Source organism: Brachypodium distachyon, chromosome 4, assembly GCF_000005505.3.
Source record: "Brachypodium distachyon strain Bd21 chromosome 4, Brachypodium_distachyon_v3.0, whole genome shotgun sequence".
In the NCBI taxonomy this organism is placed as follows: domain Eukaryota; kingdom Viridiplantae; phylum Streptophyta; class Magnoliopsida; order Poales; family Poaceae; genus Brachypodium; species Brachypodium distachyon.
Window position 1 is genome coordinate 23,718,856 of NC_016134.3, and position 112,447 is coordinate 23,831,302.

At 45.7% G+C, this 112,447-nt stretch overlaps 8 protein-coding genes and 1 non-coding gene across 11 annotated transcripts; 6 read left to right on the forward strand and 3 right to left on the reverse strand.

The window, feature by feature from the left end:
• Positions 1-16,733: 16,733 nt before the first annotated feature.
• Positions 16,734-19,078, reverse strand: LOC100841168 (shewanella-like protein phosphatase 2). Its single transcript, XM_003577586.4, has 2 exons — positions 17,580-19,078; positions 16,734-17,300 (listed from the first exon to the last, which is right to left on the reverse strand). Exon 1 carries the CDS (start codon positions 19,011-19,013, stop codon positions 17,769-17,771), a length of 1,245 nt encoding a protein of 414 aa, XP_003577634.1. The 5' UTR covers positions 19,014-19,078; the 3' UTR covers positions 16,734-17,300; positions 17,580-17,768.
• Positions 19,079-24,043: 4,965 nt separating this feature from the next.
• LOC112272374 lies at positions 24,044-27,979 on the forward strand. The gene is made up of 8 exons (XM_024462986.1): positions 24,044-24,992; positions 25,097-25,235; positions 25,315-25,470; positions 25,551-26,208; positions 26,649-26,751; positions 26,832-26,885; positions 26,959-27,246; positions 27,342-27,979. Exons 4-7 carry the CDS (start codon positions 26,044-26,046, stop codon positions 27,123-27,125), a joined length of 489 nt encoding a protein of 162 aa, XP_024318754.1. The 5' UTR covers positions 24,044-24,992; positions 25,097-25,235; positions 25,315-25,470; positions 25,551-26,043; the 3' UTR covers positions 27,126-27,246; positions 27,342-27,979.
• A 3,926-nt stretch (positions 27,980-31,905) lies between these two features.
• On the reverse strand, positions 31,906-33,983 carry LOC100841473 (acyl transferase 1). Its single transcript, XM_003577587.4, has 2 exons — positions 33,412-33,983; positions 31,906-33,110 (listed from the first exon to the last, which is right to left on the reverse strand). The coding sequence occupies exons 1-2, from the start codon at positions 33,859-33,861 to the stop codon at positions 32,190-32,192; spliced, it is 1,371 nt and encodes a 456-aa protein (XP_003577635.1). The 5' UTR covers positions 33,862-33,983; the 3' UTR covers positions 31,906-32,189.
• A 23,531-nt stretch (positions 33,984-57,514) lies between these two features.
• Positions 57,515-64,268, forward strand: LOC100846947. 2 transcript variants are annotated; one of them, XR_002966042.1, is made up of 6 exons: positions 57,515-58,382; positions 58,777-59,408; positions 60,003-60,153; positions 60,427-62,336; positions 62,449-62,573; positions 62,697-62,801. It is a non-coding gene; the product is annotated as an uncharacterized LOC100846947 (transcript). The 2 variants fall into 2 exon arrangements; XR_002966043.1 differs by lacking the exons at positions 62,449-62,573; positions 62,697-62,801 and adding an exon at positions 64,141-64,268 and having other exon boundaries at positions 60,427-60,552.
• Positions 62,577-64,785, reverse strand: LOC100821034 (acyl transferase 1). The gene is made up of 2 exons (XM_003576051.3): positions 64,135-64,785; positions 62,577-63,750 (listed from the first exon to the last, which is right to left on the reverse strand). Exons 1-2 carry the CDS (start codon positions 64,687-64,689, stop codon positions 62,830-62,832), a joined length of 1,476 nt encoding a protein of 491 aa, XP_003576099.2. The 5' UTR covers positions 64,690-64,785; the 3' UTR covers positions 62,577-62,829.
• A 9,052-nt stretch (positions 64,786-73,837) lies between these two features.
• Positions 73,838-77,382, forward strand: LOC100841776 (protein FAM136A). The gene is made up of 3 exons (XM_010239481.3): positions 73,838-74,100; positions 74,901-75,038; positions 76,989-77,382. Exons 1-3 carry the CDS (start codon positions 73,972-73,974, stop codon positions 77,166-77,168), a joined length of 447 nt encoding a protein of 148 aa, XP_010237783.1. The 5' UTR covers positions 73,838-73,971; the 3' UTR covers positions 77,169-77,382.
• Positions 77,383-77,541: 159 nt separating this feature from the next.
• Positions 77,542-79,680, forward strand: LOC104584572 (pentatricopeptide repeat-containing protein At3g12770). The gene has a single exon (XM_010239482.3). It carries the CDS (start codon positions 77,724-77,726, stop codon positions 79,464-79,466), a length of 1,743 nt encoding a protein of 580 aa, XP_010237784.1. The 5' UTR covers positions 77,542-77,723; the 3' UTR covers positions 79,467-79,680.
• A 127-nt stretch (positions 79,681-79,807) lies between these two features.
• LOC100821335 (LRR receptor-like serine/threonine-protein kinase GSO1) lies at positions 79,808-83,008 on the forward strand. 2 transcript variants are annotated; one of them, XM_014903196.2, is made up of 2 exons: positions 80,161-80,297; positions 80,389-83,008. In XM_014903196.2, exon 2 carries the CDS (start codon positions 80,399-80,401, stop codon positions 82,961-82,963), a length of 2,565 nt encoding a protein of 854 aa, XP_014758682.1. In that variant the 5' UTR covers positions 80,161-80,297; positions 80,389-80,398; the 3' UTR covers positions 82,964-83,008. The 2 variants fall into 2 exon arrangements, with proteins under 2 accessions (XP_003576100.1, XP_014758682.1); XM_003576052.4 differs by having other exon boundaries at positions 79,808-83,008.
• A 7,043-nt stretch (positions 83,009-90,051) lies between these two features.
• LOC100821636 (acetolactate synthase small subunit 2, chloroplastic) lies at positions 90,052-94,717 on the forward strand. Its single transcript, XM_003576053.4, has 12 exons — positions 90,052-90,321; positions 90,476-90,692; positions 90,845-90,928; positions 91,346-91,414; positions 91,522-91,605; positions 91,688-91,837; positions 92,540-92,626; positions 92,786-92,890; positions 92,987-93,109; positions 93,183-93,335; positions 94,000-94,065; positions 94,207-94,717. The coding sequence occupies exons 1-12, from the start codon at positions 90,119-90,121 to the stop codon at positions 94,288-94,290; spliced, it is 1,425 nt and encodes a 474-aa protein (XP_003576101.1). The 5' UTR covers positions 90,052-90,118; the 3' UTR covers positions 94,291-94,717.
• Positions 94,718-112,447: the final 17,730 nt, after the last annotated feature.

Consider the following 112,447-nt stretch of genomic DNA (forward strand, 5'->3'; position numbering starts at 1 on the left):
CGCCGCGCCCAGAGGATTCCCCACCGTCGGCATGTGTAGCCGGCATTTGACGCCCTTCTGCGCATGACAAACATGGCAACATCATTAATGGATTGGAGCATGATAGTGATATTTCACAATTTTTCGTAGCGCGCGAAGACGCTTACCGTGAGGTTCTTGTCGGGTGGCCCAAGTGGGTCAAGTTGGCACTCGGTGCCGGAGCATGAGGTGCTCTTATTCTGCAATGGGGACGGATCCGATGCGGGTGGGGTTGGTTGGATGGGCGCCTCCGGGAAAACACTGTGATCGATGAAGTTGTCGACGTCACGCTGGTCCCTTGCAAGCCGCATGAGCTTCCTGAGCTCTTCCCTCGCCAACACCCAGATCTTCTCATCTAGTTCCTCTGAGCTCTGTTCTTTGCTGGACGCCCTTCTGCGTTTGCGGGAACCTTGCTCTTTCGCCATCTGCCTGCGAAAGGGCCCGGAACCGACACCTCGCATATGGCCCCCGTGCTCATTTCGTTGCAGAGCGTAGCTGATGGCATCATCCCACTGTTGGTTGATAGATGAGTGGGAGCCATCCGACTCCCACTCTGCCATTGCACCCTGTATACAAAAAACAACATGCTCGGTGTTAATGTTATATGTGAGTATAAGAAGCCCAACCGATAAAAGAAGATGTCAGGACGAGGCCTTACGAGTGTAGCCTCTTGCTTCTCTGACATAGGCTCCAGGCCTGCCCACTGATTTGCGGTCATGGACGACCGCATCCATTTGCTGGAGCGCTCACCGCGAAGGAAAGTTGGGACCCTCGGCTGTGTACCGGCTTGGTCCAATGCGGCGTCCTCCTTCGCCCACACCTTCTCCTTTCCGGGGCGTCCACGACAGTCGAGGCAGTGGTCGAAGGGCCTTTTCTCACGAAGCTCCTTGTACCATTTTTGGCTAGCCTTGAATTCATCTGAGCTGACCCACTCCTCGAACCTCTCCCAGTCCTCCTCCGAGATCCTGATCAGTGCTCACTTTACATATATTTCAAACTCATTTAGTACTGATCATGTTTGAATTTTGGCAGATTTGAATTTGAATTTTAATATTTGAACCAAATATGTCCAAATCTGCCATTTTACAACACTGTGACATTCATATGCAGGTTTGGTGTGCAGAGGCACCTTTTCCCTCTCCATCAGCATGTTTCAAGAAGAAAAGAGAAGAAACCAAAAAGTAGAGGAAAAGGAAACCAAGTCATAGGAGATTGCCTATAGGAGATTGCCATTTGGGCTATGCAATGCTCCTGGTACCTTTCAGAGATGTGTGCTCTCAATTTACTCTGATTTTGTGGAGAAGATCATGGAGGTGTTCATGGATGACTTCACTGTTTTTGGGGATAGTTTAGAGGATTGCTTGAAGAACTTAAGTACTGTGATGCAGAGGTGTACAGAAAATAATCTTGTTTTGAATTGGGAGAAGTGTCATTTCCTGGTCAGAGAAGGAATTGTTTTGGGGCATCTTGTGTCAGCTAGAGGAATAGAAGTGGATAGAGCTAAAGTTGAAGTTATTGCTAAGTTGCCACCTCCTATTAATGTCAAAGGGATCAGAAGCTTTCTTGGACATGCTGGTTTCTATAGAAGATTCATCAAAGACTTCTCCAAAATTGCCAAGCCACTCACACATTTGCTAAATCATGATGTACCCTTTGTGTTTGATGCTGAGTGCAATGAAGCCTTTGTGAAGTTGAAAGAAGCTCTGATTTCTGCCCCTATAGTACAGCCACCTAATTGGGAATTAAACTTTGAAATTATGTGTGATGCAAGTGATTTTGCAGTAGGGGCAGTGCTTGGACAGAGGAAGGAGAAGCAGCTCAGTGTGATCTATTATGCTAGCAAGACTCTAGATGAAGCACAGACCAACTACACAACCACTGAGAAAGAATTGCTTGCTGTAGTGTATGCTTTTGATAAATTCAGGCCATATCTTGTTGGTGCCAAAGCAATTGTGTACACTGATCATGCAGCAATCAAATATTTGTTGAATAAGAAGGATGCCAAGCCCAGACTGATCAGATGGATACTCTTATTGCAGGAATTCAATATAGAGATCAAGGATAAGAAAGGGACAGAAAATCTTGTTGTAGACCATCTCTCTAGGCTTTCTCACATTAATCAAGATCACAAGGAGATAAATGACAGCCTGCCAGGTGATCAACTCATGAAAATCAGTCTCAAGAGTCCTTGGTATGCTGATATAGTGAATTATTTGGTTTGTGAATACCTGCCAGCCAGCTTGAGCTCTCATCAGAAGAAAAAGTTTCTGCATGATGTGAAAGAATTCTTTTGGGATGATCCTTGCCTCTATAAGTAGTGTGGAGATGGAATAATCAGAAGATGCATTCCAGAGGAAGAAGTTCAGAGTGTTATATATCATTGTCACTCATCTCCCACTGGAGGACATGCAGCTAGTTCAAAGACATGTGCAAAAATCTTGCAATCAGGTTTCTTTTGGCCCTCAATGTTCAGAGATGTGCAGAAATATATTCAGAGTTGTGATCCTTGTCAGAGATCAGGAAAAATGTCAAGGAGAAATGAAATGCCACAACAGGGAATTCTTGAAGTGGAGTTGTTTGATGTTTGGGGAATAGATTTCATTGGACCACTTCCACCTTCTCAGAATTTCAAACACATTCTTGTTGCGGTTGATTATGTATCTAAATGGGTGGAAGCAATACCCACAGTTCATGCAGATGCCAATTCAGTTTGCAGATTGTTCAAGAATGTCATCTTTCCAAGATTTGGTGTTCCAAGAGTTGTTATCATTGATGGAGGAACACACTTCAATAACCAGCATCTAGAGAAGCTTCTAGCAAAGTATGGAGTGCATAGTCACAGAATTACAACTCCATATCATCCTCAGGCTAATGGACAAGTTGAGCTTTCCAACAGGGAAATAAAACAGATTTTGGACAAAGTGGTGTCAAAAAGCAGAGGTGATTGGTCTTTGAAGCTAAATGATACACTTTGGGCCTACAGGATAGCTTACAAAACACCAATAGGCATGTCTCCATTCAGGCTTGTTTATGGAAAAGCTTGCCACCTCCCTGTTGAGCTAGAACACAAAGCATTTTGGGCAGTTAAGAAGTTGAATCTTGATCTTGATGCTGCTGGAGAGAAGAGGAAGCTACAGTTGTGTGAGCTAGAGGAGCTGAGGATGGATGCTAATGAAAGTGCAAGAATTTACAAGGAGAAGACTAAGAAATGGCATGATAAGCAGATCTTAAGGAAAGAGTTCAGTCCAGGACAGTTAGTGTTAATATATGATTCCAGGTTTCATCTGTTTCCTGGGAAATTCAAGTCCAGATGGTTTGGACCTTGCATTGTCAAGAAGGTTATGAGTAATGGTGCTTTGGAAGTTCAGAGTCCATCAGAAGGGATATTTTCAGTCAATGGGCAGAGAGCAAAGCACTATTTTTCTGGAGATCCTATACCAGAACTTGATGAAGAAGAAGATGAAGTAGAATTGGGGCAGCCTGTCCTCAACACTGCTAATGCTACCTGAGTTCTACCACCATTGTCAAGCTAATGACATTAAACAAGCCCTACTAGGAGGGAGCCTAGAAATAAATTCATTTTTGTAGTGATTTTCTTGTTGAAAAGGTTTGTTTTATGTTTTTTTTCTTTCTTTTTGTTTGCAGGAAATAAATGGGATTCAATGGAGTGATCAGTTGCAGAGAAGAAGTAGAGGAGCTGTGGAGATGGAGTTGTGGAAATCTCAGAACATCAATTTTGAAACTCAATTGTCAAATCTTGATGCAATTGCTTGATGGATGCTTTGGTGAGCTGTTTCTGTATTCTAATTTACTCAGTGTTTATATGCTTTAATTTGATTCATCTGCTAAGATTCATCCCATCCTGAAAGAAATCAAACTTCAAATCAAATGTTTTACTAAAAAAGGCCTCGACACTGTTTACTGTAATGTATTGTCAAGAAACACTTGATTGCAGTTGCAAGTTGCTAGTTTTCTGTTCAAAATGACTTTATAAACTGAATTTCTCAAATTTTAATGATTCCTGGTGCATCAGTTCTGATCTTTGATCAATTTAGCTCAAAAAGACTTAAATTCCACTGCTTAGTACTTTTCTGAGCTAAAAGCTTATTGTCACTAAGTAGATGTCATGATCCTGGGATTGTGATATTTGAAATCTGTGTCATATGAGCTTAGTTACTCTAGTTGCTGCTATCTTTTTGAATTTCAATAAGTGGCATGGTCCACAAGTGTTTATTCTCTCTCAAATAAGTGACAAATGTCACATTTCTGCAATAAGTGGCTTTGCCACGGTTCTCAAAAGTTTACAAATTCAATAAGTGACTGTGCCACATGTTTTAAGCTTTCAATAAGTGACTCAAGTCACAGTTTCTGTAAATAAGTGGCAGTGCCACAATTTCCCAAAGTTCCTGAATAAGTGGTTCAACCACATTTTGCATTTGCTGTTTTCTGAACTTTTGTAACACAGCTCAGCTAAGTACTCTATTTTAGAACTCAAAGTCTTTACTGATTCATCCTAGATCATTGCTTGATGCCCAGAAATGATTGAAAAGTTTGATACTCAATTTATAAAGATGTTTTGTCAGAAAATTGAACTTGTAACTCCTCTGATTTGTTTCTGAAACTTGCAAAGCTATGAATTGTTGTTGTTGGTACCTGTTTTCCTTGAGGACAAGCAAAAATTCAGGTGTGGGGGTATGATCAGTGCTCACTTTACATATATTTCAAACTCATTTAGTACTGATCATGTTTGAATTTTGGCAGATTTGAATTTGAATTTTAATATTTGAACCAAATATGCCCAAATCTGCCATTTTACAACACTGTGACATTCATATGCAGGTTTGGTGTGCAGAGGCACCTTTTTCCTCTCCATCAGCATGTTTCAAGAAGAAAAGAGAAGAAACCAAAAAGTAGAGGAAAAGGAAACCAAGTCATAAAGCAAAATAGGAGAAGAAGAAACTCCCTGCTGCTGTGCTTTTGTGCAAAGTTGTCACATAATCATCCATCAGCAAGCAACAAGGACTAGAAGAGAAGAATTAGAAGAAGAAGAAGAAGAATTGGTCAGCAGTCCATAAAGCAGAGAAGAAGACTCAAGAAGCTGCCCTCATATGTAAAAACATGCAGAAAAGGAGGGATGTGCTTTGCAGCCAAGGAAGAAAGCAAGGGTGCTGTTTGCATAAGCTTAAAGTTGACGTAGACACTTGCATTGCACCCATGACAGCCAAGGGAGAGGATATAAAAGCAAACCCAAGCCTCCCTGCGAATCCATCCACCCCTGCCTCTCCACTTCAGAACAGACCAGCCTTGGGAAGGGTTGGTGAGATCCAAACTTCTAGTTTGCTTTTCATGGCTGCCATCTACTTCCTCCCCTTCTCCTCCACTTGTTCTTAGAGTTCTAGGCCACAAATCTCTCCCTTACCTCCTATCTGTGATGTTCTTCCTCTGCTAAGCACTGTAATCAAACTTAACTCCCTCTCTTCTTACTCCTCTATTTCTGTATTGAGTAGCTGTGTTCCTTGTCTCAGATCTGAAATTCTGTCGTGTAAAACTTGTTCATGTTCATGTTAAACTTGTTCCTTGTGATGTATGTGATGTGTTCCATGTACTAGATCTTCTCCTTGTTGTCCTAGTAGCTTAATCTTTGTGCTTGTTGCTGTCTTAGTATTGCTGTTTTTACTGTTCTTGTCACCTTTTGTAGTTCTTGTGTTTAATCTGTCGATCTGTGTTGTTTCTTGTTAGATCCATGTTTCTGTCACCTTCCTATATATTTTTGTGATATATTAGAGTGTTAAAGCCTAGATCTTTCCTCCCCAATCTCTCAATCATCTGTCAACTCTCTCTCCCTGTCCAGTTTCTGAAACTTTTTCTGAAAACCCTGCTGTTCTCCCCTTTCTTCCCCTAATTCTGCTACTTTCTCCCAATTTCCTTCTTTCCCCAGCCTTAGATCTTTCTTCTATACCCTGTCTACATCCTATTCTTGCTGTCCATCACTTCTAAACCTCTTAAACCTGCTTAAACTCCTCTGATCTTAACTCTGAACCTCTCTCTGTTTCTGCACCAAGTAGCCTCCAAAACTTGCTCCTACACCTCACCTCTTCCTTTTTCCAATCCTAAACTCCTGCTAATTCTCCTTCCCCAAGTCCTAATCTTCCTATCCCAGGTTGTTTCACTCTCTAATTCCTCCCCAATTCTTCTTATTTTCCCTGTCTTTGTTGTTAAGTTTTACTGTCTGCTATCTGTTTTCAGTTCCTGACAAGTTCTGTTTTCAGATAGTGGATAGTAATTTCAGAAAACCCAAAAACATAGTTGTAGCTTGTTTTTACTTGCTTAGTTTAGTTGTTTGCCACTCAAATTTGCTTGTTTAGCTATAGATTAAGTTAAAGAAATTGTCGCTCATCTAATCCCTGTGGAGAACTTCATTAAAATTAATGCTAAACTACAGGATTAGCTGAACTGCAAATCCCAGTGTTGATCAGATCCCCTTCCAGTGCTTGTTCACCTTTGTCTTCCAGTCTTTGCCGATGAGCTTCCGGCAGTTATATTGCCACGTGCTCTGGCCCTTCCTCATGACTTGGTGCATCCGCCACTCCAACCGTCTTCTGATCTCATCATTGGCAGGCACGAACCGCTTCCATGCCGTCTCGTAACAGTCCTGCTTCACAGCTTCCGGGACGTCGCTCCATCTTTGATAGATCCGAGCGCGTACCCGTACGATGGCGTTGCATGTGTTGGAGAATCTTTCTGCGGCCTCCACCGGTTCCTCCGGGTAGTTTTCTTTGCTCAGCTTGGTGACGACCCACAACTCCGTCGGCACCTTGTTCGCCCCCCGCTTGGACTTCGACTGAGTAGTCGACGCCGCACCTTGTTCGCCCTGGGCTTCTTCCTCGTTAGCTGCTCCTTCAAGGAGCACTTGCTCCTCGGCTCCTTCAAGGAACAGCTGCTCCTCGCTCATGGTAATTTTCGAGGCCGAGGACGATGCCCCCGCTTCTTCTTCGACTTGTCCCTCCACAACCGGTGGCTGCTCAGGCACCTCTTCAACGCGAGCCTGAGGTTCCTATCCAACACTTATAAAAGTAATTTAAAAAAAGGGAAAAATTCGGCATGACCTATGCTGTAAAACAAGAAAATTTCGGCATGACCATTGCTGTAAAACAATAAATTAGTCTACCCGAATGTTATACCTGCATAAAAAAAACTCCCACCCACATATACCCCCTCGGCACGATGGCCGGTCCCTTCTCAACGACCCGGCACGATGGCCGGGCCCACATTCCTCATATCAACCGACACGATGGTCGGGATCACATCCATGTATCATTAAACCATAAACAGTAATAACATCAATACTTAACCATAAACAGCAATATAAATCCTAAATAGCTAGAACTAAACATAAACAACAATATTTAAACGCTAACTAAACATAAACAACAACCCTAATTTTAAAAAAACAGCAACCATAATTTAAAAAAAACCTAAACCCTAATTTAAAACCGTAAGCGTACCGGAGCAGAGGGAGCTGGGACGGAGGTGGCCGGGGCGGGGGCAGCCGGGGCAGAGGGGGCTGGGGCGGTCGGGGCAGAGGGGGCCAGGGCGGAGGTGGCCGGGGCGGGAGCGGCCAGTGCAGAGGCGGTCGGTGGAGGTGGCGGCGTCGAGGCAGCCTGGCCTTGCCCTCAGCTATGCGGGCCGGGCGGCGGCAAGGCGGGTCTGGTGGCCGGCGGGGGGGCCTGCGGGGCGAGGGGCTTCCCGCTCCTCATCGTCCGCTGCGACCCCCCGGCCCCGGATTTGTCGTTCTGTGACATGGCGGCGGCGGCGGCGGAATTGGGCAGGGCTTTGCCTAGGGTTTCGGGGATGAGCGCTTCTGGTCTGTGAGAAAGACGCGCGTCTCGGATACAAAAATTTCGCGAAGTCTCGCCCTGTAATATATATAGGAAGGGTCTCCAGTGGCGGGTATTCCGGACATACCCGCCACTGGAGACCCTTCCTAGGGTTATCGGTGCTGGAGACCACCGGGGGCGGGTATTTCCGGATACCCGCCATTGGTGACCCACCAGTGGCGGGTATGTGAAAACCCCGCCACCGGTAATTGGAACAAGAGTGAGGGTAACCAAATCCCTGCTCGAAGCACCAGTGGCGGTTGTATTGCATATACTTGCCACTGGTTATTATTTTGGCTCTAGTATTATATTCTTATTATATTCTGTGTCTCTCTAAAAATTATACCACCTATACTTTCAAGTGTATAATAATTATTTCTTGTCTCACTAAATATTTCAATGCTAAATACATTGCTGAAATTCAAATATTTATTGCTTTTGTAGTGTTTACTATGGTTAAAAATTGTTATAAATTACAAAATTGCTCAGAATGCTCTGATATTTGGCATGGAACCTGCTCACACAACAATATGCCTGTATGTGAAGTTTGGTGTCAAAATTCCAAATGAAGCCCATAAGAATAACATATTGGGATCATCTAGGTAGATATCTCTGATACCTTCTTAGCCAACATCCAAATGGTAACATTATAACAACTTTGGGCTTGATTTTTTCCATGTGGCTTCATTGGACCGAGAGGTGTTCCCATGCCAAGTTTCAGCTCATTTTGATGAAAATTGAATTTTATGGAATTAAATTAGCACCAAAGCCACACATAATCACAGAAATTTGTATGAAATATTATGAATTAATGTCTAAAACGTGTATTGGGAACAAAGAATATTACTATACACTTAAAAGTACAACTGCTATATTTTTTGGAAACACAGAGAATATAATAAGATTAAAATAGTGCATTCTGAAATCATTACCAGTGGCGGGTTTCATGAAAATAACCGCCATTGGTGATTTGGAGAAGATTTGGGAAATCCCAATTCCTATAGCACTCTCCAGTGACGGGTTTCAGTGAAATCACCGCCACTGGTGGTTGCTTCCGGTGGCGGGTTTACCTGTAATCACCGCCACTGGTACCCCTTGTGCGGCCTGCCGCGCGAGGCGAGGTGGGAGTTTAATCCCACCTCGCTAGTTTACGAGCGGTTCGACTAGCATAAATAGTTTCCTCCCCTTCCCTTTGTAGATTCTGAATAAAATCAAATGCTGCTCTCTCCTCTACTCCCGTCGCTTGGCCTGTGAGCCCGGTACTCTCTGTGTGCACTGGTGGGCTCGGATTATACCCTGTGGGCCTGTGCTCTTCTGGCCTAGTAGGTAGTAGGCAGCTCCCGGGTTCTCGCCTGCTAGGCCCAAACCCGAAACAACCTAGTTGACCGGGCGGGCTAATTTTTTTTTTTTGCCTCCTTTTCTGGTAGCATGGAACAGTGGCGGGTTTCACGGAAATCACCGCCACTAGTGTCCATTCCAGTGGCGGTTTTTCTGGTAATAACCGCCACTGGTACCCTTCCAGTGGCGGTTTTCCTTGTAATAACCGCCACTGGTGTCCTTCTGCGGGCTCCGTGCGAGGCGAGGTGGGAGGTTAGTCCCACCTCGCTAGTTTACGAGCGGTTCGACCAGCATATAAGGCTTTCCTCTCTTCTCTCATCAGCTTCCGATTAATCCTCTCGCCTGTGTCCTGTGCTCCTCGCCTGGCGCGTGGGCCCGGTGCTTGTACTGTTCTTTGGTGGCTCGAATAAGAGTCCCGTGGGCCTGGGTCCACTCTGGCCTAGTAGGTAGTAGGCTGCTCCCGGGTTCGTCTGGCTAGGCCCGAACCTGAATAGCCTAGTTGACCCGGGCGGGCTTAAAAACTTTTTTTTCTCCTTTATAATGATGAAACAAGCAAATAAAATATGCATTCACAGTAGAAAATTATTGCGAACAAATTTACGGCATTTGTTTTCAAATTTGAACATGTTAAAAGATTCGAACCTCGTTAGAATTCAAATTACATTGAAAATCATCAATGAGCATAATTGATCAAAATTACACAAATAGTGAACTATTGGACAATCTTGTCTTTCTTCTTTGTTGTCTTCTCTTTCCTCTTATACGTTTGGACCTCATCATGGCTGCTTCTGGCGTAGGCCCCGTCTTGTGTGGGTAATTTTGACTTTTTTCTTGTCTGGATCGTCCGTCTTGCCACCTCTTCTTCTTGCCTGGTTGTGGGATCGGGAAAACCTTCATAGTCTTGTTGTGAAGTTACTCCGTCGACCCCAACAATGCTCCTTTTACCTCTCCTCACGACTACGCGATTTTTCGCTATCGGGCTAAGCTCCCCCATAAGTAGCTATATAGAGAGAGAGAGCTAGAGAGAGAGAGAGCTAGAAAGAGAGCTGCAGAGAGAGAGAGAGCTAGAGAGAGAGAGAGCTCATCCGAGCAAAATTAAAGCGAGAGAGAGAGGGAGGATCATCACTAGGGTGAGGGGGAGCTCCAAAGACAGCGGGGGCAGCCCTTTAACACCGGGGCTAAGGGTCAAGTTGGTTATTTTTCTTACATCCCCCCCCCCGGGGGCCCAGGTATCATATACACCGCCAAAATAAAGAGCCTTGAGTACTAGAAGAAAATGGAGAGCCGCCGGAGAGAGATCGGGGCCGGATTTCCCGCCGGCGGCCAAGGCACCATTAATGGTCATTTTACAAAATTGGAGAAGAATAGGAGGAGGAAGAAGGGAGAGGAAGGGGGAGGAGAAGGGGGGAGAGCTACCTTCCTGCCGCCACCATCAAATTTTGGCAGGGCTTCGCCGCCGGTGAGAAACAGAGCCGCAGCTGGTCCAAGACAGACGCGCGAGCTCGAACAGCTTCGGGCTCGCACAGGGGTTATATATAGGGAGGTCTCCAGTTGCGGGCAAATAGAATAACTGCCACTGATGACCTCCAGTGGCGGGCGGAGAAGTAAACCGCCACTGGAAGATCACTAGTGGCAGGTAAGACTAGACCCGCCACTGGTGATCTCCCGCCGGTTCCCCAACTTTAGTCCCACCTCGCTAGTTTAGAGGAGTTTCGACCAGCATAAATAAGATTCTGCCGTCCCACCTACCGGTGGTTACTACTCAGTGCTCAGTGCATTCCCCGTTCCGGTTGAGTTATAAACGAGTGATCGGGCGATGCTTAAGGAGTTCAGGAAAGGGCACTGGGACTGAGTAGTACCATCATGTGTCAAGTGGTCTACCAGTGGCGGGTATTTTTTACGGTCGCCACTGGTGGTTGTTAGGGTTTCCATGGCCATCACCAGTGGCGGTGACTTGTTTCGGGACAATATTCACCGCCACTGGTGTCACCGCCACTGGTGGCGCTCGTGGATGTCTCGGGAGGCCTCCAGTGGCGGTATGTTTTTTGGTCCGTTTTAACCGCCACTGGAGGAGAATCACGGATGGGGTTTTCTATAGTAGTGGCGGCGGACAGCTCCGCAAACTGGTGGTCCTCCCTTCCTTTGGCCGGCAAGGACAAGCTCCAGTCAGCCACCTCTTCAGCGCCCATATTCTGGTTAATTTGGAAGCCGCACAATAGAGCTGTCTTTGATGGAGAATCGGTCAACAAAGGAACTATTATCAGCAGCACTGCATTGGAAGCAAACCAGTGGTGTCAAGCTAGGTTATTAGTGGTTTAGGGCTTGGTTGTGTGGAGTGGAGAGACAATGGGTAGCCAAACGTAAATCCAGCCTTCTAAGGCTTGTACATAGCTGCTATGCAGCATTCTTCTTTCATATAAGATGATACACCAACTTTGGTGTATTCTAGAAAAACAAAAGGAAGAGAAGTAACCAGCATGTGTACGTACGATGGGATTTCAATGGAATCAATAGTGGCAGATGACAGGAGGTGGCGTGGCCAAGGCGGCGGACGACAAGAGGTGGCGAGATCATGGCGGCGGCTGAGTTGCTGATGCCGATCGATGGGCAGTGGCGACGGCCTCGGGTTCTAAACCACTCTCCTCACGGGTTCTAAACCGATGGGCTAAACTGTTCAAAACCAAAATATTTGAAGCCCAGACTAAACTGATCCAACCCGTTTCCACCATGGATCCAAACAAAACCGAGCTATTGTGACGCCCGGAGAAGATTGAGGAGCTATGTGATCAAAATTTCCGCGATTTCAGACAGAACTGCAAGGGAAAGCTATTTTTTTGGTAGGACTTTTGGGTTTATATTGCGGTAAAGTAAGCAACCAAGAACCACATGAACAATAAGGCGGTTAGGATTAAACCCAACTATAAGTGATATCTTCTCCGCTGGAATTTCTGGCTTTTATAGCCCTAGGGATCATGGTGAAAAGTGATTAAAGTAAACTACAACGGAGTAAAAGAACAACAGGAAAAGCAGACTTGTCGGACGGTAAATAGTTCCCTGAAATGATAACTTTGAATCTCCGCCATGAGATTCCAGATGGACGGCTCCGCGAGCGTGATGACAGCGCGAAGCGGTAAGTCGCGACCACTTCCCTTAACTGAACGAACTGAAGAATGTGGACGTCTTCGGTCCCTAGTTTTGAAAACCGGACCGGTAATCGAACCGGCGAGGCTCTCGGTTCGGGTTTTTATTGTCGAACCGCCGGTTCACCGTTTGAACCGGTTTCGTTTTTTAAGATATAAAATAATCTTTTTAACTAAATACTGAAAAAAAAGATAAAAATCCCGCCAGAGATGGAGACCGAGCGAAGGCCGGCGCTGGGGGCGGCTGGCGAGTGAACCGGGCGGTTCAAGCCAAACCGCCCGGTTCACCGGTTTTCATGAAAACCAGCAGGTTCACCCTGTTTTGTCCGGTCTGCTTGGCCGTCCGGTCCAGTGCACTAAACAGACCGCTAGGAGCTGCGGTTCCGGTTTTTCCCGGTTGGACCGCCTGTCCGGTCCGGTTTTCAAAACTAGGGCTGTCAGCAAACCAAGAGTTTCGGCCCATACTCACCACCCAAACCAAGAGTTTCGGCCCATACTCACCCAAACCAAGTGAGCCCAGAATGAGAAACCGGCCTGCTATCCAGACCAAAGGTGGAAGAAGATGGATGGCCGGTCTTCAGAGGATGATCATCGAGTTGGCCTACCACCTGCTGCTGCAATGCCCGTTCGCCAAAGAGATTTGGCATCGTTTACAGTCTGTATGCATCGGCGGCGGCTGATGCGAATTCAGTCAAAAACTGGGCCGAAGAATAGCGAGGACACAAAGAAGAGAACCGCTTTGGCTTCCTACATTTCTTGCAACATCTGGAATGGAACAAACAGAAAAACTTTGAAGGGAAAATCTCTGCTCCCGGTTGAGGGCTGGGATCTGGCTTTCTCTAGATACCAAGGGGCAAGGGGCCCTGTACAGCCGAGTAGCTGTTGTGTAACATCGGTTCTTTGCTTGTTTGTGTTTTTTTTCTCTCTTAGTTTTCTTCCGTTCTTCGCCGTTTGTTTAAAGACTATTTGTCCCTCTTCTTGATGCAATGGTAGAGCACCTACCTTTTCCCGTTTAAAAAAAATACAAGAAGAAGCCAACTTGTATCTCTTAACGACCAAGGAGGTCATTTTGTAAGCTTTTGTTAGATCGTAATTTCCAGGACAACAAGATTTTCCAATGGACAAGTGTGACTAATATGAAATCATATACCTTCTTTACTTTCTTTTTTTTAGAAGTTACTGTGACGTGTACACAAGAAAGAGCTAATTATTAACGGGCAAAGAAAAGGAGCATGCTCTTCCAGCCATGTCAAAACAGAGGTGAAAAGTAAAAGTTAACCACTATCAAACGACACTAGAGACCAAGTCCGCCATGTTAACCACAACCTGATTTGTACGCCGCAGAAATGAAGGAAGTGCGCACTCCAATGTGAGCCAACAAACCATTTGGATAGATGGAGCCATATGTCCATAACGCCAAGAACTGCTTTGAGGTGTCAACTTCAGAATGGTGTTGAGCACATGAGAAAATTGCTGGAAGAAACGTGGAAAACATATAAACATGGGAGTGTGAACGTACCTGTTTCTCCAGGTAATCTGCAAACTTTCTGGATTTGTCGGATAAGCAAACTCGACATAACCATACTGCCAATAACTAAGATCATAACGAGGTCCGGATGAACCAAGTATTCTCTGTGCAGCATCATCTTTCCTCTTTTTTGCTCACTGCGTCATTGAATTGGATTTGGATCATATTCATCTAGTATTTGAGTAGCCAGTGAACAAAAATATGATCATACAATACCATTCAACTTCAATGTGGGAACATAATGTGTGACAAGAAAGAGTGAAGGTAAAAAAGAAGCTAATTTTTGTCTCTTGGCGACCAAGGATATCAGAGCTATGTTTGATCCAAATTTCCTTGCCAACAAGATTTTCCAATGACCAGTGCAGCTATTTTTCACATTGCTCACCTTCCTGCGGCCCACCGAGCATGATCTTCTCGCTGTTCTGCCATGGTCAATGACTTTGGTGTGGCTTCTGAACTGTGCACTAATTTTGCAAAGTGCTCGGCACACCCCATCCGGTGTTCGGAGATGCAGCATGAGCTTATCGGATCGCGGCTGACTTGCGTTGTCGGGGATTTTCCTTGCACATATCTCGCATTGCCCCTTGGGATCTGCAAGCAGCCGGCGACCCAGCTCGCGGCGCTCGTCGACAAAGTGGAGATGCGGCTGGCATCGTGGAAGGCTGGTTCTGATTCGCTCGACGCTGTCAGCGATGCCGGTCTACTCGATGATGTCCCTTGATCTGCCGGTCAAGACGATAAAAGGGGTGGAGAAACTTTGCCGTGGTTTCCTTTGGAAGGGGAGGAAGGATGTTGGGGGTCACTGTGTGGTCGCCTGGCGCTCGGTCTGCATGCCGAGGCAGTTGGGCGGGCTTGTCATCCCCAACCTCTCCCTCATGAACGCCGCCTTGAGGGTGCGTTGGAGGTGGCTCGCCAGGGTGGATGACTCCAAGCCGTGGAATGTGTTTACCATCCTGGCCTCGCAGCTGGTTGACGAGATTTTTGAAGCCGTGACATCCTCTCATCTAGGGGACGGCCGACGAACTCTCTTCTGGACTGATAGGTGGCTTGAGGGGGTCAGGATCCGTGACCGCTTTCTCTTTTGGCGGCTTCAGTGAGACCCTGCTTACTGCGCACTCGCACGGTCAGGGATGGAGTGCTTGGGGCCTGGATCGCGGATGTGGGGCCGGACCTCGACGCGGCTGCCATTGATGAGTACCTGGCCCTTTGGGGATGTCTCCAAGGGTTTCAACTCCCTGATGGTGGTCACGACACTCTGACGTGGAACTGGACCAACCAGGGGGTGTACACGACAAAGTCGGCCTACTCCAACCTCTTTGTGGGCAGATTGATCGACCCCCTGGTGTGGCCGGTGTGGAGCTCAAGGGCACCGATGCGGTGCCGATTCTTCGCTTGGTTGGTGGTTCGGAACCAGTGGTGGACTGGTGACCGGTTGCAGCGGCGTGGGCTGCCACACCCGGCAAGGTGTCCCCTTTGTGATCAGGAGCCGGAAACGGTCTCTCACTTGTTGCTGGGATGTGTCGTCGCACGGCAGGTGTGGGAGCCCATTCTTGCGCTTTGGGGCCACCTTGATTGGCGGGCGGGGGGTGATTCCGACATCCGGAAGTGGTGGGCCACGGCTGTTGTTCCGCAGGGCGCTTGACGGGACTTCCGAACTGCGACGGCACTGGTGTTCTTGTCTATCTGGAAGCATTGAAATGACGTGGTGTTCAATGGAGCCTCGCCTTCTCACATCCACATTCTACGCTTTATCGTTGAGGAGGCGGTCTGCTGGGAGCGTGCTCGACTGATTAGGGATAGCTTTTCCTTTTCGACCCTTAGGGTGAGTGGGTTGCTTGTTGGGAGGTAGTGAGCCCCTTTGTAATCTAGTCGGTGGGCGTTGCTACCGTTAGACGGTGTTGTATCAGCTTCTTGGCCGCCCCTTCTTTAAACGATGATGTAACCACTTGGTTGCATTCTATAAAGAAAATAAAATTCACATTGCGTTATCTATTTTCTTTTTCAATAGAAAAACAGCATTCAATTTTCACTAGAAAGCATGAACAGAATGCACAATCATATTAACAAAACGTAAAACATTCTCTGCAGAACTTTGGTGTCTTCCTTATACCTACAACCAAGATCAGGAGATGAATTTTAGAAATAAAAGGCTAACTTTCAACGAAGAAAGGAAAATGAATATTATGATCTTTCAGCCATTTGAAAAAGAGAGGAGATTTTGAAAACTTGACAGGAAACAACTGCCAAGATACATTAAGCTTGACAGGAAACCACAAAATACTTCTGTGAAGCGAGTAGAAAAGTAAAATTTGAGTCATCAGTCACCACTATCAGACAACACTAGAGACCAAGTCCACTATGTTAACCACAACCTGATTTGTATGCCGCAAAAATGAAGGAAATGTGCACATCAATGTGCAAGTAGAAGCCAACAAACCAGTGGATAGAACCATGTGTCTATATCACCGAGAATTGCCTTGAGGAACAGGAAGGTGTCAGCATCCGAATGGTGTCAAGCACATGAGAAAAATGCAGGAAGTAACGTGGAAAACATAAAATGACAGGAGTGTGAGCACAAGACCAATTCAACAAACCAATGTAAGGAGAAATTTTGTGGAAGAAAGGGAGCCTACGAATGCAAATCAAACTCCAAATCCTGTTGCTTGTCAACTTGCTGTTCCAATACATGGGATATTGGTCTAGTCATCCATTTCCTTCTCATCCACATGAGTGCAGATCTGTGACTAGACTAACATGGAATCTTGCTCGGCGCCCACGAATTAGTAGGATATGCATGTGATACAGCCTGTCAAGCTAAACATATGTTGCACATGCACTCCAATAAAATTCATATTTCAGGGTGACATACTGTAAATTTGATGTTAGCATGACTTCCTATCTGCTTGTACAATACACTGTCTGACTACGATAGGCAGAATTATTGCTCATAAAACAGTGCGGCTGGAGCCCAGGGTGACGACGAATAATGATCTAGAGAATGAACAGATGTTGATTGGTTCCAGCTCAAGATTCTAGACAGCAAGACAGTTAGATGACACTTTGTTTTTACAGACAGCCAATATTGCCCATGAAGTTGGTTCAACTTCCATGAACTGACCATTCTTTACAGGCAAATCTGCCACCTCCACTGATTTTCTTCTTCTAGCGAAGACATGGAGTGAACATTTCCATGGTGTTTGTCATAGTTGCATAGTAATTTTCGTCCTCCCATTGTGCAGCTGGCCTGTTACTCTTGCGTCTTGCGCGCATATGACAGCACCTGTTGATGTTTAGTCTGTACTTGTAGCATCACCAATCAACAATTGTACTGATTGCCAAGAGAAATGTCCCCCGGTGTGGGAAGAAGATAAATAATGGATGAATTGCTGAATCCTTGATCTACATGAGAAGAACCAAAGGCTTCAGTTAAGGATTTGGAAGAGTAAGATGAGCTAGGCCATCTGGACAATCTAGGTTAGATGCAGTGTAAACATGGTTGCTCAATAAATTTTGCGATACTTTCCGCAGGGTTAGTGATGCTATGAGCAGCATGACTTTACCCCAAATTGCTCATAATCATCAACCTCCACAGCAAAATTGAAGAGTGGAGAAACAAACTAAACAATAAGACAAACATTGACCAATAATTGTAATACATCAGCAATCAGATTACCACACCTTCATAAAAAAGGGCAATTGATAAATCACTGGCTGCTTTCCTTTCTTCCGTGGATAACCATTATTGAATCAGTCAACATATCCTTAAACCCAACACTTCTGACCTCTAGCTTCAGTTGCCCCCCAATTCAACATGGCAATCCCAAATGAGGATTACCAAAACAATCACTATCCTCAAGTTACCCTAAACTAAGCCTTAGCTTCTACACCTTTCAACACATGGCTTTCCCTTACCAACAATGCAAGCCCATCCTTTACCTCCCCCTTCTTCTCTAATGCAGCGGTAGCCTTCTCCGGCTTCTGCTTCCGGTACTGCCAGGCCTCGGCTGGATCTGTCGTGATCACCCTCACCTCTGATCCACCCCCATTGATCTCGAGCACCTCCGGTAGGCCGTTCCCACATCCCCTTGACAAACCAACATCCACCCTGACCGCCTGCGCCCCGCACACTGCATTGATCCCCTCGCTCTGTATCGTGTGCCCCATCACCATCCTCTTTGTCCCAGGGAGCATCCCCAGAACGCCCTGGAGCCTCTGGCAGTCACAATTGAAGCCTTCGGAGAACCTCCTGAGCCACACCACCGCGTCCCGGCCAGAAACATGCTCCGGCGCCCTGGCATTGTCGCCGCGCCCACCACGGATCCAGTCACTGACCTCCGCATTGATCCGCTCGATGCCATACTCGACATGGGCCTCGAGCAGGCCGCCGTGGACGAACACGGAATCGCCGACGACGAGGACGGTGGGGAGGTCAGCCAGGAACCTCCGCGCGATGGGGCCCTCGGGCCGTAGCGCGGCGAGGCGGGACCGGAAGCCGTCCCAGAACTCCGCCTTGACGCCGGGGAAAGCCTTGGGGACGCCGAGGAAAGGGTTTTTCGGCGGCTCGAGGCCACCGCAGCGGCGCTTGATGGCGAGCCCGGCCCGGTACCAGCCGGCCCAGGCGGAGAACTCCCTGAGGCCCTCCGGGGTGACGAAGCGGTAGTCGCCGGCCACGTTCATGACCTCGTGGTTGCCGAGGATCGGGAGCAGCGCGCCGCCCTGCGCCGCGGCGGAGATGCTGAGGCGGCGGAGGAAGTACAGGAGCCGGAGCTCGTCGCCGCCGCGATCCAGGATGTCGCCGAGCTGGACGGCGAGGGTCGGGCCGGCGGCCCAGGAGGTGGAGCTTGGCCCGGGGTCGTTGTTGGAGGCCGGCAGGAGGCCCGCGAGGCGGAGCGCGGCGAGGGACTTGGCGAGGTCGCCGTGGAGGTCGCCGATGGCGACGAGGCGCGAGGGGGAGGGGAGGAAGGTGGTGGGGGTGGCGGGCGGAGGAGGAGCAGGGAGAGAGGCAGCGGGGAAGAAGATGCCGGATACGGCGAAGTCGACGAAGGCGTCGGCGAAGGCGGCGACGGCGGCGGGGAGGTCGCCGCAGGTGGGGACGACGTTGGGGGAGGCCATCTTGGGCTGCTCCTGTTTGGGGGGATTTGGTGGGCTTCGGGGGATGGACAGATTTCTTGGGGCCGCCGGCTGCTCTTCTTATATGGTGCTCATCCGGAAAAGGCTTGAAGATGATTGGCCGTCAACGTCCAGATATTCTTCTTAACAAATGCCAAAAATCAATTTGAGGAATAACAAGATGTTGCTGTTCTTCTTCAGCATTTGAGTAAATTTCACGGAACCGGAGAGGTTTTGAGGCAGTCTCTCAACGAGGCCCCATTTTTTTTAATTTGTTCACAAAATCACAAGTTTTGTGTCAAATTGTCTCACCTTGCTCAAAATGAACGCTTACACGATTTTGACAGTATTTCTGACATGTGGATCTCGCATGTCGGGTGCGATGTCTTTTTCTTTGAACCCCTCGTCCTTTTCTTTTTTCCTCCTCCGCTCATCTTCTTGTATGGTGAACATCTTCTCTCGATTTCTCTGTATGGTGGGCAGCGAAAAAGCGAGCTGTTGCTGCCCTGCTCCACTCGATGAGACTATGACTGGCCATGGGGCGAAAGAGCGAGCTGCCGCGGCGGGGGGGCGCAGGCAGCAGACACACGAGGGCGACGGGGCAGCAAGACGGCGGTGCGGACATGCGGCGCGGGTGGGGCAGCAGGACAGCGGTGTGGGCGCGTGGCGAGGCAGCAGGGGCGGGCAGGTAGCAGGGCGCGCTACGGTTTATTACGGTCGGCGCACACGGCCGGCGAGGTGGTCAGGCCATAGTGGAGCGAGAGGACGAGAAGCTCCCGTGCATGATTCTCAACGCGGCCGTCGGTGGGGAGGCTGGTGTCCACCGTGGCGAAGCAGGCGGCTGCCAGCGTCGTAGAAGAAGACGAGGGGATGAGGACAAAAGAAAAAGGCAAGGGGTCTGATAAAAAGGACATGGCGCATGACATGCGGGACCTACATGTAAGAAATACTGTCAAAATCGTTTGAATCTTGATTGATGTGAGACAATTTGACATTTACTCTCAGCATTTTACCCTGCCATGAAGACGAACGGGTTTTCTTAAAAGAGAAAAAAACAAGAAGAAGACGAACAGGTCGATCCCTTTTTCCTGGGCCACAACACCTTTCTCCTTCTTAATTTCCAAATGCTGGGCTTCATTTTTCCTGGGCCCATTACGTACTTACCTCTGTCCGGGTCTTCGTCTCCTCTGGGCCTTGGGCCTGTCCTCTTATGTAGTCAGCAACGCCTGGGCGATCGATCTGCGCCTGGTCGTCGCCTCTTTCCCTCATGTTCGTTTCCAACCTAGAGCAGCACTTCTGTTACGTTCCTCTTTTTCTCCCTAAACCTCAATCCTTAAATTGAAAATTCCCAATTAGCCCAATCCTGTTAGGCTCCAGCCTCCGGCGAGGACAGTGCTCAGATGACGGGCAGTTCAAGCCGGGCTGCACCTCAGGCGGACCGCGCGGCACGGACTACAAACGTACGCCAGTGCGGGGACGACGGCAATTCCAATGGGGCTTCAACTCCGGCAGACATGTGACGGAGGCTCGACCAAGAGACGTCAGACAACCAGGTCCGCTAATCTACACCCTCTTGCCATCTTCTGGTACTGTCTATGTACGACTCGGCATGGATTTTGGACTTAATTTGTTGTCGACTCAATGTAATCTCTGATAGTGACTTGTGTCTTGTTAATTTATCATTGAATTTTGTGTTTATTTATGTACAGCTATCACTATTGTGAACTAATTAAGATTGTCGTGGTTTTTTCTTTGTGAACATTAGCACTTATTTTTTTCATAATATGTATTTACATATTCGTTACCTGCGGTCGGCATACTATAATCATGCACAGGCTTTGACGAAGCACTAGCTCTGCCTTTGCAGAAATATACATTGTAATTCTACTGGTTGAAATGACCGTACGTTGCAACGGACAACAAAATAAGATGGTGCGTTTTCTTTGATCTTCTTTAACGACCACCAAAGATTCCTTCAAAAACGAGTTCTTTCGAAGATTTTGTCTCTATACTCTACTCCCTCAAAAGAAGACAACAATACCTTTCTTTCTGAAAATTATATAGCATCACTTGATCAAAAAAGTATTGGGATTGAATAGCTTGACTCTTTTTAGTCTCTCCGCTATCTCACTTCAACCATAAAAAAAGAAGTTCTGGAGATAATGTATGTAGGAGAACCAAAACAACACTAACCAAATTACAATCAAGAACTTTAGATGTTTTCATGAGTGAGAAGATTGGAAATTTGCAATTGCACTAGATGGATATAGATGGGACTATATTTTAGAGTTATTGTTGCTGATTCCGAGCAGCTGCAGAATAATAGGGCGCCAATGCATTTGTGGGCAAAGCAAGAACTTTATAGAGAATAGAGACATTCAAACTCTCATTTCATATGTATTTCCTGTAGCAGTACCTATATCCATTTATGAATTACTCGTCCTTGGATGTACATTTGTTTTTACCGTTCTGATAGAAGAAAATTATTACTTGCTTCCGTTCCGAGCCAACAGAAAAGAGAACATCATGCTTTTTTGTGTGTGAATCAGGAGCTTCAAACATTAATCAATAGGAGGATTACAACAATTTGTTTATGAAGTTAAGAAACAAAGTTGGCGTCGTGTTAATCCATGTACACCTCTGCCTACCAAAACAAGCTTGTTTAGCACATAGACAAGCAGCAACATTTGGTGTTCTATGGACAAAAAATTAGATGCAGGCTAACAAATTTCCTGCTAAGTTCCTTGACCTCTGTCAGAATAAAAGCTATGGAGTACATCCCATGATCGCCTCCTCCCCCCAAAAGCTTGACCAAGACCTTGGAATTAATCATTTTTAATAGCCTCCAGAAAAGTTGTTCCCATGAACAGAGAGTTAAGCATGGATCAATGTTTCACAAAAAGCAACATTAATTCCCAATGTGTCTCCTTCTAGCAAATCCCTGCATGGCATTGGCAAACTCATGGCCATTCATGCACAAGAAGCGAAAAAAGACCGTGGACTCGTTGTGGCAATGGCTAGAAGACGTTGTTGCAGCAGGGTGCCCGGATGGCAGGATCCTGCACCGCGCAGCACCGCAGCAAAGCAGCTGGGCAGGAGGAGAGAGGGCGGAAGTAGCAAACAGAGGGAGAGAAGAAAGACCGAGCCTACCCGAACCCCATCTTGCCGAACTCGTGGCGAGCAGCGTCAGCGTCGAGCTTCATGTCCATTGGTGGGCGGCCTTCTTGTCTCGGCTCGGCTTCGAGATCTGGCTACCTGCTATACGCGCAAAGAACAGAGTGCGCTGTAGTTGCCCCTGGTAGGGAGGAGCCGGCCGTCGGCGCTGTGCTCCAAATTGACCCCTCGTGCGCGCACCTCCTATCACAAGATCTACGTTACAACGGCTATGGTCCATTGTCGTGGTGGTGTCACGGCAGATGCCATAGGATGGCTTATGTTGGGGCCGATGGACGAAGGAGGAACCAGAGGAGGGAGGACGTGAAGAGAAACATGCACAAACACACAAGCACACACAGATTTACCTAAGTTTGGAGCCCTCTTGTAGAGGTAAGACTCCTACTCCTGCTTTGTTGTATATGCCGAGATAGTAAGATCTACAATGGCGCTCCTTGAGCAGTATTCTTGAGGAAGAAGAACAAGAAGGGGAAAACCCTAAATGTCTAAGTGTTGGATCCCTCTTTAGGGATGGCTAGTGCTCCTATTTATGGACCGCCCATATCACACTGACATGTGGATCAAGGACTAACGTTATCTTCTATGGGCCCCGCCGGGCACGCGCCTTGATTCCCTCCGGGTGACACCGTAGGGGATAAGACAACTTTACTTTTCCTGGCGTCCTGCAACAAGTACAGCAGCCGCCTGCCGGCTTCCGTCACTGATTCTCTTTCGGTGCTTCTTTGCGCAGCCACCTGGCACTGTGACGTAAGCGGCGACTGCTTTCCCGTGATAAAGAGAACGCTGCTTTACTTTACGCCATGAGATAAGGATAAGACCGTTGAGTCATCTCGGCGGTGGCCGAGATCAGGGTACTCGTCCTTATCCTGCAATCACATAAGACAAGATTGTCATGCCGGCATACACTTGGTATGCCGGCTTAGTATTAGTTTGGCTTAAGGATGCCGGCGTACATGCCTGTGCCGGCTTTGCTTTCGTCATCTCGGCTAATGTGTGTCATCAAGACCCTATCCGGGGTCATCCCCCCGACGCTAGTCCCGAACCTGTTGCGATCCGGCAGGGAAGAATGTCGGGCCACGATAGCTTCCCACACACGAACCACCGAAGCTCACCAGGGCTTAGCCGAAAAGGATGCCGAGACAACCCCGAGTTCCTCTTAGCCGAGATCAAGTTATTCCGACATACCGAGCTGGCGTGCTTATTCAACATTGAGCCTAGATTCTTTTCTCCTTCATGGCCGACAATAGAAAACTCGTTTCTGCCGACATTGGTGCCACCTGTCGCTTATACTCCATGCTCTGCTTAAATAACGGGAAGATAAGACCCGAAGTACTGCCAGCGTGCCTTTTGAGGCGAGCGCGTTATCTCATTGGACAGTAAAACTGACAGGCCATTAAGAGAGAAATATTGGTTCCCACGCGGATCCTTATCCTCTCGGATTTGACGGGATTAACTGTGCCACACTGCGCGGTAACCGAGCACGTGTGCGTTAATGGGGTTGATTGCCCCCATGATCGTGCGTGACCCTTCTGTTGGCCACAGGGATCGTGGGCGCGGAAGATCCACGCCCATTAGTTGCGCTGCGGGTATAAATGGAGGGAGCGGACGAGGGTGAAAACCCTTCGCATTCTCCCAGCACGCTTGCTCTCCTCTGCCCTTCTCTGCTCCTCGCGCGCTCCGCCATTGCTGCTAGCTCCAAGCTCTTCCACCGCTACGCTTCCTAGCTCCCAGCAACCGAGCTCATCATCGTAACCTCGCACGCGCTCGCTTGGCTCTCCGCCGGTGCTTTCCTTGCCCGTTCAAGCCTTGCGCCACCACCTCTCTGCCGTAAAGACTAACCCTAGATCTAGTTTCCAACAATGGCTTCTTCCTCCCGTGACGCCGTCGCCGTCGACCCCGCTGCTCAGCACACCGAGGAGGAGACGTGCTCGGAGCGAGCTGGCTGGGAAGGCTCTGATGTCTCCCCGGTGGACATCGAGTGGCTCCGCCGCTCCTGGCGGATTCGGAAGACGTGGAGTGCCGGATCCCTAGCGATGAGATCGTGCCGGCACCCGAATCTAGTGAGCATGTCGTCTTCCTTGCTCATTTTGAGCAAGGGTTTGCATTGCCGGCTAGCGATTTTACTAGGAAATTTTTAGACTTCTTTGGCCTGATGCCGCAGCACCTTCCGGCAAACGCCATCCTCACACTCTCGGCGTTTGTCACTTGCTGTGAGGCCTATCTCGGCCTCTGGCCTTCCGTCGGCTTGTGGGCCAAATACTTTATGTTCCGGCCCCAAGTTCTTCCCGACAAAGAGAATCCCGGCGCCGCCAAGTGCATGACCCAATGTGGCGCCGCCACCGTCATACCCCGCCGAGGCGCAGCCTTTCCTCGGATCCAAGGTCTTGAGTCCTGCAAAAAGTGGCTCAAGACCTTTTTCTATGTTAAGAACTCCTCCGACACCGACAAGACCAACTTGCCGGGATTTGTAATCGGCCCTCCGGAGGAGAAGAAGAACCGGAAGTATGATCCGAAGGACACCCTTCCCGAGATCAACGGGATCCACGCCGGCATCCTCGAACTCAAGGCAGAAGGGACGACGGCCGATGATTTGTTGGCCACCTTTGTGTACCGGCGGTTGTGCCCTCTCCAACGCCGGACACACAAGATGTGCTTCTACGGCGGTCAGTTCGATCCGAACCGGGTGTCGATCATCCGACTTGACCAGGTTTAGTCCAGTGCCGGGTTAAGGCAATCGCGAAGATGAGTTTGCCCGAGCGCTGGGAATGGGGTATACCGGCATACAGCCGGAAGCACCGTCCGCCTCCGGTGAGTTTTATTTATATATGTCTTCTGTTCCTATCCGACATAAGGTTATGCCGGCTTCCATTTGACAAAGACTTATCTCAGCGCAACTTGATTCTTTTGTGCAGAAGTTCACCCTTCAGCGCAACAAAGACGGGAAATCCCCGGACAAGCGCTTTGGGAGCTAATGCATGACCATCGATCATTAAGATCCGGATTTGGAGGATCACATGCCGATCGCTCATGCCGGGCCCCGTCGCACCGAAGGTAATAACTCCGACATCCTCTCATAGTTATTAGAACACTTATCGTTAAAATGCTCACATCTGCATTAATCCGGGAACAGCTAACTCGGACGATCCCGCCGACGTTGTGGTGCCGGGTCCAGCGGCTACTGCGGCGCCGGCCCGCGAGAAACGCACTTCGAGAGGGATCTTTCAAGAACTATGAAGCGGAAGAAAGTCGCCTCTCGTGGACCAAAGCCGAAGCCCATGACCGTTAGGTAAGGCTTACAACATCTCAATCCTTGATGTCGGCTTTCTTCTTAACGATCATGAAACTATCCAACTCTCAATCCTGCAGGGCGGCTCTGACGGCCACTCAGTCTCATACGTGCATTGTGTCTGAGATCCCAGTAGCTCCATCTCCTCGTGCTGAGCCTGCAACTCAGGCCATTGGAGAGGCCGAGACTGCTGCGGATCCGACATCTCCTATCCGGGATGTCGGCCCGAGCATCGACGCTTTGAGCGTCGCACAAGCCGGGACGTCCGCAGTCGGGACTGCTCCTTCCTCGGCGGCAACCGAGACACAAACGGAGCCACCGGTCACGGAGACTCCTCAGCAGCTGGCCACAGAGCCCCAAGGACCCCAAGGACCGCAGACTATATCAACACCACCATCACCGCCACCGCAGCCGCAAGCTACTCAACTAGCTGCGGCGCAAGCTAGGAGAACCAAGAGCTCCGCTATTCCGGCTGGGCAAGCGCCTCCAAGTTCCTCCAGCTCACAATCAGCCCAGGGAGTTCCCCTCAAGACGACCAGCGGGCACAGCTAGGGGTCGCTGGACCAGTTCGTAATGGACTGGAACAGCACCGACAGTTACGAGGTGAACTCCAGCACCCTCCAGACAGCGCGGCAGAGCCCTCTGGTGGGGCCCGTACCTGCGGCGACTCCCGAGTCTGTGTCGGCCCGGATGTTTCAGGCAAGGATCGCCTTGTTTGAATCCAGCCGCGCTGCAGAGGTACGAAAAACTCCTTTGAAGATTTTTACTTCTAATTCTAGTACCCATACTCCTAGTTCCCGAGGTTTAGGGCGAGTAAGAATTAGTCGGCCTGAAGCTTATCTTACAAAACTTCAAATACTCTGCCACACTTTTAAAAACTTCAAACACCATTCCCCGAGATTCAGGCCGGGTTTAGAATAGTCGGCCTGAAGCTTAAAAACTTCAAACACTTATTCCCCGAGATTCAGGTCGGGTTTAGAATAGTTGGCCTGATGCTTGGAAACTTCAAACACTTATTCTCCGAGATTCAGGTCGAGTTTAGAATAGTCGGCCTGAAGCTTGCAAACTTTAAACACTTATTCCACGAGATTCTGGCCAGGTTTAGAATAATCGGCTTGAAGCTAATAACCGTTAACTTCCCACTGCAATAGAATTAATTGTTGATTATTGTCTTGCAGACCTGCATGAAAAAGCGCACCGCCACCTTTAAGGTCCAGCTGGCGAAGCACAAGAAGCTGGCGGCAGAGCACAAGGCCTTGGTAACCGAGCGCCAGAGCCAGAGTAAGTACATTTTTACCGACATAAAAACTTTGTCCAAGTATTAATGCACTGCAAAAACTGATACGTGCTCTTGTTCACAGCCGGGGACAACGCTCAAGTGTCGGAGCTCTTGAAGCGCGTCGCTGAAGTTCAGGGTACAAGCTTGTCCTTATCCCGGATTTCATCCATTTTAAACTCAAGCTTCTATAACACATGTCTGCTAAACAGATGAGAAGACTCGGCTAGAAGAGCAGCACCGGGCAGAAGTGGCCCGGCTGAAGGCGCAGCTCGAAGCTCATGCTGAGGCGCACAAGACCGAGGTAGGTCAACTTACCTCGGCTCTCTCCGCCCAAGCTGATGAGAAGATCCGTCTGGAAGGCGAAGTGCAGAAATGAAAGGATCTTGTCACCGAGGTCGAGACCCGCGCCACTGCTGCCGAGAAGGAGAAGGCCAAGAATGCCCGCCTGCTCAGCTTGTGCCAGCGTGACCTCATCAAAATCGATGCAATGCTGACTAGTAAGTTGCCCTTGTCCAAGTCTCTTCCTCTGATCATTTGTCCGAAAGCAGCAATAGGGTGCCGAAACTTATTACTATCTTTTTGCCTTTGTCAGAATTTTTTTCACAATCTGTTGAGACTGCCCAAGCTGCCGTGATCAAGGCCCGTAAAAGGAGGGATCCAGCCGGGGCAGTACCCTTCAAATATGACTCGGAGGATTACTTGGTCAGCATTGCGAGCCGGGTTAAGCCTCTGAAGTCGTTCGGGGTAAACATGCTTAATCTCGGCATCCGGGCCTTCCAAGTGCTGTGGCCGGGAGAAGAAGCTCCGACTGGCATCCCGGAATTGGCGAAGCGCCTTCTGGAGGTGGAGGACCGGCTGAACGAGTGGCGGGAATCGGCCGCTCGTGTCGGCGCCGACGAGGCTTTGTCGTTTGTACTCTCTTGGTACGACGGCATCAACCTCGACGTGCTGCAGTCGATGCGAGTCGGCTCCCCCTTCCTCTCAGACTTGGAACTCATTGCGAAGCGGCAGGAGCGGGCCTACTCCTTTATCCAATATGCCGATGTGCATAAATTGGTGGACGGCCCGGTGTCAGAAGCAGATGCAGAGATGGCCGAGGAAGACGAGGAAGAAGAAGTCGACAAAGAGATTGTCGTCGTGTCGGCTTCTACTGCAACGGACGCTCCGAGTTCCGGCGCCGCCAATCCTTCTGTTTCTTCTTAGGTGTGTCGGATGCCGGGTGCATATGTAACCGGGTTAAAACACTTTTGTTTGTGAAACATCATACTTTTAACTTATTTAAGTCTTTTAGTTAGAAGCCGTTGTGGCAATGGCTAGAAGACGTTGTTGTAGCAGGGCGCCCGGATGGCCAGATCCTGCACCGCCTATGGTAGTGCTTGCACCTGCACGCGTAGCACCGCAGCGAAGCAGCTGGGCAGGAGGAGAGAGGGCGGAAGTAGCAAACAGAGGGAGAGAAGAAAGACCGAGCCTACCCGAACCCCATCTTGCCGAACTCGTGGCGAGCAGCGTCAGCGTCGAGCTTCATGTCCATTGGTGGGCGGCCTTCTTGTCTCGGCTCGGCTTCGAGATCTGGCTACCTGCTATACGCGCACAGAACGGAGCGCGCTGTAGTTGCCCCTGGTAGGGAGGAGCCGGCCGTCGGCGCTGTGCTCCAGATCGACTCCTCGTGCGTGCACCTCCTATCACAAGATCTACGTTACAACGGCTATGGTTCATGGTTGTGTAGGGGATTCGACTTTGGGATGGAGCGGGCAAAAATTCGACTTGGGATGGAGCGCCAGGAGCGAGCGGAGGAGCTAGCAGAGACGGCGGACGAAGGCGAGGAACCCTAGAGAGAGCGATTGGGGAGGGCGCCGTTCTGTTTTTTCTTTTGTGCGTACGACTGGTGAGGGGTGGACGAAGGTCCCGGTCGGGGTGGACGACAGAGGCGACGGCAACCCTAGCAGGGGTCCGGGACTCGGGGTCGGGCCGAAGGACGACGTCAGGGTGGGGAACGAACGAGGCGATGGGGCGAGGCGTTGGACATAGCGGGGTGGGGCCACGCGAGGGGAAATATGTAAAGTTGGACAGGCGACGGTGAAGAAAACGGTCCGTAATTTTTAGATAGGTATAGAAAACTCAAATCCGTCGAATCTAAGCCAGTTTGGCACCACTTGTTACCAGTGTCATCACTTTGACATAGTCAAGAATTCCATGTTAGTGTTTTGCCATATCAGCTCGGACCAGTGTTAAGGGCATGAGATTGTCATAACCATGCCACCAAGCCTGACAATGCGCGCAATTTTTTTACATGCGCCCAGGCGACCCTCGTGGCGACTCCGCCCTGCGGCCGCAGCCGCCGGTCGCTAAGCCCCGCCTCGCCTGCCCTTCCCCGTCTCCCGGCCAGCCCTGCCCGCTCCACCCTCAGATCCGCCCAGATCCACCTCCCCCAGCCCTTATCGTGCTCTCCGTTGGCCCTCCAGCCCGCTGGTTGCTGCTCAAATCTTGATCCCGATTCGGCAGAGAAGCTTGATTGGGGTTCTTTCGGTGACGAGGATGACTCCTTGACCCCGGATTCGGCTTCTCCCCGTAGGTCTGTGCTCCCCTGTGGCTCCTCCGCAATTCCTGGTGCGCGATTCCCAGGCCGGCTCGCCGTTGGTGTCCCCCCGCCTGACGTCGCCTCCATCCGCGCTGCCCTCTTGTCCGGTTATGCAGCCGATGCCACTGGTGGCCGTTGCTGCTCTGGAGGACACGGTCGCTAAGCACAGTTGGATTGAGGACCGTGGGGGACGTCGTCCGCATCAGGTCCTGTCGTCTCCTTCTGCTCCAAGGGAGAGATCTGGCAACAGGCTCGCCTTCCTGCAGAAGCTGCGTGGCAGGTGCTTTCGGTGCCTGGCTCAGGACCATTTTGTCTCAGCCTGTCGTGACCCTGTTCGATGTCTTTCTTGTCTCTGTTCGGGTCATCAACAACGAGACTGCCGCCGGCACCTTCCAGCTCGCCAGGACTCTCGTCGCCCTTCTCCGCCGGATTGCCTGATGCCTCGCTCGTGGGCCTCTGTTGTTGCGCCTTCTGCCATGCCTGAGAAGCTGCTTGTTCCTGAGGTGTTGGTCGAGCCTGCTGCTTCTGGCGGCGGCGATTGAGGTTGCGCTGAAGTCCATTATCCCTGCACAAGCTGAGCTGCTGCATGTCGAGCTGCATAGGATGGCGACCGTTTGCTTGGAGGATACTTTCCAGCCCATGCGGATATCGCCACCTCCATGCAGAGTTTGGTCTTGCAATTGGGAACTCTTCTGGTGCGGTCTGAGGTCACTCTTGGGAGGCTCGCCCATGTGCCTTTTGTACAGGTGGAGACTACCACTGCCGCGGCTACTTCAGAGGCTTCTCCAACTATGCTCGACCTGCCGAAGGAGCTTGCTGTCGACTTCACTGACGAGGGGGCAGATTGTCTTTTTTGGCCCATGCTCTCCTCGTTTTCGGGCTTCTGATGAGGTTGATGTTCCAGTGGCACAACCTGCCGAGTTGGTCCTTGATCTGAATCCATGCTCCCTGGGATCTGATGTCCAGTGTTCTCCAACTGTTACGCTGTCATGTGCTGAGATCATCCCTCCCGTGGAGATGCCTTGCCTGCTTGAGGAAATGCCGCGTCGCGGGGGGCACCCAATCTCCTCCCCTAAGGTCAAGAAGAATGGTGGTTTCAATGTGGCACACATGATGAAGGCTTTTGGTGCACCTTATGAGAATCCAATGGATGTTGCGGCATTGCCTACCACGGTAGCGGATTTCATCAACAAGTTTACTTGCAAGCCCCAATGTTCTATGCTCGGCACCCCCATGCCTTAGCAGGTCAAGGCGATTGCTACACCTCGTGTCGTGCGGTGTAGCGGCGGCTGGTCAAGAAAAACAAAGGTTGCACTATTCCGGTGGCCAAGCGGGCTGAGATTAGGCTTGCAGAGGCTTTTGGAGAATTGCCAAATGGGAAGGAAACAAAGGATGACCCTGAGGAGAGCGCAAAGCAAAGGATGAATGCATACTTGGAGATGTACAAGAAGCCGCTCACGCCAAGGCGATCGAGGCGATTCGTGTCTTGGCTGGCATCAGCGGAAAGGCACAAGTGGACCTCGCTGCGCTTGGGCTCACTTGTGATGATCTATCGACGTTTTCTCACGAGGTTAATGTATAAGCTTGTGACTCCTGACAGTTGTTGTAGAAGTCTCGTTGGTTGTGGACCATTGTCGTCGCCAAGGGTCAGCATTATTCGGTTGGAGAGTCGTCGACACAAGGAGCATTTCAAGGGTGGAGTGGATCGTGCAGGTTGTTTTTGAGATGCACCTTGTAGTGAACTTGGGTTTGGGTGCTCTTTCCGGATCAGATGATGTTCCTTACGTTGTTTTTTCTAGTTTCTTTCTAGACCCTCTGAACCCTACCTCCAAGCTCTAGTGTTTCTTTTACGTGTTTTCCCTCTGTTCGGTTTTCGGCCCAGTTTCCCTTATAAACCGGGCCATTTCTTCCGCGGTCGAATTCTTTTCGACCGTTCTTTGGCAATAAATAACCCGTTGAAGGTTGTTTCGTCAAAAAAAGTGTTAAGGGCATGCCATGGAGAAAACTACCAATCCAATAATATTCTCAATGAGTTCAACAATAAAACCAAGACATCGGTGATAGAAGGAGGCCTGTGAGAGATTACCTTATCTCAAATATCGATTGTTGGAAAGCCACTTGTGATAATTATCAGGACCAGATTTTATGAAGAACCATACAAGATGCATCCTTGCCTTGGGACTTAGCTTGCCCTTTATTAGTGAAAAATTCTCTGATACCTGATAGTTGTGTCTAATTATGTTATATATTGCCCTAGAAGAATCTCAAGTTCAACACGAGACTATATCTGTGGTCAAACTTTTTGTCGACGAGCATTGCCCAAATCCGTAGCCATTTGCATCCAATATTTGGATGGTCTCAAGTTTATACAAGTGGAACCTGATGGAATTAAATACATGGAAAAGAAATCTATGCATTCCGATAAACTTAAAAGAATAAAATGTTCAGCACTTTTGCTATCATGATTTCTGAACCTCTCTTTATCAAATTAAAGCAGTCATACTTATTATTTTCAATTGCAACACAGATGTTCACGAAAACTCATATAAATAAATGTCCACCTGGCGGGAGAGCTAGCTTCGCAAACTTGATTATTATATTTAATAAGAAGGCAAGGAAGACACATATATTTCAATACAAGTACATTTTTGTGATACATAAAGGTAGCATAGTGGTTTGTAAACCACCATCGTCCATTGGTATGCTATCTAATTCCACGTATTCTTTCACGACATCGCAGGACACACTTCCTTGCGATGAGATGAACTTATTGAATATGTTTGTACAAACTGTAGATAACAATGAAGTAAACATCAGCTGCATGTAACAGAAGCCCAGTCAATATAGGTTGATCTTGCCTTTTCAATCCTTCAGCCAAATTGCCATCTCATTCGCAAATCTCTTCATTGCTGGTTTAGGCAGTAGGAGAGATACCGTAGTTGAGTCCTCACCATTTTCATTCTTGCAGCTTGTATGATAACTTATTAGCTTTGAAGTGAAATCACCAACAAGGGGTGTGCCACCAGCGACCAACTCGGCCATCCCAAGCTTCAATGCATTTCCTGCAACCCATTTTGTATCACTAATCTCGTATGTCCTATCCATGCAGAAAGGAGGTTGCTGCTGCCATAATGCCGTCAAATCCACCATTGATTTCATGCAATCCTCCGTTGTTTCCAACTTAGCTTTGCGCATGAGCTCAAGTATATGTGCGAGTGGCTTTTTCGTCAACTCATCGACGGTGGCTTCTACCATGGGAGAGATATGTGCATTTCCATAGAAACCCCGTGGGACCAAGGTGTCACCAGTTATACTTCTTCTCCCACGTGCATTTAGAGTAAACATAACCCTCACTTTATGGCTAGACTCGTAGCCTAGTGCAATTGTGCGGCACCGCCACATGACGGCGGTTATCAACTCAAATGTTGTGGTATACTGGGCAAGGTGGCTTGGGACATGCTTTCGTAGTATTTCTATATCTTTTGGACCAAAGAAGAAATATTGCACAATCGTGTTTTCTGGTGGAGTTGACAACATGACGTCTTCTCCAGCATGATCTAAGCCAAGAAGGAACGGCTTATATGCTGGATAGATATGTGAGAGGGATGGTGGGACACGTGCTGTGAAGAGATCTCTTTTCCACACAGGCAAAGTGGTTGGGACAAGTTTACCGGACGCGAAGTCGGCTATGCATTTGATAAACTGGAGAAGGCCAAAGCCATCGGCAATGCAATGGCATATGTGAATCCCGATAGCAAATCCCCCACATTTGAGTTGTGTCACCTGGGAACACATAAAGATTAAGTTATAATGGTTACAAGCTAAGTCATATAAAATTTGCTTTATTCATCCTCCTTTATCACAGTTGTCATAGGATCTCATTTTGGCATAAATTGAGCATGTTCATATACTAGAAGACATCTGTGGCGGAGATATTCTTGAGAGACACAGTCATACACAACCGACAAGATCACTTATCCAATATTCAATTTCTATGCTAACATAGCGTTGTGAAATTGAGATGATATTGGCACATAATGAAATGAAAACAATGAAATGCAGTTAGTTGAAAAGCATGCATTACCTGCATGAACAGCAGAGGCTTATCGATAACATCTGTAGTGTCGCCGACGACATCCGCCATGAACTCTTCGACGCAAGGATACGGCGGCAGCAGCGGCTCGCCGAGGTCCACCAGCCGAACATCGGCAGCCGCCTCCACAAACACCACGCCTTCCCCCGTGCAGTCCACTGCCAGCTTGTTTCCGCCGCCGGGGAGCTTTCGCAGGCGGCCGGCTATCGGGTAGTAGTGCACCAGCGCCCCAGCAATGGCCGCTTTGATGCCTTTGGCCATGTTGTTGTTGTTGGCCTTTCCTGCAGGGCGAGGAGGAGCGCGGAAGAAGCCGACGATGGACTCGTAGAAGCGCAGCGTCCACTGGTCGTCAAGGTCCGAGAGGTTCTTCGTGTCGTGGGGTGTCGGCATTGCCGGGCACACTAGCTGGGGCTCGCTCCGGCGTGCCGTGAAGGTCACCATTGTCGGAGTTGAATCTGAAGTGTCGTGAAGGACTGAAGGTGTAAGTAGTGCAGGCTCTTTGGTGCCGTGTGGTGAAGGACTGAAGGTGTAGTAGATTGCTCTCGTTGTCGTTGGTGCAGTGTGGTTTGGGATGAGATGAAATGATGTGTGTGTGTCCGTTTTATAGGCAGCACCTGCTGGTCTTCGAGACGCCAAGGAGGGAAAATCTGTTAAACTATGTGCGACTACCTTAGGACTAGGTCTAGGAGTCCAGATACTGAAGCAAGCTATCTATCCGGCCGAAACAAAGAATATTAACGGTGGGCTACCATGTTCTGACTCTTTCTTGGTCTTTCGATCAAGGTGGGAAGTCCGAGGAGAAGTCACGGGGCATATTCAAAGCCGATGTAAATTTCCCCGTAAAAAACGTATGCAGTGTAAATTGCCTCAACAAAATCCTAAAAATGCCTCAAAATGTTTTTCAATGCAGTAAGAAAGTGTTGGAACGAGTAGGAAAGAACTTTTGAGGCACGTTTTAAGGCGACTCAAGGAAAGCCAAAAATTCAAATTTGAGGCATTTTGAAAAATGCGGTTAAAAATTTGTAGGCAGGTCATAAAAATTGACTCAAACTACAGAGTAAATAACACATAACTATATCTTATTTTTGGACATTTGTTATAAAAAACATTATTTTAAAATCTTATCACTTAATCACAACTATTCTACTAATCAATTTGAGAAACCCATAATTTAACAATCAAGCATGTTAACCGTAGATCTGACTGGTGTGGCCTACACGTCAGTCTCTTTAGAAGAAATTTCAAAATAACTAGTTGCAGCTAGAATTTAAAAATTTGTAGGCAGCTCATCTTCAACTAGTTCATCATCATCCAACATCGTTCCACAACATACATTTCACCTACAACCTAAACATTAACCTAGCACAACCCTAAAAGAAGGTCCGAGCTCCTTTGCGGAGCCTTCAGACTCGGATGTGGCGTCGCCGGCGAGCTTGCCGGCTCACTCGAAGTCGCTATTCATCGATCTTTCGGGACGCTCGTCGACGGTTAGGAAAGTGGCCCTCGACTCGCCGAGGTTTTCCTGATGAAGCGTGCCTTCTCGTTGTAGGAGTCGTTCATCAGAGTCTGAGGCGACACATGGGCGGCGGCAGGCGGTGGACCGGAAGCTCTCCTCGTTGGCAGCAATCTGCATCTCCATTAGGCGACTGTAGGTGTGGCCTGCTCCAGCCCAATGCTGAGGTCGGCCTACCGGCTCCGGGCAAGGGCACCGTGCTTCCAGGCCTCCTCCATGTCAGTTGCGTCCCCCCCCCCCCCCCCCCCCCACCGTGTGGCAAGGTGAAAAGACCTCCGAGGGGCGGTGATTTATCAACGGCGACGATGGAATTGGACTTCACGGTGCGGGGGAGACAGATTTAGGGTGACTAGTGAAAAATTTATGGCTATACTATTTAAAGAAATTTATTCGGCACAGTTTTTCTGCCAACACACATATCTTACGTACCGAAACGATATAAAGGATCAACTAAAGACGAGGTGCGGGCTAGACGTGAAAAGCAGTTGTCACCCTTGCCGCGCCAGACTTTAGGGTTTGCAGAGTGGCATGGGGCCACGGCCTAGCGCGGGCTGCAGTGCTGCACGCGGACGGCCCAGTTCAGAGTCTGCTCTTGGTCTCTTGAAGGATCAATTGATCGGCAGACAGGGCTGCAAAAGTGTGATCCTTTGACACTTCATAGTTCAACCAGATAAGCTAAAATTTTAAAATGAAACAATTTTTTAAAAAACTAGTTAGCTAAGAAGAATTAAATGTACCTTCCTAAGGGCAACGTGGCACCTCTATCGGCAGGACGTCAGAGTGGTTCAAAAAAATGAAAATGGCAGAACGTCAGAATCGGCCAACCGGAAGTAGCATGGACCACCCACCTGTGAGCGAGCTTACTATACTCTGTTATATTCAGTGACTACCTAGGAGGCCAACTACTGAAGCAGCTATCCAGCACAAAGATAATTGGCGGTCTCGGCTACCATGTTCTGACTCTTTCTGGTCGTTAATTCAAGGTGAAAAATCCGAGGACAAGACACTACAAGCTCCCAAAGAAATGGTTTGTCCTACGCTTCAGTTTCTACTGAACAATTGACACATACTCTCCTACCAAATTGAAACAGTCGTTACTGTCGTCTTCAAGCACGGCGGCGGCTTCCGAGTCAATTGTGTACTACAATCTACAGGCATGGCTTCGCTGGCTCCTCTGCCATGCTCACGGAAGCACAGGCCGGAAAATTCAGAGGTACTTTCTTCTTTCCTAAATAAAATATTCTAACTTTTTTCTAAGTGAAAATTTTAAACTTTGACTACTTTTTAAATAATCTGCCAATATCTACAACTATAAATTACTTCTATTAAATCTACCGTGATGTATATTTTATAGAACTTTACTATTTTTTCAATACATTTGGTCAAACTTTATTTTGTCTTGGAATAAATGTATGATTTTTTTATATATTTATTAACAGATGTAATAATAACAAAGCATGGAGGACGTCTGCATGTACCCTTGGTATGGTCTCCTGGCCATCGGACTGACCCGGCACAGCCTGGGTACGAGGAGGTGACGGCCCGGCACGGGTCAGCACGTGATGGATCCGTGCCGTGCCGTGCCGGTTTGGCCCACAGGCCTCATATGAGGAAAAAAGGCTCGACACGTGGTCATTTCGTGCTTGGCCCGGCGGCACAGAAGCCCGAAGGCCCGAGGAGGGCACGGTCAGGTTGGAATCGGCCCGTCAGGTTGTTTTGGTCCGTTCAGGACTCTGCTGGCCCGTTTCTGTGCGCGCTGGCGAATCTAGAGCCGGAAGAACGTGTTCGTGCCTCTGTGGTGTACTGGTGTTTCGTCCGTTGGCCCTTTTTTGGTTGCGCGGACCGCTACTGGCCTAGGATGCCGAAAATCTGGATCGTGCTTTCCGTGCCGCTAGCGCTGCTCGTTACTGAAATCGTGCCTTCGGGCCGCTCGTCCCCTTTTTTCGTGCCGAGCCGTATCGGGCGATTTGGTGCCGGTCGTGCCGTGCCGTGCTCATCCTGAATTTTGCCGTGTCGTGTCAGCCCACGGGCCGCATCTCAGGAAAAAGCCTGACACGAGATGCACTTCGTGCCTGGCCCGTGCCGTGCCGTTCTGTGGGCCGTGCTTTTTCTCCGTGCCTCGGGCCAGCTAGAGAAAACTTGGCCCGATGGCCAGGATTATCTGCATGCATGCGCCTTATGAGACGGAACAAATTTACGGCCACGTTACACATGGCTACCAAATGGTATTTTGGTGAGGATGAACCAAATGCATGGCATGCGCGCATAGGATTCTCAGCTGGGACTTCACTACGGCCAACCTAATGGTATTTTGTCCAGTACCGGCAGTCCGGCATGGGAGTGCATCATCGTCTAAGGTCACTAGTGGATACCCCACGTTGTTCCGGGCCTCAAAAGCAATGCATTTGTCCTATGTGAAAGAAAAATGGATTGTAATAAATCAAAATAAACAATATAGAAGTATTGAAACTCATGATATCATTGACTAAAGAGATAACGTAAATGGTCTCTTTGGTATACAAATTTGTTTATCTTGGAGACTAATTTCCCGTATCACTAAAAAACAAAATATTTAGGTTGAACTAACTGTTGCTGTTGTTGTTGCTCTGAGTTTCATAAGAATAATTTGCAAATGCGACATCCAAGTTTTCATCTAATCAATGTTGACAAATAGAATGATCACCTGGCATTTGGTTTGAGATGTGAGCACAAGAAGACATGGTTTAAAAAGTTAGATACACGGACGGTGATCTCACTACTACAAAAAGGCTCATCAGTAACGGTCTAAAAACATCATCAGTAACGGGCAGGACGACCGTCACTAACTTCCTGTTACTGATGAGGGTCATCATCAGTAACGGTCGCTCCAACCGTTACAGATGATGCCATCATCAGTGGCGGTCACATATTACACCCGACACTGATGTGGTTTTGCCAAAATAAAAAAAAAGCACGGCCTCCCAGCCGGCCCGCACCTGAACCAGCGGCAATACAAAACAATACACAAATACATCCACAGTGCAATATATCCACAACACACAAATCCATCACGATCAACAAATCCCGAATTCCATCCACAATCAACCTGCCGCAGCCCGCATTACAGAAATTACAGATTTAAATTCTTCAGAGAAACCAAAATCATTACAGAAATTACACACAAATTGGTCCATCCATTGCAGCAGCAAATTTAAACAGTGGCATAATCAATCCCATCAAGAAACCAAACCAAAACGAAAACCATTACATAGAAATTTAGAGGGTGGGAGACGATGCCGAAGAGCTCCTCCATGGCAGCAGCGGCATCAAGTTCAGCGTCTTCGGCTGGCACCGGCAGAGGAGGTGCCACCCTCCTCATCTCCATGGGCCATCTGCAGGAATAAGAGAAGGAGGGAAACCGAGAGAGAGAGAGAGAGAGAGAGAGAGAGAGAGAACCTGCGGTAGGGCCCGGATCCGCAGCAGTGGGGCCGACGAAGGCCAGATCCGTCCGGGATCCATGGCCACAGGAGAAGAGGTGGCCGCGGGGGACCTCGGGAGGAGGAGGCGGGCGGAGGCGGGGCTGGGGTTGACTAGATCCGGTGACGTAGAGGTCGGGGACGGTGGCCACGGGTAGGTGGCGACCGGATCCACGGCGTCCTGCGGGGTGGAGAAGACGGAGAGGGGCGGCGGTGGGGAGGGAGGAAGGCGCTGCTGCATCTTGCGAGGGAAGGGAGGAGGAAAGAAGGGAGAGGGGTGCCATCAGAGGAGAGGAGCAGTGGGGAGGGGCTCAAGGGGGCTTCGATGGAGAAGGAGAGGGAGAGAGGGCTCGTGGGGTAGATGAGACCGAGGGGGCGAGAGGAGATTGGGAGAGGATCGGGTGGAGGAGAGGGAGAAGAAAGACAGGTGGGCCAGTCGATCCGTGCGTGCGCTGCTCCACCAATAGGGTGCAAGTACCCGGATCGTGTGCTAGTTTGGCACATAATTTTCCCAATCTTCAAAGGTCTCCAGGGCTCATCAGTGGCGGGCCTTGATATTGAGCCCGCCACTGATGTGTGCTTTTCTGAATTTTGTTATTTTTCATATTGAACCATGAGTGACGGGCGTACCGCGCCCGTCACTGATGAGGGGTTATCAGTGACGGGTGTGAACGCGACCGTCACTGATGTTGGTCATCAGTGACGGGCACGAAAGGCCCGTCACTGATGTCTCATCACATATGAACTGTTTTGTAGTAGTGTTTACTATCCCTCATCTTTTGAATTACATCCGAAGATTTCTTATGAGCTTTCCATGCAGAATGATGAGAGTAGAGAGATATAATTTGGTGAATTGGGTGACGTTTGAGGTAAAATGTTATGATGAGTGTGCCTTGAGATAAGGCTTGCAAACATCAAATAAATCTTAGTGGTAATCAACTTAATGATGTGAACACTTTGCATATGTTGAGCTTGCAAACATTATTAAATAAATCTTAGTGGAAATCAACTTGATGAGATGGCACTTTGCATTTGAGCTTAGTGGAAATCAACTTGATGATGTGGACACTTTGCATATTGAGCTTGCAAACATTAAATGACTCTCACGAGGATCAACTTTATAGATACTATAAATTTGCTATTACTTTCTTTTGTAAATATAAAGTGTTTTAGCTTTGCCATAAGTCAAAATTTTAAAGTCCAATCAAAACACTACTACAAATCGGTCTATATCTCACGGCTCATCAGTAACGGGTCGGGCGCGACCGTTAGTGATGAACAACATCATTGTCGGTCGCGGTCCTGACCGTCACTGATGAACAGACGAGGGTCTGCCCGTCCCCGCCCAGCCATACATCAGTGACGGTCGCGCGAGGTGACCGCCACTGATGTACCATCATTCCCCGCGAGAGTCATCAGTGGCGGTCGTTGAATGGTCGACCGTTAGTGATGAGTGGTACATCACTAACGGTCGCCCGAAAGGGCCCACCACTAATGCCCAGAGCATATCAGTAACAGTCTCATTTGTCCCGACCGACACTGATGACTCTCGCGGTTTAAATACGATGGACATAGCCACGGCTGGTTGTGCTGCGCATCGTCACTGACCAGCTACGGCCACTTCCGCGTCCTGCGCCGGCGAAGCCATGCCGAAATCGACGACGGCGACCGAGCCCAGCTGCAGGTATGAGCTCCTTCCTCCTCTCCCTTCTTCCTATCTCCCCCGGCCAGCCCCATATCTAGATCCGTCCGCCGTCCGCCGGTGAGCTCCATTTTTGGAGCCCCGAGCTTCCTTCTCCCTTGCGAGCTCTCTCTCCCTCCTGATCTTTCTCTCCGGCCTCCAATTTCTCTTCGAATGTCCCAATTTCAAATTTTTAGTTAGCCCCTTAACCTCAGTTAATTAACCCCTTAATCCCTTGTTAATTATTAGGCTCACTATTTTGCTTTGTGTTTTTTCTTGTGTATTGTGTTGTAGATCGAATGACCGTTCTTGGATGTACGCCACGGAAAGAATCAATGCTCGATGGATAACCGAATGGACGGTCTTTTTTGGAGTCGCCAAAGGTGATATGGAAAGAAAAGGTCTTGTGATGATGTGTTGTCCATGTCGCAAATGTGGAAACACATGCATGATGAAGCCTGAAGATGTTCAGATGCACGTGCTGGCATCGGGTTTTGTGGAAGGTTACTCACGCTGGACTTGTCACGGGGAGGATGCAGTTGATGTCGGTAGCGGTAGCGAAGATGATCATGTCCTGCAGTATGGTCTGGCGAATGATTCTGAGGAAGAAATAAGGGTCGATGAGGAGACTAATATGGAAGGTGAAGGATCTCCACGTGGCAGGATTGCCGAAATGCTAGATGACCCGTACCTACAGGACCAGCTGGGGGACCCCGAAGATGAGGCAGAGTGTACTAAGTTCAAAAATTTGTTGGAGGATGCAAACATACCCTTGTATGATGGAGCTGGCGAAGAAAACAACGTGCTCGAAGTAACGCTCGAACTTTTGAGGCTGAAGGCAGCATCATGCTGTTCAGACAAGAGCTTCGCAGAAGATAGATGCCAACATTTGGAATAGTTTGACCTTGAGCTTTATTGATTGTCATGGAAAAGTTAAGACGAATTGGAAACTGTTTTCTTTTGAACCTGAAAGGAAGCACATCATCTTCTGAAAGGTATAGAGGAATTCTAGGAAGGAACGCACGCTTTCCAGCATGCTACCTGCCAATTATTTCTGCATCAATAGCATTATCTTGAAATGCCCTTACGATAAGCCTTGTTCCATTGCACAACCCATTAGAAGGATCCAAATTTTGAATTAAGATCACAGGACAATTGATTTTCAATCTAAGAGCATGTGGAGGCAGACTATTAGGTGTCAACGAATTAAGGAATTCGGGTGGGTACTGGTTCTGTGTATCATCCACTGCTGAATCAAAGCTGTAATAAACGTTTTCTTTTCCAGGAAACCTGTCTATAAGCATGCCATTTAACTCGTCCACATATTCATTTTTGGTGGAAAGAATGGCACGCTCACTAATATAAGATGGTGATCTTCCATTCTGGTCAAGTGAAGGAAAGATGTCATTGATCAACTTACTAATGGAGGCCTCTGAATTTGTGTAATCTACAACTATCTCTTCTGGTAGATGTACATAGCCTTCTCCAATTGTATTTTCTATACCATTGCCAATTGTGAGAAGAAAATCAGAGAACCATGGATCAAATTGTGCCCTCATATTTTGGTGGAGTTTTATTTGTTTTATACCTTTCCATAGATAAGATTTCTGAATAGAAGAATCTACAATCTGTGCTCTAGTGCCACGCCTCACAACAAGAAGAACCTGTCTAAAGTCCCCTCCAAACACTATCACTTTTCCTCCAAACGGTAATTTATGACCAGTAATATCTTGGAGGGTTCTGTCCAATGCCTCACCAGCTTGTCATTTTGTCATAGCAACTTCATCCCAAATGATTAAAGATGCTCTGTTAAGTAATTGTGCAGTTCCACTCTGCTTACTGAAGTTACACATGGTGTCCTCTTGAATGTTTATTGGTATCTTAAATCTGGAATGGGCGGTCCTACCACCAGCCATTATGGAAGCTGCGATGCCGGATGTGGCTATTGTGATGGCTATTAGCTTTATGTAGCACACTTTAGCTAATAAAGCTCTATAAAGATATGTCTTTCCAGTACCACCTGGACCGTCGATGAAAAATACTTTACTCTTCTTTTGTAATACATGGTCCATTATTTCATCAAAAGCAAAGCGTTGCTCATTGTTTAGAGTTTAATAGACATATCTTCAGCCAGTTCTCTCAGCTCTAAGCTTTCCATATCATCAGTACCCAAAATATCTAGAAGATCGAAGGTCTTGATGTCTTTCCCCATTGAATAGAGTAAACTTTCAATATCTCTAAGAACCATTTGCTCAATTTCTTCATTGCTTACACCCTTCTATTGATAATCATCAGCCATGGCCTCAAAGTGTTTCTCCCATAATCTACGGACATTTGTTACCTCACAAAAGACCAAAATCATGGCAAAAAGCCTTCTAAGTGCAGAAGGCATTTGAAATGTTGCAGCCTCGTTGAGACAGTCTGAAATACTACCATCAGCTTCTATAAGACACGTTCTCTGCAGCTTCTCTAAAAGCCATTAACAGTGCGTAGATCTTCAAACGATGTAGCCCCTTTGACATGATTTAGTAGTATTCTCAAGTAATAGCGCTCTCCTTCAGCTGGGTTGTGCAGCCACAAGTCTGCTAATCTGAATTTTTCGTTGACGGCATCTCCATGTTTTATGACTTTTATCCCGTACAAAATGTTCTGGAAATTCCTTATATAAGAAATTCCTTGCATAACTATCGATAGAGTTCGTTCTGAAATATTCTGTAAGCATTGTTTTTGAAGATAAGTCTTTGCGTAAAACTTCCTGTAAATCTTCAGAATCTTTATAACGGACAAGGTGCATATTTGGCAAATGAACCCGTAATTGTAGAACCGGTGGATACATCTCACTTAGGTTAAAAGAATAAATCCTTCATATTGCCTCTGGAGGTGATATAAACCTTGCATCTCTGTAATCACGAACGTCATCTATAACAACATCATCCCCTGCAACTTCAATGACAAATGAGGCACGATCATGACCTTTGTAGATATATTTAAAAAGATATTTAACTGCCTTTATGCTAGAGCAAACTTCTATATTGATATGGCAATTGTATTGCATAAGTAGGTAGGGATTGTATGGGACAACCCGCCTGTTACTCAAAACCTCACCTCTTACACGTACTCGATGACCATCATCCATGCGCCTATAGATTGGATATGAATCCTCTCCTTGGAGTGTAGTCTCTGAAAATTATCGAGGATAATGAAACCTGCAACTTCCTTTTTCCATGCAAGCATTATTTTGGTTCAAAACCCCACATGGTCCATGCATCATATGCTTAATAACTAAGGAATGAAGCACTGGGTATTTGTCTTTGTCATGAATCTCAGCTGATATTATCATATCATATTGATCGGGATTAGTTATTTTATAATTTGACTTAAGAATTATCAAGAAATGTGCATGTGGTAGACCCCTCTTCTGGAACTCTATTACATGAACATGTGCAGCAACTTCACCAAATAATTTCCTTTTAAACAGAAGATCCTTAAGGTCCTCTAATTTTGCTTTGAAGACCCTTGCTACCAAATCTGGCCGATCCTGTGGTGTCTGACCTGGCCCGAGCTCTCTTGTTATTTCTTCCCAGTGTGGGTTGCAAGTCATGGTAATGAACAAGTCTGGCTTTCCATACCTTTGAACCAAGGCCATTGCATCAAGATACCTTCGTCTCATGTCTCTTGGTCCTCCAATAAATGTTGGAGGGAGCACAATACGTTTTCCTATCATGCTTGCACGTGTCTCTCCAGCAACAATGCTATCAAGCAATCCTTGATACAGATCCGCCCGTATGAGAACCTGAGTTGATGGTTGTAGAATGAATGCCAATCTTATTGATTCAATCTTTATGTACATGTCAACAACGTATTGTTGAGTTAAACTCCCTCCGAATAATAACACATTAAACTCTCCATCTCGAATTTGTAACTTGTAGCAGTAATATTCTCTCGGTGAAACATAAACACCAGAGGTACCTACATATGAAACAATTTATTGTTAGACAGAAAAAAACATTTTAATGTTATCCCAAAAAAATATAGTAAGTTATATATGACAAATACTTGCCTTCTTCGTTGACAGCGCCTGCTTGGTCATCTACATTGGTTCTAGCATGTGCACCAGCTTTTGGTAAATTTAAGTTCCATCTGATTTCACCATTTGGGAAAAAAAGTGGATATGACAATGGATCATAGCAGCCATGGTGTGCTTTTATGTATTGCGGTCGATCTGATACACCATAAACCATGATATTCCTGTCAAAATGGCTTTGAGGATCATCCCTCAACCCATATTGCTGCTACCTGTGTTAAGCTCAATCTTATATTCATCAAGGTTTGGAACAGAACCAAGGGTTCTAAATATTTTGACATAAGGATTGCATGAGAGAATATTCGATAACTTTCAGATGAGATCTTTGTCAAGGTTAGGTGAATGACCAAACCTTTGCTGAAAATCTGCATCCGTGTCATAGAAGTATAACTGTAGATGCTTGGGGCCTTCTTCTTTTGGGACCAATTGATCAATTGTGACAAATTTGGCCTTGTGCACGAAATGTGTATACTCCACACCTATTATTGCAAAACCGTTTGTCCAGGACCACACCAAGAGAGGCAAAAGAGAAGTGAGAGTTAAAGTACCGTATGTTGTCTCGAAAGTATTTTGCGTTTGGTTCTTGACTCGTGTACAATTGTTGCAATTCACCAGGAATTGATGGTGTCACAATCTTTATTTTTCCGCTCATGCAACAAAATGTTGGTGTCTCGTGTTGGAACCTTTTTGCACTGCAATATCTGCAATTAGGTACTTGCTCCAGGAAATGACAATTACTGGGCAAATTATGATATATATGGTCATATGGATCCTCGCGTATGCCATCTATATTAGAGTTCTGTTCTTGGTATGATTCAAATTCAGAACCTGTAGATTTTTCAGTACGTTAGAAGATCAATACATAATGAAACGTTGTATGATTGATTAATAAAAAAAAATCAGTAAACGCTTACTCTGTCCACTGTAAGTAAGAAATTCGCCATCCAGGTTATCATACTCGATCTTGTCTTCACTTTGCATATTATCTGCTAATGAATCATCTGTTTACATAGTCATATATAAACTGTTGAGACAATGCGTAAGGAGACAATTAATTAAATCATTGTTATTTAATATCGAAAAATACCTTGCATGGCAGGAAAAGAATCCGTTGGCACATAAATAGTGTCCTCATGCAAGTTGTTCCTATATCCAGTTGTGTCTTGTGTAATTGTGGTACTGCAACTTGCCTCATCTGACTTTCTTCTTTTTTTATAGTCACGGCTCTCTTGTAAGAATATTTCTCCATGTTCAGATGTTTGTTCTGAGTATACATTAGTGCCATGGTGCCGCTTAAGCGTCCCTAGATTTGTAAAGTTATTGTTTGCAGCTTGATCTTCTGATGAAATTAGTGATACATATATGCCAGACGGACTGATCTTGAACCGAGTTCCACTTTTTGGATGGCATATCTTCAATTGATCAGGTGTAGATATGTCAGAACGATCACGACTTGCAGTATCATCTCGCATTAATCTTTTATAGTTACGGTTTCTTTGCAAATAGGTTTCTCTTTAGGCTGGAGTCATTTGCAGATATCTTTCCCGATCACGATAATGCTCGTTGAGAAGGAGTCATTTTTATGGCATTCTTGTCTTCAATTGGATAAAATTTCGCCTCTCCAGCAATAAGTACTATATGCACAGCACACAAACAACCAAAATTTATCATTGTTTATGTATAGTGAAAAAATGTTAACTGAAAACAATAATTGATGATTGTTCTAAATATATATGTACCTTGTTTCCCTTTTGACGATGACACGAAGATGTGGAATCAACCTTCACAACATTTGTAGTATCTCTGAAAGGATCTTGGCTTTCCATGTTCATACATATGTTCTGCAGGAAATGTCCTTGATGCAACGTGCTGAAATAAGTGTTCAAATTCTGTAGAGAAACATCAAATATTAATTTCGTGTATGTATACATAAAAAATAGAAAATGTATGCATAAGGAACCCATCAATGAAGAATGGCTTTCTCTATACCCATATGTTTCTAAACAGGAATAATTAATTTTCCTGCAGCTAAATAACAATGTCTCTTTTCATGCACTTGACTCTTCTTAAACCCATAATGATGACTTATTTGTGACAATCTATTGGGTGTCCGGAAGATAGATCAGGAATTCTCGATGGTCTAATATTTCCCCAACCTTCATTTAAAGGGTTTTTTACTTCTGTGCCCTCGGTTCCTTAGTTCTACTCAGTTTTGCCTAGGCCTTAGAACACTGCTCGCTTCTACCCTCCTCCTTTGCGCAAATGCTCGCTTTTCCCATTACGGAGCACCTCCTCACGGTCAACTCGGTCAAGCCGTTAGCTGCTGACGGGTGGGACCGGGTATAAGCCTGACGGGTGGGACCAATGCGCGCTGCTGATTGTGCGCCAGGCCAGGCTTCGGCGAGCTTGACTCTGGCCACCGCGAGGACGGCCACTGCGGCGTGGGGATCGACGCGAGCACAAGGACAAGGACCAGGACAGGGACGTGGACGCAAGGATGCGCCGCTAGGATGCTCTCGGTCGGCGTGACGGACGCTAGGATGTGCTGCTGTCGCGCGCTCACGCCGCGGACACAGCACAACATAGCCATGGAAGAAAGAACCTAGTTCATATATTCCAACAAGGGCTTACATTCACGGCATTAATTTTGAAAAAAAAAACGCCGATCGATCGCTCACTCCTCAGCTTCGTCTTCAGATTCCTCCACAGGCAGCGCAGGCCCCTCGACAGCCACCTCCACAGGCGCCTCCGCCTCCTCCATGTACGGGAGGCCATGCATCTCGCCAGCGTGGGGGAACGTGGTCGTAGTGTTGGTGTACACGTTGTACAGCGTGAATGCGATGAACTCGCATCCACACCAGTACACGTGGCCAAGGAGGTAATCAACGTCATGGCTGTTGGTGAGGTGCACCAGGAGGGCGGTTTTGACGCCGTGCTTGCGGAGCCTCTCCAAGCGGTACATTGGAGGGCCACCGGCCTCCAGGTGACTGAAGCCGGTGTTGAGGAAGTTCCTGGCCAGCGCCATCGAGCTCCGACTGCGCGACATCGCCCACACCTGGAGCGTCCGCTCCACACGCACGCCAGGTGGGAACAACGCCTCGTCAGTGAGGGGTGACGGGTTGAAGGTGAGGCCTTCGAACTCCATTGCTTGTCGTCAGTGTGGGCGTTGGGCGGCGGGTTGAAGAAGTGGAGTGGAGAGCTGTGTAGAAGAAGAATTAGAAGAATGGAGAGCTGTGTAGAAGCAGAGCCATGGCACCGTGTTAAATAGCGATGGTGATAGGGGAAGGGGAGAGGTGTTCCGGCGATCGGTGGGCTTTGAATGCGGTCGCCGGCGCAGTTTGAAATGCATGGGAAACCGGCGTACGTGGGAAGTTGGAGTGAACTGGCGTCAATAGCAGGCGTGCGCGGCGACGCGGCCCGGTGAGAGCGATCCCAGCACGTTTCCCACTCACTCTCAATAACTGTGAGATCGTCCCGTCGGTTTCCTCTCCCCACTATTCTCTCGGTCCCGTCGGCTTCCTCTCCCCACTACTACTTATGTGCGTGCCCAGTAAACCGATTCTCTCGTCTCCTCTGATCTCATCTGCATTCTTCCTCTCGCTCTCTCTCGAGCTCTACCGCTTCTCTCCACCATGTCCAAGGACAAGGAGCTAGTAGACAGTACCGAGAGCTCGGCCGGCGGTGGCCATGGGCGTGAGCTGGCCACCACTCCGCTGTCTGGCACCCGCCGACATGCGCCGGCGGCATTGTCCCATGCATTGAGCATGGACGCCGCCGCTCGTCGCAGCCGCTTGCCGCCGCCAAAGCGTGCCCGCATCGATATGGACGTCCCGTGCTCGTCCTGCGGCCGACTCCTCCTCAACGACAATGACGACGACGACAACAATGACGACAATGAGGAGGCCGAGTGTGAGATCAATCGGCCACGCCGAGCTCCTGCACACCCTCCAGCAGCGTGTGTGGGAAGCCGACCGGCGGCACATGGCTGCCGCGAAGGTGGCTTCCGTGGCGGAAGATTTCGCCAACGAGTGCGGCCGGGAGGCGGCGGAGGCGAGGAAGCGGTACGAGTTTGAGCTCGCGACGCTAAACTCGAAGAGGAGTAAACTTCTCGAGGAGCGGGGGAGGAAGAACGTCCGGGAAATCCGGGTGGAGCGCGACGCCATCTTCGACCCCAACGACGGCGACGACGCTGCATAATGTTATCCGTTATTTATCTCTAACTGCATATGTATATGTTGCTATATATATATATATATATATATATATATATATATATATATATATAATACAAAGTACTCCCGGTGTAGTTACTCCCATGTTGAATATTCTACCATATGGTAGAATATATTCTATTTTACCACTTATAATACGGAAATTACATATAGGAGGCCTTTTTTTACAACCGGGAGTAATTACCCCCAGGCATCAACCGTTCCTTGATTCTTCACGTCACTAAGCTGATCGGGTTAGTGGGTTGTGGTCTTGTGAAAGAATCCAATAGGCAGAAACTAATTGATTAAATTTTCTAGATAATTACATGCTATTACAACAACCTCCTCCTTAGCCGGATATGGAACAAAGTGCAGCTAATCCACGGATTTTGTTTGGTTTGCCTATATATACGAGACCAGAATGAGAAGGGTGGGCGGGTGGGAATGGCAGAACATTCTGCTGTCGCGCATGGATGGACGGGAGGTGAAAAGTTGATTAATCAAGCAGGTAGTAATTCTGCTGCAGATGTAAAGTAGTACCTTTTACGTAATGGTGGTAGAATATGCTTGTTTAAGGTATTATACCCTGCATGCATGGTGTGGTTCTAGTAGTATATATGCAACAGATATATACATTGATCAAATAAATGGACAAGTATATGACATGATGTGCAGGTGTTCCATTCATGATTAGTATGCTTCTCACGGGAATTGAACTATCTTGACAGTATGTCAGTAGATTAGATTGCTCTCCCGGGGGCTGCGCAGCGGTGACGAGGGAGGCGGGCGCTAGGAGAGAACCTGACGCTCTCATACCACGTTAATTTCATAGAGAGGGACAAATGATTTTCTTGTATTGACTTGAGGCCCAAAGGGTTATATATATACTACTTCCTCCTGCCCATATTAAATGATGAAATATTACATGTATTTAGACGTTTTTTAGACATAGATATATACATATTTAAGCAAATTTGATTCACTTAATATGGGACGGAGGGAGTAGTATAGCACAAACTTCCTTCTCCATGGAGTATAGTATATAGAAGGTAGTATGTAGTATATTTATAGAATAGTATGTAGTATAATACTAGATTAGAATGTAGTATGTAGTATATTAGAAGGAGAATATTAGAAGGTAGTATGTAGTATATTAGAAGGTAGAATATAGAAGGAAAGTAGAACTAATTAAATGATAGTATATATGAGTTTGTTCATGCATGCCAACTGCTCATTTGTTTGCATGCAACGTGCATATTAGCCTGTTGAGTTGATGCACGTAGCTAGCTTGACGTTATAACTCTAGCATATATACTTTATCCAAAACAAGTAATAGTTTAGATTTCTACATGATATATAGATCAAAACTGCAGTATATATTCTCCATACTACCTTCTATTATTCTACATACTACCTTCTAATATACTACAAAAGATCCATCATCTTCCGAATCATCCCAATAGCAGCTGCGTACATAGAAAAGAATATCCATCACGCCACAAGCCTGCTCGATCATCTTCTGCATAAAGAAAAAGTTGAACAAACAATTACGATGCATTAATTAGGATCCAGGTGCAGTACATGTCGGCTCTACGAACAGCGTACCAGACGTATCCTGATCGAGCATGGGATCCATGCATACGCGGTGGCAGACGGCGCACGCCGGAAAGTGTTGTCGATGTCGTCGGCGGCCGATGGCGGCGGCCGTCGTCCACGGCGGCCGCGCAAGACAAGCATGCATGCATCAAAGAAGCATCGATGTTGGCAGCGAACAGAGTAGTATGGTGTTTCCAGGTAAAAGTTCAGAGATTGATCAATGCACGTTAGAAAAAATGGATCAACAACACAAGTAGCTGCGTACATATGGATCGATCTCCAGGTCATGAGCGTCCAAGACAACCAATTCTCTTGCCGGCATAGTTTCTTCTGATCTACGGGAAAGAGAGAGGGAGGGGACGGGAGAATATGTTTGGATCCATACGGATAAGAGGCCGGCCGGCCACCAAAATCGGAACAGACCATGCTACGGATCGGGCAGAACAAAAAAAATATTATTTTCTGACAATTAATTAATTAACTTTTAGTATACCTGCCACCCGTTAAAAAGCAGGGGTAACTACTATATATATATACACACCTACAAGCTAAACACGAATCGGTTCCTGTTTAACTAAACAGGAACGATCTGAATTTCTTGCCTGCACGACTGAACTTTCCTCGCTGCGGATGTAAACTCCCCCTCGCTGCGCTATACTCTGCACGCGCACGCAGTACGGGTGGTCTGTGCGGACTGTAATTTGAAATCTGCTCTTAAACCGTACAGAATTAGCAAAAACGTTATATACGAAAAAGGTGCGCCTAGTTCATAGCTTTCCAATGCCGTATTACCTGAATCATTCCGACAAGCGGTTCAAAAACAACATAAAAATACCGCCTGTCCTTTTTAGATTGATCTGATTTCGGTATTTTTGAAATTATCTCTAAACCGTGGGGAATTCGGAGAAACATTACATATGAAAAATCTGCGGATTTTCAGTAGCTTTCCAACAGTATATCGTTTGCGCAAATCCGAAAAAGTTTGAGAAACGCGAAAAAAAATCAGTACATCATACGCGTCAACACGGCGTGAATATTCTGAACTTCCATCGATACACGGGTGAACTTCCGTTTTATAGACCGTGAACTTCCTGACGGTCTTTGAACCTCCGTCGACTGTAATATTTTGCCCGTGCCGGAGGAGGAGGTGTCTGGACGTGAATGTACTGAACTTCCCTAAATACAAGTGTGAACTTCTTATTTTATAGACCGTGAACTTTCCTGGTACAAGATTTTTGGCGAGGAAGTTTTGCGAATCCAGATTAACAAGGCTACCACACCCCTGTTTTTGCAGCGTGTCCGCTAGTGAACTTCCCAAATAAAATTTGCCAACTCTCATGAAACTAGCTAGTGAACTTCTCAGTCTAAACAAACGAAACTCCCATGAAAAGGTATCTGAACTTCTCACTCTAAACAAGTGAACTCCCATGAAAATATCTAGTGAACTTCTCAGCATGAACTTTCAATCGACCACACGAGTGAACTTCCGTTTCATAAACTGTGAACTTCCTGACGGTCTCTGAAGCTCTGCCGACTGTATTTTTTGCCCACGTTAGACAACAAGGAGGTCTACGGGCATGAACGTTCTGAACTTCCATCGATACACGAGTGAACTTCCATTTTATAGACTGTGAACTTCCTGGCAGTTTCTAAACCTCCGCCGCTTATATCTCCCTAGTTTATACCCTGTGAACTTCCTGACGGTTTCGAACAGTGGATGGTAATTCAAAATCTGCTCTTAAACCGTAAGAAATTAGCAAAAACTTTATACACGAAAACGTTGCGACTAGTTCATAGCTTTCCAACGCCGTATCATTTGCATCATTCCGACAAGTGCTTCAAAATATATCATAGAAATATCGTCCGCTGTTTTTTGTTTGGTCGTAATCTGGTGGACGGTAATTTGTAAACTGCTCTTAAACCATTAAGAATTAGCAAAAACGTTATAAACAAAAAAGTTGCGCCTGGTTCATAGCTTTCCAACGCCATATAATTACATAATTCCGACAAGCGGTTCAAAATATATCGTAGAACTACCGATTGCCTCCGCCGCCGCTCGCTCGCCTATGCCGGAGAAGAAGGTCCGCTCGCCCGCGATGGGAGGTAGCTCGCCGGTTCCGTCGCAGGCTCTCTCGCGTCGGCCTCCGCCGCCGCTCGCTCGCCCACGTGGGCGGAAGAAGGTAACGGAATTTGTTATATATATGTTATCCCTTTTTCTCTTATATATATGGGTATGGTAATGGCATAAGGTTATAGTATTTTGAATGAAACAACGTTGGTAAAGTAAGGCCGGTCACAAATTGATATTGGTCTGAATTTTTTTTTCCAATTGGCAGAATAGGCAAAACCAATAGTTTAGGTGCAAAAAGAATTCAAATGCGTTTGGACCCAGTGCATTCTAAGTTTTTTGGAATGCCAAGGCAAAACTACGACTTTATTATATTGGTTCCACATCGATTGCGAAGTTTCATTGAATTTTGAATTATGAGTCGAAAAGGCTGGAAATTCAAAAAATGCACGAAATATTGTTCCTGAACTCTAGAAAATCTGAAATTTGGAGAGAACATCAAGGATGAACACTAAATGCTATGAAAATCTTCTTGGAAGAGAATTGTGAATCTAAGTGCTGATTGAGGTAACAGTTCCCCAAATTTGTTTGAATTTGAAATTCAAAAAATAGGTAAACAATTTAGATTTGAACAAGCTTTGAGATAATGACATTAATAGGCATATGTGACTAGTGTGCAAAGTTTGAGTTCATTTGGAGAAAAATTTGTGATTCAATTCCAGAATTTACATTAAACTGGCCAAATAGTGGGTCTGATCAACAAAAATCAACTTTCTCAAAACAATTTGAAATTTCGTTATCTTGCATAACTTTCCATTCGGATTGCGTCTATGCTATCAGAGATCAATTTGGAGGAAGTTCAATTTCCAAGTTTCCTACAAAATTGTCCATTCCAGTGGGCTCGAAGGGCAAAAAGTCGCTCTTTCTTCCCCCCGACGAACAAAAGCAGCTCATCTTCCCGGCCGCTCTTTCTGTTGTCCATCGCGACACCGTCGCTTCTCAACTTGGCCGCTAAACCTTGCCGCCATGACCTCATAGACATGCAGAAGATGTATCCGCAAGCCGCGCATCCTCTCGTGCTGTATTCTGGCCGGAACGCGAACGGCGTTCGCGCCGTCCAGAGCACGCTTGCGCGCCGCTGCTTTGCGCCGTTACGGCCAGCGTCCTCCACGAGCCTCGTCACCTTGCCCAAGAGAACCACATCGGCTCGAGAATCCTTCCTGCAGAAGTAATCGACCCGAGGTGCCTCCAATCGTTGCGTCACCATCTTCTTTCTCAGCTCCTACCGGTTGCTGCCGCCGAGCGGATCTCCTTCTCCGGCGACCTCCGGACTCGACCGCCGCATCCCTCAGCTCGACCTGATCACTCTGAACCTTCTGGTGATTCTCATCGAGCCTCACGTGGTCCGAGTCATCTCCGCGTCGCTGCTCCTCTCTGCCTGCCACCCGCCGGCGTCGAGGTTCTCACGCAGTGCTCCTCCACCCCTTCCAATGCCTCCGTCAGATTCGTGATGACCTACTCATTCTTTTGCCCCTCTTTCCTGCCTCTCCCGTGCTCTGCATCGCCCCACCTCCTAGCGGAGCCCTCCGCCACCGCAGACCGCACGAGCCCACGGCCAGCAAGATTTCAGCAATCAGAAGCTCCAGCGCCACCTCAAGGTGAAGCGGCCTTGCGCCTGCTAGACACCCCACCCCCTACCTGGCCTGTGTCGCGCAGGAGAGCAACTCCAGCGACGGCAAAGCGTCGGCGAGGCAGTGGCCAGAAGCCGCCTGATTTTTCCTTCCGACGGTGGACCCACTTGCAAATTAATCATTTCTTCTACAGTCAAAGGGATCATTTTCCTGTTGCTTCAGCCTCACATGTTAGTATCTAGGTTGGCCCCACTTGGCAGGATTTAACCTGGCCCCACCCGTCAGGAGGTAACGGTCAAAGGCCTTGAACGTTAACAGGTCCGCTGTGAGGACATTTGCGAGCATTTGCCAAAGAACGAAGTGTAGAAGCGAGCAGTGTTCTAAGGCCTGGGCAAAACTGACTACAACTAAGGAAATGAGGAGACGGAAATAAAAACCCTCATTTAAAATGATTCGGGTGTTTAAAAAATGGCAAGAGTGGGTATAAATAAGTAAGCAGAAGACAATTCAACTTGCAAGCATAGTTACCGTGCTCCTAAATTTCAATGTACTGCTTGCTCATGCTATTATAATGACTGGATTATTGATGCATATTGTGGTATGTTCCACTTCCCAAGCCCCAATTTTTTAGTCCGAAAAGAGCATCTAAGGACTCATAACCAATGTTATACAGGTATCGTTAAACTTAACCATTAAAAGATGAAAAGAATCAGAGACTATATTGTCTTTCAGATTTTGAGCAGGCCGTAAAGATATATTGAATTGACAAAAACACAAACATCTGGTGTGCTACATGTTCTTTCAGATTTTGAGCAGGCCGTAAAGATACATTGAATTGACAAAAACACAAACATGTGGTGTGCAACAAAAAAGATAGCCCGTCCAGCCAACAATCGATCTTAAACTCTTCTCCCGCAAAAACAGAACAGAATAGAAATCATCGAGATAGCAAGAGACTCACTGGCTCTGGCACTTTGGATCAGCCAAACGGAGCCGTACAGGGAAGCCAAGCTCCAAGGCGTCTAGGTGCCTAGGTGCAGAGCGGAAAGGACGCACCAGACCAGATGAACTTTGCAGCAATAGCCGTCAGGGAATCGAGGTAGGGCAGGGCCGCTGCCCGCTGGGGACAGACGACTCTCCGGCTACAGATCGAAGTTGACGTGCGTGTTAATTGGGAGCAACCGGCGTCCAATACTCAACACGGCGGTGGAGATGCCTGATGCACAAGAATACGGAAGTAGGATCGTGGTGCGAATTGCAAATTTCGGATAGAAATCTTGTGGGATCTGCGCCTATCAGCAGAAAAATAAAATAAAGAAGGCATGCCGGGCGGGCGTGACTTGGACGCCGGAATAATCGCGAAGCACCCAGAGCACCATCTCGTGCGTGCGGGAAAGAGAGGCGCGAATCCCGCGCGGGCAACAGTGGCACGAATCCCAGCAATAAACCCAAAATCAACGGCTTGGAACATGTTTTAGAGGGTTTGGAAGCTAGTACTGTAGAGATTCAAAAGTTCAAAGTTAGCTCCATTATATAGTAGTGTAGAAGTGTAGATAGTAGTGTAGACAATACGTCACCTATAAAATTTTCCCATTATTTGGCCAAAATTTGAGATTACAGGGTTCAGAAAATTGGGATTTTAACTATGAGCAAAATTGGTCCCATAATACTGGGATTTTAACCCATGGTTAGAATGCGCAAGCATTGTACACTCGTATTGCGGTGACAAACTAAAACAAGTAAATTTCACCAAACCATAGGTTTTGAGACAGTCTTCTCAACCAGACACCGTTTTTGCTAATTTGTTCGCAGAACAACAGGTTTCGTGTCCAATTCTCTCACATCACCCGCAATAAAGATTCAAGCGATTTTGACAGTATTACTTAGCCTTGAGTCCCGCCTTTCAGGCACCAAGTCTTTTTCATTGTGCCCCTTGCATTTTTCTTTTTCTTTTTCACCCCTCGTCTTTTTCTACGATGTCGGCAGAGAGCACACCAGCGGCCGGGAGCAAGCCACTGTCCGCAGTACTCGTCGTTGGCGCCGGGTTCGGGCACCGGGAGCAAGGAAGAGCGCAACTTGGGGCGGGCAGTGTCCATCTCCAAGGTCTTGGGGCTACGGTCGTACCCCTAGGAGGACGACTCCATGCTCGCGGATAGGCGGCGGCTTTTGTAGGAGGGCACCACGCCGTCGTGCTAGCTCCGTGTGTCCTTTTGCTGCACAACACAACACAAGAAATTAACCGCACATCACATATTGGTTCCTTGTTACTCCCAAGTTCCAACCTCGGACGACAAGGACATAACTACTCCCTTTCAGGATGGCAATGGGGTGGGTCTGGACGGGCGGACCAAATCATATCCAAATCCATTATCCATCCATGAAAGTATCCGTGGATCCAAAACAATATCCATATCCATCTTCCAATCCTTTATCCATCCACGAAAGTATCCGTGCATCCAAAACAATATCCATATCCACCAGTTATCTATGGATATCTATGAATCAACATACAATGGCTTAATAACAAGCATATGCCCATATCCATATATAGATCAATATAAAGCCTCCAAATATGAAGTTTATATCAGGGATCTAGAACGATTTCAATAGCCATAAGACCATGAACATCTGTCCAATATTTTTCAAACTTCACTCTCATTGACTGTTTATATGAGTTATATAGCTAAATAATGGACCCAGATGTCAGTAATTTATGTATTTTATTAAATACCGTGTATCCATGGATATCTATAAATCAAATGTGTTATCTGTGCCCGTTCCACGAGTTGACGGGTATTCATTGGTGGATATCCATGGAGCGCATCAATGGATTGGATATCCACTTTTTTAATATCCATTGCCATCTTGAACTCCCTCCGACCCATATTATTTATCGAAATATTACATATATTTAGACGTTTTTTAGACACAAATACATTCTATTTTGACAAATTTGAGACAAATAATATAAGACGGAGGAGGTACTAAAAGTTTCAGATTTATTTTTGCTTTAGTCACAAGCGACTGATTAAGCAAGGCTGTGTGATTGGTTGCGTACGTACCAGCAAGTAGCGCGGCAGGCGGATGGTGAGCGGGTGGAGATGGAGGCGGAGGTCAGCGGCGCGGATGGAGGCTTGCGCGCGGACGAGCGCCTGCATGCTCTGTAAAGTGGCCGTCGCCATCTTCCGCACCAAGTACCCCGCACCAGCGCCTGCAGCTTCACCAGCGCCTTCCTCGCCTGCGACCATAAACAAATTCAACACTAGATTAATCGATCAATAATCAATCCATTGATCAAACTTGCCGAAACCAATCGCGTCTCAGCGGCTCGCTGCCGGCCGACTTCGCCTCTGGCCGCTTGTGTGCTCTCTGCCGGCGTCTTAGAAGAAGTCGAGGCGATGATAAGAGAAAAGAAAAAATTCAAGGGGTTCAAGGAAAAACACATGTAAGAAATAGTCTCAAAATCATTTGAATCGTTATTTTGGGTGATACGAGACAATTAGACACAAAACGTGTGCTTCTACAGACAAATTAGCAAAAGTGACATCTTGTCGAGAAGACTAACTGAAAGGCCGTGGTTATGTGAAATATAGTCTTGTAAATATAAAATGTTCCATCTTTGTTTTAAGTCAAACTTAATAAAGTTTCACCAAATTAGTAGAAAACCTGCAACAACCACAATTCTAAACTAGTTTTGTTAAATCTGTATATATGTGTTTTTATAATATATTTATTCATATTGTAAATATTCATATTTTTTATACAATTTTGGTCAAACTTTAATATTCCCTCCGTTTCACAGTTATCGTCGAAAACATTACGCATGCGTAGACATTTTTTTTAGGAACAGAATGGAGGGAGTAACAAATCCAGAACATCTTGCACTGCAACTGCCTGTGTTTCTCGAGCTTTGGAGGCGATGAGTGGCTTGAGAGTTTAGAATTGAGACGCGAACAAGGTAGCGGATCAATGCTCCTCTGAAGTCCACTGATGCGACGCCGGCGGAAATCGCGCGTCAGATGTAGGCGACGGCGCAAGCGGCGGCGCTCTTCTGCCGTGTGCAGGCGGCGCCCACCCCGATAGTCCCGGTGGTGTGCCAAGCGAACCTCGGAGTCACGATGCCCACCTTGTGCTCGAGGTAGTTACCCGGTTGTGACATCGACACGCCGGCGTTCACCCTTGCGCCAACATTGTCCTTATCCACAATCAGTGCTGGGCGAAGCCTTCCATTTCGTCGATCACGTCACCCTCGCAGTGTCGACGCCCACCACCTGCTCGATGTTTTGTCCTGACCGCAACGACGGCGGAGTTTACCCAGTGGTCGTGGCCCTTGTCCCAAGAGGCGCATCACCATCAGTCATTGCAGCACTGGAGCCCATGTCGGCATTGCCGATCCAGCTGCTCGCTGCTCTCGAGTTTGACACGCCGGCGCTCACCAGGTGCTCGATGGAATGCTTAGACAATGATGCCAGCAAGAATGTCTCTATGTTAAAACTGGGTGGGCTTCCTCCAACCGCTGTGACGTCATCGTGTACAGGCTGTTCAATGAAAATGCAGTGGCAACCGTGTCCTCCACCTCACAAGCATGGACCGAGGACAAGGGGGGAATCTCAGGCCAAGGCCATGGCCGTCCTCTGGGTTTATTCAATAGGAGGTCAACATGAAGCTACCGTGGCCATCATCTTCAAAAAAATTTGATGCACTTAAGATGTTCAAGCAACAGGTTCGAGTTCCATTATCATTCAGAAGTGTAGAAGGGTTCATGACGATATAGTAAAATACTGACTGCTTTCTTTGTCTGACGAAAAACTACAGAATGTTTAATAATGGCAAGTTTGATTTTGATCTATCGCAGTATATCTGGTACTCCCTCCGACCGGTATACTTGTCTCAAATTTATCCAAATACGGATGTATCTATGTGTAAAAAGCGTCTAGATACATGTAATATTTCGACAAGTAATTCCGGCCGGAGGGAGTAATATTTATACCATTCTCACATGAACCCTGCAGCATGAATTGCCTGCATTCTTTTATGAAGGAAAATGATATGCTACTTCCCAAACTACAACAAGGAACGGCAATGGTAGAAAATCAACAGTTTTCTTCATCTTGCAGGTATTTGGTCAGAGCCACCGAGCTTCAATGACGATGGCCACGGCTCCCCTCCTCCAACATGGAAGGGGGCCTGCCAATCTGACAAGTCCTTGAGCCACAACAGTTGCAACAACAAGATCGTTGTTGCACACTGGTATGCCAATGTTGTCAACGAACCCAATTAGAAGGTGAGTTCTTGTCTCCCGGAGATCTGAATGGCCATGGCACCCATGTGACCTCGACAGCAGCAGGGAATGCTGTCTGCAACATCAGCTTCCATGGGCTGCGACCGGTGTTGCACCCAGTGATGTGCCAAGAGCCCGCATCGCCATGTGTACAAGGCTTGCTGGAGCATTAAAGCACCACAGGACGATGCTACACACAGCGAGGCAGCAGTCATGCAAGCAATAGATTATGTCATCCAGGATGGACTCGACATCTTATCCCTGTCCATAGTCAGTCTGTTGGGGCACCTCCCTTAGTTTCAGGCAGTGCGGTGGTGAAGGGCAACCGGTGGTCTAGTTTGCTGGGAATTCTGGACTGTATGCCCAGATGGTGGGCAATGCGCCTCCGTGGCTGTTTACAGGTGCAGCATCAACGAGGATAGGCTGTTCCCTACTGCTATCACTCTTGGATATGGCCAGACACTTGTGGTATGTTTCCATATTCTATTCTTCTTGATTCGAACTAGAAGCAGAGTTTGTCAAGATGTGATTAGAAAGAACGCTAGTCACCTAGGAAGTAGCAGATTCATATTGTGGTATTCGAGCTGTAATTAGTTTTAAGATATGATCAATAAGTGGTTTCGACCTTGTGCTAACTTGCTTCTCGCAATAATCTAGTGTTTGGTTTGTAGCCCCATTAAGCTATCTTGACCCTGAGTCAGTGCTGTGTTAACGGAAATATTGTTTAGTTTCGACAGTGATCATTCTAGCCTTGTTGAAAGTTCTGCATCATATTGTATTTCTGCCTATTGGGAACAAGCATTTCCAAATTTGATAAATGCATATACGTCATGAACTGAGCAATATTTCATTTGTCAAGTATGTGGTCTTTTTTTTCATAAATACTAAATAGGGCTGAACCAGCTTGAAGAAGTACCTGCTTTTAAACTTAGCCGATCCAGTGGTTTTGATCATTTGTCTTCTACATAGAAAAGAGGAAGCATCGTTGTTACCGTGTTTTTTGTACACATTATTATAACTCTATATTTATATTTGTTAATGGTGAATTTGCAATGCTTATAGGGACAATCCTAATTTGCCAATATGGAAAGAGCAAATCAGTTTCACAAGATCAAGCTCCACCTGACTAGCATGTATGTGAATACATGCATTTTCAGTTTGTCTCCTGTACTTCTGTATTTGGTGTTGCTGCTTCAGAAGCCATAGCCCATAGGTATGGTAATTTTTTTTCCGTATAACATGTTTTGTGCTTAATTTGCCATGCAAATTTACAGGTGTAACTTGACTCTTGTGTAGTATTGGGATACGATTGATCACTACATCTGTAAACTGCTATTCTGTGAAATTTGTTCTTAAAATGATTATTTTGCCATAATTTTAACTTCGAATTTTTTTTTGGTGTGTGTTCTAAATTTCTCTTGTTTCTGAGAAATATTATATAAGCCTGCTACTTCAGTTGGTCTTAAACACTTCTCCTCCTTGGCAGTACCAGTCAGAATCTGGTAGCAATGGTTTCTTTGACTTACACATCAACTGGAAGTAGATTTCCTGCGCCCAAATAGCAGCTTTCTCATCTAGGGGTCCAAGCTCCGTCTACCCTGCAGTGCTTAAGGTATATACTGTGAAATTACATTTTTTGGGCACAATAAATCATTTATACATGTTCCACTAAATTTTATTTATTTGGGACGACTCAGAACAATTGATATGTATCTCTTTAATATGTCAAGTTTGTTAAGGGTATGTGATAGTGGCGCCTAAATGTGGTGACACCCATCGTGTGAGGATGGCACCCGAGTGTGTGAGGGTGGTGTCTGAATATGTAAGCGTAGGTATCCAAAATATGATGATAGTATCCAAATTGTTGTGAGTGTGTTAAGAGTATTTGTGGTATTCCACACTAGTTTAGTTAGGACTAGTCTTCTCTTGTACTCCCTCCGTCCCATATTAAGTGACTCAAATTTGTCCAAATATGGATGTATCTATACCTAATAAGCATCTAGATACATGTAATATTTCATCACTTAATATGGGCCGGAGGGAGTAGTATATATATAGCCCTTTGGGCCTCAAGTCAATACAAGAAAATCATTTGTCCCTCTCTCCAAAGTTAACATGGTATGAGAGCGTCGGGTTCTCTCCTAGCGCCACCTCCCTCGTCACCGCTGCGCAGCCCCCGGGAGAGCAATCTCCACTCCCGGGGGCCGCATCAATCTTCTCATCGTCGTCTTGGTCATGTTGACCTTTTCTTCGTCCTCGTTTTATTCTTGGAATGGGCTTCTCCATCTCCATTTGTAGCAGCAGCCACGATCTTCAATCGGCCTCTTCGCAGTGGACGGATCTGGCCTTCTACATCAACATCTTGGCTGGATCGATCGCCACTGGCTTGTCTTCGCCTTCCTCCGTCGCATCGGCTCATGAGTGCAGCTCAGATTCTTCTTTGGCCGGATCCAGCCTCTACATCACCATCCTGGCCGGATCCGTCGCCACCAGCTCATCTCCATTCGTCCTCCTCGCCACCGATTTGCTGCTTGGGTGAGGGTGGCACCTGAATGTGTGAGGATGAAACCCGTCGTGTGAGGATGGCACCCGAGTGTGTGAGGGTGGTGTCCGAATATGTAAGGGTAGGTACCCGAAACTATGAGGGCTTTCACACACTTCACTCCAAACAGCCTGACATCGCGGCACCAGGGCTGAACATTCTAGCAGGAGCACCACAGGTCGGTATTTTACAAGGAAATGGGGTTGTCTTACTTCTTCGATTCAGGGACATCGATGTCATGCCCACATATATCAGGCATTATGGCCGTGCTCAAGTCAATCCATCTAGACTGGTCACCTGCTGCTCTAAAATCGACACTGATGACTACAGGTACGTATAGAATAAATGACACTGTTAGGATCACGAAGTCCTTTCATATACTGCATGTCTTCATAGTAGAACAAAGTGATCAACAACATATGTGCACGATGCAACTTATTTTTAAACGAAACTAAGATGGTTTACAGCATATATTACGGGCACCAACGAGTCTCCGTTACTAGCCGGCGTAACCCCAAATAAAGTTGCAGATCCTTTTGATTATGGAGCTGGATTTGTTAATCCGACCCAGGCAAGCGGTCCTGGACTTATATACGATAATATCGATGCTTCTGATTACCAAATGCGATTCAGCTGCTTGGTTACAGCAGATACAAATGGTTCCTTTGTTTGACTTGAATCTGCCATCAATAGCAATCCCCAATCTCAAGTCATTGGTGTCGATATCACGGGCAGTCACCACTCACCAACGACATAGGCCAACCTGATGCAGTGAACAAAGCATTTGTCGAGCCTCTTGCTGGCATTGATATGCGCGTTGAACCCATGATGCTGGTGTTTGGCAAGGATACAAGGTCAGTCTTTCAGGGTAACTTTCAAGGTGACGCGAAAGATCCAGGGTACGGATAGCGGTTCGTGTTGTCGTTGAAGATTTATATTCTACTATCTCCTAAACCATGGTTGCAGATTGGTAGAAGTTATTCAAAGAACAATCTGTGTTGCAATTGACGGCCCAAAGTGTCAAAGTAGAACAAATACCATCTGGCACGAGAGCTCGCTTGGCAAACTTGATTATTATATTTAATAAGAAGGTAAGAAAAACACATTATTTCAATACAAGTATATTTTGTGATACATAAATTAAGGTAGCATAGTGGTATATGTAAACCACGAATGTCTATTGGTATGCTATCTAATTCCCTGTATTCATTCAGGACATGGCATCACCCACTTCTTTGCGATGAGATGAACTTATTGAATATGTTTGTACAAATTGTAGAGGACTGTAAGGTAAACATCATCCTCGTGTAACTGAAACCGAGTCATTATAGGTTAATTCTTCCCTTTTCATTCCTTCAGCCAAATTGCCATCTCATTCGCAAATCTCTTCATTGCTGGTTTAGGCAGTAGGAGAGATACCGTAGTTGAGTCCTCACCATTTTCATTCTTGCAGCTCGTATGATAACTTATTAGCTTTGAAGTGAAATCACCAACAAGGGGTGTGCCACCAGCGACCAACTCGGCCATCCCAAGCTTCAATGCATTTCCTGCAACCCATTTTGTATCACTAATCTCGTATGTCCTATCCATACAGAAAGGTGGTTGCTCCCGCCACAATGCCGTCAAATCCACCATTGATTTCATGCAATCCTCTGTTGTTTCTGACTTGGCTTCGCGCATGAGCTCAAGTATATGTGCGAGTGGCTTTGTTGTCAACTCATCGACGGTGGCTTCTGCCATGGGAGAGAAATGTGCATTTCCATAGAAACCTCGTGGAACCAAGGTGTCACCATTTATACTTCTTCTCCCACGTGCATTTAGAGTAAACATGACCCGCACTTTATGTCTAGATTCATAACCTAGTGCCAATGTGCGACACCGCCACATGACAGCGGTTATCAGCTCAAATGTTGTGGTGGATTGGACAAGGTGGCCTGGGATATGGCTTCGTAGAATTTCTATATCTTTTGGGCCAAAGAAGAAATATTGTACTATTGTGTTCTCTGGTGGAGTTGACATCATCACGTCTTCTCCTGTACGTTCTAAGCCAAGAAGGAACGGCTTATATGCTGGGTAGACATGTGAGAGGGATGGTGGGATACGTGCTGTGAAGAGATCTCTTTTCCACACAGGCAAAGTGGTTGGGACAAGTTCACCGGATGCGAAGTCGGCTATAGACTTGATAAACTGGAGAATGCCGAAGCCATCAGCAATGCAATGGCACATGTGAATCCCGATAGCAAATCCCCCACATTTGAGTTGTGTCACCTGAAAATTAACACGTAAGGTTAAGCTATAGTAAATGGTAACAAGCTATGTCATATAGGAAAGGAAAACAATTAACATGGTATGAAATTTGTTTTGTTTATCCTACTTCTAAGATAGTTGCCATAGGATCTCATTTTTATATAAACTATGCATGCATGTTTATGTACTATACTCCGGAGAAGACATATGTGTGGCGGACATATTCTGGAATCTTGAGCGTCGAAACGAACAGCCATACACAAGCGACATGACTTTTTTCAAAATCAATTTGTATGCTATTATTAGCACTGTGAAATTGCAGCTCAAATAGATATATGGTCGTCTAACTGCTAACTCACATAATGAAATGAGCGCAATGACATGCGGTTAATATATAATCATTACCTGCAGGAAGAGCAGGGGCTTATCAACAACATCTCTAGTGTCGCCGGCATCCGCCATGAACTCTTCGACGCAAGGATACGGTGGCAGCAGCGGCTCGCCAAGGTCCTCTAGCCGCACATCGGCAGCCGCCTCCACAAACACCACGCCTTCCCCCGTGCAGTCCACTGCCAGCTTGTTTCCGCCCCCGGGGAGCTTTCGCAGGCGGCCGGCCATCGGGTAGTAATACACCAGGGCCCCAGCAATGGCCGCCTTGATGCCCTTCGCCATGTTGTTGGCCCTTCCTGCAGGGCGAGGAGGACCGCGGAAGAAGCCGACGATGGACTCGTAGAAGCGCAGCGTCCACTGGTCGTCCAGGTCTGAGAGGTTCTTCGTCTCGCGGGGCGTCGGCATTGCCGGGGAAACTAGCTCGGGCTCGCTCCGGCGTGCCGTGAAGGTCACCATTGTCGGGGTTGTGGATCGGCGTGGTGAAGGACTGAAGGTATGTATAATAGTTGGCTTTGATGCAGTGGTTCGGGATGAGATGAAATGTGTCTGTTCCCGTTTTATAGGCAGCATATGCTGATCTTCGAGACGCCAACGAGGAAAATCTGTTGTATTCTGTGACTACCTAGGAGTCCAGATACTGAGGCGAGCTATCCAGCTGAAAGAATAATTGTTGGCCGGCTTACCATGTTCTGACTCTTTCAGGTCTTTCAAGGTGGCAAATCCGAGGACAAGAGATCTGCAAGTCGCCACCATAGCCTTGGAAACCCCTCCTTGAAAGCATCATGCTAGTTCGATACTTCGCCGAAAGCGCGTTGCCAGTTCCATCGATATTCTCCTTGGTCGAATGTTAGGGAAACTCTCGTGACGTGGTTTCTCCATGAGGAGACTCATGACGCCATTTATCCATGAATGACGGGACTCATAACGTGATATATATGATCGACTTGTTAGAAGATGCCATGTTGACACAGCTGGAGAAAGGTTGCACCGTGAAACAAGTGTCCATAGTCCATACATTACGGGGAAGTGCTTCTATGCTAAAATTCTGCACGAACTTCAAAGCAAATCTAAATTGGGAGAACAAATACAGTCAGTTTTTTACTCTCTCCGTCTCATATTAAGTGACTTTCTATTACATGTATCTAGAGGCTTTTTAGATATATTTGGATAAATTTGAATCGCTTAATATGGGACGAAGGGAGTAGATCTTAACTGCCACGCCGCTTCGGTCCATCCTCACCTCCTCCCTTCACATACTCAGATTTAGTGCTCCGATTAAGTTAATGCCTGAGATTAATTATGGCCGACGGCTCCTTCTCCCCAACCGCTCTCCTTCTCAGATCATGTTCGATCGTACGACCGAACCTCTGCCGTCCTGCACCGCCTCACGGAGCATGGACGGAGCCTCAGCGCTGGCCTCAGATGATAGATACATGATGCGCCTCAGCGCCTGCCTGCCCTTGAGAACTCCGTCGGGACCGTTGAGGAAGGACCAAACCAGGCAGGCAGTCAAGCACCCACCTAAAAATATGCCGTGCATTTAATCTTACAATCTGATCCTTTAGATTTGCTTTGAAGTCCGTGCAGAATTTTTTCCCCGGAAAGTATAGAAGCACTTCCCTACATTATGATGTAATAAATATAGAGGGTTAGCATGATCGAGTCCTCCTATTCAGAGTATCCCTCGTGCCCTTATGTGGTAATGCTTATCTAGCGAGTTTATCCATGCATATAGACTAAGATCATATCAACATTCAGTTGCATATCCAGCCAAATGGGTTAGGGTGGCCCATAAGTAACATTGTTTACATAAATTTAGTTATTCTATTGTTTTATCCTTTTTGCTATGGTATACCTAACGCAGGTAGTAAAACTGTGCACCATTCCAGCCCCCTCATACTCCAGCCATTCTCGACTGTCCGATCTAGCACTTGGGCGAAATCTAATTGTCCATGGAACAGCGCCCGCACCTACTGAGCCCAACTATCGAACCGTGTTGTCTAGCAACTAACGATCGTACGTGTTCTAAAAAAAACTAACGACTGATATTGGGCCGACTGAGCTGTCCGGTGGCTCGGTATACCGCGGCGTCGCGGGTCGCTGGATCGAAAGGGAAAGATGAATTGAAACGTGCCCCCAAAACAACAAAAAGATGAATCAGAACTATCGATCAATTGGAATTTCCACCCAGCATTCGACTTCTTCATCACTTTTTTGTTCCAATTCAGGCGTTTCAAACGACCCCCAGGGGTTACAACCTATCCCTAGGGGAAAAAAAAGATCAAAGATTTACCTCGACCCCCTTCTGGGCCGGAGAGGCTTCCTGGCCAAGTTGTTGGTGATTGTACTGCCACCCAAGTCGCTCCGTAAGTTCTGCAATGTCCTTCCCCATCTGGAGCCTTGCTGGATGGAAATACGTACCCGGTGAGGACCTCCTGATTGTTGATGCTGATGTTCTCCCTGCACATGTACTATACTATTCGGGAAGTATTCAATGACATTCTGGAATGATGACAATAGCACGAAAGAACGGTTGAGACATGCAACGCTATAATGAATTGAAAACTTGGGTGCTTAAGATAGAATTATTTTTAGACTACATGGATGCATTAGAGGACATGAAACATGTAAGCCAGGATAGCTATTATTTAGGATGTAACCAGCCTAGTACTGTTGAGACTCCTCCAAGATTCTGGCCCAAGAAGGAATGCATGGATTGGGCTCCCTCTTGGCCTAGTGCGAGGATGTGTGGAGGCCCACCAAAATAGGACCATCTACCCAATATATGAAGGTTACGTGGGATTTATAAAGGGGTTAGGGTTTTCCACACCTCCCCTCCAGTCGGCGCCGCAATTCCCCAGGTCCTTGACCCCGTCCGTCCTACCTATCTCCTTCCATCCATGATATACCCCTGGTGGAATCACGCCTTCGTTCTGTCCCCGGGGAAGTTGACCTCCTTGAATTCCTCCAACCAAGGAAGATCGACAACGCGACAAAGGTAACGTTATTGAAATCGCTGATCCATCTTGTCCTCTAATTCCCATCTCTTGTAATTTGATACATCTACGTTAGTAAATTGATATTGTTTAGAACTTCTTTTTCATGAATCCGCTCTTATTGTATTTGTGTTTAGCAATGTTAAGTTATGTCACCTTGGATTCGCATGGTTCATGTAGTAAGTTGTGTGGCAATGGTTTGTGTTGGTAGAACTCTAGACATGTATAGGAAAAGATGTGGTTTATTCATTTCATCTTGGTAGATCTATTGTAATGTGGCGCCCAAGTTAAAAGTAGATATATAGATATTATATATGCTTATAACGTCATGACTTGTAGTTTCCATTTCCGAATTTATCTTTGAGTTTGTAACATTGTCATTTGTACGTGTAGATCTATTGGTTAATTTTTTGCATGTCAGTATTTTCATTCTAGTTGTTTTCATTTTAATCTTTTTCCATTGTTTGTTTTTGAGTTTGGGTCTCCATTAGGGTCATAAGAAATAATGTAATGTTGGTGAAAACTCTCATTCGGTGCAAACCGTACAAATTTCATAAAAACCAAGTTTAAAAGTTTCAAAAAAAATCTAAAAAAATACCATATGTTGAGTGTGATGTTTTACAAACCTACAAATTTTCAAGTTCAAAGTCAAAATTATTTGGAAGGAATTAAAAAATGAATTTTACAATCTAAAAAAATCATTTGGAAGGAATAGTGATCTTTCGAGCAGTAAAGTTAGGTGATATGCTTGTGCATGTATAGAGGTGTGTTAATTATGCCTTACCTGTTGATAAATCCATATTGGTAATTGCAGTCATAAACTAAATTGGATCTACACACACACACATATAAATATTAGCTACGTTAATATTCAGATTATTTAGGCTAATATTAGATTATATGGTAAATTAAATATTTTAATATTATGATTATCTTTTGCAGGATCTTAAGAGGCTGGTGAGGCCAACGTAACTATCGACGGTTTTCGCAATGATGTAATAATCCTACTTAGTACTCACCGTCTTTATTACTATATTGCTTCAGGAGTAGCTAAGTTTATTTCCTAGACGTCTTTAATCAGGTTTATATGGGTGATTTCTTATCGTCTTCCCAGACAGTTCCACCCGAAGGGAACACTTCACTACGGTTACGAGGTTCTTATTTCAACGCCATACACTCGGCTTAACAGAGAACTACACGCAGAGGTTTCTCCTACAGGATCCCTAGCATAAGCACTCACCCATATAAACATGCTAAAAAGACCGAGAGAAAAACTAAACTACTTCATTTCACAATATAGATTACATACGGTTTTCCCTTTCGGGAACCCCCGAAGGGTTCACAAAGATAAAGAAATTACCTTACTACCTTCTCAGTCTTATGTTACAAATGCCTTGATTATCCAGGCTTTATTACAGTGAAAAGTGGTGCTACTACTATTAGAAAGCAGATAGTTTTCTGGCTAGCTGCCCTGAACTACTTGCTGCTATGAAGGCTTGTGTTATGCTCGATCGTTGTGTGTCCTCCATGCATGCATGCATGAATTATTCGGGCGGGGAGGACATAATACTGCAGCACTGATACCCGAATAATCGATAGAATACAATTTAAATAAGAATATGAGTAAGAATTGAAAAATAAGGTGAAAATAAATAAATAAATAAATAAAGAATTAAATAAATAAATAATAATTAATTAATAATTAGTTAACTATACAATTATATAAGATCCTTCATAGCATGTAATAATCATATAAGATCCATCATTAGCATGCAAGATCACAAATAGAAGAAATCCTGTGAATTGTGGTACGCAGATGGAGATAGTCAAGGAAGCACAAGATATGGCTACATTTCATCTGACATATTTGTTGCAGACATCATCATGGAAGTATAAGAAACTCCCTGTATGAAGGAAGCCACGTACTAATGCAGCCAAAGATGATAGTTGCAGCCAAAGAACCCCTTATCACCATGCATGCAAGCATCCAAAAGCTATAAAAGAAGCCTAAAACCTATAAAAGAGGTGCATCACGGACATGGAGAAAGGTGAGGTAAATAATGCATGGGAGCACTATTTGAGCTAGCCATGGTGCCTATATAAGGAGCCTCTTTGCAGCATTGGAGGACACACAACGATCGAGCACAACACAAGCCTTCAGAGCAGCAAGTAGCTCAGGGCAGCTAACCAAAAAACTATCTGCTCTCTAGTAATAGTACTACTTCCCACTGTAATAAGACTGGGAAGGTAGTAAGGTAATTTCTTTATCTTTGTGAACCCTTGGGGGTTCCCGAAAGAGAAAACCGTATGTAAGTTATATTCTGAAATGAAATAGTTTAGTTTTTCTCTCGGTTTTTTTAGCATGTTTATATGGGTGGGTGCTTAGGGTTAGGGTTTTAGGATCCTGTAGGAGAAACCTCTGCGTGTAGTTCTCTGTTAAGCCGAGTGTATGTCCTTGAAATGAGAACTTTATAACCGTAGAGAAGTGTTTCCTTCGGGTGGAACTGCCTGGAAAGACGATAAGAAATCATCCATATAAATCTGATTAAAGACGCCTAAACAAATAAATTTAGCTACTCCTGAAACGGTACGTTAATAAATATAACCAGAGCCAGTCGTATTTCCCCGCAACGTAAGATTCTTTTTTTCTTACGATGTCAGTTTCTCTCTCGAACCCAACCCACCTCCCCAGAAAAAAGTCCCCCAAATCAAAACCAGAAATCGTGCGCGCGTGCAGTTCCGGAGGCATTGCGGCCGGCACCCGGCAGTGAACGGCGAGCTGCTAGCCTGCTGCTGCATTCCGAATTGGGGCGAGCCTAGGAGGCGACGGTGGCGGCTTCTGGAGAAGGAATAGTCGGCGGCGGCTGATAGGAGCGGCGCGCGAGAGCAGACGCGTGGTGGCAGCTGGCTATGCGGCGGGCCGGCTCGAGCCTAGGCGGCGCCCACGGTGCGCCCATCTACGGCGAGGAGCCCCGACATCCACCGGCGTCGGCAGCTCTCTCTCTCTCTCTCTCTCTCTCTCTCAGGCGAAGAGCTTCCCGGCGGTTTTCTGTCCTTCGGCGAATCAGTGGTGAGAAACACCCATACGTGAAGCTGCACGCCCGCCGGTCCTCATCCGCCGCCTCACCGGGTGTTCCACGAGCTGCAAGACCGCCCGCCCTGAAGTTCCATCTCTTTACCTTCTTCTCTGCTGTGTTTACCGTGTGTTAGTACTAAATCTGGTCCTTTTAGTAGCCATGTTGTGTTGGTACTGAATCTGGTCAACTGAAATTGCACGGGCGTACTGCTCTGGCTGCCACAACGCTAGCACATGGCCGTGAAATCTAGTGCCTTGCAATTTATCTTCTCAGGTTGCAGTTCAGGTACTAGCTGCCTGAATGTTAATTTCGTTGGGAACTTCTTCCACTGTTTCCTGATTCTCATGAAGATATCAACATTCAACTCAGTCCTAAATGTTATTGATGCGCTTTGTTCAAATTGAAACACGAGACTGTGTAGGCTTATCAATTCATTTATTCAGGCTTAGAATCCTATCGATTAACTGATTTCTGAATTCAGATGTCCATGTCTTCACGTGCATTATTGTCCATAGACCGTGTGGGCGACAAAAAACAGAATTATTCTTTAAATTCAGTGTAGGTTTTATTGATTCAATTATCTGAGGATTAGAAGCTTCAAGTCTAAATTTATGTAGTTGAGGAGCAGCTAGATCCTGTGCGTTTATTTTTTTTGGCAATACCAGCCGGATGGTGCTTTTTTGAGGTACTTCCGTTGAAGCTGCAGTTTTGCCATAATGTATTTTGAGTGAGACCAAGGTTTCTAGCATTATTCATGCGCATGGTGCAGTTTAGCATGAGGAGAGACTTGAGGATGCGATTAGTGAGTTGAAATCTGGTGCTATTGAAGATATTGTGCGTTGCCGGTCTTTAATATTTTGTATTGTATTAACTAGATCACGAATGGTATCATCACCGTGACATTTTTGCTGTTTATATATCTGACGGCGTAACATACTAGCAACCTTATACTCCTTTTTGTGCATCCTAATATTATTCTTCACCCTGGTAGTATAATTAGTTCACCACCCTTTGTTGTTGGTTGCTTGCTTCGGCTCTGTTAGTTATTTTTGTGCAAATTATTAAGATGTTAGGGTATATGCTTGTTGCATCTGAAATAGTAATGGAAACGGTTGACATGTTTGTAGTTGCTACCCTCTTGTTCTAGACTTCCAGGTTTCTATGTTTCAGCAAACCTGTTCTTTTCAGTCTTGTCATAATGTTTTAGTCTTGTCATAATGTTTTAGTATCATTTGCCAAAATTACTAGGCTTCTCCTTTACAAAGTAAAAGACTTTGGCCTTCTGTTTTATTGTCATGGTTATTGGTTTGTGAGAACTATCCTTGCATATGTTTTATCTTCCACCAACAGGATCAGAATTTTTCTCTGATGTTTTTACGATGGGTGATCTTTGTCTTTTCATTCCATTAGAAGCAGGAACGCAAGAGAGACAATCTTTTCCTGTTTGCAAGACGAGCTGCATATATGAACTGCAAATTTTCGACAAACTGGGATGGACGCCCTTATTTGTGAATCATAAATTCTGATTATTGGATTTCTGGAAACATATGATCATTAGCATCTAGTATAGCTGCTTATGAAATTCCAAAGCAAAATATTAAGTCGTTTTCATCACTATTATCCTTTGGGTCTTCAAGATGTAGTTAACGACTACAATTGGTGTAGGCATTCTTGAATATATTAGCCACCTGAGGTCCAACTGAGTAAGGGGTGTGCTTGGATCCTCTGACATCAGTAATGTTGGATTCACCTTCGAATCAGGTTGTACGATTTACCTCTTCACCCGAATGTGTACGGATTGTCTTCGATCTTTGTATATATGAATGTTTCTCTAGGATTTATGATACATATACTGATGTAAGAAAAATATTGCAAATATAAGGTAGCATATTGCTCTGAGATTATTGCAATATCCATTTTTTTCTTTTACATGATACTGCCATTGAAAGTTCTACCTGATTTGGCTTTGAAGACATGCTTTCTACAGGCCAGTATGTCTGAGTATTAGGTTTCATTTTCAGGACATGATTAATATTCATGTGAGTATATGTTGATAAAAGAACGAGTCACACAGCATTCAATAAATTGTCAAGCTTGACTGTTTCTGGTTACTGCCGTAATTACTAATTTGTGTTCTTCAGCTGGTCTGTACCTTATAGAACTACTTTCTTCTGTAGGACTTTGAGGAATATGGTGGACTTGAAAAGGTTGCTGAGCTTTTGAAGGATCTGCAAGTAGAAGAGCATATAAGGCAAGTATTTTCCCCTTAAGTGTTCCTACAAAGCTATATGTGAAAATTATTAGTTGTTGGCCTCTACTTGCTCATTTGTCAATCGGTAGCTGTCTCCAACTGAATGCTAGGAGATAATTGTCCACAATGAAAGGTTGAGATGAGCAACTGAATCTCTTGCATTCTTATTATACTAATTACAGATCTCTGGTAAGTCCTGCTCTTTCTTTGCTAGAAACAGTATCAATTTGGACACATATACTGCATATCAGTTTGGACACATATATATGTTGTCTCTGACCCAACATCCTTGCTGTCATAACCCTTCCCTCCCCTCCACTTAGGATTTAGGCCTAATACTCATTAGTGCTGTTCATGAGTGATGATAATAATATGATATATCAAATTTACGCTTAATCTGATGTATGCAAATGCTAACTTTGTGTAAATGATTAACATTTCTAGGTTCCATCGCAGTAAACTTATGGTTTCCCTGGAAGAACCTTGCATGACATACAGCTACAAATTTCTTCCAGAGTTCTGCTTTTGCAAGATGCAAGAAATATTTTGTTTCTCTTCGCCTTGGACTAGTTTCCAGATTATCCAATAATACATGGATTATAGGCATACAACCAGAACGTTGTTGCTTTTGTTCATTGGGATAATATATGTTTATGCACTCTAATACTCTGTTCTCTCCCTCATCTGATATGGTTTGTCGTGTTACCTTTTTCAAATTACTTATTATTATACCTTCGGCTCATTTATGTCGTATGACTGTATATTGTTTTTAGCGAATTTCATGGAGAAAAAGCACTGCGCCGAAATGTTTGACGTCACCTTGTACGGGAACGCATAGGGAGTGAACTTTCAATCCCTAGCCTTGCCGCGTGACGGATTAAAGTTTTTACCCCCGAGAACTAAAGTTTTCACCACCGTGGACTAAAACTGTCATCCCCACAGAACTTGAGTTGCCACTGACGCAACAAGTTGCCACTACCACGGAAGTCAAGTTGCGTGCATAACACGATGTTATTGCAACCATGTCTTCCCGATCGAACAATCAGGCCGAACCATGTCTTCCCGATCGAACAATCAGGCCGGACGTTTGCTCTTGTTTACACTATTCGACACAGACTTTACTACTAGATTAAATATCGATAACATGAGGATTGAACCGTGCACGTAAGAGTTATGGATTATGGGTGTATTCAAAACAACATCTTCCTTTCAATACTGACTAAATCATATTAAAACTGTCAAATAAATGTTTTGCTTTTCAGTTTTAATTTTTCTATACATAAAAGTAATATGCTACTCAAACGAATAGTTGAACCCTTGTCGGACAGGATGACATTATTATCCTGTGAATCAAGAAAAAAAAGGTTAGACGACATTAAAATAGGCTGCCGTAGAACCCTAGCTTAGCCATAAACCCTCCCCTCTATTTCTGTCTTCGGTGCTCCTTCCTTCCCCTCCCTCAAGAAAACACAGCCGACAGCCCAACACCCATCCCTTCTCCCCCTTCCTCAAGGCAGAACCAAGCGAGATGGACCACGTAGGCTCCATGGAGGAAAGGATAGTGACGGAGCGGATCCGACGGAAGCTGGAGGAGGTGAACGCTGCCGCTCAGCAGCATCTCGTCGGCGTACAGGACCATGTCAACTTCACGATGCAGGTGAGGCCTTCTTAGAATCCAAATTCGGGTTTCCTCTAGGATGGCCTTCTAGGAACGGAATCCCGATGCCAGTTCTTGGAATCCCGGATTGGGGGCGATTCGCGGATTTGTTGTGTGGAACTTTAGGGATTCTGTTGTTCCTTGTTCTGGTGGGTAATTTTAGGATGGAGGAAGCTAATATTGCGGTAGTCTTGAGATTTGTTGGGTTTTATGAAGGTGATTCCTGTATCCAGTTGCACTGTACTCTGATTTTTAAGTGTTCTAGCTATTCCGGGGATATGATTCTGATACGTAGGTTGCTATGTAATTTGTGGGATATGATTGCGCCTTTTTGTATTATTGCATATATTTTGTGACCGAAGGCTGGAAATTGTGGGTTAGCTGATAGGTATGTAGAAACTTTGGTAATGTGTATTGATTTTTTGTGATATACTCCCTCCATCCCATATTGAGTGTCACTGATTTAGTACAAAGTTTAGTACGGAGTACTAAATCAGTGACACTTATTATGGGACGGAGGGAGTATTTCCAATGTCTGTCCCAATCAGGTAAGTTCGTCAACATTATTTTCATGGTGGGGTTAGGTAAAATTATGGAACTATTTTTTCAAGTGTCTTGATTTCCTATTAACTCTGGAGATATATGATTTACAGTTTTTGTTGAAGCTATTCTGATTATAAGGAGGGGTTCTCATGAAAAGTGCTGATATGCTAGGCACATTTGTAGCAGGGGCATTTACCAACATCTAAACACCAATGCTGATGCTTGTTTCACTTGTTACTTTTCTGAATGATTTTCAGCAAGCCTACTTCAAGTGTGCATATGAATGCTTTGATAGGCGACAAAGTCAAGAGGGGATCAACAACTGCGTAGAGAACTGTAGTGTGCCTGTCCTTTCTGCCAACAATGTTGTTGAGACTGAGATGGCCAAGTTCCAGGTACTTCTGATTTCCTTCGCCTATCATTTATTTTTTCATAGATGTTCAACTAGCTTCTATCATAATTAATAACATGGGATTAGCTTGATTTTTGTTCAGTTCTATATAGTCACATTGGTGTTATTCCTTTGTAAAATTGTAACTGGTGATTCCTGATGTTTGCTGTATCATCTAGTATGTAAATCTTTATAGAAATAAAACTTCAGCTATTCGTGTTGCGTTCTCTAACATTGCTGTGAAAGATGGATAAATTTTACTCCCTCCGTCCCATATTAAGTGCCGAAATATTGCATGTATCTAGACGCTTTTTAGGTATAGATACATCCATATTTGGACAAATTTGAGTCACTTAATATGGTACGGAGGGAGTATTAACCACTTAATTTAGTGAGCTGCGCCAATCCTTCTACATATTGCTTCTTTCGTGTGTTTTGCTGTCAAAGTGGCTAAGGTACCAGTTCATATTTGGTTACCCGAGGCCCATTTAGAGGCACCTATGGCTGGATCCCTCATCTTGGGAACTTATGGATTTTTAAGATTAGTGATGTTTACTCTTGCTTCGCCATAAAACAGTGATGAACCAGTATAATGCACAAGTGAAGTGTTTAGATCACAAGTACGGAGTAGTAGAAGTTCTGTTCAATATTACTATCATCGCCTATCCATCCATTTCATCTCCAAAGAAGAATGATTCCTGAATGGTCAATAAGTGCTACTGCGCCCCACTTGTACTCTCTCTGTGAAGAACATGTCACATTCACTAAGCTTTCTTTAACTGGAGTCACTTGAATCTAGTAGTGGCCACTGGCTATCATGATCACGAATACTTGAGCATTATGTGCATGTATACCTGCATTAGCATGGTGTACCATCTGTTGCTGATATATTTGTACAAATATAAACTACTCCCTCTGATCCTAAATTCTTGACTCAAATTTGCCCAAATATGGATGTATCTATTCTTAAAAAGCGTCTAGATACATGTAATATTTCGACAACAATTTAGGATCGGAGGGAGTAGTTAAAACTGCTTGAATGATCGTTGGGTAATTGCTTGATCATATGTAAGATGGAAACAATGAGCCAACTGCTTCAATTATTGATGGCCTGACATCTTAACACATTCAGATGCTGTATATATTTGTTAGCATAGTTGTCTCTTTGTGTTGGTTAAAATAACAGTATTTCACTTGTACAAATACACAATAGTTAAAACTCTTACAATCATTTGCCCCTCTACTTTATATATTCTGGCTTTATCCCTGAGCTATGTTAGTTGTAACTTCTAAATACAGTTTGAGCTGTTACACAATGGTAGTGGCAATGTCAATTTTGTTGAATACATGATCACCCTTGCAGCTCATCTTGTAAGCCATAATGGGAGAGTGAGAGATGGCCGGCAGTGAGCACTTCATGTTTCATTGGCAGGAAACTCAATGTGTTCCTAAAACATTACACATAATCTGGATCATTGCTTCTAGATTTGTAAAACAGAGCCAGTAGTGGTGTTCAGTTTTCTGGATAATGCTTGTCTCAAGCGTCTGGACCGATATGACACCCCTCTGAAATTCTTTTTAGGTTGACTCTGCAGGGGAAAAAATTGCATGGGGTACTATGGTAATTTATTTTGTAACATAGCATGATTAATATAATGCTTAAATGCAATAATTTTGCATGTGAACTCCGTTCTTCGTGGTTTGTGCATTCTGTTTAAGAGTACATATCTTACTAACTTTTGCATGGGAACAAGCATCAAGCAAGTCTGCAGGGTTACATGCGCCAACATCTAGCTTTCCTAAGTGTATACAGTGAATGACTTGAATAGACATAAGTTATAACGGATATTTGTGGCATTCTACTTCCAGTATTTCTTTTACATGTAACAGGCAGCAGATATCTCACTATTGTCCAGACTTGTCTAAGTCAAGTTTTTCTCCCTTCATCATCCAGGAACGGCTGAATCGATCTTTGATGGTCTGCCAAGACAAGTTTGAAGCAGCAAAGCTCCAGAAGATGAAAACAGATGCAACCCAGGAGCTGGAATCATGCGTGCACAGATCTATTGATGACAGCATCAGGGTCCTGCCCCATGTGGTTGATCAGATCAAGTCCACCCTTAACATGAAGTAGAGGAATCATAACTTGCCTCATCAGAACTACATAGCAGAATCTTCCAAATTGTCCTCTTTAGCTGAATCTATGCAAAGCCCCTGCCAACATTAGTATAACATATTCAATGTGTATGATGCTGAGAATTTTGTCACGAGCACTTTCTGCTGAGAGATTATTCATCTAAATGGTATCTCGATACGAGACTAAAATGTTGGAATGTTGCTCCTGCTTATTCGCATAAATGAATCACCAATCATGTTGTGCCCATTTTTGTTTAAGACCTCTGGTCGATTTCCCGTGACATGAGGCTGCGGCGTGTTCCCGTTTTCGTACTCTAAACAATATAGGATTCTTGCGGAAAAATGAGCGAATGTGGGTCTTGAGAAACCAGTTGACGAGGCTGAATTCAGAACTATTTGGATGATAAGCACTCAAATTTTCCAAATAAATTGAAAATTCGTAGTCAAATCCACTTCTTTGAAATCCTGACTTGGTGTTTTCCTTTCATCCGAAGTATTTCAGCGAACTGAAACCAAGCCCAAGTCTCCAACTTCATAAACCTGAGTTACCCAGATGCCCCTTCCCCTCCGGCCACTGCCCACTACTGCCGCCGCCCTCGTCCACCGCTACAACCGCCTCCTTTCAGCCGCCGGCGTCTCCTCCTCCTCTTCCTCCCTTCGCGCCCTCCTTCCAATCCATGCCCGCGCCGTTGTCCTCGGCATCGCCACCAACCCCGCCTTCGCCACCAGTCTCCTCGCAGTTGCCGCCCCGTGCTCCCTCGCCTACGCCCGCAGGGTGTTCGACGCCGCGCCGCACCGGGACGTCTACATGTGGAACACCCTCCTCCGCGTCCATGCCCACTCCCACGCCGAACCACAATCTTCCGCCCTCTCCCTCTACAAGCGGATGCGCGCCGCGGGCGTCGCGCCGGACCACTACACGTACCCGATCGTGCTCCCGGCGTGCGCGGCGGCGCGCGCCCCGCGGCTTGGGCGGGCCGCGCACGGGGACGCTGTGAGGTTCGCGCTCGCGGGGGACTGCTTCGTGCACAGCGCGCTCATCGCCATGTACTGCCAGGACGGAGATGTCGCCGACGCGGAGCAGGTGTTCTTGGGAACTGCCGGTGCGTCCCGTACGGTCGTCTCATGGACGGCCATGGTGGCCGGCTACGTGCAGAACTGCTTCTTTGGCGAGGCCATAGCGGTGTTCGGTGCCGTGGTTGCCGAGGGCGTGCTTCCAAATGAGATCACTCTGATCAGTTTTCTCCCCTGCTTGCAGGGGCAAGAGTGGCTCACTGCCGGGGAGATGGTTCATGGGTTTGCCCTCAAGCTGCGGTTTGACGCAAATGTGCCGCTGCTGAATGCGCTCGTTGCGATGTATGGGAAGTGCGGGAGTGTCTTGTCGGCAAAAGGGTTGTTTGATGGAATGGCCACACGCACTCTGGTTTCCTGGAACACCATGGTTGCAATGTATGAGCAGAACAGCGATGGGGTTCAGGCCATCAAGTTCTTCCGCAGGATGCTTACTGAGAAGGTGGGGTTCGACTGTGTGACTCTGGTCAGCGTCTTGTCTGCTTGCGCACGATCGGGAGCCCTTGAGACCGGGAAGTGGGTGCACGAGCTTGCTAGGAGTCATGGGCTCGACAATGATGCAAGGATCGGCAATGTTCTTGTGGATATGTATGCAAAATGTGGTGAGATTGCTTACGCAAGGGAGGTTTTTGACAGTTTGCGTGAGCCAGGTGTCGTGTCATGGAGTGCCATGATCAGTGCATACGCCAACCATGGGGAGCATCAAGAAGCTCTCAAGTTATTCTCCCTTATGAAAGGTGAAGGTGTGAAGCCAAATTCCTTCACGGTTACCGCGGTTCTGGTGGCGTGCGGCCACTCAGGCCTCGTCGACGAAGGACTGAAGCATTTCAACAGTATTGCCATGGAGTACCAGATGTCGCCAACTCTTGAGCACTATGCTTGCATGCTTGATATGCTAGGACGTGCTGGAAGACTTGTCGAGGCATATGAAATCATCAGGGGAATGTCTGTGCAGCCAGACAAGTGCGTTTGGGGTGCATTCCTTGGTGGCTGCAGGCTTCACTGCAACCTGGAGCTAGCAGAATTCGTTGCCAATGATCTCTTTCAGTCGGGCTCTAATGATGTCACGTTCTATGTTTTGATGGCAAACATGTACTTTGAAGCTGGAATGCTGGAAGACGCAGAAAGGATGAGGAGGGCCATGAAGGAGATGGAACTCAAGAAGACAGCTGGGCATAGTTCAGTAGTACGTACCAGTACAGAGAGAGGAGGCATCACGAGGTAGCAGAAAGCAGAGTTCTTTTTTTTTTGTGTGTGTGTATACGAGGTAGCAGACTAGATATTTACTCCAACTAATCACCGCCAAACCTCGTGTTTCTGATAAGGCCATTGTACCCGGCACTGTTGGTAACAAGGCCATCGGACCGGCAATGTGGGTACTGTTTGTGGATTCCGCCGTGTGGGGCATTTCTTGGAAAAAAGCTAGCATTGACCAGTCAGCACGTGCCGCCTGCAAGTTCCATGGGAGGGGTCAGTCTACTCTTGAATGGACAAGGACACTTGTTGAAATCAACTCATCCACACTCACACGGCGAACCGTTCTCTCCTTTCGCTCGGTCAGTCGGTTGCTCGGCAGTCGGCACTCCTCGCCGCTAAATGCCGACGCCAGCCGCGGTGTTCGCTGGCCTCCTTGTCCTGCTGCTTACCTCCGGCGCTGCCAATGCTGCCACGGGGCCAGAAACCAAGGCGCTCCTGGCCTGGAAGGCCAGCCTCGGTGACCCCGCCGCGCTGTCCAGCTGGGCCGGCGGCGCCCCGGTCTGCGCCGGGTGGCGCGGGGTATCCTGCGACTTTGCCGGTCGAGTCAACTCGCTCAGGCTCCGGGGCCTCGGGCTCGCCGGTGGGCTGCAGACGCTCGACACTGCAGCGCTACCGGACCTCAGCACGCTCGACCTCAATGGGAACAACCTCGCCGGCGGCATCCCCTCCAACATCTCGCTTCTCCGCTCCCTCTCCTCGCTTGACCTCGGCAGCAACAGCTTTGAAGGTCCCATCCCGCCGCAGCTCGGCGATCTATCCGGCCTCGTCGACCTCCGACTCTACAACAACAACCTCGCCGGTAACATCCCGCATCAGCTCAGCAGGCTCCCCAGGATCGCCCTCTTCGACCTTGGTTCCAACTACCTCACCAACCTGGATAACTATCGTAGGTTCTCGCCGATGCCCACCATTACCTTCCTCTCGCTCTACCTCAACTCCCTCGACGGCAGCTTCCCGGATTTCGTCCTCAAGAGTGGCAACATCACCTACCTCGACCTGTCGCAGAACCTTCAGTCCGGGACGATACCGGACTCGCTGCCCGAGAAGCTTCCCAACCTCATGTACCTGAACTTGTCCACCAATGGCTTCTCTGGCCAGATACCGGCGTCGCTGTCGAAGCTGAGGAAGCTCCAGGACCTGCGGATTGCATCCAACAATCTGACCGGGGGCATCCCAGATTTCCTTGGGTCCATGTCCCAGCTCAGAGCTCTTGAACTCGGCGGCAACACGCTCGGCGGGCAGATCCCGCCAGCTCTTGGCCGGCTCCAGATGCTACAATACCTTGACGTGAAGAACGCGGGGTTGGTTTCCACTATTCCACCGCAGCTGGGCAACCTTGGCAATCTCAGTTTCGCGGACCTGTCCTTGAACAAGCTCACTGGTATCCTGCCGCCGGCGCTTGCTGGGATGCGGAAGATGAGGGAGTTTGGCATATCATATAACTTACTCATTGGCGGGATCCCACATGTACTGTTCACAAGCTGGCCGGAGCTTATGGCATTCGAAGCGCAGGAAAACTCGCTTAGCGGGAAGATTCCGCCAGAGGTCAGCAAGGCAACCAAGCTGGTTATCTTGTATCTGTTCAGCAATAACCTTACCGGTTTTATCCCCGCAGAGCTTGGCGAGCTTGTGAGCCTGAAACAGTTAGACTTGTCTGTGAACTGGCTCACAGGGCAGATACCTAACTCGCTTGGGAAACTCACGGAGCTCACCAGGCTGGCGCTCTTCTTCAATGAATTAACCGGCCCTATCCCAACCGAGATTGGCGACATGACGGCATTGCAAATCTTGGACATCAATAACAACTGTTTGGAAGGCGAGCTGCCTACCACCATTACATCACTCAGGAATCTCCAATACCTCTCCCTCTACAACAACAACTTCAGCGGCACCGTACCGCCTGACCTCGGGAAGGGATTGAGCTTAATCGACGTGAGCTTCGCGAACAACAGCTTCTCTGGCATGCTGCCGCAGAGCCTGTGCAATGGTCTCGCGCTACAGAACTTCACAGCGGACCACAACAACTTCAGCGGCACGCTGCCGCCATGCCTCAAGAATTGTGTGGAGCTGTACCGTGTGCGGCTGGAAGGGAACCACTTCAGTGGTGACATTTCCGAGGTGTTCGGTGTCCACCCCATCTTGCACTTCTTGGATGTCTCCGGGAATCAGCTGACGGGGAAGTTGTCGTCTGATTGGTCACAGTGCGTCAATCTTACATATCTATCCATGAACAACAATCACATATCTGGCAATGTCCATGCAACTTTCTGTGGATTGACCTATCTCCAGTCACTGGATCTATCAAACAACCAATTCACAGGGGAGCTCCCAGGTTGCTGGTGGAAATTAAAAGCTCTGGTATTTATGGATGTGTCCAACAATAGCTTGTCAGGTAACTTCCCTACATCACCAACGAGCTTGGACCTTCCTCTCCAGTCACTTCATCTTGCAAACAATACCTTTGCTGGAGTTTTCCCATCTGTCATTGAGACCTGCAGAATGCTCATCACTCTAGATCTTGGGAACAACATGTTCCTTGGTGACATCCCCTCTTGGATTGGCACAAGTGTTCCTCTTCTAAGAGTTCTGAGCCTCCCATCCAACAACTTTAGTGGTACCATTCCATCCGAGTTATCCCTACTTTCTAATCTGCAAGTACTTGATATGTCCAAGAATAGGTTCACTGGATTCATCCCGGGAACATTAGGTAACCTATCATCCATGAAACAACAAAATAATAATTCCAGAATAGAATCTTCTGAAACGCATAGTCGTGACCCTTCTCAGCTTAAGTTGGTCCAACTGAACCGGATTTCCACTTTTTCTCGGAGGACTATGCCCAGCCCCCCTTCGCCAGTGGATGTGTACCGAGACAGAGTTAACATATTCTGGAAGGGCCGTGAACAAATGTTTCAGAAAACAATCGAGTTAATGACAGGTCTTGATTTATCAAGCAATCTACTTACCGGGGACATCCCTGAGGAGCTATCATACCTTCAAGGTCTCCGGTTCTTGAACTTATCTAGAAATGATCTATCAGGTAGTATTCCAGGAAGAATTGGCAATTTGGAGCTCCTGGAGTTCCTTGACCTCTCATGGAATGAAATCACAGGTGCTATTCCTTCCAGCATTTCAAACTTGCCATCCCTTGGCGTGTTAAATCTCTCTAACAATCGCCTATGGGGCCATATACCCACTGGAAGTCAGCTACAGACACTTGTAGATCCATCAATTTATGGCAACAATCTGGGTCTTTGTGGTTTCCCATTGAGCACTTGTGAACCTACATTGGACGAGGGAACTGAAGTTCACAAAGAACTCGGAGATGTGTGGTTGTGTTACTCTGTAATTCTTGGCATTGTTTTTGGTTTTTGGCTTTGGCTAGGAACTCTGTTCTTCCTTAAGCCATGGAGATTTTCCTTCTGCAATTTTGTCGACCATGTAGCATTTAAGATAATGCAGTAGATGTCTCACGTACGCTAAAGTTTATCATCACATGTAAATCAACAATAGCGTAAGTTATGCCAAGTATTATGTACTCCCTCTGATCCTAAATTGTTGTCGAAATATTACATGTATCTAGATATTTTTTAAGAATAGATACATCCATATTTGGGCAAATTTGAATCAAGAATTTAGGATCTGAGGGAGTATGTTTTTTGTTTTGCAACTATAGCAAATCAGTAAAACAATTGGGTACTCTTTTTTTTCTTCTAGAATATACCTCGGCGGGTATATCATATATTGAAGAAGAAGACCGCGAGCGGTTATAAGCCCAAGGCGGTTTTACACAATTACTCATCCAGAGTCCACCTAAGATTCACAAAGCCAAACACATTGAAAACGCTATCCGCCTTCAGAAGCCCTGCACGCACCCAAGCACTGCTCTCACGCCCTACATCTCTAAGAATCTGCAGTGTGCTTGGGGTGACGCCATCAAAGACCACCGCATTCTGATGCTTCTAGATGGACCAGCAAACAAGAGCGATCGCCGTATTCAGATTCTTCCGCTCCTTTCTGCTGGCCACCTCCAGGCCCGTCCACCAGCCGGCCAGCATGTGTTGAACAGTCGGAACCCATGAAGGCTGGTCCCAATGGCCGAGGACCACAGTCCACACATGTCGTGTCACCACACAACCGAGAAGAATATGGTCAATATCCTCCTTTACCTGATCACATAGGGGACATCTGGCAGGGTGTGGCAGACCGCGACGGCTCAAACGGTTAGCAGTCCAACATCGGTTCTTCATTGCCAACCACAAAAACACCTGACATCGGCTCGGGGCCCTAGAGTCCCAAATCTCAGCCACCCCCGGCATGTCCTCCCTGACGTCGAAGAGCGCCGCATAAGAAGAGGATGCCGAGTACTGTCCGCAACCCTCCCACCTCTATCTGAACCGATCATCCACGTCAGAAAGCTGGACCCCATCCACCATGTCCCACATCAACAAGAACTCCGTGATGGACAGATGGCCAAGGTCAGGATCAATCCTTTGAGCCCATCCCATCTCAGAGAGTCCTTGCTCCACAAAGATCTTCTTAGCACGCGCGGGGAGGGAGCCAAAAAGATTGGGGGCAACCTCACAAAGCGTCGGACCACGCAACCAAGGGTCGGTCCAAAACTTGACCCGGCTACCACGACCCACCACAATAGAAATCGCAGACGCACACAAGTTGGCTGCCAACGGAGGGATTTGAATGTTGAATTCAGCCCACGGCCTACTTTGATCCGTCCTTCTCAGCCATCCCCAACGGGCCTGAAGTGCCAAGTTGAGGAGTCTTAGGTTGGGGATGCCCAGACCGCCAACCTCCCTTGGTGAACAAACCACTTGCCAAGCGACAAGGCAATGACCACCACACACCTCTTTCCTCCCCTTCCAAAGGAAACCGCGGCAAAGCTTCTCAATCGCCTCGATGGTCTTGGCCGGAAGATCCAAGGACATCATGGCGTAGATCGGCATGGCAGTCAAGGTAAACCACACAAGGGCCTCCCCCCAGTCGAGAACAAAGGGGCCGACCACATCTGCAGCCGCTTCTCCACCTTCTCCACTAGGCACATGAGTTGTCGCGCCGACGGTTTTCGCAAGGTGAGGGGCAGCCCCAAGTAAGTACAGGGGAACGGCTCAATCGCGCATCCAAGAATCCGGTTGACCAACGTGCCTTGCTCCTCCGAACAACGAATGAGGTGAGCCGAAGTTTTTGAGAAGTTAACTCTTAAGGCTCGAAGCCTCAGCGAAATCATCCAAAAGAGCCACGCCGTGAGCTCACTCTCGATCGGCCAAAGGAACACCACCGCGTCATCTGCAAAGAATGACGCCCTCTGCGTGAGACCGCGAGAGGCAAGGCGCCAAAAAAGATCCACCTCCTCTGCCTTACGCAACAGCAAGTTAAGCCCATCCATGGCCAAGATGAAAAGCATCGGTGAGAGCGGGTTGCCTTGCCGGAGTCCACGACAATGCATAAGAGCGCCCGGGATGCCATTGACCAAAACTCTAGTCGAAGCGGTCCAAGAAGACCGCTGACCCATCCCAACCACTTGCGCCCAAAACCCAACCACCGGAGCACATCCAAGAGGAAAGCCCAATTGAGCGAGTCGAAGGCCTTTGAAATATCCAATTTGAGCAGAACAAAAGGGCTCCGAAGGGCAAACAACCGTTTAGTCGTGCCTTGAACGAGCATGAAATTGTCATGCAAACAACGACCCCAGACAAAAGCACCTTGGTGAGGGCCCACCAACCTAGGTAGCGCCGGACTCAAACGGTTTGCCAGGACCTTCGACAACAGCTTACCTACAGCGTGAATCAGGCTAATGGGCCTAAAATCACGAATCTCCATCGCTCCCGGCTTCTTGGGAAGGAGGCAAATCAAGGCCTGGTTGACTGCGTCCAAACCCCGGCAATCTAGAGCCGAAAAAGCCCGGAAGCAAACAAGGATATCCACTTTGATGATGCCCCAACATGAAGAGAAGAAACGGCCTGTGAAACCGTCGGGGCCGGGGCACTTGTCCGGCGGCAAGTCCCGTACCACGTGCCAAATTTCAGCCTCCGAGAAGTCGTCGCCAAGGCCCAGTGGGCCAAATCCGGAGCCACCCAAGGCGCCCAGGTCAAGGCCGAAAGCCCTATCCACGCATGTGCCTAGAAGGTTGCCGAAAAAACCATCAGCCACACTCGCCATTTGATCTTGATTTGAGGACCGGACCCCATTAACAACCATAGCCGCGATGAAGTTCTTCCTCCTTCGATGGCCGGTGCTCAAATGGAAAAAACGAGTGTTGGCGTCTCCATCCTTAAGCCACAAGAGCCGAGACCGCTGCCTCGCAATCGTACGCTCCAAAGAAGAGAGTCCCAAGAGTTTACGTTTAAGAAGCGAACGCAGAGCCCACGTTCTGTATCGGAGAGCATCCGCCCTTCCATGGCCACATCGAGGTGGAGAATGACCTCCGTTGCAATCAAAATCTGCAGCTTGACGTTGCCAGTGAACTTGTCACTCCAACTTTTGAGACGACGGGCAACATGTCGCAAACGAAAGGCCACCCTTTGAAAAGGATTCACTAGGTCGCAACCAACCCCATTCTTCCACAACCTGCGAAAAACCAGCTACCTTGGGCCAAAAACACTCGAAATGGAAGCGCCTACTCACACGTTTTTTTTCAAAAAAGGGAAAAGATCCCTGGCCTCTGCATCAATCGATGCACACAGCCAAAGCGCCTACCCACACGTAAGTCTGCCACCAAGTCGAGTAAGAGAGGGGAGTGGTTGGACGTGGCAGTACTCAACGCCGAGAGATAGGCGTTAGGAAGCAAGATCTTCCAGTCCGCGGTGGAAAACACCCGATCAATCTTCTCCAGCGTGGGATCACCCCTCTCATTAGACCACGTGAACCGGCGGCCCGCCAGGTAGAGTTCCTTAAGCTCAAGGTCAGCTAGAAGGCGCCGGAATCTCCCCATCATACCACTGTGAAGCCGGCCACTATTTTTATCCTCGGACTGGGAGATATACCTTTGGGTACTCTAGATACACCTTTGTTATCTGTTGTTAGCTAAAAGATGTACTAGCTCTGTTCCTGAATATAAGATGTTCTATCTTGAGTCCAGCGGCTGTACTACCATCACGTGAATGCTGAGCGGCCAACACGATGTACCAAGTCACGGAGGTTAAAAAGGTAACTTTGTCTTTTTTTTCCTCTAAAAAAACTTAACCCAATCTAAGTGCATGCTCAAGCATAAGGGTTTTTGCTGGCTCCTTGTGGTGGATAGGCTCAATGCTCGTAACATGCTTAAGAGGCGCCATTTCCTGCTGAATTCAGGCTGGAATTGCCTTCTTTGCCAACCTCCTCCGGAAGAAACTCTTGATCATCTGTTCTTCGCTTGCCTTTTTAGTCAGAACTGCTGGGTTGCAATCGGTGTTGTGTGGGATTTGCAGCTCCCTATGCCGGAGAAGTTGCTGGTTGCAGAGGATGCATGGAGACGAGGGCTCTTCTGGAAGAGTTTTATTCTTTCAGCCTGTGCCTATTTGTGTAAGAGAGAAATAAGCACTGATGCTTAAAAATATTCCTCTGACACTTTGTCAAAGAAAACATTGGAGTAGATTCCAGTAAGCATTTATAGACAACAAATGAAACGAGAACGGTGACGAAAGGTGTCTCTGAAACTTTAGAGACGGTTCTTTCTCCACTGTATACTTGCAAGCACTTTAGGACGGCATAGGATCTCCGTTCCAGTACGGTAGCCCACGAACCTTTTACACTTCAGTTTAATTTTCCCTAGGTTTTATTTCCCAAAAGCATATGCATTCCAAAGTTTCTTTTTCTAACCAAAACTCCATCCAACATAGGAATTCAAGTGGGATGGGCTAGTCCCCCCCGCGTCTCGCCAGAAACATCAGACGGGACTGTGGATATCGCCCGCTTCCCGTGAAGGTTCATCCCGTCGGGATAAACGGGTTCGAAGCTTCGGCCCGTTTGTCCCATGAGAACCCGCAACGAATGTTCGATTCACGTCTGAGTCTGACACACATGCTACTAGATGGATTAAAAAGCAAGCTATGCTGCCATAAAAAAAACCATGCTACTAACGCACATAGAAATGCAGTTGGCGCTGTGACAACTCACAGATATTATTTTCCTAAAAAATTTCATAGATATTATAGAGGGATGGAGCTGAGAAGCATGTCAATTTCATCAATCAGTTTTCATAATAGAAAATCAGTTTTCTTGTCAGAAAAATAGAACTGCAGAAGGAAACAGACATAAATATCATTGTCATCTCATAAGGCATACAAGGCAACATTGTAAGGCATTACAAGCAAATCATTGTCAAACTTCATATATCATTACACTATCCACTAGATGTAGTCCTTCTGAAGATTCATCAAGGTTCTATCAATGAAGATAACCACGATTCCATCAACTGGTAGCCCTGACTGCCCTTTTGACCATCCTCTGCAGACTAAAACAAAGCCCAGCAAAGCACAAAGACATTAGCTTAGATCCAAAACTTCATTAGCTTATTGAAACAAAGACATCCAGCTCAGCACTAAGATATCAGCAAACATAATTTATAGTTTGCTTGATGGATGCATATAAACTTGTAATCTTGCCTTGCAAGGCAAAGATGAATTACAAGTAGTTACAAACTTCAGATATTAATTGGTTAAACAATCTCAGATTATATGGAACTCTGGAAGAGGCATCGTTTTGTTTCTCCTTGAGCAAAGATGAAGAGGCAACGTTTTGTTTCTCCTTGAGGCAACTTCAGATATTAATCTCAGATTATAAGAACATTAGCTAACAATAACACCTGCGACATGATCGATGAAAGGAAAGGATTTATAACTGAAGTAGAGAGTAATTACCCACGGTAATTACCTGCAGTTATGGACCAGCATTGAGAATCTCATCATCATCATCCAAATTGTGTGGTATTGTTGTGAGATCAGATACAGCTGAAAACATAACAATGAAAAATAGTATTTATTGAAATAACACAAATTATTATTTAAGGGCATAAAATTTATTGAAATGAGACCTGATGGTCGCATCCAATCCTGCAAGCATATTAGTGCGTCTGCGGTTTTGCTATTCAACCGACTTCGGTAGTCACTTATCACTCTACTCCTACTTCCAATGGAGAATGCAGATTCTGAAGTTACCGTTGAAGCTGGAATTACAAATATGTCTCGCGCCATACGTGAGATAGTAGGATACTTTCTTCTATTGACCATCCATTGCAGAATGTCAATAGGTGTATTTGGACTTATTAGCTCCTCTTTCAGATAGCTATCTAGCTCACTATGCTTAGTGCGATGTCTTTGCTGCTCATCAACATGTTGGCTCCAACTCGTCCATGGATCATTTGTTGGAAACGCTTGTGTCTGCTGCTCATTGCCAATGTTTGAGTCACCATGTTCAGAAGAATATGCATTGAACATGTCTCTGAAAGTCCTCTTCATGTTAGCTAAACATTTGGGTCCTTCCATTTCTAACTCATCCTTCAAGTTGAACTCCAAAAATTTGTACTTACTGGGATACAAATTGTCAAGTATGAACGCCTCCAGTACTTCAGGAAATTTTTTCTTCATTGCATTTGAAGCTTCCTTTCCCGGCATCCATTTAACCTTCCAAATCTCATTGAAATATGTGTTAATTGTAGGATATAGTGAACCAGAAAGTACCACTATAGCATCATTGAAGATCTCTAACAACTTGCAAATTTCTTCAGCAATTTTCCATTGAGCTACCGTGGGTGCACACTTGAATTGTGGATCTTGCAACGTCAATTGATCAAATGCTAATATATATTCGATTGCTATACTTGCCATGAAGTATGTGGAATTCCGTCTAGTACTAACATCCAATGGTATATTCTTCTCACATGTTATCCCAAGCTGTGCCACAATATCATCAAACCTTTGCTTCCTGTGAGACGAGCTCCTCAAGTATCCTACCCATTCCTGGTGGCGTCAATAGCCCCACAACTAATTTTGGAACCTTCTTGCACAATCAGATTAAGAACATGTGCTCCACATCGATGATGCAATAGGTCTCCATTCCCAACCAGCAGTCTCCTCCCAAGCAAATTTGATTCGACATAACTAACATCAAATCGTTTACTGATGCATTATGTAACGTTTTGGTAAAGATCTTATCTTCTATGCTCAATCCTGAATGGTCTTTAACATAACGTTTAGTAGATTGCTTGCGTGCATCATGATGGGTGGCAACGGAAGCAAATTTGATAATCTTCTTTTGCAGTTTTCATGCGTTATCCACAAAATGACAGGTACAATGAAGCGGTAAATCATCCCGTACAAATTCCCATTTAGTAGATGTACAGGCATCCAGTTTCATTGTGTTACTTTTGCAGTGTGAATCATCTGGGAATTCCAACATCCAGTACAAATTTCCGAATTTTCAGCTCTCCCGGCAAAATTCAGTTCCCTGGGCCAGATAAAAGTCCACCGTGCGGCCCGTGTACAATGAAACTGAAAACTTCGTATACGTGATTCGTGAGGCCCGCGGAAAAATCCGCAAGGGCCACATTCTGACACCGTCGAAATTTCGTCTCATCGGGATCGAAACCATCCAACAGCCCCACACACAGTCTCCATTTCTCCTCCGCCAATGGCCGCCGCCGCCGCGCTCGCTTCCCGCCTCGCCGGCGGGGTTGGCACTGGATCCCTCCGCCATCGCCACCACCAGCCGCCGCCTCCTACTGTGGCCGTATCCGCGAGTCCGAGGGCGGGCTCCGTGGCCGTAGCCGCCGCCGCCGCCGCTTCTCCCTCCACCGGTGGCGTCACGCCGGTTCCACCCCGCCCCAGGGGATCGTAAGCGCCTCCGCCCCTTTTGAAGATAGAATTGTCTCTTGTGCCTTTCATTTTTTCCGATAGCATGCTGCTATGCCATCTCAATTTTGAAGTTTTCGCTGGAGTGGGGTTATCTGATTTCGTGATTCTCTTTTTATCGTTTTTAACGTCGTAGGATTGTAAAGCGCCACACACTATCAGTCTTTGTTGGGGATGAGAGTGGGATGATCAATCGAATCGCCGGGGTTTTCGCTAGAAGAGGATACAACATCGAGTCATTGGCTGTTGGGCTGAACAAGGACAAGGCGTTGTTCACGATTGTTGTGTCCGGAACAGAGAAAATACTCAAACAAGTCGTCGAGCAGCTCAACAAACTTGTTAATGTTATACAGGTCAGTATATTTTTCAAATATCCTAAAATCAGAAGAAAACAAAAATCCTAATTAATAGTGATGTGTATCAATCGAATAGCTAGCTCGTTTCAGTTTTCATGCTCGCTCCAATCTGTATCTGATATTCATAGCTTCTATACATGATTAAACAGGTTGACGATTTATCAAAGGAACCACAGGTTGAAAGAGAGTTAATGCTTATAAAACTAAATGTGGAGTCAGATAGGCGACTCGAGGTAAAAGTTTGTACCTGAATTACAACCATACTATCTGGATATTTTAATTTTGTGCATGTGATCCTTGATTTACATATTTCAATTAATGCACACTTACTTACTTCGTCTGCATTCTCTGGATGCCTGTCACGCCTGTTATCTTAAAAGTCATTCAGAGTAAAAATGTCTGGAAAATGGCCAGGACTGAGGATAGTTGCACATTATGTTCACAAATGGCTACCAGATGTTCAAACTGGTAAAATATACTTCATAGTTAGTGCACGTGGAAAGGTAGGGAAAGGATTGCGAGGGAAAAGCAGAAGGGATTAACTCATGGGAGCAGCAAAGGAGAGGCTGCAGCAAGAGACCTAAGTATTGCTTGTGGTCGGGTAGGGTTGGCCCTTGGTTACGTTGCTTATTTTTCACTTTTACATGCAGGTGATGGGTTTGGTTGACATTTTCAGAGCTAAAGTGGTTGATCTTTCAGAGCGTACACTAACTATTGAGGTAAAAGCCTTGTTGTAAGTTATCTTGGGATCACTTGCACTAGCATTTTTATGCTTTTTACTAAAGCAAAGCGTGCTCTCTATTTTTTGGGTAAAATCATGCCAAAGGTAACTGGAGATCCTGGAAAAATGGTGGCTGTACAGAGGAACCTCAGCAAATTTGGGATCAAAGAAATTGCCAGAACTGGCAAGGTTATACTTCATTAGAAAACATTAGGAACATATCCTGCTCTTTGTTCCTGAGTTGATCTGATGGACCTTGTTAATGTAATAGATAGCTTTGCGGCGTGAGAAAATTGGACAAACTGCTCCTTTTTGGAGGTTCTCTGCAGCATCATATCCTGATCTTGAAGTAGTGCCTTCAAAATCTACACTAAGCAATGCAATGAACACAATCAGTAGTAATTTTGAAGAAGCTTCACAGGTAAGAAATGATAATTCTTATCCTTCGTGTGATGTATTCCTGTTCTTACCCTTTATATGATGTATCTCTATTCCCTTGAGCATTGCAATAACATTATTTCGAGATATTTTTACATAGTTTATTGTTTTTTTTAGTTTCTTTTATGCATACAACAAAGACAACATGTGCAATATATAACTATATCTCTTCCAGTTTAATTTCTTACAAAAAAACTATTCTTTTCAACGTTTGTGTTATTGAAGATTTTTCACTGGTTGTTTTGTTAAGATATAATATGCTGAATATCATATATCCTAAATATCAACACTAGCATTTTTCATTCTCAGTTTTGAAGCGCAAAACAGTATTCCTGTTGACACTTTACCAATATTAAACCTTGCAAGTGCACCTTGTTTGTACATTGTGTATTGATGCGATTAGCAAGATTCGCCTATTTGTGCATATTAGTAGGAGAAAAGCAAGACTTAAATTGTTTCTTATGATTTGCAATATAAGCATTATGTCAAAAGTTATTAATATGGATGCTGAATCTCTCAGTATTTGGCTATCTTATAGCGTACGTTCTATCACTGGCTAGAAAATGATCATGAGTACTTTGCTTTGTGTGTCACAAGTTTACTGCAAATACCTTTTGCTACCATTCTCACAATGTTAGTTTGCAGTTCTATAACTTTTTATATATTATTGTGTTCTTATTCCTAGGGTGACGTTTATCCAGTGGAATCTTATGAAAGCATCTCGATGAATCAAATTCTTGATGCTCATTGGGGTGACATGACTGACGGCGATGTAAGTTCTTGCACTCTTATTTTCACTAGAGCTGTATTGCTGAGAAGTAATACAAGTCCCAACTCTATTCCAACAGTATAACTATAGATTTTAATTTGCACTGAACTAGAACTGTAAGTTTAAATACCCATTTTGAAGCGAATGTTTTTCCTTTTTCAGCATACCGGGTTTTGTTCACATACGTTGTCGATCCTTGTGAATGATGTCCCTGGAGTTCTCAACGTTGTAACAGGTGTCTTTTCCAGAAGAGGTTACAATATTCAGGTCGGTTTCCCCCTTATATACCTTATGTTCTATCAAGTAGATCACTGCAGGTTACACGGATGCAGTCCATGCTTACAGTATCTATTACTTTGACAGAGTCTTGCTGTTGGCCCAGCTGAAAAACTAGGCATTTCTCGCATCACCACTGTTGTTCCTGGAAATGATGAATCTATTGCCAAGCTAGTACATCAACTTTACAAGCTCATTGACGTTCATGAGGTCAATCTACTAATGTTTCTGTTTGCACGATTTTTGTACGTAAGGTTAGCTCAAATTCGTCTTGGTTTTTCAGGTCCAAGATCTTACGCATTTACCGTTTGCTGCTAGAGAGTTAATGATCATAAAGGTTGCTGTGAACACTACAGCTCGCAGGGCTATCCTGGATATTGCTGATATTTTCAGGGCCAAAACAGTTGATGTATCAGATCACACAGTAACTCTTCAGGTAATAATTACTTTCTCTTTTCAGTGCACCTACTGGATTTATGATTTTTAGTTTTAGATGCTTTTGTTGTTAGGATAATTTAATAAGCATGAGTCTAGCATTTAACATATTCATTTAACTTGTTTTTGAGCTTCATGTATTCATTTAACTCAGATACAAAAAATGAGCGATGTTGAATTTTAAAATTGTCCAAGTGTCCTGATCTTAGGTTTACTTGATGAAACATATGTACCTGATAAGTAGTTTTATTTTTGAGTACTGACCAATAACTAATTGAGGAGCTTATTTTGATTTAAAGGATTTTTAGAGGATTGTAATTCCTAGGAAAATTCCATATGTGCGTTGCTTGACTTAGGATTGGAATCTATATGATTTTTTTTCCTAATGGTTCATTTGCAGTACATTGCATAGGAATTTTTTTATTAACTTGAAGATCTCGGAAAGATTTCTATATTTTCCTACAGTATAATCAAACTCCCTTTGTTTAAAATTCTCGGGGTATTCAACCCTACGATTCAAGAAAGCATTGAATTGCATCCTACCATTTTCCTGTTCCTGCCGTTTCGGAGTCGTGGGAACCAAATATTTCCTTATCACCCATAGTGGCACGAATTACATTTTATTAATAATTTTCTTAGTAAGCAACATCATTTTTGGCGTGCAGCTTACTGGCGACCTTGATAAAATGGTCGCACTGCAAAGGATGCTTGAGCCCTACGGCATCTGCGAGGTTTGTTTTCAACTTCTACTTAACAAATGTGCAATAATATCCATAATCTGCAAAATCAAGTTTGCGCGAGTTGTGACGCTTGTAATATATTATTGGTAATTGATTCCTTTCTGATTGTATCCTTGGCCATGCGTTTGTCAGATTGCAAGGACTGGCAGGGTTGCGCTGAGCCGTGAGTCAGGAGTCGATTCCAAATACCTCCGTGGGTTTTCCCTTCCTCTGTAGTTCGTCCAGCGGTTGGCACCCTCCATCAGTTTAAAATTGCCGTTCTTCTGGTCTCCTGAAGTTCGTACAGTGTTATTCAGTTTTGTCGGGGCATACAACAACAACACAGGGATCGTAGAGACATTGGATAGGTTCACACTTTTTGAGTTTTTACTTATAGATACCGCAGAGCAAAATGGGGATGTGAAAATCCCATGTGACAACCGAGAGAAGAAACCCCTTCATTTTAGAGTTCCTACAGTGAGAATTTTGGCTTCCTACTTGGAATACTGCGATTAGTTCCAAACCTTTTTGTGAGGTTACAAATCAAAGTGAGACCTATTATCTTTTAGATTAAGAACTACCTCTTTCCGGTTTGTAAAGTGTGCATGGAATGTTATAAAAAAATTATCCACAGATTATTAATTAGACTAGTAATGACCCAAAAGTGATATAATTATACTTGTATTTATTTTTGATTTATCAAATATTATAACTTCTTTACTTAGAAATCAAATATTATTTTTCTAATTGTTTTTCAAACTAGCACAGTGGCCCTCGCAAATGCGAGGGCAACATCCTTAGTGTGTTGAAAATGGTTTCATAGATCTTTATGTCATGCGACTGAAAATGTTGCGATTTTACAACAGATCATAAATTATGATAGAAGAGAATATGACCTTGGATGGCGAAAACATTTTGGGTTGAATTTATTTTGTAGGCAAACGATTATTAATGTCATTTTTGAGATAACATATAAATAACTAACGTGTGTCGATTATATTTAATCGAGCCAACTTGCATTCCGCTTAAAAAAGAAGTGTTTTTGTTTATGAGGAAACCGGAAGCCAAATAGGTACAGAAACCGGAAGCCAAATCGGTACATAGAATTGAACTTTATATTTCGAGCAATCTGGTTTATAGATGTCATTAGAGAACTTTCCTTCTTCATTCTTGGTGATAGAGTTGTACATATTTGAGATACTAGTTCAACTATTTTGTGACAAAAGGACTTCTTTTCTCTATTTTGTACATAAGCCAGAACAAATATACAAAATAGCATTTCAGAAGGAAATTCATGCATATATTCTCTGCACATCTCATGACAAAATTTTGGGTGTCTCGGATGAAATTGTTTTATTCACAACATAGAAGGACCTCCCTTCACATTTCCTTCAAATTGTTCTTTCCTAATACCTTTGAAAAAAAATGTGATTTCACATATAACAAAATTCAGATCAAACCATATTAACTATATATTATGTGGTCCATCACTACTATTGCAAACCTGCTTAACTGGACTATCTATCCAAATAGAAAAGGGGGCTAATCCAAAAACATATATAAGATCTAATGAAGTAAGCTGATGCAAAGGGGACTACCCTCTTTGCTAGATGTGCCTTCCGCTACCTTTGCTTCTTCTAGTAGCTACAATATAAATGTTTTCCTGCAATCAACGGAGTATGCCAAAAAAAACTTTAATTATCTTAGCAGGTACTACCAAAATTTTGTTCCTTTTGATTTTTCACATGTTGATATACAAGGAAACCTAAAATGCCAAATAGTGGCTGCAGTCGCCCTTTGTAAATTTTTAGAAGGCATCTAATTGTTTACTAACTCAAATCATGATCTGTGAAGTGATCAACGTTGTTCGTGTATACGTACAGAGAATTTGCAGGTACATAAGGTTCTTGCAATATTTACCACATGGTGGTGCTGTGCTCGAAGTTTAAACCTGATAAATCGCAATGGTGTAATACATGGAAATAAAGGGACATCTCGGCGAGTGATCATACTGGAATATGTCAAGAATATACACAATTATCTTTAATAGTACCAATATAATGTTCCTTCTTGTTGTTTGACATGGATATGCAAGAAAATCTGGAATACAAAAAAGAATGGCGATGTCTTATAAGTTTTTAATGTAAATCATGGAAGCATTTATCTTTTAGTTTAATTCTACTCTACAAATCCTAAAAATCGATAATAAATACATCTTATTGGTTAACACAAACCATGGACCGGTCAATTGACCTATAAGCTCCCTGTATATAAATGGAATATCTTTGTACATTAAGATCTTGCGATAGTATCCGCATGCTGGGCTTGCGCTTGAATTTCACAATATTTTGTAATGCAAACAAATGGAGATATGGAATTATTGCAAACTTCCAAACTTGATCAAGTGATAAAAGGAGGGACTGGGTAGGAACAATGGGATAACAACAGAAAATTCATTACCTAGGAACAACTGGATAATCATATAGAATTTTTTCGAGACATACATATACTATCTATGACGTTTGGACACAGTAACAACATGCATAATTGCAGAAGCTTTTGCTTACTATAGCATATGTGCCAATAATCTTCAGTGCTTACTCATGTAGGATCCGACCAACCATACCCTGTTTCAAACACGGAAATTTTCCCATGTGTTAAATCGCTCCTCAAAAAGTGTTGTGAAATGAATCTGTGTGTTCTTTTCATTGAATGATGATTATATATATACAAGGGCAAGGGACACCAATATATGCATTGGTGTCCCAAGTTTTGGCACTCGCGTCCCAGTTTTAGGAAAATTGGGACACGAACGATTACAACGTTAACTGCCTAATTAACTACTAATTACTAATAATTAATCCTAATTGATCATAACTAATTATTCTCAACACTCCCCCTTGATCAATTTGCTCCATTGATATGTATATTCTTGAATCATCATGGAATCTTGTAATCTTGTAATTTCCTTCAAAATCCTGTGGGAAAAATATTGAGGAAATAATAGTAATATTGATATGTTATGAAAACTCCCTTTAAAACCCCAATGGAAAAATAAGGAGAAAATGGTATAACATATATTGAATATTGTCTCTTGATAATTCATATCGAATTATGTGAACAATAAATATGCCTTGTATATTATCCACAAAAACCCCGGTGGGGAAAATAGAAAATATGACATATAATCTTATGTTAATATTGTCTCATTAAAAACCTTTTATGAGAAACTAGTGAGTAAAACTCATAATAGAAAAAGAGTGCAATATGATGTTATGAACAGGTTAAACTCAGGTGAATACTCCCCTTGATGCTTGCAAAATTTTAAGTCGTCGCATACCAATCCCATATACACATTTCTGAAATGTGGAGTTGGGTAAGGACTTAGTGAACAAATCTACGAGGTTATCACATGATTTGGTTTGTAAGATATTTATCTCCCCATTTTGTTGTAATTCATGAGGATAGAATAGTTTAGGTGCAATATGTTTAGTTATATTACTTTTTATATAACCTGTTTGCATCTAGGCAACACAAGCAGAATTATCCTCATAGATAATTGTTGGTGATTCAATCGAACCAACGCCACATGATTGTTGTATGTGGTTAATCATTCTGCGTAGCCATATACTTTGACGAGATGCTCTGTATAAAGCTATTATTTCCGAATGATTTGTGGATGTAGCCACTAGAGTCTGCTTAGAAGACTTCCATGATATGGCTGTCCCACCGTGTAGGAACACGAAACCGGTCTGAGATCTGGCATTGTGGGGATCAGATAAATAACCAGCATCAGTGTATCCGATTAATTCAGAGTCTTGGTTTTGCTTTTGGAAATATAGATCTAGATCTTTAGTGCCTTGTAAGTAGCGAAAAACTTGCTTGACTCTTACCCAATGGCGTTTTGTTGGAGCTGCGCTGTGTCCAGCTAGTAAATTTACCGCAAATGCAATATCCGGCCGGGTGCAATTTGCTAAGTACATTAATGCTCCAATGGCACTAAGATACGGGAATTCAGATCCCAAAATTTCCTCTCCATCACCTTTTAGTATGAATGGATCTTTCTCTACGTCTAGAACTCGAACTACCATAGGTGTTTTGCATGGATAGAATTTGTCCATGTTAAATTTCTCCAAGATTTTCTGGATATATGTAGCTTGGTGAACCAATATTTCCGAAGGAAGGTGCTCAAGTTGTAAACCTAAGCAGAACTTGATTTTACCCAAATCTTTCATTTCAAATTCCGTCATTAGATGATTACGAGTTTCATCTATATCCTGTTTGTTGCCAATGATGTTTAAATCATCAACATATACAGAGATAATGCAAAATCATGTTTTTGATTTCTTGATGAATACACATGGGCAGTCATCATTGTTAGAGTAACCCTTTTTAATGAGAAACTCACTTAGTCGGTTGTACCACATTCTACCTGACTGTTTTAAACCGTATAAAGATTTATTCAACTTTACACAGTACATGTTGCGTCTTGCGTTAGTATTCGGAATTTGGATTCCATCTGGAACCTTCATGTAAATATCCGAATCTAATGACCCACAAAGATATGCAGTCGCGACGTCCATCAACTGCATAGATAGACGATTTTGAACAGACAATGAGATTAAATATCAGAAAGTAATTCCACTCATAAACAGAGAATATGTGTCATTGAAATCAATGCCGGGTCTCTGCGTGAACCCTTGTGCTACTAGTCTCGCTTTGTATCTCACCACCTCATTGTTTTCGTTCCTTTTCTAGACAAAAACCCATTTGAATCCCACTGGGAAAACATTTGGAGGTGTAGGTATTACTTCTATAAATACCTTCCTTTTATTGAGCGAGGTCATTTCTGCTTGAATTGCATCCTTCCATTTAGGCCAGTCGGAGCGTTTTTCACACTCGGCTATGGTCTTTGGATCATGATCATTTTGAAAGTTGTTTACAATATTAGTAGAGAAATTAGCGTCGACAAACGTAGTCTTTCTATTATATATTTTTCTAGTGTCTAATTAATTTGTGAAAATTTCGTTTACCTTTGGTGACTGTTCGCGATTTCCCGTTGCGGTTAAGTCCAGGTTTTCCGATGTCCCAGCATCAGTAATTGAGTTCACTACTGAGCTGGGTTGTGGATGTTGGTTATCCACAGGTATTATATTAGCCAATTGATCTCGGCCAATTGATCTAGGTACTTGATAATTGATGGTGATTTGTACCCCACATAGATCCCTAATTTTCTATGTGGTCCCATTGGTGTACGTTGTGGTGGTGAGATCGGTACGTAAGTAGCGCAACCGAATTTTCGCGGATGGGAAATACTTGGTGGATTTCCATGTACTAATTGAAGGGGAGAAGTAGTATGATATGCAGTTGGTCGCAATTGAATTAAATCAGCGGCGTGTATAACCGCATGACCCCAACAAGTTGTTGGTAAATTACAATTCTGTAATAAAGGTCTTGCAATAAACTTAATTCTCTTAATAAAAGATTTAGCCAAACCATTTTGTGTGTGAACATATGGGACTGAGTGCTGAACTTCGATTCCTAATGCCATGCAATAATCATTGAAGGCGCGTGAGGAGAATTCAGCGGCATTGCCCATTCGAATTGTTTTAATTCGATGTTCTGGATAATGAGCTTTTAGTTTAATTACTTGGCTCATTATCTTTGCGAATGCATGGTTACTTGTGGAAAATAGACACACATTAGACCATCTTGTTGATGCGTCGATTAAGACCATGAAATAACTAAATGGTCCAGACTTGGTTGGATGGGACCACAAATATCTCCTTGAATTCGTTCAAGGAACTGGAGTGGTTCTACTTGTATTTTAAGATAAGAAGGTCTTAAAATGAGCTTGTCTTGTGCACATGCTGTGCAAACAAAATCCTGAGATTTTAGGAATTTTGTTTTATTAAAATTATGACCAACAGAATTATTAATAATTTTTCATATCATCCCAATACCGGGGTGACCAAGGCGATCATGCCAAGTCTGAAATGTATTGACATTCTGAAAATTATTTTATACGCAACATGGGCTACAGGTTTTATGTATGTATAGTACAATCCGAACGATAAAGAAGGAATTTTTTCAAGAATTTGTTTGCCATATCCGTTACTTTTTGTAAATAGGAGAAATTCCTCATTGTTGTCATCGTGGGTTTCTATATGAATCTCATTTTGATGGATATCCCTATAACTTATTAGAGTACGAGTTGAATCGGGATACGATAAAGCGTCCTCGATTATTACTTGTGTACCCATAGGAAGTGTGATGATGGCACGTCCAGAGCCAACAATTAATGTATCGCGTCCAGCGATTGTCAAAATATTCCCTTGCGTTTTAGTAAGGGTTTGAAAATATTTTGTTTCCTAAGTATAGTGTTTGTGGTGGCGTTGTCCACAAGGCAAAGTTCTTTGTCCATTTTGGATTGACTCCCGTAGAAAAATATATATGGAAAAGGAAGAATTTTAATATCATTCTTAATAGATATATAGAATACATACAAATTTATTTATGTAGTAGCTGAAATGCCCGTGCGTTGCAACAGAACAACAAAATAAAATGATACATTCAAAAACATGCATCAGAACCTCTCTTTGCTCTTCTTTAACGATCCCGAGTATCCATTTAAAAAAGTTTTCTTCCGAAGATTGTGTCTCTATACTCTAGTCTCTCAAAATAGAACAATACACTTTCTTCTGAAAATTATATAACATCACCCGGTCAAAGAAGTTTTGAGACGAAATCACATAAATTTTTTAGTTCTCTCCACTATCTCACTTCACCCAATTAAACAAAGAGTTAGAAGGGGCAACAAATTTATGTTTTGACAGCTGGATGTTATCTCTACTATGCCCTAGGTGCTGCCACCATTCTCTCTTCCAGTCTGTCTCATTAGCTTCTTCTAACAATTTGCCGTCTTGTCGTTTAATTTAGCCCAAGGAGGAGACGGCCGTGGCTAGGAAACAAAAGAGGGGACCAGCCATGGCCGCGCCTGGGAGATAGAGGGGACGGCCGTGGCTTCGGTTCCTTGCCCGATGGGTGCCCGATCGGGTCTCATCTTCCGACTCCCGTAGTGTTTCGGCGGAGCGATCTTTTTCCCATCAGATTCGGAGTTGTTGCCCGACTCTTGTAATGATCCCACTGGCGATGGATTCCCTCGCGGAGTTCCAATCCAATTCGGTGCAGGTAACGGGCCAGCCGGCTTAGTAGCTCCAGTCCAATTTTGTGTAGGTAACGGGCCAGCCAGCTTAGTAGGCCTAATATACGTGCAATCTTGGGGGCCCACAATTTTTTTGGAAAGTTTGACAGACGAGGTGAAGGGAACGGTCCGTATTTTTTAGATAGGTATAGATTAATTTGATAATACAATATCGTAATTTACAATACATATGTCAAATATGTAGGTACCAAAATGCTGATACAATAATTGTAATATTACAATATAAATGACAACGGTCACTATAATTTATTTACAACAATACTTAGGAACGTAAATATAGATAATATCTATTTCGGAGGTAGGTGAACTAGTTTAGGTCTCCAAAAATATCATTTGAAGTAAATTCAATGATCATGCTCTCCGTGCTCATTAGATCCTTAGACGATCGGATTGTCGGGTTGTTGCTTGGTTCCTTCTTGATGTCATGCGAACAACCGGCTTCCTTGGAATTGTCAGATTGGAAATTGAAGTGATTCAAATCTTGGTCCTTGATGAGCAGGTCGCTTGCGTCCTACGGATTGGAGGTACAGATCTACCAAATGACAAGGGGTACCGCATTTCTTTGTAATATGCTTGTAGCACCGACATTTCTGACAAACATTAAATTTGTCATATTGTCGCTTGAAAGTGCCTTTCCCCTTTTCCTGTACACGTGGTTTGTTTTTCTTGTTGCCCTTTTGCTTGCCTTTGAAGTTGTCTGGTCGATTAGCCAATCCATTGAACTTGTTGTTTTTCTGAAAATTAGCATGTACTTCAGGCAAAGGTGCAGCGCCTACGGGACGCTGATGATGGTTCCTGATTAGAAGTTCATCATGCTTTTCGGCTTGAAGTAAAACATGGATAAGATCAGAATATCTATTAAATTGGCGTGCACGATACTGTTGCTGGAGGATCCTCTCGGCCGGAAGCATAGTGGATAAGGTCTTTTCAATCTTTTCCGCTTCAGAAGGTTCCTTCTCGCAAAATTGCAACATTGAACAAATTTTATGAACGGCATGATTGAACTCTCCAATAGATTTAAAATCTTGTAGGAGTAGTTGAGTCCATTCATGTGTGGCTTCAGGCAAAATCACAGCCTTCTGCTGTTCATATCTAGTTTGAAGGACAAGCCATAGTGTGTATGGATCTTCTTCCATGAGATACTCTAATTTGAGATCAACATGGATGTGGTTCTTTATAATATATAAGGCATTATATTTGTATAAATTTGCGATGGGCGGTTGTCCCTCTTGAGGAGGTTGTATGGCCGCTGAAAGACCGTGTGACGCAAGGCTCACTTTTACGTCCATTGCCCAAGTTGGATAGTTTCGACCGTCGAGGGCGAGTTCATCAAACTCTTTCCTGGTCATTTTGTCCTACATGGTGTTGAAAAACCATGGATTTTGTCAATTACTAGTAGGTACAGACAAAATATTGTGGTCATTGTTGTAATTAAATTGCAATAAAATGCATTAGATTTAATCGATGTTAAATTCATATAGTGTAGACCTCAAATAACACTTTGAAGATAATCACCAATTATTGATGTAGATCTCTCAGCTCTACGCGAAAAATTCGCTGCTTTCAATAAGGTGTATGTTCCCACGGAACATTCAAAGCCATTTAGCATTTTACCGTTATTGAAAGACTATACCACCTTGTGTTATTTTTTTAATTTAATATTGGAAAAGCACGTTGAACGTAGTCATTGTATGTATTCGACACAATGTAGACCTCTCAGCACTACGCGAAATAATTCGCCGCTTTCAATAAGGTGTATGTTCCCACGGAACATTCAACGCCATTTAGCATTTTACCGTCATTAAAAGTCTATAGCACCTTGTGTTTCGCATGTATTAAATTGAGATAGTCACATAGTGATAATTTTTTCTTATCACTAATGGAGATTTTTCTTGAATCAAGTCTAATTTAGACATTTTTTATGCCATTTTGGAACTTAATCGTTGAAGCAAAACTCTCAAATATGTAAGAAATAAAGATCCCAATTGCAAAGTCATAAATATCACATGTAACAGGGGATGTATATTATACAAACACATTGAACAGGACAATATTTACAGAGACAAATATGTCTTGTATAGGAATCCAACATAATAAATACTGCTAATAGTATTAAACAGAAATATGGACCGAATCGCGAATAACCCAAAGTTCTGGGCTTTTCTGCGAAAACGGTCTTCTGCCCGTTGAGGGGTGGCTGGTGGTTGCGTGGGGCTTTCTAGGCTGGGCCTTGGTGGCCTTTTGGGCCGGCCCAGATCGGGGCAAGGGGTTAAAGGAGGCTCGATCGGGTGGGTAGTTAGGGTTTCCCCTAGCGATCTCACGCACGACGGCGCCGACTCCTGATCCGTTTTCTCCTGTTGCAGCCGCCTCTCCCAATCCCTTCTGCTGCTGCTTCCGTTGATCCCCATTGCAGCCACAGCAGCCAACCCCCACCACCATGATGCGATTTAGAGAGAGGAGGGGAGACCGAGCACCTCCGCATTGGTGGCGAGGCTCGGCGGGATGGAGGAGTCGTCAGTCCGGGGCTCCTCCTTGACGATGAAGATCGTTGCTGCCGGAGTTGGCAATGGGAGCGGCGTAACCGGCGGTTCTGGTGCAGACGCCGTTCTTGGAGGAGTCCGGCAGCGACGAGTCCACCGGCGACGAGGCCGCCGAGGTCCTGTGGTCCTGCGGCGACGAATCCACCGAGGTCCTTTGGTCCAGCGGCGACGGCCAAGGTAAGTTCGCCGGCGGCGAAGTGCTCCGTGGCATAGGAACTCGAAGAGATTAGTGAAGATCGGGGGCAGATCGTAGATTGCCATCTTTTTCTCACCTTTCTTCTTCTCTGTTCTTGTTCTTGCTCTTTGATTCTTCTCGCTCTATTCTTGCTCTGTAACGGCAGAGTCTAGCGTGCATGATAACGTGTTGTGAAATGAATCTGTGTGCGCGAATGAACGGTTACAAGGTTAACTGCCTAATTAACTAATAATTAATCCTAATTGATCATAACTAATTATTCTCAACAAAAGCAGCTGTGTATTCTGTATGTATACTGACTGTTGTTCCTTTTCTCATCACTGCCACAAATTCTGAATAATCTATCCTCAAGTCCTACATGTGCCAGTCAAGAAATAATTTAGTTTCTTCCAAATACATGTGCTATCAATTCTGTATCTCTTTTTTCCTAATAAAATGAATCTGTGATGTGCAACATTGCATCTGACTTATATATGCAGTGAGGCTACATAGCCCTTTTTCCTGTTGCGTTGTCGATCACAGTTGGCTCCAGAGATGACCTCATTGAATTCATTAGCATTGTTGCTTATTTGTTGTTGGCCAACTCACGCCCTGTTGTCGAAATAGATGTATCGAGGTCATATTGTCTTTCGGGTCAACAACACAGTCAGAAACTGTTGCTTGGCATTACTCACCTCTAGTGCCTTCCTGTTTTCATCTATAATTTTCCTTTCCAGAGAAAGAGGCATTAAGCCTGATCCGATTGTTGACAGAAGTCTTGAACTCACGTTCTTGTAGTCATTCTCACCATCCATTTACTGCTTCAAGAAAGGGATTCTTGTTATATTGTTAAAGCACACCATCGACATAATTCTGCAATTAGCTTTCATTCATTGCCTGAAAATGGCATATGATAAATTATAAGAAGCACGGTCACATGGACCAATAAAATCAAACCAACTAAAACCGGCATCTCAAATCTAAGCAATTCTTAAATTTGGCTTCTCCGGCATGAATGCTACATTATGCTAGATTCATCTTTTCTTGGCTCGATCAGAACAACCTTGAATTAATTTCTTCCCACGCCCATCCTTCTGATCCCCATATTGCATCTCAAAATCAATCTCACTGAAAGAAAGTTCACTGGCTAAATTTGGATCAGCAGGTAATCTAGAAACCACAAGGAAAGGAAAATTGGAGAACAAACCAAATAGATACCTGTTTGTTGTGCACATCCACCTCATTTTGTCGGTTGCCTCGCCAACCAAGGATTTATGGTTTAGAGTTTCACCATTGTTTCTCATTACCTTGGTGACATTGACAACGCAAGAAATTTGTACGGCACAATTTTGAGAAGGTATGCGTGTGCATAGGATTTTCTTTTGTTAATTATGCAGCCTCGGCACCTAAAAATAATAATACCCAGCAACTAAAAATAATAGGACTGGAATAGCGCGCGACGCCGCGCTATAGCTCTCTGGCGCGACGGCGTGCATGCTAGCAAGCGGCAGCGTACCAGGGTCCGATGGCTGCACGCGAGGTTAGCATGCAAGCAGCTGCAGGTCTGATGGCTGCATGCGAGCAGCAGGACACGCAAGCAGGAGAGCAGCAGCATGATGCGCATGCATGCAGGAGAGCACTTGGCGTGAGATACTCCGTCAGCATCAACCCGTGTCAGGTTTTTCATGTCTTCCACAACATTTGTACGAGTTTCAAACACAACAGCACAGACGTCCGAACATATGGATCACAAGAAAAAATATATATCTAAAAGGTCGCATAATTTGTCACCCCTAGTTGGACTGGACTAGAGCATGGCGGCCGCGCGTTAGGAAACTGACGCGGTGGCCCGCAAGGATAGCGGTGGAGGCTGCCACGGCGGCAGGGAGCAACAAAAGAGAATAGAAAAGCTCTAAAAAATCAGAGAGTATCTCTGGTTGTTGATCTCAAACCAACCCAATACTTATTACACGTAAAAACTAAACATTTACAAAAACTATCACCGCGAGTTGCAACACACTATTGAATACGAAATGTCACCTTTAATAAATACAAAATAACCGTGTCAATCTATTTTAAGTCAAAATCTAACACCTGCCACCGCATTCCGCATCTCCGGTACTTCAAATTGAGTTAATCCCTTTAGAATGAAACCCCCCCCCCCCCCCCCAACCCCAACCCACCCACAACCACCCACGCAGACACACCTTATATCCATGCCGTCCCTAATGAACAAAATTGTCGCCCCTAGAGATTACTAATTGCCACAATCCCGTCTAGTCAAATTGACACCCCCATTTTATATAAATTGGCACCATTAATTAACACAAATTGTCACTTCTGTTTAATACAAACTGTTACACTTAAAGAACTGAACGGAAATTGCCATCCTCGATTAAAAATAAATTGCCACCCTTGATGAAAACAAACTGCCACCCTTAATGGATATAAATTGCCACGACGTAATGAACATAAATCGTCATCTCCTAATGAACACAAATTGCCACCCGCAATGAACACAAATCGCCATCCCCTTGTGAATACAAATTGCCACCCCGTAATAAACACAAATTCCCATGCCCCTAGTGAACACAAATTGCCATCCGTAATAAACACAACTAACCACCCACCCTCAAAGTGAATTCAAAATTTGCATTTGTATTGCCACCCGTAATGAACAAAACCATGTTCATTCATTTCAATAAAAAAAGTCTACCACCCACCGCCGCATCTCGCATCTCGTCCACTTCGAATTCTATCACCTCCGTTCAAAATGACCCAACACACAACTCTAACGGAACACAAAATTGCCACCCATAATGATTACAAATCGCGACCCCGGTGAACACATATTACCAATGTACTCTCTCCGTTTCATAATTCTTGTCTCAAATTTACCAAAAAATGGATGTATATATTCCTAAAAAATGTCTAAATACATGTAAAATTTCGACAAGAATTATGAAACAGAGAGAGTATATCTTCAATCAAAATTTCCCACCCACCACTACGTCCCGCATTTTCTCCACTCCAATTGAGCTACCATTTGTCAACCTCATTCAAAACTACCACAAATCTTATTTGCATGCCGCCCTTACTGGACACAAATTGCCAACCCTACTACACACAAATTGGCAGCGGTAACAAACAAAAATAACCATGTTCACCCTTTTACATCAAATTATCACTTGTAATTTACAAAATTTGCCACCTCTAATGCGCATGAGTTGCCAGTGTCTTGTTGTAGTCTGAAAGCAACACCCACAGGAATGGGCGCCGCCCCGCGAATTCCAACCTGTGTGCCATCTCGGCCACCTCATCCCCCGACAACACCACCAAGCTGCCCCGCGAGGCGTACACAACAAAGCATGGTTGGCGCGCGTCTAGCCACCCGACAAAGTCCTCGGCCGCCCGTATCATGTCGAGACGGCGTCCCCCTGCTAGAGCTCGACGAGAGGACCCACGGGGATGAGCGACGGTGGCACGGGGATCACATCTGGGAGCGCGTCCACTGCGACCAGCTCCAGCTCGGTAAAGGAGTCGAGAGCGAGACAGCGTGCGCGGTGGCGGGACCGCGGGGGCTGCACGCAGGGGGTGCGCTCAGTGGCCCGGGCAGCGCGCGGCTGCGGAGACGGCGCTCGGCAACGACTTGGGCAGATGGGGGCTGGGGCAGCGCTCGGCGCAGCGGCAACGCGTACGGCGGGCGGCCGCGCGGCGTGGGGAGGCGGCAGCGCGACGGGGGCTGGGGCAGCCCGAGCGCGCGGAGGCGGCAGCGCCCGATGGCGCACGCGGTGGAGGGCAGCACATAGCGGCGGCGGGGCCATCGCTCGGCGCGCGGCGGCGGCAACGCCCGATGGCGCACGCGGTGGAGGGCAGCACACAGCGGCGCGGGGCCAGCGCTCGGCGTGCTGCAGCGGCGGGAAAGGGGCAGCGCTCGGGGGCCGGGTCGTGGCGGGGATGGCGCTCGGGGGCGGGGGCGGCGCGCAGGAGAACAGCGTCGCGCGGGGAGACCGCAGAACGAACGTTCGTTCGTTATAATTTCCGAAAATAATAATATCCAGCAACTAATAAACACACGCCATCCAATTACCAATTGATGCACAATCACTTGGTCCAAACAATCACCTTCGACGTGCTTTTACTTGCACCTCAGTGCATCTCCAAGAGGTGTCCTATATTTGGTTCCCTAAAACTGGTTCTAGGAATAGGAGAGAGAAGAGATTGAGAGATTTTTTTACTTCTTCTCCAACAGGTTCCTATACTCCATTCCTTATTTCTTTTCTTTCCTCTCAATGACAAGTGGGACCTGCATGTCAGTGTCACATTACTACTTTTCTCCTCTTCTTTTTCCTCCTCTCTCCTTCCTCCCCCAAATCTCGACGTGGTCCTGCTCCTGCCAACCTCGTAGCTCTGCCGACGCCCGCCCGCCGCACGTCCCCACGCTCACCGCTGCCCCGCCGCTTGCCTGCCCGCGCAACATCGCCGCAAGGCCGTGCTCCTGATGCGGCCGGAAAACAACACGGGGAGGCACCTTGGACCGAGTTCGCCATCCAACAGGTCGAGCCGGAGCTCTGGATAGCCGCGCCGGCCAAATTGTGTCCCGCTCCGGCCGAATCGACGGCGGAGCGAGCTCGCAGCCGGCGGCAGACGTGGGTGCGATAGGGTCCTCGCCGAGACCCGATTCAGTGAGGGATGGGCTCGGGAGGGGGCGGCGGAGGCGCAGGGAGGCTTTGCCGGCGTCTAGACATGGCCGGCGACGAGCCTGGGCGGCGGCGCAGGGAGGCGCTGCGTACGTGTCGGCCCGGAATCGCGATGAAGGGCGACGGTTTTGTTCCCGCGTGCGCTTCACAGATTTTAGGGAATGGGCTTCTCGTTCCCTACATCTGCTACATCTAGCGAAGAGGAGAGAGAAAATAGGAAAGTTTCTTAAAACTTTAGGAAAAGGAAATGAGATAGGAAACCTGTTGGAACAAATTTTGGATATTTTTAGGGAATGGAAACAGTTACTTTAGAAAATGGCTGATTTTAGAAAACCTCTTGAAAATGCTCTAACATCAGATGAGCATGGTACCTATCAAATCTCAAAATCCAAAGGTACAGGGTTGCTTACCTTGCCCACATGATGCATCACGTCAAAGGCCAGCCGCGCGGCCGCTGTCTTCAACCTCTAGGGATCTGATTCTTCTAGGGAAAATCTTTTGGTATCAGGACGCCAGATTTGCCAAATCCTTTGCCACGATTCATCGATGCTCCTTGGGACACGTGTGATCAGGAGAAGTAATATGTTAGCTAGGGAGGGTGGAGACGCTTGGGAAGAAAAGGAAGATCCAGGGCTGGCAGCGGCTTTGAGAAGGGCAAGATGCCGGCGGCGCAAGCAGAGATGCCAAATCTTTGGCGATGCCTCCGCCCTGCGCACGAACATGGACAAATCCGAGCTCTTCCCCATCGGCTGCAGCGAGGCGCGCCTTCCCTGCTAGGCGTGGGGTTTTCTCGTGCACCTACCTAGGTCTCCCCCTCAACCCCCAAAGGCTCAAGGCCGTGGCTTTCCAACCTCTCATCGGCAAAGTGGGCTCTCGGTTGGCGGGATGGAAGGGCAGACACTTCACCAGGGCGGGCAGGGTGGTGCTCGCTAAATCGGTCCTTTCGGCAATGGTGACCTACCACCTCACGGCTTTCTCGATCCCTTCTGGCATCCTCAAGCAAATCAACAAGCTCATTCTTTCCTTCATCTGGATGCGGCATCGCGGCCCTTACCAGGAGCCTTCATCCTTCTCCCTAGTGAACTGGGGAACGGTCTGTAGGCCTAAGGATCTGGGCGGCCTGGGCATCCCGGACCTGAGTCGTTTTGGTAGGGCCTTGAGGCTGCGTTGGCACTGGTTCTCTTGGACTGAGCCGGGCCATCCTTGGAATGGGCTCGCCACCCCTTGCACGACGGCCGATTTGGACCTTTTTCGGGCCTCCACTCGCGTTCAGATCGTTAATGGAGCCAAGGCCCTCTTCTGGCATGACCACCGTGGCTCCCGGATGGCTCAATAGTGAAGCAACGCTGGCCGGGTTCGTTTGCCATCGCCACCAGAAAGCATCGATCTTTCCAAAAGGAGCTGAGTGATCAAAACTGGGTGCGTTCGCTTCTGTGCATCGACTGGGCTCGGCTGATAGTTGACTTCGTTGAGCTTTGGGGCTGCGTCACTAGAACGGTCCTCTCTGACTCGACCGACTCCATTTCCTGGCGTTGGTCCATCTCTGGTTCCTACTCGGCCGCTTCCGCCTACCGGACGCAATTCATCGGCTCGGTTCCCCCCTTCTCGGCGGACAAGGTGTGGAAAGCCCAGGTGGAGCCCAAGGTCCGATTCTTCTCTTGCACAGTGTTGCACGGGAAAATTTTAACAGCGGACAACCTTGCGGCTCGGGGATGGCCACACACGCCCATCTTCTCTCTCTGCCACCTTCACCCGGAATCCATCTTCCATCTTTGCGCTGAATGTCATTTCACGAAGGAGGTCTTCGGCCTTATCCAAGGTTGGAGCAATTCTGCCCCGGCGATACCCTCCTCCCCTTCATCAGCCGACACCATCTGGGAATCCCTTCTCAGAAGAAAGCCCAAAACCGAGAGGCGGGAAATTAGTTGTCGACTCTTATACATTTGGTGGGGCGTGTGGAAGGAGCATAATAGACGCATTTTTAGGACCGTGGCTCTCCCCCCTAGAGGTGGCTCTCCTGATTTGGGAGGACATCAGGGGTCGTGTTCGTGCGTGCTCCGCGGATCCGGGAGATTAAGTTGACCGGTTCCTCTTTTTCTTTCTTTCTTCTTTTCCGTCTTTCCCGGGATCCGTCTTGGATCCCCTTGTACAGTGCTTCTCTTTCTAATCGAATGACGGGAATCGACCGTCTCGTACCTCAAAAAAAGCAAAGTTGCAGAGGAGATGAGGCGAGAGATGCACGACAGGAAGACTTGTGAATCGTTTTTGGTAGTCTAACGTGGAGAGTTATGGTTCGGTGTAATAAAATCTAACGGTTGAGATTAATTATAACTTTAGCAGTCTACGGTCAGATATTTTGCTTTTTTGTAAGATTTTCTAACATACTATTTTTTTGTGGTTGCTCCGTCATGTACTTTTAGTATATAATAGATTTAGGCCCTCTTTGATTCATACGAAATGTGGAGGAAAAATGTAAGGATAGGAAATTTTCCTTTGGTGGCACTATTCACTCGTTTGATTCAAAGGAATTGGGTAAAGGAAAAGTGGAAGAAAAATTCCTTTGATCTTTGTTTCAAAGGAAAAACGTAGGAATTTAACAATCCACTCATACCTCTTTTTTTAATTCCTTTGCACACAAAATGAGACAAGAGCGTTCATCTGTATAATAACATTCTAATTATACTAATCCATGTGGTTTGACTTTAATTTGACCGTGTTTTGTAGAATTCCTGTGTTTTTCTTATTCTTATGAATCAAACACCCATGTTTACAAAATTCCTGTGTTTTTGAATCCTCTATTTTACACAGGCATTCCTATTCTATTCATGTACCTTTTCTGTTCCTGCGTTTTCAAAATCCTATGAATCAAAGGGGCCCTTAGCAGTCTACGGTCAGATGTTTTGCTTTTTTGTGTGATTTTCTAGCATCCTATGTTTTTTGTGGTTGCTCCGTCAGGTACTTTTAGTATATAATATATTTACCTCCTTATTATCTCTCACGGTGGAGCTCGTGCCTTTCACAGTCAAACAATGGATCGACAATAGACACCGAACAATTTCAGTGTCCATAAAAGGCACTATGGTACCTGACATTAGGAAACGAGGCAAAAAATTGTCACTTTCATTAAATAATTAGAATGTTTAGACAAGAAAAATATCTGACAACGTCGTGATCGAAAAAAGAAAGAGCAATCTCCTTGAAGTGACTTCCGATGACACAACCTTCCCTATAGTCTACAAGAATTCGAACTGAGCAAGAAACCGCATGCCAAAAGTGAAACGGGAACACCGGACACACAGTTGCGTGCATCTTATGCAAAAAAGCTTAGCGATGCTTATCAGCTTTTCTCGTTTCCCCTGTTTTGGAATTTGGACTACTGTCCCTTTCCCCCTTTTGTTTGTAGCTTCCTTCTCACACCTGTTGTCCCAAAATGAGATCCCCAGTTCTCCATGCTCTCCTCCTCGGCTCCTCCATCTTTCGTCTCCTGCTAGCTCCCCACTCCCTTCACCTTACGCCGGTCTCGACGCCTGCGATGACCTTCTGCGCCGTGCTGTGCCAAATCCCGCCAAGTTTTCCAGCATTGTATCTCATCGGCGTCCGTGCTGAGGTTTTCTAACAGGTAATCTAGCTGTCTGGCTACTCTCTTTATTCTCATTGCTGTCTTCTTTGTTTTGGGTTTGTTCCAACTGTTCTGTTGGATGTTGCCATGCCTGATTCTCTGAGCTTCTACTCGTTTAAACCACATTCTGCTTGT

Excerpts from the sequence above, each read along its gene's own strand:
- LOC100841168 (XM_003577586.4), bottom strand. The coding sequence starts at position 19,013 with ATGGCCTCCCCCAACGTCGTCCCCACCTGCGGCGACCTCCCCGCCGCC.
- LOC112272374 (XM_024462986.1), top strand. The coding sequence starts at position 26,044 with ATGGACTGGAACAGCACCGACAGTTACGAGGTGAACTCCAGCACCCTC. Across the intron at positions 26,752-26,831 it reads AACCGAGCGCCAGAGCCAGA|CCGGGGACAACGCTCAAGTG; the intron begins GTAAGTACATTT and ends TCTTGTTCACAG. Across the intron at positions 26,886-26,958 it reads GCGCGTCGCTGAAGTTCAGG|ATGAGAAGACTCGGCTAGAA; the intron begins GTACAAGCTTGT and ends TCTGCTAAACAG.
- LOC100841473 (XM_003577587.4), bottom strand. The coding sequence starts at position 33,861 with ATGGTGACCTTCACGGCACGCCGGAGCGAGCCCCAGCTAGTGTGCCCG. Across the intron at positions 33,111-33,411 it reads AGCCTCTGCTGTTCATGCAG|GTGACACAACTCAAATGTGG; the intron begins GTAATGCATGCT and ends ATGTGTTCCCAG.
- LOC100821034 (XM_003576051.3), bottom strand. The coding sequence starts at position 64,689 with ATGCTGCCTATAAAACGGGAACAGACACATTTCATCTCATCCCGAACC. Across the intron at positions 63,751-64,134 it reads AGCCCCTGCTCTTCCTGCAG|GTGACACAACTCAAATGTGG; the intron begins GTAATGATTATA and ends GTTAATTTTCAG.
- LOC100841776 (XM_010239481.3), top strand. The coding sequence starts at position 73,972 with ATGGACCACGTAGGCTCCATGGAGGAAAGGATAGTGACGGAGCGGATC. Across the intron at positions 74,101-74,900 it reads ATGTCAACTTCACGATGCAG|CAAGCCTACTTCAAGTGTGC; the intron begins GTGAGGCCTTCT and ends AATGATTTTCAG. Across the intron at positions 75,039-76,988 it reads CTGAGATGGCCAAGTTCCAG|GAACGGCTGAATCGATCTTT; the intron begins GTACTTCTGATT and ends TTCATCATCCAG.
- LOC104584572 (XM_010239482.3), top strand. The coding sequence starts at position 77,724 with ATGCCCCTTCCCCTCCGGCCACTGCCCACTACTGCCGCCGCCCTCGTC.
- LOC100821335 (XM_003576052.4), top strand. The coding sequence starts at position 79,838 with ATGCCGACGCCAGCCGCGGTGTTCGCTGGCCTCCTTGTCCTGCTGCTT.
- LOC100821636 (XM_003576053.4), top strand. The coding sequence starts at position 90,119 with ATGGCCGCCGCCGCCGCGCTCGCTTCCCGCCTCGCCGGCGGGGTTGGC. Across the intron at positions 92,627-92,785 it reads GTGACATGACTGACGGCGAT|CATACCGGGTTTTGTTCACA; the intron begins GTAAGTTCTTGC and ends TTCCTTTTTCAG. Across the intron at positions 94,066-94,206 it reads AGCCCTACGGCATCTGCGAG|ATTGCAAGGACTGGCAGGGT; the intron begins GTTTGTTTTCAA and ends TGCGTTTGTCAG.